General features: G+C 46.7%; 1 protein-coding gene and 1 pseudogene across 1 annotated transcript; both read right to left on the minus strand.

Annotated features, from left to right (window-relative positions):
- Positions 1–16,053: 16,053 nt before the first annotated feature.
- On the minus strand, positions 16,054–35,827 carry LOC144123900 (E3 ubiquitin-protein ligase Siah1-like). The gene is made up of 5 exons (XM_077656614.1): positions 35,726–35,827; positions 32,533–32,620; positions 22,694–22,823; positions 20,239–20,342; positions 16,054–16,520 (listed from the first exon to the last, which is right to left on the minus strand). The coding sequence occupies exons 1-5, from the start codon at positions 35,825–35,827 to the stop codon at positions 16,132–16,134; spliced, it is 813 nt and encodes a 270-aa protein (XP_077512740.1). The 3' UTR covers positions 16,054–16,131.
- A 938-nt stretch (positions 35,828–36,765) lies between these two features.
- LOC144123902 (uncharacterized) lies at positions 36,766–80,722 on the minus strand (annotated as a pseudogene).
- Between the last annotated feature and the right edge of the window lie 63,457 nt (positions 80,723–144,179).

Genomic DNA, 144,179 nt, shown 5'->3' on the forward strand with positions numbered 1-144,179 from the left:
GGCTCAGAAGGCAGCTACCCGCACGTGTTTTGCTTAACCGCAAGTATGGATTGTTGAGATGTGCCTCGCGCAGCTCCCCAAAAGTGTTTGTCATCCGAAGGCCGTGACACCCGCCGTGGTGGCTCAGTGGTTAGTGCGCTCGGCTACTGATCCGGAGTTCCCGAGTTCGAACCCGACCGTGGCGGCGGCGTTTTTATGCAGGAAAAAGGCTAAGGCGCCCGTGTGCTGTGCGATATCAGTGCACGGTAAAGATCCCCAGGTGGTCGAAATTGTTCCACAGCCCTACACTACGGCACCTCTTACTTCCTTACTCAGATTAAAGGATGGCGTCCGTACAGGGTGCGTGTACACCAGCACTTAAGCCCAGCAGACAAAGCCCAGCGGGTCTCATTCTGTCGTTCAGAGCAGCAGAGACTGGCAGCAGATCCTGGACGCCTCGATTTTTTGATGTTCAGCGACGAGGCTGTTTTTCACCTGGACGGTCAAGTAAACCGGCAGTGCACACGTTTCTGGTCGAAAAACAACCCGCATTTCACTCACACCAGGGCCGTGAACTCGCCACGGACTGTTGTCTGTTGCGCAATTTGGCGAGAGGGAGTGGTCGGCCCGTTCTTCTTTGAGGACACTGTGACTGCTGACTCTTATCTGCGCCTGTTGAAGGAACGATTTCTGCCGGAGCTGGTGGAGTACCACATGCAGCAGCAGCTATGCATCTTCCAGCAAGATGGCGCCTCTGCTCACTACGCAAGCAAAGTTAGATAATGGCTCAATGAAGAATTTCCTGGCCGGTGGATGGGGCGTGGGTCGCCCAATATGTCTTGGCCACCGCGATAGCCAGGCTTGACGCCGTGCGATTTTTTCGTGTGGGGATACATAAAATCGCGCGTCTACAGGGCTGGACGCCGTCACAGTGTTGAGCGTCTTCAGGATCATATAAAAAAAGAATTCGACACGATAAGCGACGACATGAGAGCTTCAGTGTTCAGCGAATACGCTCACAGGTTGCTGCGTTGCATAGACGCTGCAGGAGGCCACTTTGAGGATTGATTGCTTTGCAGACTGAACGTCTTTTACTTGCCAGCTTTCCAACCAATGCAGCTGCAAGGGTGAGTCGGTGGCAGATCATTCTTAAAACAGTTCAGAAAGATACGGACACATGGACGGAACGTACACACGAGCGTACGGCGTGTACTGGCAATAAATTAGTATTGTTTCTTTCAACAGCTGACACCATTCCCTTCCGACGACGGAGCGTCCTGCGAGAAAAGAGCCGTTTTAATAGGGCAAATGATGAGATACGCTTGGAATTGGTTTGTTTTTTAGTGCTATAATTAGAAAATACTTCATCATCATCACCATCATCAGCCTTACTACACCCACTGCAGGGCAAAGGGCTCTCCCATGTCTCTCCAATTAACCCTATCATTTGCCAGCTGCATCCACCCTTTGCCTGCAAACTTCTTAATCTCATCCGCCCACCCAACCTTCTGCCGCCCCCTGCTACGCTTACTTTCTCTTGGAATCCACTCCGTTACCCTTAAGGACCAGCGGTTATCTTGCCTTCGCATTACATGCCCTGCCCAAGCCCATTTCTTTCTCTTGATTTCGACTAGGATGTCATTAACCCGTGTTTGTTCCCTCACCCAGTCTGCCCGCTTCCGATCTCTTAACGTTACACCTATCATTTTTATTTCCATGGCTCGCTGCGTTGTCCTTAACTTAAGCTGAACTCTTTTCGTTTGCCTCCACGTTTCTGCCCCGTAGGTGAGTACCGGTAAGATTATGCTGTTGTACACTTTCCTCTTGAGGGAAATTGGTAAACTGCCACTCATGATCTGCGAGAGTTTGCCATATGCGCTCCACCCCATTCTTATCCTTCTAGTTATCTCCCTCTCATGATCCGGATCAGCTGACACTACCTGCCCTAAGTAGACGTATTCCGTCACAGTTTCTAGGCTCTCGCTGCCAATTGTGAACTGTTGTTCTCTTGCTAGGCTGTTGAACGTTACCTTGGTTTTCTGCATGTTAATATTTAGACCCATCGATCTGCTCTGCCTGTCTAACTCATTGATCATGATTTGCAGTTCACCTCCTGAGTGACTCAGCAAGGCAATGTCATCAGCAAATCGCAGATTATTTAGGTATTCTCCATTTATTCTTATTCCCAACTGTTCCCAATTCAGGCCTCGAAATACCTCCTGTAAACATGCAGTGAACAGCATTGGCAAGATTGTGTCTCCTTGCCTGACGCCCTTCCTTATTGGAATTTTATTGCTGACTTTATGGAGGACTATAGTAGCCTATAGTAGCTGTGCAGTTGCTATATATATCTTCCAGTATTTTGACATGAGGCTCTTCTACCCCCTGATTACGCAATGCCTGTATGACTGCTGAGGTTTCAACTGAGTCGAATGCTTTCTCGTAATCAATGAAAGCTATATATAGAGGTTGGTTATATTCGGCGCATTTCTCTATCACCTGATTGATAGTGTGAATATGATCTATTGTGGAGTATCCTTTACGAAAGCCTGCCTGATCATTTGGTTGATTAAAGTCTAACGTTGCCCTGACTCTATTAGCGATTACCTTAGTAAATACTTTGTAGGCAACGGATAGTAAGCTGATCGGCCTGTAATTTTTCAAGTCCTTCGCGTCTCCCTTTTTATGGATTAAGATAATGTTTGCATTCTTCCAAGCTTCTGGTACAGTCGAGGTCATAAGGCATTGCGTATACAGGGAGGCTAGTTTTTCTAGCACGATGTCCCCTCCATCCTTCAACAGATCTGCTGTTACCTGATCCTCCCCAGCTGCTTTTCCCCTTTTCATTGCTTCTAAGGCTTTCGTTACTTCATCTTTCGTTACTGGCGGGATGACGCATTGCTGTGCACTGCTGTCTTTCTCATTAACGCTCTGATTACATTGGCTACTGTACAGGTCTGTGTAGAACTCTTTGGCTACGTTAACTATCTTATTCATATTGCTAATGACATTGCCCTGCTTGTCTCTTAATGCATACATCTGGTTTTTACCTGTGCCTAGTTTCCTCTTCACTGTTTTTAGGCTACCTCCATTCTTTATAGCATGCTCGATTCTCTCCATATTAAACTTCCTTATGTCGGCTACCTTGCGATTATTTATTAACTTTGATAGCTCCGTTAGTTCTATTCTATCGGTAGGGTTAGATGCCCTCATGTTTTGGCGCTTCTTAATCAGATCTTTCGAGAAAGCTTCCCGGTATCCTTTCGAACTGTCCTACCGCCTACTTCTACTGCGCACTCCGTAATTATTGATGTCAGATTATCGTGCATTGAATGAACATCAAGATCATCTTCCTCAGTTAAAGCCGAATATCTGTTTTGCAGCGCTATCCTAAACTCCTGTGCTTTCCCTCCTACGGCTAACTCGTCAATGGTCTTCTTATTCACTAGCTTCTTCCGTTCCCTCTTCAAGTCTAAGCTAATTCTAGACCTTACCATTCTGTGGTCGCTACAACGCACCTTTCCGAGGACGGCCACATCCTGAATGATGCCAGGTTTAGCGCATAGTATGAAGTCGATTTCATTTTTAATCTCACCATTGGGGCTCTTTCAGGTCCACTTCCTGTTTTCTCGTTTGCGGAAGAAGGTATTCATGATCCGTAAATTATTTCTATCCGCGAATTCGACTAATAACTCTCCCCTGCTATTTCTAGAGCCTACCCCATAGTCACCTACCGCGTGGTCGTCAGCCTGCTTCTTGCCCACCTTCGCATTGAAGTCGCCCATCAGTACAGTGTACTGCGATTTTACTTTATTCATTGCCAATTCTACGTCCTCATAGAAACTTTCAACGGGCTGGTCATCATGGCTGGATGTGGATGCGTAGGCCTGCACCACTTTCAGCTTGTACCTCCTATTCAGCCTAATTACTATAGCTGCTACCCTCTCGTTAATACTGTAGAACTCCTCTATGTTGCCAGCTATATCCTTATTAATGAGGAATCCCACACCTAGTTCTCGACTATCCTCTAACCCGCGATAGCACAGTGTGTGTCCGTCCTTTAGTACTGTTTACGCCTCACCTGTCCTCCTAACTTCGCTAAACACTATCACATCCCATTTAATTCCGGCTAGTTCCTCAAACAGCACTGCTAGGCTGTCCTCACTAGCTAAAGTTCTAGCGTTAAACGTTGCCAGGTTCAGATTCCAATGGCGGCCTGTCCTGACGCAGCGATGGCGTAGAGGTAGAACATCCGCCTCGCGTGCAAGAGGACCGGGGTTCAAATCCTGGTGCCGCGCAATTCTCCACCGGGTTAAAAAAAAAAATCCGCATGTCGATGGAATTGCATAACCAGTCCTGGAGTGCGGCCTGATCTCGGTAAGCAGAACCGAACGCACTCTCTCACCAGAGCAGGATTTGGCCACCCTGGTGTAGTACTTGGCCACAACCTTCTATGATTAAACCAATTTGAAAATACTTAAGATGATTGATTGATTGTAAAACATTTTATTCGCCGGGAAGAGCTTGGCAAGAGGTCGCGTTAAGTGGTCGAGAGTACATAGCCCTCGACGACTTTGTCAGCCCACTCCACCGCCAAAACTTGCGTTCTGGGGTCAGAGCTAGCCAGCACGGTCTCCCACCGCTCGAGAGAAGGAGCTGTAACTAGATCACCCGGAGGTGGCTCTATTTTGCAGTCCCACAGGATGTGATCGTAGGTAGCACGTTGGCCACAGTGTTTGCAGTTTGGGTTGTAAAGATCTGGATAAATGTGCGCGAGGAGTGATGGGGTGCGTATCGATCTCGTCTGTAGACGACGCCACGTAACCTCTTTTTCTTTAGTAAGTCTTTTGTCTGGAGGGGAGAAAATTCTCCTCTCTAGTTTAAAATGATTGGTGACATCATGATATGTGATCATTGAGTCCTTCGTGAAATTCAGGGAGCCAGACTCATCCACTGCCCGGTCGACAAAACCTCGGGATTTATTGTGGGCTGCCTCGTTCCCCGGATTCCCCGAATGGGCTGGGACCCATATCAATTCGGAATAATTTGGTGAGAATTTGGTTGCGTTAAGGATTCTAAGGGAGGTGTTTGTAATTCGCCCTTTAGCGAAATTATTGATACCCATTTTGGAATCGCTGAGGATGATGCTCCCTTGGGTATGTGCTAGGGCGAGGGCTATAGCCGCCTATTCTGCCGTTTCAGAGGATTTCGTTTTGATTGTCGCCGAGACGATGTGGTCACCATTCTCGTTCACAACCACAACTGCAAAGGCATTGGTATTTTTGTATTCTGCCGCATCTACATAAAGTGTTGCAGCGCACTGTCTGTATTTCTTATGTAAGGCTTTGGCTCGTGCTTGTCTTCTACCCTCATGGTGTAAGGGGTGCATGTTTTTGGGGAGTGGTTTGATTAGTAGGGCCGTCCTATAGGCGTGGGGTAAGTCTACTTTAGCATCGTTATTCGTAGGTTGAAAGTTAATTCCGAGCCTGGTAAGAATACTCCTGCCAGTTCTGGAATTGGCTAATCGCGCTGTTTGAGCCATTAAATGGGCTTCTTTCAGTTCATTGTAGGTGTTATGTATTCCTAACCTCATAAGCCTTTCGGTTGAGGCATTTAGTAGGAGTCCTAACGCAGCCTTATAGGCCTGCCGTATCATGCTATCCAATTTGTCCTTTTCTGCTTTCGAAAATTTCAGATAAGGGGTGGCATAGAGTATCCTGCTCAGCGCAAAGGCCTGCACTAGGCGGCATAAATCTCTTTCCCTCACCCCTTGTCTGCGGTTAGCTATGCGGCGGAGTAATCCGGCCGTCGCTTCTACCGTGCGTTTTAGCTTAGTGAGTGTGTCAGTATTTTTTCCATTTGTTTGTAAATACAACCCCAGTATTCTCATGGTCTGTACCTCTTTGACAGATCGTCCATTAACATAGACGTTTATTTGCGGGGGGGGGGATGTCGTGGTACGCCTACCTCTTTGTTTACGACGGATCACGAAGAGTTCAGATTTTTGCTCAGAACAAGTGAGGCCGGAATCCCATGCGCATGCCTCGATGATGTCCACTGCTGCTTGGAGTGTGTCTTCTATGTAGCCTTCGCATCCTTTGGTTACCCAAAGTGTGATGTCATCTGCATAGAACGTGTGATGTAGGTCTGGTATTTGTGCCAGTTTGGGGGGAATTTTGATGAGGGAGAGGTTAAAAAGGAAAGGGGACAGGACGGAGCCCTGTGTTGTTCCTTTACTTCCTAGTTTGATTGGGGCGGACTCTGTTGTTCCGACCGTTATCACTGCTGTTCTGTTAGTGAGGAAGGATCGGATGTAGTTGTACGTCCTTTCTCCGGGGTTGATTTCTGACAAGTTTGTCAAGATGGCTTTGTGGGTGACGTTGTCGAAAGCTTTAACAAGGTCTAAACCCAATATTGCTTTCGTTCCTGTTCCCTCGTCAGCTTCAATTATGTCCTTGTTAAGCTGCAAGAGAATGTCCTGGGTAGATAGTTGGGCCCTGAATCCTAACATTGTTTCAGGTAGGAGGTTCATGTCCTCCGCATAGTTCTGGAGCCTATTGAGGATGACATGCTCCATGAGTTTGCCTAGGCATGATGTTAATGAAATTGGGCGTAGATTCTCAGTGCTGAGTTTCTTACCCGCTTTAGGAATAAACGTGATTTTCGCGTGTTTCCACTCTGGTGGTATGTTGCCTACATGCCAGTATTTGTTCATAAGGTCTGTAACCGCCGCGATCGACGTTGCGTCTAAGTTCCTGAGAGTCTTATTTGTTACTTTGTCTGGTCCTGCCGTAGATGTTGTCCGCAGTTTTCCAATTGCGTACCAGACCTCTGCGTCTGTGATGTCTGCGTCTAAATTTGGATTAGGAGTCCCCCGGTAGTCTGGTCGTGTGGTACTATCATCCGTGTTTAGATAACGTTCTGCTAGCTCTTTGATTAGGTCTTCAGTTGTACCCTCATATTTATGTATGAGTCTGTACAGTTGACTTTGTTGCACGGGACGTGTTTGTTCTGGATCGAGCAGGTGTCTTAGAAGATGCCATGTCTTCTTATTTCCGAGCTGTCCATTGACGCTTTCGCATATTTGGTTCCATTGTTGTGTTTGGAGAGTAAGTGTATGTTCCTCGATTCGCCTCTCGATTTCAGCGATCTTTTTGCGTAGTCGCTTGTTGTGTTTTTGCTGCTTCCAGCGTTTTTGGAGGCCTTTTTGTGCCTGCCACAGGTGTAACAGTTTTGAGTCTGCAATCTGCTCCTCCTTCTCAACTGGCACCACAACGCTAGTGGAGCTGACATCCTCATTCAGGGAGATAACGCAGTCGCTAAGGTTAGAGATCTCCTTTGGAGCTGTTTTGTCGCGAAGTTGCCTGAACTTGTCCCAATCCGTGGTTCGTATTTCTTTTGCTTTGTTTTTAAGTTTTGTCGTGGGGAAGGTGATGCTAAGGATGAAGTGATCACTACCAAGGTTTTGCCCGGTGTTGACCCACTTTGCGTCCTTGACGTTTTTAGAGAGGGATAAGTCTGGAGATGTGTCTACACATACACTGTTACCCATGCGTGTGTGGTCGCTCGGGTTGTTTAGCGTCGTGAGCCCTAGTGACTGTATGATTTACCAGAGCAGGTTCCCTTTCGGAGTTGCTTTGGTATATCCCCATGCTGGGTGTTGAGCGTTGAAGTCTCCCACAATTAACAGTTGAGCCCTAGCAGCCAGCTTTACTGTGTTTATCAACAAGTGTGGGAGTCCATTGCCTTTGTTTCTGGGAGGGTTGTATACATTAAGGATGAAGAGATTTTAGCCTCCTTTTTGCCTTGGTACAATTTCAAGTAGGGTGTAATCTTCTTCCGAATCATTTATAAAATGTTGAATTGCGGTGATATTTATATGCACCAGAGTGGCTGTGAAGGAGCCGGCTGCGTTACTAGTATCATAATGAGGTGGCAGATATGCTTTATAGCCTGGCAGTGTAGCCCTGCCGCTAGCTTCTTGCAATGCAATCACGTCTGGGGTTGGAACAGATGAAGCAAATGCCGAACGGCATATTCAAACGGCCCGCGCTCCTTGCAACGCTCGCCACGGCGGCCTTGTCGTGACGCTTTCCGCTGCCGAAAACAGATGGCGCCACTGCCGGTTCTCAGCGAAAAAGCGTCGTCTGCGGGTTCAGGTGTCCAACGATATATGAGACAGATACTGCGCCATTTCCTTCCCCCCCCCCAAAAAAAAACAATCGCCGATCTCTCGTAGACGCTTACGTTTTCGCATCATGTGCACCTGAACTAAGTAAGTACCATTGTCAAACTTGCTACGATACAAAAGTTACCATAATACGCAAGCTCTGTGTGCAGTTTCACCCCAAAAGAGCAAGCGGTTGAGGCGGAAAAATTTTTGAATGTGTCAGCGATAAAAACGCACAGCACTGTATAAGACATACGGCGCCATTTCCTTTCCCCCAAAAACCAATTGTTATTATTATTATTATTATCCCAGGCGGAGGAGACGTTGGTTGGCTGTTGCAATGGGTAGGTCGAGAGCTCTAATAGATTCTGCGGAGAATCACTTCGAGAGCTTTCTCGTAGCATTTGCAGCCGAATACAGGATTCGGCTGGTTACGAATGCATTGGCCAGCCGCCGGGCGTCTTTGCATCGCAGCCCCCCCCCCCCTCGGCGTTTGTTTGATACCCGGCGGACCATTCGGCCCACCTGATCTTCCACCTTGTGGAGATTTTTCAGCGTGGTGTCAATCTTGCGGTTCCTCTATATGTAGTGTCCCAATACTCTGATTTCCTCGTGTTCAAGTATCGGGCCGCTAAGCATGGAGAGGGCATTTTTGGTTGTGCACTTTGGATTGGGGCGTTTGTGCACGAATTCCGATTTTCTCGCGGAGCAATCAAGGCCGCAGCGGCGTGCATAATCGTCCACAATATCCGCCGCTTGCTGCAGGTTGGCCTCGATTTCTCCAACCAATCCGTGCGTTGCCCAGAGGGGGATGTCGTCTGCGTACAGGGCATGCTACACACCAGCGACTTTACCCACCAGGGTAGGGTGCATCATCATGCCCATATTGAGGACAAGAGGCGAGAGGACTGCCACATGTGGAGTCCCTCGCGTATCAAGTTGATGCGAGCCATTTTCAGTCTTGGAGGCGGATATATGAATGCCGATCTGTGAGGAATTGCTTAACGTATTGGAATGTGTTGCACTCACAGTCCACTTGGAACAGGTGGAAGAGGATGATATGCGTCACATTGTCGAAAGCACCCCGCAAGCCCAGTACGAGGACCACCTTGTCGTCGCTAGGGTGCTCGACAGGATCAAGAATCTGTCTATGAAGTTGCAGCAGCTCATCTTGTGCGGACCGGTGCAGGCGGAACCCATACGTGGTGTCTGCAAAGGCGTTGGGCTTTTCTAGGTCGGTGGACAGTCTTTCACGGATCATGGCCTCCACAACTTCCCCACACAAGTGAAAGAGATGAGCCGGAGGTTGTCGGTGTTGAGAGCTTTGCCTAGTTTAGGTATGAATGTGACGAGAGCAGTCTTCCAATCCACCGGGAAGGCGTACCTCTCGTCCAGATGGTAGTGAAATATGCGAGCAGCCGCTCGTAGGCCGGTTCGTGGAGGTTAGCGAGAAGTTTCACCGTCACCTTGTCCCTGCTCGGGGCTGTCCGTCGTTTCATTTTGGCCAGGGCCGCTTTGAGGTCGTGAAACTGGAACGTTTGATCCAGCTCTGCGTTCTCAGAACCTGCATACGAGTACGCCAGACCACGCGAATCCTGATCTGTATACAGATATTTATCTCGAAGCGCGTCAGCCAGTTTGGCTGTGTCTTCGTTGAAGGTGTGAATTGTTCGTTGCAGATGTTTTTGGGTTTCGGTGCGGGTTTGGGTCGGACCAATGCACGTTCTCCGGTTCGACATTTGTCGAGCAGCGGTCTACAAAGTTCGAGTCGGCAGTTGGGCCGCGTATCTGCCGCTTGTTGGGTGAGTCCCGCGAAGCGGATTTTGAGTTGCCGATTATGCTTCGGCCGGCGTCATCACGGACGAGGCTGTAATGGGCCTCTCAGAGGTGAAGAAGGTGGTTCTCTACCGCCTGGTTCTCCTCAGAGAGCTGAACGTGCTGTTCGGTAATCTTTGAGTTGGCAGATGAGGTGTTGTGACCAGGTAGCGTAACGTTGATCCACTATAGGGGTAGGGTAAGTGTAGTTTGATCTGAATTTGGGCCAGTCAGGAAGGGTTGCTTTATTGCGAGGTCCTAGGGGTTTGGTGCGGATTGTGGCCGCAAGAATGCAGTGGTCGCTGCCCAAGGTTTCCTCGCTGTTGTGCCTTCTGCATATCTAATACTTTTGGCAAAGGTGAGATCTCGGCACGTGTCGCGTGCCACGGGGCTCCCAATGCGAGTGCGCTGTGCAGGGCCCATGGGAGAGTAAGGCCCAACGTTGACGCAAGTTCCGACAGTTTGCGTCCTCGTTTTTCTTCACGTATGTACCCCCCTAAGGGGCTGGATCATTAAAGTCCCCAATGATTATGAGCGGGTCCCTGTTCGCCGCCTTTACGCGCGATTGAATAAGTCTACAAGTGTGACGCTTGGAAGTTTGGGAGAGCTGTAAAGGTTGAGTACGTGTGATGGGGGGTCCTGTTTGAATAGCGGAAGGACCGTCACCATCACATACGAGAAAATCGCTTTGTAATCCAGGTCCACGGAGGAGGCCGTATAATTTTATGTACGCAGAGGCAGCTCTGCGCATCCTGCTGATATACTGAGTAATTTTTTAGAGTGGCTGCGTCCCCTGCTCTTGGAAGGCCACGACAGCAGGAAGAGTTAGGAACGTTGCTAGGAAAAGCCGGCCGTCGGCCCGCTTAGTGCGGGCCTTGAAACCTTTGCAGCTCCAATGTAAAGTTTGTACGAGGGCCGAATTGCTGCGTGAGTACCATCGCGGTTCAGGAGTACCCGCCATGATTATAACTAGATTTTATGCTTACTAGGAAGGGGCCTACCTCTGACTCGGGTGCCCCAATGACAGCAGGTTCCGTCACGCTGGGCAGGTTGAGGGCAGGCTCCTGTTCCTTATGTGCGACTTTTGGTCTACCAGCCTTAATATTGTGGCTCCTTATACGATTGAGTGGGCCAGTGCACCTGGTAGTTAGAGTTTGCTTGGTCATGTGTGCGCCTATAAAGGTCAGAATTATGTCTAGAGCCGCCATGATGGTGGCTTTGATTTGATTTGAATTTCTAAGGCGCAGGATGCGGAGTTCATCTGGGGCTCCAGTGCGGGAGCCCTCGCCTCAAGCGCACACTGCACCGTTGCAGTCTGCGCGTTCGCCGGTGTGTCGTTGTGCATTTCCTCCGCTGCGGGGGGAGTGGGCCTCAAGCAGAAAAATTTTTGGCGCGCCTCAGTCAGGGCAAGACGCTTCTGTAGGCTAGTGATTTCGTCTTTGAAGGTGGAACTTTCGGCTTGCTCGGCCGCTTTCATCGACGGTTTGGAACGGGGGGTGGATGAGGAGGATCTGCCCTGCTCTTGCCGCTCACCTGGGATCCATGGATCATGGTTCCGCCCACGTCCGCGAAGACCCTGGTGGGGGAGCACCCGTTCGTTTCTCCACGTCGGCTCGGGGTGGCGGCGGTACTGTCTGAAGCAACTCCGTCTTACCTGTAGATGGACCGCCTGGCTTGTTCGGGGGCTGGACAGCTGGCTCCCTTGTCGTTCGTTTGGCGGGGCCGCTGTTTCCGACATTTACGGTGGCCCTTCATTGGCCTCGGTGCCTGCTCCGGGCGCAGGGGCTGAGGGTTTGGTACTTTGCAACGCACGCGCTGGCCCTCGTAGGATGGGCTCCACCGCACAGAGAGCATTTCGGAACACACTCGTGAGGGACCCGTACCGCCTCAGCGAGCTGGGCTTGCTGGCCGCACACTCCAACTGTGTCCGGTCTTGGGCCGGGGCAGGAGTCCATGCGGTGACCGACAACACCGCAATGACCGCAGGCCGGGATGGTGCGCTGATATTCATGGACATGAACGAGCATCAACTCGTAGTGGACGTAGCGCGGCTTCTGCTTCCCGGAAAAGGTGATTTGCGCTTAATTCAACGTCCCGAACTTATGTACCTCCAGAATTTCGCCATGGCGCCACTAGAGAGTTCAGCGGAGGGATTCCGCTGTGTCTGAGTTGCGTACGGTGATTACGCCGCAGCAGACGTTGCCTCCGCTTGCCCCAGGTGGCCCGTAAGTGGCACTATATTATTCTGTATACTGGTGTCGAAGTTCCCGATAATCTTGTCTGCAATTTCGACTTTTGTGTTTGGATGAGAATCAAGTTCTGCTCCCGTACCGGGAGAACTGTGTTGAATTGCGAGGAGTGCGGTCCGAGGTAGACTATGAACGCCGGCCCATATCCGTTCTCCTGAAATACCTCGTGCAAGGATAGTCGAGTTCTCGGTTTGATGACAACCGCTAAGTCTTCGGGTGCCGGTTTGGGTAATGACCGAGGCATCCGCGTCGTAAGAGGGCGGTCTGTGCGGCCCGCTGTGCGTTGAGAGGACGCCGGCGATTTGGAGGACCGAGCGCCGGCGGCGGGAGCGGCAGGGGAGGCCGCGTCGACGGACGCCGTTGTTAGGGCATAGCCCTGCGCTCGGCGACCTAACGCGGCAGCGAGCGCGGCGCTCTTGAAGCTTACTGCTATCGGCTCCCTCACATTCTGGGGATGAACGGTGCCATCGCCTCCGGGTCATATCCCTGGCGGGCTGCAAGGCCATATCGTCGCAGAGCTGGAGGGGCTCCGCCGCCCAGCGTGGTCGAAACTTCGTAAAAGGGTGATCCCAACTCTTAAAAAGTTATCGCTGATCCCCCGTGACATCCGGCGCACGGTGGTGCCGGTCTTGTTGGCCTGGGGTGGAAAAAATCCGCGGCTCCAGCACACAATCGGCAGAGCCGATGCGCACCTGCTGAACGCTCCCCAGGAACTTTTCCACTCGCGCGCGCTGCAGCAATAGGCCGCAGCGCTCATTGGGTGACCTACCACTCGCGATCAACCATTAACTGCCAGGGAAAACGCGCTGCCTAGCCAGAGTGCGGAATGCACTCAACTTTAGAGACGCCAATTCGCCTCTACATGCCCCATACACCACAGCTATCGCTCTCTATCTACGTTCAGCAGTAAACTCGCAGTGTGTCACCTAATCTGTTTTTTTTTGGTCAATAGCGAAGTGGGTGTCCCGGCTGGCACCCGTTGTGGTGGGTAAGTGGTGAGAGCTCTCGGCTACTGATGCGGAGCTCCCAGTTTTGCCTGCATTTCTGTGGAGGGGAAACGCAAAGGAGCCTGTTTGTTGTGCAGTGTCAGTGCACGTTAAAGACCTTCAGGTGGCCGAAATTTTTCCGGAGCCCTCCACTACGGCACCTCTTTCTTCCTTTATCCCTTCCCTTAGGGCACGGTTCAGATGTCCCTCGAGATGTGATGCGGATACTGCGCTATTTCCTTTCATCAAAAACCAGTTTCCTTATTTTTCTGCCCGGTGAGAACGTGTTGCGCGACCGCAGTAATGACGAACTGCTTGCTGACATATCATCTTTCATTGTTCATAGGCTCGATATGGCTGGTCGTAGAGGTGGTGGGTTTCTCGTGCTTACAAAATCGGGTTCACCTTCCCTCCCTCTTGATATAGGCGATCACCGTGAAATCCTGTGTGTAAATTTTTCGCCTCCCGCAAGCAAAAATATACTGACTGCCCGGTACCGCCCACCGGATTGTGATACCTCTTTTACCCGCGATCTGCACTAGGTCCCTCTTGAATTTAATTTTCGCCTTCCCCCCACCGATTATAAAATTTGTGGCAATTTTAGCTTTCCTGATGTTGATTGGACCAGCTTATCTGCATCCTCCTGCCCCTCCAAAGAATTTATTGACCTGTCTGTGATGCTTAACATGCCAAAACAGTCAGCATGCCAACTCGCAATTATCACAAACTGAATTCATTTTTTTCCACCGATGCATATTTGATACAGTCAGTGCAAATGGTCAGTGGTGTGAGCGATCACAAAATGCTGTTATCCGACTTTTCTTTCCCCACCCCTGTTCGAACACCATCCATCAAATATATACGAGACTGCAAACCGGCAGGCATTTTGGTTTCAACAAACAGAAATATTTTATTCCTTTCGCGAATCTCGCACTTTAAAATCTGTGAACAAAAACTGATTTTATATGCACAAACTTTTATCTCTAATTAAGAAGTAGGTTCCTCTCGTTTCTTTCGTGGCAATACTGGAAAACACTGGTATTCAAACGCTTTGAGAAAGCTATCTCGAAAGAAAAAAATGCCTTTTTCTTGCATCTAGGACATCACATTCTGAACTTAAATGGAAAAAATGCTTTACTTGCCTGAGGCAGTACACAAAACTTTTGAGACGCTCAAAGAAAAAGTTTCATCAGCAGGACCTACTCTGCATCCTCCGTGCCAACCCCCAAAAATTTTAGAATATATTTACTCCTCGCGAAGTAAAATCCACAAAATTTCCTTATTTAATTTGGACAGGTCCCCTGTGCCGACTGATCAGCGTTCCGATGTCATGAATTCATATTTTTATTCTATTTTCACATGTGTACCTGCCTTCAGCACACATACCCTGCCTCCTGTAAACATGTCCAGATGCCCCCCATTCATATCAGTTCTGAAGCAGTCGTAAAACTCATTTAGAACCTTAAACTCTCAAGAAGCCCTGGCCCCGACAATATCCCTGCAAAGGTACTTCAGTCCACTAATATTATTTCCAGCCTTATCTTAAAGATCATATCCACCCTGTCCTTGGCTAGCAGTTCGTTTCCGGATTACTGGAAAATAGGCAGTGTAGGCTCAGTGTTCTAATCTGGACACCGCTCCAATCCATCCAATCATCACTCTGTTTCATTAAATTGTCTGTAATATCTTGGAACACGTCATTTACTCCGAAGTTGCAAGCCACCTTGATAGTTTTTTAACGAGTCAGCATGGTTTCAATCCTGGCCTTTTATGCGAGACCCAACTTATTAAATTCACTTCTGACCTTCGCTTTAACCTTGACTAGTCTTTCCAGCATGGCGTCATTTTTCTCGATTTCTCCAAAGCATTCGATCACGTCCTCCACCAAAGAATAATTTTTAAATTGCCTGTGTATTATTTAAATGTCTGTGTATTGGTCCGCTGATTTTATCCTGAATTAACTGTTTCCTCACAAGCTACTTTCAATACACAGTCATCCAAGGGTATCATTCCGCCACTCACCAAGTAATCTCGGGCCGTGGCTTTTCCTAATCTTCGTAAATGACCCTTCTGGCATAGCATCATCCAGTAGTCTGTTCGCCGAACGCTGCATGCTATAGTGCCGCATTTCTTCTCACGTTCACCAGCTAACCCTTTAGAACGATTTACGCAGAATTGAAAATTGGTGCTCAGATTGGATGATGAAACAGAGCATAACTAAATGCAAATTCATGCACGTCTCACGTAAAGGTTCCAACATTTCCAATGCATATTCCCTCAACTCAACTATCATATCACAACTTGAGTCCAGGCGAAGTGCTGATTAGTTAACTAACATGGCATTAATGTGCATGTTACACGCTAGCTGCTGACACTTCAAGAACGCTGGGCTTCATTAGAAGGTCACTTTCACTATCACCCCATCCATTGGTAAACTTGCGTATGAAACTCTCATTCTCCCGAAGCTCGAATACGCATCGGCAATTTCGTCCCCTCATCAGGCGCACCTAGTTAACGAATTTGAATCCATACAGATACCCGCTGTCTGTTTTATGTTTTCAAATTATGACTTTCGCTACAGCATCAGCAGTATTAAGACATCTCTCGGTATCAGCCCACTAGCCCTTAGATGCATAATTTCCTGCCTTTGTCTGTTCCATAAACATTACCAGACTGCGCAAATCTCCATGATTCTGTACTGTAGTTCCACCAGTTCACACATCATCTTGTCTGTTCAACTTGAACACCATCCGGCGCTTACATGGATCTACTAATGCATTTAACGGATATTTTTAACAGCCGCAATTGGCGAGTGGAAAGAGATTTCTGAAAATGTAATCGAGCATGACCCTGATAGATTTAAACAATGTCTGACATGTCGCCTGACTTCATAGTTTGTTACTTCCTCTTTCTTTTCATCGTGGCGCCTGTATCATTCAGTGTGATTTTGTACAGACAAGAAGATGGTCACTTCGATGACCAGGTTTCCGCTGTAGGCGAAAAGCTGGGCCATGCTGCTGTCAAAGACGAGGCAGTCGCTGTTCACGATGACAGCCTGGACACCCGTTCGGATGATGCGTGGCGGGGCCTCCCAGGTGAGCCGCCGTTTGTGGCCGTTGAGCTCGAGCCGGTAGATGAATTTGTCTGCCTGTGCTTGGGACCCGATGAGCTGGACCATGGCGAAGAACTGCTGGTAGCCGTCGTACTTCTCCTGCTTCTTCAGCACCACCATGAAGTGGTGGCCAAAGCAAGACTGTACCATTACCCAGTTGAGGGCGTCCGGCACATTGATGTCTGTCGCCTGGAGCACAATGTGCTCACCTGGCAGAAAGATGGACAGGAGAACACATTGTGGTGCATCATATTCTCTTAATTTCTGACTTGCTAGCACACGCTTCAGATCTTATGGGTGTTCACAGACTGAAGCCCAACTTCTAGAGCAAGACATTTGTCAATGTCCACATTAGAGCACTGCACGGGCCACATTGCGAGGCCCGAGGTCGCGACTCAAAGCTTGAGCCCTGCCCGAGCCCGTGGCATCAAGCCCGGGCCCAGGACGGGCCCGCTACATTAACACTTTACTGAGCCTAGGCCCGGGTCACCAGGCTCGATGCAAAGCCTGGGCCAGCCCGGGCCCGTTCCCTGAGCAATCGTAAATTGTTCACCCAGTGCGGATAGTAGACAGTGGTAGCGTAGTTAGACAGCCGTCCGGTGAATTCAGCAAAGCGTTGACGTTGCCCAGCCACAATTTGCGTACGGCAGCAGTTGCCGTGTTTACGGTACGGTGGTGTTAAACTTCGCCTATCTCAGGCTTCGCGAGTAAAAAAGCGGCGAGCAAGGGCGCTAAAACCGCTGTGACCCTGAATAATAATGTCTAGGCAAATACAAAAAGAGAACATAAAGGCGGGCTCGCCCGCTTTGTCTTTTGAACAGTAGTTTTTTTTTTTCTGTGGATAGCGCCGAACTTAAGAGAGTCAAATGAAAAAGTTTGCATAAACGCGCAGTTAATTTTGCATTATGTCCAGATTTTTCATCAGTCATTTTTAATTGCCCCGGACGTCTAAATAATAAAACGATCTCAAAGCCGTAGCAATGACATTTCCTTTTTAATGAGCACGATTTCGTGTGCTGAATAAAGACCACGCTGGGCGCTTTTCTATCATGAAGAAAAGTAATAAAATCGCCTCTTTATTGGGTAGTAGGTTTGTATAGCCGATGTTCCCTAAACCAATATACTCTCCTCAATGGCGTTTCTCGTAGGGTAGAGATGTGGTTTTTAGGAAGCGACAATCGAAGATCATCTTGGGACAGCCACCAGTCTACTGTCGAAAGAAAGCCCTTTACAGCGCTTCTTATGAGACTTCAATTGCTCAAACGTGAGCAGTAACACAAAAATGAACCGACGGAGAGCACCTTCTGACAGATCTGACGGCGTCTGCTACTGATAGCTGAAGCAGCCAAGTCAGCGGTATTGTGTACTTCAGTAGGCGAACGCATTCGTGCAATGAGCTGTCAGTCACGTGTTAGAAAGCTTCGACAAGAACGCCACTCAGTGCAGCCCACTGCTGGGTTTTGCAATTTATATTCTTATCTTTTTTATCGTTCAACGTGGCAAGAAATTCGCGTCCGAGTGACGCTGATAAAAGTCTAGAAACAAGCTGAGCTTTCTCTCCTTCCGCGTGGGGAAAAGAAAAAAGGAATAGCAATGAAACAGCACTCAGCAGCTTGATTTTTCCGTTTTACGGAAAACCGCGTATGATATATAAAGAAAGAATTGAATATATTTGTTACATCGAGGTTTGACTATACCCGGCGACAGCTTTTCTTGGCAAAGAAGGAAAGGCTGCAGGGGTGAAGCATCCGAACTGTGCCATTCCATCCAATAGTTCGGCCACAGAAAGGTGCGTGTGGCTGCCTGGCGCGTTGTTCTCTCCTCCACACAACTTTAGCATCCACGATGGGGCAGCTGGCGCCATCAACGGAGGCTTTTTGTAACTATTCTGCCAAGCAAATTTCTTAATATATAAAAAACATATTTCTTCCTTGGCTTTCAGCATTGAAAGCTGGCAGTTGCATAAGAAATATTGTAGAAACGCATGTAAAGGCCGGAACCTGTATTCCCGAAGGAAATATTTAAAAAAAATATCCCTGTAAGCGCCACACCCAAACTTTTCACAACCCACACGGAAATAGCCTTTGAATTGCACAGGCAATGGCTTCCGCGATCAGCTCCGGCTGCGAGGAACGGTCCGCCCGCATTCTGGCCGCGAGCTCCCCCTATCTACAATGGCATTGGTATCACCAGATCAAGCTTTTTGTGGTTGCCAAAGGCACGGGAGTTGTGGTAACATGTTAGTTCAACGTAGCTGTGGCTTTTGCATGCTGCCGCCGAGCGTCACAATTTAACTTAAAAGGCAAGCCCATCAATAGCTACACGGCTGGAAATTTGCTCTCGAAGACGGCAAGCGTGAGGCGGGCAGAAAATTTGACGTGGCCGAGAAGTGCGTCCGACGATGGTGCAATCAAAAGTTTGCATTGAGGAACACAAAATGCTAAGAATGCACGTTCCGAGGCAAGCCGTGCAAGTTTCCCTAAATGGAAGAAACAGCTACGCGTTGACAACAGACATGCTGCGCGACTTCTCGTGGGATGAGCGTACACCAGAGTTCAGCGCCAGCTCAGGGTCTGAAGACTCCGCGAGCGACGACTGAACGTATAATAAATGCCGCTCATTCCCCGAGTGGTGTGTTTTTACTTTAAGAAAAGTTCTGAACATCGCGTGTATGGTTCGCGCCTCGAAATTGGCCCTCGAATCTGGGGAAAAAAAGTGCGGCCCTTACACTCCTTTGTACGGCAAGCCTTAAATAATGAACATTGAAAATACAAAGCAATCCACTTATAACGATACCAGATATAACTATATATCACTTCAAGAGAAAAGTAGCGCTAACACAAGACGATGGACGAAGACAGAACACACTGCACGAGCGCTCGCGGTGTGTGTTCTGTGCTCATCCATCGTCTTGTGCTCGCGCTGTTTTTCTCATGAATCGATACCGCCTCGCCCAACTTTCCGCCCTTTTTCAGATATACCACCTATAGCGATCAAATTCCATAGATTTATCAATTCTCCCATTGCGCTGGTGTAAAAATAAACTTTTATAAAGATACAATTACTGGCGACCTAATGGATACAAAGATAGGATTCTGGCCGCACGGGTAGTGTTTACCGGCAAAATTTGTCTGAATTAATGCTTGATAAAAATCGTCTACAGTGAAGCAAATGAGGTAAAAACTGCCCGTAGGAACCGGCGTGGCGAAATCCGTGAGGGAGGGTTAAAAACAGCCTTGGGTACCAAGCGCTGTCGTAGTCACAATTGCTTTAGGGAGCAGCTTGCTTGGCCACTGCTGAGCAGCCGTCTAACACAAACGTACTAGTTTATGACCGACATGGCTGAGAATTTACTTTCTTTTAAGTGTTCGCTTTTGCGCGTTCCCGCGTTTCGCTCAGTCCGCATCGCAGTCCTTGGCAGCGCGCCGAGATGCTCTAGGCCGATAACATCGCGGCCTATTTATCTGTTGATGGGAGCTTCGGGGGAGGTGGAGGTGGCTCGCTCACCGAACTTGGCAGAGCGCCAAGACGCTGTGCGCCCTTGACAGGAGCACAGGTGGTGGTGGCTACATGCATGGGCCAATGTCTACATGCATGGGCGAATACAAGGGTGTGTTCCTTTTGCTTTTTTTCTGCTGGTCCAGATAAAACGATAATCGGTTACAACGATCGGATTTCCCGGTTTTCTCAATATCGTTACAAGTGTATTGCACTATATACCGTGTTTTAAGAGGAGAGCAATAAGCAAGGATTATATTTCGCTCCGTAGGAAGAGAAAATGAATTTTGTGCTCAGTGGTTCCCACTCCACAACCAGAAAAAGTTGTCGTGGAGCATAGCTGCCGATGATTTCCACTAAAGTGACAAACCTAGTCAACAGTTTCTAGCCATGCAGGCATGATGAATGTAGCTGCTTCTACTCACTCACCTTCACATATCGGGGACTCGTGCCAGTGGACGAGGTGTGACGTCACTTGGTCGAGCGAGCCTTGCCACTTACATGATCCACCGGGGAAGGGGCACACGTACGGCCTGCGTCCGCATAAGGACAGAAACAGTAGAAGAAAGAACATGATCAGTTTAATGTCAAAGATGAGCCTTTGCAAGTTGTGACTGGTTCGTCATGTGCTGCTTCATGGTCATATGCAGCTCAGCCATAGTGATGCAGAGAAAGCAGACTATAAAACGAATTCCGCAGAGAAGGAAACAGAAGTGCCTTGCCTTTAGGCAAATTTTATTTTGTGTGTTCAACAGTGAAATAGTATGAGGCCACTAATGAATTCAAAAAGTCTGACATTTCAAATTACATACCAGTACCTACTTTGCAATAACAAAAAATGAAAAAAACTCAATCCTCAATGTTGACAAAGTAGAAAATGTAAACGTTCTCCTCTGTGAACATATAAAAAAACATATGCAGGTTTACAAACATCAAGCAAATTGCTGGCTTCGTGATGTCAGATTTTACTAGCATGTTAGCATCTGACCAGGCTGAAAAAGAGAAGGATAATCAAAATACATTTGAGTGATGTGATTGGATGAGGTCCCTTTGCAGCAGCTTTTGGAGCAAGCAAAAGTGCCTTTTGGAGCAGAAAATTGAGCATTTGGTGCAGATATATGCAGAATTTTCTGGTGTATAAGTTGCGTTATTTGTTACCTATTGCATCGGTGCGACTCACGTACAGAGAAAAATGACACGCACAGTTTTTCGCCGTTCAGTATCTGTGTTTGAAAAGAAAATCGGTCTGTACAAGAGAAGAAGCTTGTTTAGGTTTAAGGGGGTTTAACGCCCCAAAGCGAATCAGGCTATGAGGGACGCCGTAGTGAAGGGCTCCGGAAATATCGACCGCCTGGGGTTCTTTAACGTGCACTGCCATCGCACGGTACACGGGCCTCTAGAATTTCGCCTCCATCGAAATTCGACCGCCGCGGCCGAGATCGAGCTCGCGTCTTTCAGGTCAGCAGCCGAGCGCCATAACCACTGAGCCACCGCGGCGGCTAAAAAAGAGAAGCATCGAGTTGTTAGTTTTAGCACAGCGTAATCCGTTACCGTGATCCGAATCGACGGTGAGATGAGGACCCAACTACGTTTGTGCAATGGTCGGTGTGTGTTCCTCAGCGCCATCTGCGCATGTGCATATAGCTAACCGTGGATGCTGTTAACAGTAGTGGAACGTATATTGCGCTATGCTAAAAGATTTTTAGGTATTATCCTTCGGCTAGAATCACATAATTTCGCAAACTCCGGACGGAATTTGGCAGCGTAACAAAGTGCAAGGCAGTAATTACTCATGGGTATCTACCGAAGTGCAGCCTTACGGCTACAAAGGAAAGCTAGGCAGCTTTCTCAGGAACTTATAGTTAAAAAAATTTGTCCTGGTCCAGGATTCGAACCTGGGGCCACCATTTCACCGGAGCATTCGCTCTACCAACTGAGCTAACCGGGACAGCAAGCCTATGGTAGGGCGAGAGAGAATTGATCAATAACTCGAATTCGGAACAGAGTTACAAATCTACTCCACCTAGGGGTATTTCCTTAAACAATTGACCAGAACAAAGTGTGTGCTGCTGCTGTATCTAGTCCAGTTAGAGTCTCAAAAGTTTCGAATTCAGCGTCGCATCCGTATGGCTTCGCGCACATTAGGAGTTGTTCTTACTAACACGATGCTGCCTGTGAGGCAAGGAAGCTCCGATGTAAAACTGAAGTTGAGTGCCGTTGATTAAGAGAACAACGCAGCAGGGATACAGTTTGAGGTGAGTGAGAAAAAACTTACCCGGACTATCCACCTCTATTTTATAGAGCAACAAAGCGAACCCCAGAATCGGCGCCCACTGACAACTCCGCGGTAGCGTGCTGTTTCCCCACTTCAGCCAAGCGTGGAAGTCAAGACCGGCGCTGTTTGTACATGTCTCTGGAATGCGCATTTTGAGCACGGCCTCCACAACAGAGGATACCCATACTAAATTCTTGCGAGCAGCAAGCCTATTTCACTTCTCTGTTGGTCTGGCCAGCATGACATGCAGCATGAGTACGTACGTTCACGTAGGGTCACACGTGGCGCCCGATAAGTTTGTTCTTAAGGAAATACAGAACATAGGCAAAGGCTACGCGCAGATTACTCGTAGTTTGTCATAATGTAGCAGCATGTAGCAGGCTTTGTCTTCCAGCACAATGGGCACAGCAATAACGCCACTGAAGGCATGCCTACCAGCTGTTGGCTACCTGAGCTCTTTAACAGATGCCGTGAAGCCTGGCAGCTGTTTCCGCCACTCGAACCCTGACCAGCCACCTGGTTGCACCATGTGTGCACAAGTCAAGGCAAACATCTACTCCTGGAGAACAATGGCGGCCACAAGAACAAAAAGTTGGAGGTGAAACAGACCTGAACTCGCAGGCCTGCTCGTGTTCGGGCTTGTCGATGTATGAGAGCAGGGCAGCGCAGCCCTTCAGGGAGAATTTGCAAGGAAAGACCTCTCTTGCGAATCTGTCCATGGCCAGGTTGGGAATGTTGCCTGCACAGAAAACAGTTATACAGAAAAAGGGGGACAACTTTATTTTAATTATTTATTTTCGGCCCTCGTCACGAGGGTATTACACAGGGGGCGGTAAAACTTCGAACATGAAGATACACGAAGGAACATATAACATGAGGAACAGAACAAGAAAACGAAAAACGCAATAACTGATAGTCAGAAAGTATCAAAATTTGGCAGAACAACAAAACGAAAAATGGCCGACCCCAATGGCCGACAAATGATGCCTAGTGACAAGTCACGGCGAAGCACTTGCTTTTCTCCTGCAATAACAACGGTGCGCACACAGCAAAACATACACCATGTACAGTCTTTGTCAAAAGTAAACGGGCAATGATGTAAAAAAGAAGCAACCGTTTCAGCATGTTACAATGGGTCTCCTACTGCATTTCAGTGGGTCCCCTGTTACAGTGGGTCTCGTACTTCTCCACACACACAAATGGCGGCCACCAAAAGTAGACAGGGCACATGGTATACGAGCAAAATCAATGCTATCACTATGCCTAGCAGTGGGTGTGCGGCTGCGTTTCTGCACTGCACAGACAGCGAACAGTCGTTGTATATAGCGCTGCAGCATGCAAGCAGCAACACTTCCCAGCAGAACAATCCTGCCATGCTTACTAAACATGCATGCTGTTTATGTGGCGGCCAGAGTGGCTGTAGTTCTCGTCGCCATGCTTTCAGCCGAGAAGCAGCAGTAAGACCACACTGGTTTGTAATGCAGAGCATTACCTGACAACTTTCAAAGCACTGCTACAAGACTGAAAAAGGCAGTCAGTGTCTCCTGCACGATTCCGTACTTTAAAAGGCATCAGAAAAGGAGGCCATAATTGCGTATCTACTGCTTATGGTCATTAAACCCATCGTTACTAAGAAAAACTCATTTCCACGCACAGTTTCCAGTTGACATCTATCAATAAATACAATTACTGGCGTTCTCTGTGGCAGGCTAGCGTAGGTAAAAATGCGATTGGATTGGTATATTAGCACCTTCAGTCGAACGGATGTTTAGCCTTTACTAAAGCACTACACATCATCACGTGCAGATGAAACTAGTCAGAAGAAGTAAATGCAGAACTATTTTTGACATACAAGCTCACAAAAAAAAACCAGCTTCGCCAACATTTCAAGACATTAACATAAGTTACAAAGAAAAAGATTACTTGGCACCACGGCCTATATTTTTGAAGTTGTTTCTCAGCTGCTTGTGAGGATTTATACATAAAAAAAGTTAATACGAAACATAATCTAGTCACGTTACAAGAAATATTTTATAGTCGTAGCTGTATTCGGGACTGTCTTTGGGGTTGGAAACGATGTAACGAGTAATAACTGAAAACACAAGGTGCAGCTTTCACCCAGGGGCATTATTGTGCAGGCTAGAGACAGATACAGATTACAAATAGATGTGCCTAGAGATAAATACAAGACTAGAGATAGAAGAAAGATCGACCCGACAGCGGCGGCCACCTGTGCGTCTGGACTTGTAAGAGGGGGAGAGTTGAAATATCTACAACTTCATCATCAACTCCTTCGTGCCTTCATCGGCAATATCACTGTGCCACGTCAGTGGCCGGGTTGTATAAAATCCAGCCCGTAATAAGGCGTTCGTTCTGTAGACAGGCTGATGATAATTTGCTGGTAATCTGCCCAAGCATTTCAATGTATTCGACAAATGCTCCCACTTTCGGGTCAGATGACGTCTTTTTATTGACTTCACGTGCAAGAGCAGCAAGCTCAATGTCAATACCTGCGAACATATTTGAGTCTACTGAATCATGTCAACTTGAATGCTAATAGCGTCTCAGGCCCTTTCGCAAAGGAATGAATCGTCATCTGCATTTGTGTTCACTAATGCGGCTTACCAAAGCTAATGTTCGGTTATGAGGCTTACCAAAGCGAATCTGGCTATGTGAGACGCGTATAGGCCTCTGATAATTACTATCCAAGTGGTTTTTGACGTGCACGCGCATCGCACAGCCCTTAGGCATAACGGCATTGCATCATCCATCGAAATGCAGTATCCTCTCGCCGATCAGCAACCTCAGTTTCGGGGACTGCTGGCTTCGCTCTTTTATATTATCCGGAATCAGAGCGGATCCAGCACCAGAAAAAGCGACCAGCCTGGCAGGCTATTACAACGCTCTATGAATAGGGTCCTGTGAGTGATCGCTTGAGCTTCCAAATGCATCGTCACACAGCCCGCTTAATGCTGGAGTCAATGACATCGATATAAAGCAAAATTTCGTGATGAGTTAAACATATTCTGATTTCTTTCTAACTTATGCCAAGTGTTGATGATGTTTATCAGTTTTTTAATAAAAATGGATGTAGAGTGGCGCAGTCTGCCAACAGTTTCGAGCGAGTCTCATTATGAGAGAACTGTGGCCAAGAAGAATGACATTGATTTTATCGGTCTCCACATTGATTAGCAGCTGCAGCAAAGTATCTCATCCGCCTCACACCGCACGCATATAAAATGAAGTCGTTCTCCGCTATCCACGTCAGTTGCATGGGGTCATTGCACGCCAAACATCCCTGACGTTGCGCTCGACCATCTCCAATTTGTTCTAAAAAATCATGGAAACTTATCCTAATGTGCGTAATGAAACTCTGAAACACTTTTTCCGAAAAAAAAAATTTCTTGAGGTGAGGGCGGTGTGAATATTTAGAAAAGGCGACAAAGCAGGCGCTGCTCAATAATTACTAAAAAATTGAAATTTTTATAAAACACTTAACAATTGTTTTCATTGACATTTGCACAGATCCTGGCTTTCGATATAATTCAAAACATGCAGTTTATACGGTATATTTAAAAATCGAAGTAAGAAAATGCACCATTTTCGTCGTTTTTTGTTATAAATATCAGCTTGCTCTCGAAAATTCAGAAACCGCCGTTTTAATTCTCTAGATGTCTGGTATCTGTAATAAATGTTACAAGGATTAAACTGCGTACATCGAAGTAAAAAAAATAATAAAGTTGCACAAAGTGCGTTTTCAGCCAAACATTCGTTACTTTCACCCTTAGGTGTTGTAAGTAAAAATACAAACGATGACGGTTTACGTAGAACAGTTTATTGCCATTCATTTGTGAAATTTTTATCGAGTTATTTTATTTTAAGGCGAAAATTTTTTTTTGAATTTCAACTTTCTAGCCGTATTTTGCTTCGCCTTTCAACGCCTTTTCATAGCAGAACACGCCACGTGGTATGGCACGACACTTACCGCCAGAGAGCATCTTCAGTTTTCCGTCGTTCGCTGTCGTGCATTTTTAGGTCTGGAGGTAAAGAAGATATCTCGTGACATTCCGCGGATGGTATGCAATAAACGAGATCGTTATTGCTTTCGAAGTTCAAACAGACCTGCTTTTGTACGGGGCTGTCAAGAAAAGAAAAAAATGCTGGTAGTTCAGGTCCGGTTAACCCTGGTCGAAAGCGCAAAGCTGCATCTCCCTGGCTACGTTTGTGGACGAGCGATTGGCGGTTTTTACATTTTTTTATTTGTTAAGCATCTTCTTTTCATCCAAACGACATTGAAGGCGCTCACACAAGACAGCATAAATATTTAATATAGCTTCGGTGATATTTACAACTGTATTAGTGCTCGTTGTATGCGGAGATATGAAACCAAATCCGATTGCAAACGACCCCCAAAGCCTGCCGAAAATTTCAGACAGCCAAATTGAAAAATTCGCTTTTTTTTGGTGGGGGGAGGGGGGTAGATGTGGCGCAATGTGAGGCAGGCGTCATTTTCTTTTCTTAAAACCAACCTTGATTTTACTTCGCTTACGGCGCAGTTCGCGTGCCCACCAGGATACGTGAAACAGGCGTAAATTCCTTGTTTGACCTCTAGCTACAATCAAGGTCATGTTTGCGGCCCCGCTGGAGTCTCAAAAATCGGGCTTAGTAAAGCTTTTCGCTTCAAAACAAGGATATTCCGCGTGCTGTCTCGCATGGAAAACGTGGAGGGATGGCGAGCTGGCATTGCAGCCGTATCACAAGTCCTTTAGTTATACCCGAAAAATATCGCGAAGAGCGCGCTCCTCGGTCGGCACGTGAAGGAGCGAAGTGCAAAGCTGTGGCGAGTAAAGCCCCAACTCGATGGACACATCCTAAGGGTACGGCCTAGCGCACCTCCATGCACCCTCTGCTGGCGCGTTCACCCTCTCGAGCCGACCGAAGGAGTTTCAAGCGTGAAGAAAGGGGATTTGGGGGGCGATGAAAGGACCACTTAAACCGCGAAGTTCCAGGAACCTGAGAGAGCTTCAAGCCATGATGAAAAGAGTCCCCGAGAGCCTCGCTATCCTCCTATTGTTGTAAAAATTGAAAATTGGTTTTTGTGGAATGAAATGGCGCAGTAACTGTCTCTGATAACTCGGTGGACACCGGAACCGCGCCGTAAGAGAAGGGATAAAGGAGGGAGTGAAAGAAGAAAGGAAGAAAGAGGTACCGCAATAGAGGGCTCCTTAATAATTTCAACCTCCTGGGGATCCTCAACATGCACTGACATTGCACAGCACACGCGCTCCTTATCGTTTGGCCTCCATCGAAATGCTGCCGTGTTCCACTACTACCTTTTCGCTTGCTCACCTCATGATCCGGCTCGCTTCTTTGTCTCCCCTTTGTAGACGGAGAGAGCGAATAACTTTTATCGAAGAAAAAAAAATAAAGTGTGGTGGGGGCCTAAGCCCTCAAAGGGAGGGAGACAAAGCTCACTGGTTGAGTGGTAGAAGAAAGAACGCTTATTAGGCGAAGACACCCATATTTTTAGCATTTAGTCTCATGACACCTATATAGGCCAATTACAAAGTGCACACCTAAAAAGGCAAAACAATCCACTCAACTTAATCAAGAATGGAAACGATCTAAACCACACATACTGATTTGGTTGCAGTTGTTCTGTTGCCTTGACTATGTCTGCTGACTTGTCGCCAGACGCACTTCTGATGCGGACGGCGTTGCATATGTCCTCTCAACAAGATTGTACTACTGAGTCAAACACCGGAGCGTCCGCCACTATTTATTATGCGTCGCTATGCGGACACCCGTCTAGAACATCACTGATTATCACCGTACCAATAGTGTTTCACGGACTCTCAAAGACGCCACTCCCATAATGAACTGGTCGCAAGGTCAGACGCGGCATAGTATCACGCGTTCACTAAGTCCCGCAGAGCTGTAACATACTCAGAAATTGCCCCCCCCCCCCCCCCTGGCTCTTGCCATCTGCGTTGAAAACGGTGGCACTCATGATGAAATGTGACGATAGGGAACATATCTGCTTCAGTATGGTGATCGTAGCTCTTCTTCTGTGGCGTCCGGGCTTGTTGCGTTAGTCGTCGTTACAGGTGGCTGAGTAGCTTTTCGTGCATAATAATTGACACCACCCTAATCATCGAGGGGATAAATGAGGAGTGCACCTTAGTGCTCTGCTGGCAGTCGTGAACCTCCTTACAGCGACGTTTGGTACCAACTGATGAGAAGGCCGGCCCCGCTTCAGTATGAACGCAGGTGGCGGCTACTTGTTGAGTTTCGGTTTCACCGCGTGGTGAGACATTTCCAGAAAGCTCTGGAGTATTCCTCGAAGAAAAAAAAATGAAAAGTTACGGTTTTTATGAACGCTGACTTCCCAGTCTACTATGAAGCGTAAAACTCTTTTGGTTCCGTAAGGCCTCGCGTCTGACCGTTGCCGAAATGCGCTCTCTGCCCGTCGGGGAAGTGGACGCCGCTGTCGTGGACTTGCGATTCATGTCACTAAAGATATTTTTTGTTCCCCACAAAACTACTATGTTCTTGGCCCTATCCTTCTACGTGTCCCTCCATTATGCCATGAATTAAGACCGCTTGGCTGTATTTTGTGTCGATGAGAATGGATTGTAGAACTGGGATATCGCAAGCCCGTTCTAAGGAGACACTATATTGTGCGCAGTGAAGAAAACGTGTCCACGGACGACAGCTATTGGAATGAAGCACTCAACATTAATTTCCAGGTTTCCATTCAAAATACTCGTAGCTAGACAGTATAGGCTTTCTATATATTCATTAGATTATTCAATTTATGCTGTAATTCGGATCTACTTCCCGATGTTCATCGATTTCGAAGTGATGCCTTCGCACCGTGGTTACCACCGAGTACGAACTGTGCTCGCCAAGGCAACCATGAAAATTTGAAGAAAAAAAAACTCCATCAAAAGAACAATGCCGATGAGCATGCCACATGAAACGGAACATCGCTGTAATGAATCATTTTGATTCCTGCTGGAGGGCGACGCTCAGTCCAGTCGAACAAAGGAAATAGACGTTAAGGACTCACATTAGCTGGAGTTGTGTCGACGAAGCTTGAAGTGGCACCCCAAGACTACGGACCCAAGGAATACGTTGCCATTATTTTGCAGCGGCTTGTGCAGTACGACCAAATTATATAATTCGGGGCCAACGACGAGATTTTGAACGCAGGCCTTCGTGGTTAACGCGCTTTAGATGTGCGCTGCGTTGTTCGCCACTCACTGCCTGATTACTGCGTGCCCCGCCATCCGCAGACAAAATTTAATTTCAAAATTGGTTTTTGTGGAAAGGAAATGACGCAGTAACTGTCTCTCATAACTCAGTGGACACCGGAACCGCGCCGTAATGGAAGGGATAAAGGAGGGACTAATAAAGGAAGAAAGGTGTCCTGGTGGAGGGCTCCGGGATAATTTCAACCACCTGGGGATCATTAAAGTGCATTGAAATCGCACAGCACGTGGCGCATTTGCGTTTCGCCTATATCGAAATGTGCCCGCCGCGGTCGGGTTTAAACCCGGGTACTCCGGCTCAGTATAGCCGCGCCTTAACCACTGAGCTACCGCGGCGGGTGGCAAAATTTAGAAACTAATAAAAAATAAATGCTAAGCGTTCTACAGCGGTCATCGAATATGATGAGCTGAGCCGCGTCCGCGTGTATTTTTCGAACGGCGCGTTTCTCCAACGGCCGCTTCTCAAGAACACGTTAAGCATTCGCGGAAAGCGTTTGTAACTGAACAAATCTTGAGCTCTTCTGCTATAAACGCCGAACCAGCGCCTCCTTTATCCTTTCAGAGGAGGCGCTGGCCGAGCACGATCAGGTTAACAGACAAGAGAAACGGCGATAAAATCCACAGCACGCGTTGCTTTTGCTCAACACGCTCACCGGAAGCGTTCTCTAGAGCAACAACATCGTTGGAAAAGAAAAACACTGTGAATTCAATCATGGGGTTTTAAGGTTTTAACATCCCCAGCGACACATGGGCTACAAAGGATCCACGTGAAAGGCTCCGGATTAATTTAGACCATGCACCTAGGGTTACGTGCACCGACATACGTGCCTTGCGCGTTTCGGCCACCACGGCACGTAGTGACCCTGTTCCTCCAGCTAAAAAAAATAACAAAGTAAAAAATTCATGTGGATTAGCTCAGCTAATCCAGGATATACGAAGCGAAAGATGTCTGCGTTCACTGTGTTCATTGGCGTTGACAATGTTCTAGACGGCGATGTCTTTGAGGAATGGAAGGGCGCATAACTGGCTCACTGGATATGCGGACTCCTCATTCGTGCTTTGATACAAGGTCGAGCTCACTCACCAGTAGTAGTTGTCTATCAGCGGCAGACTAACATCCCTGCGGGAAGAATATGAACCTAGGAAGGGACGCATTGAAGGACCCGAGCCAATGGCACAATGACGGGACACGCGCGGGCTGCGGCTCCTATTTTTGCGGGAAAAAATTACAAGCCGATAAATAAACCTGGAACTGATTTCGCAGCAATCGCTATAGCGGAAAGTCGATCTGTTAATTTGCGGGTGAAATGTGTAATAGTTATCGAGGCAAACAGGTCAAGCTCACTCACCAGTAGTTGCTGTCTGTCAGCGGGACACCAACATGGCTGCCGGGAGAACCCGAACGTAAGACAGATGGATGCATTCGAAGGACCCGAGACGGCGCGGTTCGGGTGTGCACCGAGGTATGTGAGACAGTTACTGTGCCATTTCCTTTCCTCAAAAACGAAACAAAACATGTGAGCCGACGGCGTTCATTGGCGTTGACAACTATGCAAAGGCCGTTAATTTTCACGAAAGGATAGGCGCACAACCGGCACCGTGAGTACGTGAAAACCTCAATCACGCTTTTATGTACATGGCGTTGGTGTCCACCTGCAACAGCCTGCTTTGATTGCGTTCCGTACACATTGGATAGGCAGCGCGCCCTCCCTGCCACCCTGGGAGTAGGCTTGCAGTTAATGGCTGATCGCGAGAGATTGATCACTAAATGAACGCCGCGGCCTAGCTATTGCTGCAGTGCCGTATGTCAGCCACAACGCAGTCAGTGCTAATGTATTCAGGCCACAGCTCGCTCTCACCACCGCCACATGTTTCAAAGCACGAATGTGGCGTCCGCATATCCAGGGTACAGCTATGTGCCTTTCCTTTCATCAAAGACATCGCGGTCTAGAACATTGTCAACGCCAACGCCAATGAACACAGTGAACGCTGACATCTTTCGCTTTGTATATCCTGGATTGGGTGAGCTAATACACATTATTTTTTTTATTTTTGCCGATGTGACCAGGGACGCAAGCTGCATGGTAGCTCCCGAGCGCAGCCATCGAAGGCAAGCCGCTAGCACTTTGACGTCGTTTTTTTTTGCGAGGAGCAATATTGGCGCTTGGTAATATTGTTTAAAATAAGGTTATACAGCTAGTGGATTTTCGCCTCGCTATCGGTGAAGTACCTATATGTCCATCACCAAAACAGTGCAGGTCTGCTAGTGGTGACGGAGATTGACTTGATGACGCGCACGCTGACAAAGCCATCAGTGTACGTAGCAGCAATTAATTCCTGGAGTTGACAAGCATACAGATGGTTTTGACCATTTTCTGGAAAAAATGGTTGACACCATCTAGAATGCTAGGTGTTGCAGGCTGCCAGGAAACTTGTGAGGAAGTCGCACGCGCTGTATTGCTGTCTGACAAGCGATAGCAATTGCTTTAAAGCTTTCCATACCAGAGTTTAGGGGGTGCAAATTCGCATGCACTCATTTCTTTTACTGTACTACAAGTCGTACTAATAAAAGCCCAGACCACACATATGTGTGGGTTCAGTTTGAACATAACGAAGTAAATATTTTCATTCTTTGATCATGGAGGTTAGTTCCGAGGCCCACACAAAAAAAATACTCCCAGGAAAAAAATGTCATTTCTCCGGCTGTTTTTGCACTAGCAAGAAAGGGTTATAAGTTTCCAGCAACACATATATTTCACCAGCATCGTGGCACTGAGAAAACAGGCCACTGAGTTGCAGGCCGAAGCGAAAACAACGCGCTGCAATGAGATAAGTGCGCTTTCCCTCAACGCCGTGTCGGTGGGCTCGGACGCTGTCTCCACACAGTCTGGTGCGCTTCACTGCAATGCAAGCACAGTGCTCTTCTTCACCGTCGCAGACGACACGAAGCACTCCTCAGGGCCACTGAGCGCCTGCACCGCTTTGTTTAGATGCTCTGACGCTCCGCAGAGCGCGGCCACGCGGGGCCGCATTCACAAATATGTTTGACGACCCTGTGCAACACATGCACACCTTGTGCCGGCTTCTCTACTACCGCACATTATTACAACCTCTTGACACAAAACCCTGAGGGCCTTTTTGCACAAGATGAAAATTACGTTGATTATAGCTTACCTTCTAGAAGGAGGGAACTTGAGCTTGATGATGTGTATCCTCGGCCACGTTGTGACAGCTCGCACACAGATCGAGGGGTCGGACAGTACTAACACCAAACGCTACCTTCACGGCCTTTTTATAAGCACGGGCAAGGGGGGAGAAGGTTGCACCGAACGCCATCAGCAACGCGGTCTGAAACGCGAGCGCTGCAACCGGCGTCGCATAGAACGCTCAGTAGCGTTCCACCGAACGCGTGTAGACCGCAAAGCGCGGATGCAGCATATGTACCTCAGCACAAACTCGTGGAGCAGCTCGTGGTTCTACAATAGGCCACCACGGTGGAGAAGCGGAACATTAGAGCACACGCCATATCCCAGTAAACCTTGAATATTCAGAGGTTATCAACAAATGGTCCTAACGTCCATTGTCCATGTATCGATATCCTCTGCATCTTAAGGCGACTATTGGACTCAAATATCCTCTGCATGCTAAGTGGAGAGGATATTCAAATATGCATGATGTTCTTACAGCCCATTGAAAGATTTGGAAATGTGCTAACAAATTACCAGAAACAGATATGTTTGTTTTTGAGGGTATGAACAAACTGAAATTGTTACCTTTGGATTTTATTTATTCCTGCGTTCGCAGTCCTGCATTTTCAGGAAGGAATTATTTCAAGCAGTCAACTATTACACGCTTTCATCCCATTTTATATGTGTGCGAATGCATGTACGACACGATTATCTGAATAATTTTCTCAATTTAGACCCACAGCCACAAGCGCGGCGATTTCAAAGCCAGAACAATAAAACACTAGAACATCTGCTCCTTCGCTGTCCCGCGTTCGCCGATGCTCGTCGCGATATGCTCGCGGCCTATAGGGCGCAGGGCATACTACCAGACTTCATCAAGACGCTATTGTGGCCGCAGGGCAGTGCGCGCACTCGTGAGCGAACTTTGGTGAGCCTCTGTGCATTCCTCGAACACACGGGCTTGACGTCCCGTCTGTTCTCCGTCAGGTAGTTACACGCAGTGACCGAACGCTCCGCGAGTTCTACCTTGAACGATTAATAACTGGACGCCCCACTCTAGTTGTAACCAACACAGTGCTGTGCGCGTGTGTGATTTAATTCCTCTCAAATGAACTAATCACGCGCACAACCTGGACACATTTCTTATTGTGTAAATAGTTTGTACATATTACTTCTCCCCTTATCCTCTATTCCTGTCCCCTCACCTCTTTCATTTCATTTCTCCATTCAGCCTGCTGTCCTTTATTTCCGCTGCCCCAGCTCAGGTGCTTCAGTATCGATGGCAGATGCACGGGCTAGAAAAATCTTTTCCTTCCTTTTTACTATTATATTTAATAAAACCACTACCACCTCCGCCAGAACAATAATTAGAACTCTCTTGACTCTGGGCAGCCTAACGGCCATTGGCATCGCCATTACCCGCGTCATGAATCGTTAGTCCTACATCCAAATCAATCCAAGCGCCTCTACCAGGGGCCCTATTCTCGATATACGCCGATCCGCCCTGGGCGAGGCGTACCCGTGACGCGTACATCGGGGAGGTGGCAAGGTTCGTAAACGCAGAATCGCATGACGAAAGTGGAAAAGAAAGAAAAAAAATGTGTATTAGCTCAGCTAATCGAGGATATACAAAGCGAAGGATATCGGCGTTCACTGTGTTGTTTGGCGTTGGTGTTGACAATGTTCTAAACGGCGGTGATTTTGAGCAAAGTAAAGGCGCATAACTGGCTCTCTGTATATGCGGACGCCTCATTCTTTGATACATGTGGCGGTGGTGAGAGAGAGAGAGATGTGGCCTGAGTGCATTAGCGCTGACAGCATTCTGGCTGACATGCGGCACTGCAGCAATAGCTAGGCCGGAGCGTTCGTTTGGTGAATCTCTCGCGATCAACCATTAACTGCATGCCCCCTCGCAGGGTGGCAGGGAGGGCGCGCTGCCTATCCATTGTGCGGAACGCAATCAAAGCAGGCTTGTGCAGTTGGGCACCAACGCCACGTACATGAAAGCGAGATTGAGCTCTCCACTGACCCACGGAGCCGGTTGTGCGCTTTTCCTTTCGAGAAAATGAACGGCCCTTGCAAAGTTGTCAACGGCAATGAACTCTATAAACGTCGTCGGCTAACTTGTTTCGTTTGGGTTTTGGGGATATGAAATGGCACAGTAACCGTGGCACATATATCGATGGATACCCGAAACGCGCCGTAAAGGAAGAGATAAAGGAGGGAGGGAAAGAAGAAAGAGAAAGTTGAAAATTGAAAGTTGGATTTTGAGGAAAGTCGCGCAGTGGCGGAACACCTTTGGCTTGGTGCTACTAGTGGCGCCTGCGCAGTAAGGTCTAGGGAGCGAGAGAGAGAAACAGCAGCGAAAGGTCAGGCGACGGAGTCGGCGGGGGTCACCTGCACCGTGCGTAACGTCACTCGTGCTCCGACATACGCCGGCTCGCGCGAAGCGCGGTGTTGACTAGCGTAGTGAAGCTTTTCGCTTCAAAAGTATGACAACAATCGATACTGTCGTCTGCTACTTGGCGCCAAGTTCAAAAAACACCGATGTCTTAAAGCGTTCCTGAAGCCGAGCATCTCCGGCGCGTACGCGTGGTTTACAGCCGATGAACGAAACAGGGAAATGCGTTGCGGCCTCAGCTTATCAGCCCATACGTTTGCGTTAGCGAGCGAAGGAATATATGGATCTGGCGTTGGTTCTTAACGCGACGCAAATAGTCGCAAGAATAGTGAGGATAGTTGAGCGGCAACTGCGTGAAGCGATGTTCTTCGCGACGCTGCCGCTGCTATGCCCGCAGGAAGTGACGAAACTTGGCGGCAGAGCGCGAAAAACGCTATGACTGAGGATTATTTGGCGGTCCCTGACTGTCGCTTCTCCAGCACATGCGGCGACAAGGGGGAGAGTCTTCGTGCGCCCATAAAATGAAGGCAAAACAAGTATATATATTGAAAATTTACCCCTTTATAACTTAACTTCGTCGCATGAAAAAACTGTAATAAAGACAACTTAACTGAAAATTCTGTACCTCTGTCCATTCACAGAAGCACGAAATCGCGCCAGAATGAAAATGGACTCTCCAGACGGAAGCAGTGAAGGCGATAGCGGCACGGCGCTGCGGCGCTATTCAACTGGAAGCTCTGTTCAACTTTATGCTGAATCACCGAGCGTTGGCCCTCACGCCCGATGATAGTATATCGGCCGAGAAAAAGCGGGCGCTGTGGGTGCAGCTGGCAAAGGAGAAGTTTAATGGATACACATGGTAGAGGCCCTTGCCCTGCATTGGGCGTATTCAGGCTGATGATGATGATGACTGGTCGTTTGATGGAAGTTAACACCACAATGCAGAATGAGAAACAAAACTTCTCACGCAGAGCCCAGTGATTCATTTATTATAAGGCTACCGTTATGCACCTGCTGCAGCAACAGCAAGCTCCTTTTAATGCAGCAACATTCCTAGTAAGAGAGAAAAGTTTAATGTCTGGAAAGGTGAAGAGGTCACATGGAAAAAACGTATTCACATATGCTACTCAACCGTAGAAAACGGGACGAATACAGAGGTGGAGAGTGAAGGTGGAGGGTTGTGCCATATTACAAACAGCTTCATGTGCAAGACATTTGCTTTATTCGCTTCATACTAGTTGATATCTTAATGTGCACATACAGACGCATTATCTAGTGCACGTGGCACATTAAGCATGAAAATGTGTCAGGGTGAGGCGAAGGAATCAAAGCAGAATAAAAAGAACTGTGAAGTTGCAAGCACCACAATTAAGAAGGAAGAAGAGAAACACGACAATAAAAAAGCACAAGCATGACAGCCGCAATATAACACACAAAGAATGCAAGAAATGCAAGGCTAACGTGGCCTTTAGCACAATATTTCAGAGAGGCATCATCACACACAAGCAGTGATATTCTGGCAAAAGGTTCATAAATGCTGCATGATAACACTGGATGTGTATTGGTTTTGGCAAGCCCTGTGCACTCCACTGTGAACAGGGCGGCAGTCAGTGAAGAACAGCGTTTTCTGCCGATAGAAAACCGGTTTGTGAAGAGACTGGAGGGTGACGTAATAGGTGACAATGCTAGGTCGCTGTCAGCGTGACGTCAGAGTCACTCAGCTCTGCTACATCTTTGTTTTCCTAAACAAATAGTTTAACGTCTCTCCGGCAGTGGGTAACGGCATGGCTGTAGACGTTGTCGTGTACTTCGCCGTAGCTATGAGGGGTCGAGTGCGACGTCTGGGTCGCCAGACGCTGGAGGATCGTCTGGCCGAGGGGTTACGTCGCGTATGTGCTTCCGGGTCCTCCTGATCTCCCGGCCGTCTTCCGTTTTCAGGATTGCGGAACGCGGTGTCTCCGCTGGCCTCAGGAAGATAACAGGTGCCCAGGTCCGATGAAGCGTGTCGTACGCAGTTACCTGCTGTCCCTGCGATAGGGGAGGCAAGTGTCTGGAGCCACGGTTGCAGTAGCTTCTCTGGCATTGGCGAGTTTCCTGGAGTCTGCTGTGCACGGTTCTGCTGGGCACCATCTCTGGAACCATGTGTTGTGCCGGTACCGGGAGCAGAGTTATCGTCTGCCTTCCCATAAGCCTCTGCACAGGAGACTTCACCACAGTATCCCTGGCGGCTTGCGCCACTCGAATAAAGGCATTTGGAAGTCTGGCATCCCACACGAGCACTTATTCAGCACCATCTTAGCCTCTTGGACTGCCCTCTCAGCCATTCCGTTAGAGCGCGGATGATAAGAGCTCGAGGTGACGTGTGCAACACCTAGCGTGGCTAGAAATGCTTGGAATTCTGCGCTGTTGAACGGTGGGTCGTTATCACTGCAAAGCTTTAAGGGCAGTCCATGAACAGCGAAAATTTCCGCACACCATGATTTGAGCAGTTTCGCCGTCACATGTTGGAATTCGCGTATTTCAAAGAAGAATGCATAGAAGTCAACGACTATGGCATACTGCCTGCCACCGTAAAAGAACAAGTCCATTCCCACGGCTTCCCACGGCAAGATAAGTACTTCGTGGCTCAAAAGTGGCATCTGCGCAATGCGTGGTTGATGCGTTTGGCAGATTTTGGAAGCTTTGGAGTACTGGTCGATATCTGCATAGATGCTTGACCAAAACATGACACTTCTCGCCCGCTCTTTCATTTTATCCGCTCCCGAATGTGCGGCGTGAAGAGGACACAAAATTTCTGCTCTCTTCAAATGTGGTATGATTACCTTGTTACTGCGAAATAAGAGGCCGTCCTGGGTGTGTATCTCCTCCCGGTATGACCAGTATGGGCGGACGGCTTCGGGGACATCACGCTTGTCGTCCAGCCAGCTTGTTTCCGCATATACACGTAGCTGGAGCAGAGAAGGATCGCCATCGGTTGCAGTAAGGAGGTCTCCGAGACGTTCATTTGAAGCAGAAACGAAATCTAGCACATTCACTTGAATTTGCTCTTTCTCTTCCGCCATGCACTCTTTGCTGGGAAACTGCGACAAACCTTCTGCGAGAAATAGTTATTTGCCCGGTTTGTAGATAACATTGATAGGATAGCGCTGCAGGGTTACTCTCGTGCGTTGCAATCGAAGAGGACACTGACGCCACTGCTTCTTGAATATCGGCATCAAATGGCGGTGATTGGTCTCAACGGTTACTCCTGGCTGGCCGTTAATATAATCGTGGAATTTCGTGCAACCGTGCACAATATCAAGCGTCTCTTTTTCAATTTGCGCACAGCACTGTTGTGCGCCTGTGAGCGACCGAGGCGAAAAAGCGACAGGGCGGCCTTCTTGAATAAGAAGCGCGTCAACTCGCAGTTCGCTGGCATCGACTGAGAGGATGGTAGATTTACTCCGGTTGAAGTACGATAGCACAGGTGCTTCTACCAAAGACTGCCGCTACCTCTTAAAACTTCTTTCCTCCTCTTCGGACCACGCAGTGTTTTGCGGAATGTTCGGAACGGGGCAGTCACATCAGACATGCTAGGAATGAACCGCTGCACAAAAATAATCAAGGCAAGAAATACTTGTAGCTCCTTACTGTTCTTGGGCGCTGGCATTAGTAGTACATCTTGAACTCGTTGTGGGTCTACTCGCAGGCCTTCTGCAGTGAAGATGTAGCCCAGGTAACGCACTTGGGGCTGCGAAAACGCGCATTTCTTCAGGCTCAGCCTAAGATTGTTCTCTTGACAGCGAGTCAACAGGACTGTTAAGTGGTAGTTGTTTTCCTCTTTAGTTCTTTCCCAGAGCAATATTACCACCACGCAAGGTAATCCTTCTAACAAGCGGTTTATTGCTGCTTTATTGAGGCGATTCCGAACGGCATGCGAAGAAACCGGTGGAAGCCGTACGGCATGCCCATCGTGCAGAGTTTTGAACTTGCCTCGCCCAATTTAATCTGTCGAAATCCTGATTCGGCATCTAAAGTAGAGAAAAACACAACCCCGGAAAGTCGCAGAAATACGTCCTCCATTGTCGGCATAGGGTATTTTTCTTGCAAAAGCGATTTGTTTAGCTCTCTTGGATCGAGGCAAATGCATACTTTGACCTTTTTTCACTACTGTGATCATGGAACTAGAGCAGTCAGTAGGCTCGTTTACTTTTGTTAAGACGCGCTGCTCTTCCATGCGCTGTAGTTCTGCTTTCACCTTGTCTTAACAGGCCACCAGAACTCTTGTAGCTGGCACGATGACACCCCGGCACCAGGCTTCAGCTTCATGTTGTACTCGAAGTCATTTAGCTGCAGAACCAGAAGCCTTTGAAGACTTCTGCAAATGGCTCTGCTGGTGGGTAGAGTTGGTCGTGCTGAATGCTCTGCAAGCGTCTGGTAAACCTGAAACGTTGGGCTGCTGTACCACTCAGTGTTACCGGAACGTCTTGCTCCACAATGAAAAATGTTTCGTCGTGAGCTTTGTCGTTCGCAGAAAGCAACAACCGTACTTTCCCGCGGGAAGTGGTTTTGTGTCCAAGAAATGCCGTAAGCGTGACCAGGCAGGTCTGTTCTGTCTTATCTGCCAGTTCTTTAATGTCCTTTCTTGAAATAACGCAGCAGTTTGCTCCCGTGTATTATTTGCACTTGATTGGTGTCCCTTCAATGTCCGCAATCGCACTCCAGTTGTCTGCCGTCAGTGTGTGCACTGTCAAAGCTTCTAAGAAGTAACCCCGTCTTCTACATGCAGCTCCTGCAATTATGTTCTTCTCTGAATTGCACCTCGTGAATGCGGCTACGACTTGCATACTTCTGCGAAGTGGTTCCGCCTGCCGCATTTCTTGCAAGATTTACCGTTCGCGAGGCATATTCCGCTACAGTGCGTCTGATAACCGCATCTATTGCAGTCGTCATTTTTAGCACCTACGACATGAACTCTCATTTCATGGGTGGTTCCTGCCGCTTCGCTTATCTCGCGGAACTATTCTTTCCCTTGTTCTAGGGTGCGGCAGATTTCGACAGTCTTCTGATAGGACGGGTTCCCAAAGACCAACTTTTGCTGCAATTTTTTGTCTCGAATGCCCAAAATAATGCGGCTGCACAACATACGGTCTTCTAGCTCACCAAATTTGCAGTTCTTTGCTAGTATTCGTAGCTCTGTCAGCCATTCAATGAATCTTTCGCCTTCCTTTTGGTTTCTCGAGCCATAGCGGAATTTGTGAAATGTTTGGTTGGTTTTGGGCTTACAGAAATCCTCAAACTGTTTTAGCAGGACCGCGACGTCCTTTTTGTCTTCTCCTGCTTCAAACTTGAACGTGCTGTACGATTTTCTAGCTTCTTCACAACCCGTCACTAGCAGTGTGGCTGCCTGCACCTCTTTGCTCTGCTTGTTCAGCTGGGTAGCAGTAGAAAACAACGTGAGCTCACTCTTCCACGCTTGCCATCCTAGCCAAGCGTTGCCTGATGTGTTCAAGGGCTTCGGTGGCGGATGAAGAGACGCTGGAAGGGACGCTGGCGTAGACATGCCGACTATGGACCGCTGCCATCATGTGAGCAGGGCGCCAGTCAGTGAAGAACAGCATTTATTGCCGATATGAAACGGGTTAATTGAGAGACAGGAGGGTGAAGTAATAGGGGATGATGCTAGGTCGCTGTCAGCGTGACGTCAGAGTGAACCAGCACTGCTACAATAAGGAACCTACAACAGGCTTCAGCAATGTTTGTTGCCTGGTGTGCAAGTGTATAACCTTCACTGTGTACACTCCTTATCACACACATATTAGGGCTGTTTTTTTTTTCAAGTGGTATATCACAATGTGGTTAGGCAACTTTTACATAATACACTGATGCAATGAAGACCATCTGATGGCACTAATGTGCACTGCAGGAGAGTAATGCTTCATGAATTGCGTTCACTTTCGAAGTAGTTTACTTTACTGTGCATTAAAATAAACAACCTAAACTCTCTATGCACGCTAAAAACACGATGTCCACAGTTCAATGAAGGCCACCGTGCCATGTGTAGGCGTTGCAATGTCGGCAAAAGTCTGAAAGAATGCTGAGGACAAATCTAAGTTGTTCTGTAACAATACATTACCACATTACAATAAGAAAGCCCCTGCCTGTAATGAAAACCAAGCTCCTGTGCAGCTCATATATTATTTGATCAAAGAAGCACTTGAAGTGCAAAAGATTATCGTCGTGAACTGCATTGGCAAGAATGCTAGTACAGTCCTTGACTACGTGAAAAAAAAATGGAACACTTAAGATGCACAGCGCGGTGTGTACATGGAGGGTAAACATCGGCAGCGGCGGTGACATGGAGCGGATGTGCTAAAGACTGTTCTGTCATCTCTTGCAGTTCCCATCGCTTCACCTTTGCCAAAAGCCGGAAAGGATCTTCGGCAGCTCTGTTTCTAACGGGACACCGAGCGCTGCAGCCTATCTTCGAGGTGCACGGGACGAGTAGCGATACAAGCAGGCCACGACCACTGGCGCCACTACGCTGCTGTTTTCTTCAACTTATCGCGCTTTGGCCGCCACGCCCACTTTACTCACATCGGCAGCGGCGGTGACATGGAGCGGATGTGCTAAAGACTGTTCTGTCGTCTATTGCAGGTTAGTCTTTTCTTTTACTTCACCTGTTGATTTTTATTCTGCTCCCGCCGCTGCCGAGCGTGCAACACTCAGCGTTCTTTGTGGTTATATGTTGTTTTTGAACTCCTCTTGTATTTCACCATGTCTGGCTCTGACAACGACTCTGCAGAATGCTCAAAAGTGCTCTCAGCTCAAGGTCGTTTTATGCAGTGCTCGGTATGTGCTGGTTCGTATCATCTAGGCAAGTGTTCTGGGGTGACAGATGCGGCGGCTAAAAACAAAGCGGAAACATTCTTTCAGACATGGTCGTGCACTAACTGCTATTCATCTCGACTTAGGGGAGCGGGTAGCGGGAAAGATAAGCAACCTATGGACACTCGCCAGATTTTGACGGCAATCCATGCTAAACTAGAAAAACTAGAAAATCTCCCTGAAAAGGTTGTTGGCATCGAGAGAGCTGTCACACTAATGTCAGACAAATACGATGAAGTACTGCAGGCAGTAGCTCGGCATGATGCAGAGCTGAAGGAACTCCGGAAGCGAGTTGAAGCTGTGGAGGCCCGTGATTATAATGTCGAGGTTCAGCAGCTCAAATTGGAAGTAAATGATTTAGAATGGCGTAGCAGACGCCACAACTTGGTTGTTCATGGCGTACCGTTCTCTGATAATGAAGACTTGCTCTCGAAAATCAATGAAGTTGGTAGCACAGTAGACCTTCCAAATCTGAATCTGCATGAAGTTGAGGCCTTGCACAGACTGCCATCGAGGCCAGATGAGGTTCCTGGGATAATCATTCGTTTTTCTCAGCTACAACAGAAAGACAACTGGATTCAGAAATGCAAGAAACTGAGAGACTTGCAATCCAAGGTATCTGTCACTGAGAACCTTACTCAGCGAAATAGGTCGCTTCTCCTTGTTGCCAGGAAATGGGCTAACGAGAATGGCTTTGAATACGATTGGCACACCAACGGTAAAGTTCTAGTCCGAAGAACTAATGGAGAATCCGCACATATTGTTCGTGTGGAGGATGACCTGGCAAAGCTCGTCTCGTGAGAGCACTTGCTTGTAGTGTGTTTCTTTTAAATACAAAAACTGCTAACCATCATGAACAGCTACTTCAAACCAAGTAACCTGAATGCGACTGTTGGAAAAGAATCAGCATTGTCACTTTTGCATATTAATTTGCAATCGGCAAGAGGTAAAGAAAAAATTTTACATGAGTTTCTAAACGAATTTCAATTCAATTACACTGCAGTTATGATCACAGAGACGTGGCTTAACGATCATGGAGGTTTTTCTTTTAGCGGTTATCATACCTTTCACCTGAATCGAGTTGGTAGACGGGGCGGGGGCGTTTTCTTGCTAGTGTTAGATAGCATGCATTGTGAGAAGGAAGATGAAATAACTGCGTCAACAGCTCATTACGAAATCCTTTCTGTGCGCACTGGCAGAATTCTATTTGTTGTTGTTTATCGTCCTCCAGACGGCAATATCGATGACTTTTTTGAATATATGAAGAATGTCCTTGAATTTGCACATGCTTGTGGTTACACTATTTTTTTAGGCGCGGATTTCAACATTAATATAGACGAAAATTCTCCCCCGACGAACTCGTATGCTGCTTCTTCTGGAATCTTATTTCCTTCAAAATGTCATTAAACTGCCCACACGCGTAACTCCCTCGTCAGCACCAATGCTCTACCTGTTAATTGTCAGCAAGTCGACTGCACTTATATCGGCAGGAGTCATTTACAGTTCCCTCAGTGACCATCTTCCAGTTTACGCAATTTGAACTTATGATGTCACACATACTAACCCTAGCATGAAAATACAAAAGAAAATGCAGCATATTAATTGTGACACGTTAGATACTTTCAGAAGTGCTGTTATCAAGTTTGACTGGGGGTCTGTACTGAAATATAAAAATGCTGATGAAGCATTCCATTTTTTCTTAGAACAGTTCATTTTAATTTATAGAGAATGTTTTCCATACAAGACGGTTAAAGCAGCTAAAAAGGCTCGCAAGCCCTTGGTCACGGCCCATATTCTTAAAATGATTTCAAAGAAAAACAAACTGTATCAGAAATTCCTTAAAAGTCGCGACTCAGAAGACTTCTTAGTCTTCAAACGACATCGGAATAAACTAAATGCTGTCCCAAAAAAAAGCGAAAAATGACTATCGCATCAACCTATTTTATGGCATCAAAGATCAAAAGATCGTTTGGAAAAGACTAAACACACTGTTGTGTAAGGAGCAATCTAATGTGCCTAGCAGTTTAATTATTGATAACGAAACATTTACCGGTAAAGACCTAGCTGACAAATTCAATGACTACTTCGTTTCTCTTGTAGATTCTGGACATGATCCTAGTGCTATTGATTACATAGACAATTATAAGTCCAATACTCTCTTCCTTACTTCGTGTGACGACACGGAGGTACTGTCAGCCTTCAGGCGTATGAAGGTTAGTAAATGTGAAGACCCATTTGAAATTAAAATGCAACCAGTTATGCATGTTATAGATGTTATTTGTCCAATTCTAGCTCACATTTATAACTTAGCTCTAGATACAGGCGTATTCCCTTTTGAAATGAAAAAGGCAAAAGTGATTGCCTTACACAAAGGCGGTTCTAAAGGTGCTCTCAATAATTACAGGCCTATATCTATTTTGTCAATATTTTCCAAGGACTTAGAGCGAATAATTTTTGTACGCCTGTCTGATTTCCTTCAAAAATATGTCATTACAATGAAACAGTTCGGATTTAAGCAGCACTCACCTACAGTACTGGCACTGCTCCGACAAAAAGAATTCATTCTCACGAACATCGAGAACAAAATGATCACTTTAGGAATATTTGTAGACTTCTCAAAATCCTTTGACAGAATAAATCATACTACCCTTCTCTTAAAACTTTCTGCATACGGTATTAGGGATAAGATGCTTAATTTAATTTCCAATTACCTCAGTAATCGCGAACAGTTTGTCACTGTCGATAATTTTTACTCTGCTTACAGGCCTCTTAAGCATGGAGTTCCCCAGGGAAGCTTACTGGGTCCGCTGCTATTCAATATATATATTAACGATCTAATAAATATAGAGAATGAAGCTGAATATGTATTGTATGCAGATGACACCACTTTCTTTTTAACTGGCTCAGACGTAAATGGCTTAGTGGCAAAAGGAAATGAAGTCTTGGATAAACTGCATCTGTCGTCTATCAAAAATTCTATCTCAGTTAACTCAAGTAAAACAAAAGCTGTAATTTTCAGAGCCAAAAACACGAATTATAACATAGAAAATCCTCTGAGATTGGGGGTGATTGACATAGAAATAGCTAAGGTAGGCAAATCCCTGGGTGTTTACTTTAATGAATACATGCTGTGGGATGCTCATATTGAGCATCTACAGACCAAGTTGTCTCGTACAGTTGGAATTCTTAGAAAAATGCAATATATGCTACCTGTTAGAACCAAGCTTCTTCTGTATATAGCACTGTTCGAATCCAATATAAGATATTGTAACTTAATCTGGGACAGCACTACTGCCACCAATAAAAACAAGCTGTTAACGGTACAAAAAACCGCGCTGAAAGCAATAGCAAATGTGCCTTCTTATTCGTCTTCTGGGCCTTTATACTCAAAATATATTATAATTAAAGTTTCCTCGTTTTATGATTTTCGCCTCCTCCAACTGTACTCCTTGTCCGAACGTCGAATGCCGTTCTTAGAAGAAACTATCAATTTACGCGAAAATACGCACTCCCATCTAACTCGCCATCATGAAGATTGGTATGTTCCACGTCCTCGCACTAATTACGGATTTCAGACACTAAACTACGCCTTACCTACTTTGCTTAATCAATTTCGCCTACCCAGCTCTTCCGTTAGTTTACCTTCGAGCCAACAGATGAAAACTTTATTTTTATAATTTTTGCTAGCCTCGCCTTTGCGATGCCTTGATTGCTCTTTGTGTTGGAATGTGTTTCCTTTGAAATGCCTTTTCTTTTTGTATATGATGTAAGATATATTATGTTGATTGCTTTTCCGGTTGTGGATAAACAGTACGTTCTTATTTTTTCGATTTCTTTTTTGTTATGTTCAAATTGTGAACTAAGTGCTTTGTATGTTTGTATGTATGCTTTATATGCTTTCATTATCCCTGCCGCCGATGTAGTTTAGGGGAAGGGAACGTTGTCAAGCCGCAATATTGCGGCTTTTTTTTCCCTACTCATCAGCCGTGTGATTTTCTTTACATGTCTGGAATAAAGTTGACTTGACTTGTTTTGGAGCATTATTAAGGCAGTTTGAAACATGGTAAGCAAGTTTGACTCTTAGTTTCCAAGAGGCAAGAACAGAAAGTATTCATCTACGAATATAATGGTAGAACAGGCTGCAAAATGACGATATTAGAGTCATTTAAATTGCTTGTGCATTAAATTTATGCTTCCTGAAAAATTACCTTGTTGTACAGCTTTTCTGGCTTTTCCCTTCAAGTTCAAGCAGAAGTATGAAACCAAACCAAGTAAGGTGGAAATAGGCTGCTATTTTTGTTTTGGACTGCCACAAAAAAAAATTATTTTCTTAGCGATTAGTACCAGGCAATACATTTACTGGTGTTTGGCATGTGATGGCACCGCAATTAGTGTTAACATTTTATTGGGCGATATGTGCAACCAGAAAAGAAAGGTATCGAAAGCTTGCACATACCACTGTCAAGGAGAGCTTTATAACACGGCATCGTTAAGGCTGCCATTCAGCAAAATCCCAGCTTTAGCCAGCCGGCATTGTGTCAAAAAACCGCGCCACGGGGGTATATCTGCAATAAAAGTCACTGAAAACAGGATTTGTACTTTAAATCAAATGTCTGCATATGTCTCAAACTACTTCACCTCATAAAGCAATAGATTTCAGCTACAAGATTTATGATTAAATTTTAGTCTGGCTACAAAGACCCTTGGGTCACCAGCCAGGCACACACTACCAACCACACCGTGCTGGCACATTGACTGTACTGAGGTGCAAAAGAGGGGGGGGGGGGGTGAAGCGTGTGTGCTGTTGGCTTCATTTGAAGCTTAATAATGTAATTGCGGCAGTGAACTAGATAAGTGCTAATCAGTGAGAAACCAGTTACAATAATATTATGTAGGTGAAGTGCAGTGTGCAAGAGTTCAAGGACAAGAGTGTGAAACCTGTGTTGAGATAATACTGATATATGTGCGAACATGAATGAACAACAGTGAGTGTGTGTTGAAGAGAAACCACTGCAGGGAGCCATTAACAAAGTCATTAAATGCCCTTAAATTCTGAGCTTACGTGTCCTCCTACTACATCGGGAAGCGAGACAAGTTCCTATGCCTTTTAGGTGTAGCAACTTGTCTAAGCAAGGTGTGTTTTATAAGTACAGCGAAAAGTTACTGGAAGCCTGTATTGCAAAAATAATTCATTTTCATCACGGTCCTTCATAAATCCTAGAATTCATTATGCAACCATACTGCGAATTATTACCTAGTGCAACATTACATATTGAACAATATGCCTCGTGTACAAAGATATTTTCTGACAGAACCTCCTTTCCAAAACGTTCAACAGTGGTATATCCGCACATTATTGTTGCCTGACATGCAAAGAGGAGTACCCAGTAGTCACCTTTGCCAAAAAGAAGGTGGAAGCACGTAAACTGACGGTCCAGTCACACTGACGGTGTAGAGGGTAAACAGGTTGTCGGGGATTTTTCTTAAGGCCGCCGAAAAATATCCCCAATATAAATGAAGTAAAATGCAAATGGCTGAGTCAGTGAAAATGAGATTTTACACAGTTTCACTGGTAGTTTGATAGCCCAGCACATAAATTTTTCCTGGACCCCACATCACGGAAAGAGAAAAAATCCCGGACCTGGCAACACCACAAGAGTAACCCAGAAAAATCAATAACAAAGTTCAGTACTATTAGTATTACAGTCAATTTCCAGCTGGATTACTAAACTTGATCATACCCTTCCATCTGCAAAATGCCATTTGGGGCATTATTATTGAAATTACGTCCACCTGTATAATTTATACTTCCAGTTACATTCAACTGAATTAATGTAGAATTTGTAGGTTTTCGTCACGGGTACAAATTTCAGTTCGAAGATGGGAATGGGCAGCCTGACAAAACTCTGCCCAAGCCTTGCATTGTCACCTCGAAGATAATGAGCATGAATCAATCGCCTCACTTTTCCGTCAAGAAAAACAACATTTCTGTATAACCACATGAAGCATTTGAAAGAGACAGTCGAAAGCAAGCACACAGAGGCAACTAAATGCCATGAAGTAAAGCACGTTGCAATCTTACCACACAAACAGTGCCACGCAGGGTGTGTTGCACCCTGAAGAGATGCTGTAAATGACTGCAGACGCAGGGACCGTGCTGTAGGTTGAGCATGTTATGGACTGCTAGCTCTCCAAAAACACCAAAGCAAACAGAAAAGCACTGGTGAAAGCATGTCCAGTCAACACTGTGATACTAGAAGGAAAACATTTTGGTGTCTTCCTGTCTCTAACTGAAGCACCAAATAAAATGTGTGTTGTTCACAAACAGAGCATGTACGGAGGCACTACAAGGAACGGCATTTCTTCAAAATCACCAAAGCCTCTGTTGAATTGCACACTCAGGAAGTTAGCGGACGGTAGGCAGAAAGTACTTGGGACACTTCTTGACTCACGAAAAAACTGCAGCACCTAAGAAAAATTCAGGAGGTCACTTTGTCGACCTAAAGTGGGGTGAAGCGAAAGCCTTTAGCGTAGTGCCGCGGCTTGTGTCGCTGATGTGTGGCGAAGGAATTGATTAACGACTACACAACTGTTCGCTTCACAACACTTTCGCATTAGCACGCGCACGCTTGATTTCTGGAGACACATGAGAGCGCTTAGGCTGCATCCTTCGAGATCAGCATTCAGGAAGCATCTGGAAAGATTGCCTGGGAAGCGCTCCTTTCGAACGATCGTGTCGCCACTCAGTGACGTCACACGCATGCGGCAGGCTTAAGCGCAGGTATTAAGAACTAGTATTGCTAATTAACTAATTAATATTTAACAGTGAGGACACTTTCCTGGTTACGTGGAGGAATGTGACAGCATGTGTTTTGAGGAATAATAATAATAATAATTGGTTTTTGGGGAAAGGAAATGGCGCAGTATCTGTCTCATATATCGTAGGACACCTGAACCGCGCCGTAAGGGAAAGGATAAGGAAGGGAGTGAAAGAAGAAAGGAAGAATGAGGTGCCGTAGTAGAGGGCTCCGGAATAATTTCGACCACCTGGGGATCTTTAACGTGCACTGACATCGCACAGCACACGGGCGCCTTAGCGTTTTTCCTCCATAAAAACGCAGCCGCCGCGATCGGGTTCGAACCCGGGAACTCCGGATCAGTAGTCGAGCGCCCTAACCACTGAGCCACCGCGGCGGGATGTGTTTTGAGGAAAGAAAAGGTTTTTGAGGGAAGGACCCAGAGATCATATCTCGAAATCTTGGTGGACACCTCAAATACGTTGGATCGATAGCTATACTGTGACAGTTTTCTGAGAATATCCCTGCTTGCAGGTCATGGGCCTAAATAGGCTTTCGCCTTGAAAGTAATCTCTGTTGTCATGCATACCACTAATGAATTGAAAGCCAAAAATATGGTCGTGTTTATAGAAGAGAACCAAAATGAAGAAGGGTTGACGAGCTTCTTAGCAGTATGTTGTTAAACTTGAAAAAAAGAAAAGGTGCACTGACTGCCTGTGACAAAGCTAGATGTGAAAACCATTGCAGTGAGTGCGATTCCCGCACGCAGCTGATCGTACACTTCCTGTCTGTCAGGCAGAACCTGAATGGTCTGTTTCCTCCTCCTTGTTGTAGATGTTGATGCTCCTGCTATTATCACCACTCGCCGGTGGTTTCACGATCCTGCAGCTGAGTGTACATGAATGCGTTCGGTTGCACAATGCAAGCTGTGTTGATCTTCGAATAGAACTCTTGACCATGCCGTGCAGCCCTTGACATCTTTGCAAAAAGCTCATGTAATCATTCAGGAGCCTGGCATGGCCACCGAGCTAGGTAACCAGTCCAGCTTAGACGTGAGCGAAGGTGGATTTGGCATCAGGGCTTTTGAGCACGAGATCTCATGGTGAGAGTGCTCCATCACATCTGCATTTGACGCACATCATCACCAGCAAGTTATGTTGTACACTGAAATCTTCGAACAAGCTAGACATTGCGTTCCCAAATATGTGAAACTGTTGAAGCTGCAAGTCCAACTGCAGTCTAGTTTCACGTATGACTAAAATATGCTCTGTGCAAAACCAATTATTAGTACCAAAATAACTGTTTCCATAATAGCTGCATGAACTTGACTGCAGATTTTCCAAACTGATGGCCACAAACGATTTCATATTAGAGTCTATTTATATTCAGTAAAAGAAATCACTACAAAATATGTTGCAAGGAAGGGTACAAGTTCAATTTTTTATGACTGCCTTCAGTTTTAGTATATGCATGATTTTGCATTTTGCACCTATCAAAATGAGGCTACATTGTGGTCAGTAAGAGAAATCCAAAATTACTAAGCAGCACTGCGTGTAACCCACACCTATTTATGCTGTCATATGAAAACTGTAAGTCATGATTTATTTGCATTATTTTGATAAGCAGTTCTATTTACACTGTCCTTCCTTGCTCAATAAACTATGTATAAATGCAATCAGACATCACTAGCTGTATGCAATCTTACTCCTTGTAAACACGTTAAACCTTCACGCCTGCCACAATACACTAAGCACGTGCTCACCAGTTTGACGATTTCCATGCGAGCAGTAAAGCATAATGTAAATATTCGACACAAATGGATCAAGGATGGATCCCACGCAGACTTCCTGTGTGCTGGTGCCTTCAGCGGCAGGAGGAGCACACCTGTATAGAAAATGTAAAACACTCATATATTTTTGTTTTCCGCGTGGCTTTACAGAAATAATTACATTAAAGAAATTTCGCCCTCATGCGGTCATTTACACGTGACTGCTATATATCTGGTGCTGTAACACTGCTATGAAAATTTCAGCTTGAGTAGCGAAATCACCTTTATCTACATCATTACTAATGCTTTGGCCGGGTTACAGTATTCTTTTAAGCTTTCACGCATTTTTTTCACGCTTAAGAAAACGAGTGTGTGCTGCACATACTCATTTGCCTGCTTTGGAATCATTTTCAGCCGGCATGCAAAAGGAATGAGAATGATGCTGCACAAGCTTTCACCGTTATAGTTTTCGTTTAAATTACCTCAATCATGCTGGAGGCGTCTCGTTGTACCTTTCCCACAGACGCTTACGTTGTCTTGCTGTCTTGCTGACGCCGCCGTGATCATATTGTCACGTAGTAGTGACGGCAGTAGAAGCAGCGATGAAGACGGACAGAAGGGGTCTTCTAAAAGAAAACTGTTTATTGGGCTTACTTGCGCCCAAAATGGACTGAATAACTCGGTGGCGGCGAAGCGAAAAGTGTGCATGGCGGTCGTCGAACAGAATGCCCGCCGCTGTCGGTCGTGCTCAATTTAAAGATGATAGCGAACTTTCGAGATAAAGCGTGCAAAGTTACTAGAACATTCCGGAACAACGTGGAATCAACTCTGCCTGGCTGTGATCAGCCGAGATAATTCTAGTCGCGTCTTGCGTCGCAAACAAAGCGAAAAGTTGTGTGGCAGCAGATTTGAAGAATGAACAAACACTGCAAATTTTCGTGGCATTATTCCCCTCTCAAGAAAGCATCGACCCGGTGAATTAGACCAAATAATGCGGCATTCTCGCTCTGGTGAAAACAAGCCTTTCTTCTACCCCAGTTGATATCAATTGCCATAGCGAAATACTCTGCATCAAATTTAATTTTCTCTCTTGCACCAACATTCTAATTGCATGCTATCGAGCCCCCGACACGGATCCTTCCTTCATAAGCGACCTTCACTCTGTTCTTGAAGATTTGATGTCTAGATTCTCTCATGCCAACTTCATACTCTGTGGCGACTTCAATTTTCCAGACATCGATTGGGATAACTTGACTGCGTCATCTCGTCCATCAAAATATTTCTTGGATCTGGTCCTTACGTTTAACCTTACCCAAACAGTGTGTGCACCAATTCGAGGCTCAAACATACTAGACCTCGTCCTTGTATCCAATCCAGAATTAGTTCAATCGCTTTCGTGTACTAGTGGTCTAAGTGATCACTGTATCATAACTTTCAACCTGTCCATTGAAATTCCTATACGCCAACCGTCTGTTAAATACATCCGTGATTATTCTAAGGCTGATTTCCCAAGCATTAACTCCCACCTTGAAGAATTTCTTCAGACTTTTCAAATTTTCATACATAGCAGATCCGTGAATAACAACTGGTGTCTATTTAAAGAGAAAATGTTATCGCTTATAGAAGATTACGTCCCGCTCATCTGCATTCGTGGGGATGCCAATAAACCATGGTACTCAAATGCGCTGAGGAAGTTGTCGCGAAAGAAAAAACGCCGATTCCGTAACGCAAAGAAATCAGGATGCGCTAGGAAGTGGGACAAATACCTTGCAAGTCTGCACGAATACACGCAGTTATTACGATCTTCAAAACGAAAATTCTACTGTCACGATCTCATTGAGATAATGCGGGTAAACCCCAATAAGTTTTGGAACTTGCTCACGCCCAATAAAAACAGTTCGCACAATATTTCCCTGAAGGCACGAGACGTCTCCGATGTCCCAATTTCCGAGCGCTCCGACGTCATGAATTCCTATTTCACGTCCGTATTCACCCAGGAGCCAACAGCAAGCATTGTTTCCGTGCCAAGTCTAAACTATGCACCTATGCCACCTGTTACCATCACAGCAGAGGGAATTTTAAAACTCATAGATAATCTAAAGATATCCACTTCCCCTGGACCAGACAACCTCCCTGCTAAGATTTTTAAAGCAACTAAATATTTCACGAGCCAAATCTTACAACTCATTTTTGCCCAGTCTCTTAACACTAGTCAGATTCCAGACGACTGGAAATTAAGCAAAGTTGTCCCAGTTTTCAAAGCTGCAGATCGCTCCGACCCCTCAAATTATCGACCAATTTCCCTGACATGTATCTCTTGTAAACTTTTCGAACATATAATATACTCGCACATCGCATCTCACCCTGACCACAACCGTTTCTTCTTTCCCAATCAGCATGGTTTCAGGGCAGGTTTTTCGTGCGAAACTCAGCTGTTCGAACTTACAACTGATCTTCACCTAAATCTAGACTCCACCTTCCAAACCGATATAATTTATTTAGATTTCGCCAAGGCATTCGATCGCGTCCCTCACCAGCGTCTCTTTTCCAAACTCACAGCTTTGTCACTTGACCCGCTTGTCTTATCCTGGATCCACTGTTTCTTAACCAACCGCTTGCAATTCACCGTCATCGCCAGTCATGCATCTCAAACTACTAGAGTAATCTCCGGGGTTCCCCAAGGATCGGTTCTTGCTCCATTACTCTTTTTAATCTTCATCAACGATTTGCCATCTGGTATTTTATCATCTGTCCGTCTCTTTGTGGATGACTGCGTCATTTATCGCCGCATCAACACTAGCAGTGATCAGGAATTATTACAGGATGACCTAAGCCGAATTCAGAAGTGGTGTTCCGACTGGCTAATGCAGCTCAACGTTTCTAAATGTAAGTTCATGCACATCTCACGTACACGTTCGATTCTTCATTTTTCGTACTCCCTGAACTCCATAGCGCCGTCTCAAACTAATTCTTACCGGTACCTCGGCATCGAGATAACAACCAACCTAACCTGGGCTACTCACATCACGAAACTATGTGCTAGTGCCTCCAGATCACTCGGATTCATCAGGCGATCACTTTCCATGTCCACAGCAGCCACCAGACAACTAGCATATGAAACGTACATTCGAACTAAACAAGAATACGCCTCAACAATATGGAATCCCCACCAAGCCTACTTGATAGATTCACTCGAGGCCATCCAGAATCGGGCAGCACGCTTCATCACCTCACAGTATAAATCTCAGCTCAGCATCACAGCGTTGAAATCATCCCTCGGCATCAAGTCATTAGCCTTTCGCAGGAAAACTTCAATTCTTTGTTTTTTTCACAAACTTTACTTTAGCTTTCCAGCACTTCGAGAAAACCTTCTACGAGCTCCGGTACGATCATCTCGTCGTTTATTTAACTCCTTAAGCATACAGCGTTTGCACGGCTCCACCAATTATTTCAATAAATCTTTCCTTCCCAGTGCTATAGAAAGCTGGAATAACCTCCCCGAACACATTATCATTGAGACTAATCCTTCCAGATTCAGACAGCTCCTAATCGACCATCTCAACGACAAATAATTTTTTCCTGCACCCTATGCCAGCTTCCAAGCCCTGCTAACTGACCATCCTGTGCTACTTCCAAAGTTGCAATTTGTTTTTGTTTATATTTCTGCTACACTCTGTCATGACGTGAATATTTGAATTTGTTACTTCTGTCTTTTTTCGTCTTGTTCTACTTTTTTTCTATTCTATATTTTCTATATTTTTCTGTATTGTTATATTCCTTGTATATTTATATTCATTCTATTTATATTCATGTATGACGGCTGAACACCCCTGTACCACCCCCCCCCCCTTATGTAATGTCCCTGACGGGACCCTTAAGGGTTAATAAATGGTGATGACTAGTAAGGAAAAAAACGGATCTTGCGAAAATAGAGTATGGAAATGCAGCGTCGTTTAGCGCGCATAATGCGGTTTCAGGCGGACTACATGGACAACTTCTGGTCGTACGCGGCGTCGCTGGGATGCAGTCATTGCGTCAGAGAGGACTTCATAATCCAGCTCACCTAGCCGACGAAGAATATTGTACGGGCCGAAATTGCGGCGCAAAAGCCTTTCACTCAATCAACGGCGGCGAATGGGCGTCCAAACCCAGACTTGGTCTCCTGGCTTGTATTCGGCGTTGCGTCATCGTAGGTTGTAGCGTCTGGCATCGGACCGCTGCTGATCTTTGATCCGTAATCGGTCAAGCCTTCGAGCTTCTTTTGCGCGTTAAAGGTAGGTGGCAACGTCGACGTTCTCTTCTGTAACGTTGGGCAGCATGGCGTCTAGCGTGGTCGTGGCATCCCTGCCATGGACGAGCCTAAAAAGCGTCATCTGAGTGGTCTCCTGCACTGCGGTGTTGTAGGCGAAGACGACGTAAGGCAGGATGACATCCCAGGTTTTGTGTTAGGCATCGACATACATGGCGAGGATATCGGCGATGGTTTTGTTCAGGCGCTCGGTCAGTCCGTTGGTCTGCGGATGGTATGCAGTTGTCCTTCGGTGTCTGGTTTGGGTGTAACGCAGGATGGCTTGCATTAGTTCCGCCGTGAATGCTGTTCCTCTGTCCGTGATGAGCACATCGGGGGCGCCGTGTCGAAGAAGAATGCACTCCACGCACAATTTGCGACTTCTGCTCTGTTCCGTTCGGTAGGGCTTTAGCCTTGGCGTAGCATGTCACGTAGTCGGTCGCTATGATGATCCACTTATTTCCAGACGTTGACGTCGGAAAAAGGCCAAGCAAGTCCATGCCGATCTGCTTGCTGAAAGGGTCTTGAGGGAGGTTCAATGGGGTTCACAGAACCTTCTCGCCGTGTGGCAGGGGTCTTTCGTCGCTGACAATCTCGGCAGGTTTTCACATAATGTGAGACATCGGCATACAGTTGGGGCCAGTAATACTTGTCTTGAATGCGTCGGAGGGTGCGAGTAAACCCGAGATATCCAGCTGTCGGCTCGTCGTGTGAAGTGTGTAGAAATTCTTCGGGGAGACAAGCAGGTACAACAAGGAGATAGGCTGTTTTGTTCGCTGCAAAGTTCTTCCCAAGGACGTAATTCTGCACAAAGAAGGAAGACAGTTCTCGCTTGAATGAAGCGGGGGGTGAAAAAACCTTGCCTTCCAGGTACTCGATGAGGCGTTCCAGGTCGGGGTCCGAGCGTTGCTGCTGTGCAAAAGAGCTGGGGCTGATGGGTTCCAGGAAGGCGTCCTCATCGTCGTCCGGCGGCGGTGTATCTACTGGGGCTCGTGAGAGGCAATCGGCGTCAGAGTGCTTGCGTCCGGGCTTGTAAACGACGGTGACGTCAAACTCCTAGAGAGGCAGACTCCATCGAGCGAGTCGGCCAGAGGGGTCCTTCAAATTGGCGAGCCTGCACAGCGCGTGGTGATCGCTGACCACCTTGAACGGTCGTCCGTACAGGTAGGGGCGGAATTTTGACGTAGCCCAGATGATGACAAGGCACTCCTTCTCAGTTGTCAAATAGATAGCCACGGCCTTGAAAAGGGAACGGCTACAGTATGCGATGACCTTCTCCAGCCCGTCGCTTTTTTGAACGAGAACGGCACCTAGGCCCACGCTACTTGCGTCGGTATTAACTTCGGTATCAGCGTTCTCATCGAAATGCGCGAGGATCGGTTGGGACTGTAAACGGCGCTGAAGTTCCCTGAAGGCTTCTGCTTGCGGCGCTTTCCATTTAAACGGCACGTCCGCTTTCGTCAGTTGGGTCAAGAGCCCGGCTATGCGTGCAAAGTTTTTCACAAATCGTCGGTAATATGCGCATAGTCCGAGAAATCTGCTCACTGCTTTCTTATCAGCCGGCGGTGGAAACTGTTCAATAGCAGCTCTTTTCTTCGGGTCCGGGCGTACTACCTCCTTGCTAACGATGTGGCCTAGGAACAGAAGCTCTTCGTAGGCAAAGTGGCACTTCTCTGCTTTCAAGGTTAGGCCAGACGACTTGATGGTGTCTAGTACTGTTCGAAGACTTTGAGGCGCTCTTCAATGTTCGAGGCGAAGACAACGACGTGATCTAATTATACCAGAAAAATTTGCCACTTCAGGCCTGCCAGCACTGTATCCATTACTCGCTGAAACGTCGCTGGTGCGGAACAGAGACCAAATGGCATCAATTTGAACTCAAGCAGCCAATCCGGAGTGATGAATGCTGTCTTCTCGCGATCTTTTTTGTCGACCTCAATTTGCCAGTAACCGCTCTTGAGGTCAATAGACGAGAAATATTTGGCGTGGCAGAGGCGGTCCAGTGTGTCGTCGATGCGGGGAGGGGGTAGACGTCCTTCTTTATTATGTTGTTCAAGCGGCGGTATCAAAGGAGATTCGAAGTGCGTCCTCTTTCTTTCTCACTAGAAGAACCGGTGCCGCCCATGGGCTGTTTGAAGGCTGGATGACGTCGTCGCAAAGAATTTTTTCGACTTGGTCCGGGATGGCTTGCCGTTCTCGCGGTAACACACGGTAGGGGCTTTGACGGAGAGGTCGGACGTTTTGGTCCGCTATAATGCGATGCTAGGCAATTGCCCTTTGTCGGAGCTTCAGCGATGTCGAAAAACACTCACTGTAGCTTCGAAGCAAATTGCGGATCTAGCCTTGTCTGTTCCGGGGCCGGGCTGGGCTAATGCCGAATGTGGGCGAGTTCTCTTGGTCAAGCGCATCTTCTGCGGAGGGGTCGGAGAGGGCAAAGGAGTCTCGTACGTCAGATATTTCGTCGAAGAAAGCAATCGTCGTTCCTCGGTTAATGTGCCGGTATTCTTCGCTGCAGTTAGTCAGCAGTACTTCGGCCTGGCCATTGCGGAATTGTGCGATGCCTCTTGCGATGCTGATTCCTCGGTCTAGAAGCAACTGCATGTTCCTCTCGATGATGGCTTCAGCGTTAATGGCTTTCCTGGCGCCTACGGTCGCGATAAAGCTTTATCGGGGTGGGATGCTCACTTCTTCCTCTAGGATACTCAGGGCAAAGTGATTTTCCCGAGGTTTCATCGAAGCGATGGATTCGTCCGTCGAAAGCGTGATCAGCTTGGATTGCAGGTTGATGATCGCCTGACGGTCATTAAGGAAATCCATACCCAAGATCACTTCGCGGGCGCATTGCGGTAGATCAACAAAGGTCGCAGGATAGGTATGTCCTTTGACAGACACTTGCGCTGTGCATCGCCCTGATGGCGTAATGAGATGGCCCCTCGCGGTGCGAATTTGTGGGCCGTCCCAAGCCGTTGTGACTTTTCTCAAATGCGCAGCGAATGTTCCATTCATCACCGAGTAATCGGCTCCTGAGTCGAGTAGAGCGGGAACTTTCCGGCCGGCGATAGTCACGTCTAAGTCGGGGGTCCTGGCTCATGCATTGCAAGTCGCTCTTGGCGCCGGGTGATGGCTTCATCGCGTCTGCGAGCCGCAGGTGGGCGTCTGGTCGAAGATTTTCTGGGTGGCGGCGTCGCTTTGAAGGCAGCTTGCATCGTGGTCGCGGTTGTCATTTTGTGCGGCGTCGGTGCAGAGAGTGTAGGTTCTTCATGCAGCGTCGTGGGTGCAGCGTCTTCATGGGGCGTGGTCGGTGGAGGATGTTCGGCATTTCGCTCGTGAGCAACCTCACCTCCAGAGGTTGCTGCTTTTAGTTTCCCCTGCGGGGGCTGGGAGACCTTCCTCGCACCGCGGCAGCGTAGCTGCGGCGTCGCGACACAAAGCGCGAGGTTGACGGCTATGGTGAGCGCGAAAAGCGGTTCGGCGTGTACTCTTCTCGACGCTGGTACTCGTCGATTTCCTGCGGTCGTTGGCCGAAGCTTGGTCGTGGGGCGTTAACAGCATATCCTCGAAGACCGATACGTCGGTACGGGCAGTGACGAAGAAAATGGCTGGCCTCCCCGCAATGGAAGCACAACGGCCGGTTGTGGGAAGTCCTCCAGGCGTCGCATTTCCTGGGGCTTGAGCATCGAACGTAGGCTGGGTGGGTGGGGGCAGGAAGGTGGCGTTCGGGAACAAGTTGTTCATGTCGGACAGGATGCAGGGGTTATCGTTGGGCTGAGGAGTCATTACCGCAGCGGCGTAGGTCATGGCCTGGGGTTCTGTGGCCGTCGGGGCGCCAAGTGCCTGTTGCACTTCTTCCCTTGCCACATCCATCAGAGTCGCTGCTTTTGGCTGTGGGGAGGATGGCAGTAATCGGCGTAGCTCCTATCGGACGATTTCGCGGATAACTTCCGGCAAGCTGTCGCTGGTAGTGGCCATCGTGTCCGAACGAATTGCACAATCAGAGGAAGGGCGATTTCACTTCCGAGCTCGGACGTCGAGGCTCTTTTCAATCGTGAAGGCTTCTTGTATAAATTCCTCGACTGTTTTTGGCGGCTGGCGGACGAGGCTACCAAAGAGTTGTTCTTTTTGCGCCGCGCAATAAAAACTGAACTTTCTCTTCCTGGGTTATCTCGGGGTCGGCGCGGCGAAATAAGCGCTTCATCTCCTCGACGTAACCGTGGACGGGCTCATTCGGAAGCTGGATCCTAGACTCGAGGAGTCGTTCGACTCTTTCTTTCCTCACGACACTGGTGAACATTTTCAATAGTTCTCTCTTAAATAGCTTCCATATCGTAAGAGACGACTCGTAGTTTTTGTACCGCGTGCGTGCGGAGCCATCCAATGACAAAAATACGCGTCCTGTTTTTTCCGCATCATCCCACTTGTTGAATGACGCCATGCGCTCAAACTGGTCCAACCATTTTTCAGGGTCTTGCCTAGTGATCCATTGAAAGTTGACGGCACCCGCAGCTGCTGCAGTATGATTGGTGTCGACATCTTCGGCGAGGTTGCTCTGCTCGTAGCAGCGTCTTTTCGCTGTCTGGTGCGGTCCGGCAGGGTCCCGAACTCAGGCTCCTCTCCCTGGAGACGTCGGCTGGATCGCTGAGCTGCTGGCTCGTCCTCGGTTGCGAAGCGCTGAGGGCTGGCTTCACGACTTGAACGGTGGCGTCCGGAACATGGAAGGCTACCGAGCACCTCCCCCAGATGACACGTAGTGGTGACGGCAGTCGAAGCAGCGACGAAGACGGACAAAAGGTCTTCTAAAGAACTGTTTATTGGCTTGACTTGCACCCAAAATGGACTGAATCAATCGGCGCCGGCGAAGCGACAAACGTGCTCGGCGGTCGTTGAACAGAATGCCCGCCGCTGTCGGCCGTGCTGAATTTAAAGCTGATAGCAAACTTTCGAGATAAAGCGTACAAAGTTACTAGAACATTGCGGAACGACGTAGAATTAGCTCTTCCTGGCTGCGATCAATTGAGATAAATCTAGTCGCGTCTTGTGTCACAAACAAAGCGATAAAGTTGTGTGGCACCAGATTTGAAGAATGAAGAAGCACTGCAAATGTTAGCTGGAATGTGTTGTTGTGGTAGTCGTGTCATTCAGGGAAGCGCTAGTGTTTGAGAAACAAGACAGTGCTTGTATATTGTTCTTATTGACATGGAGAAAAAGTGATGTTGCGGTCTGATTGTGGCGCAGGCTTCTACATTTGGGCACCTCCGTGGCTCACAAAACTGCACAACTAAAATCTCTCTTCCTCTTGAGAGGGGTGCCATACGGGAAACTGATGAGATACGTGTTCACGGAGTTTACATCCACGAACACAGACGGCCAGACTCTAATTGGCCAAACTTCGTAAGGTGGGAGACAGGGTGGGCTGCATGATCCGCCGGACTTCCACTAAACGCCAGGGGAGGGGGTTACGAAGTAAGGATTACTTGTGGCTGGCAAATGCCTTCGTAACCAGTCGAATATTCTCTTCGACTACTTATCTCTACCTATGGAAGCAAGAGGAGGATGCCTTTGAGGTCATCATTCGCAGAATTACTAAACCTGCCCTGGATCTCTCCATCACTACTTCAAACAGCTGGTTTATGGCATTTGGGGTGCTGAATACTTTCCGGGAGCTCCTGAAGGCGCACCTTAGAAATCAATACACGCGCCTGTCGCAAACGGAGTCAGGTTGCCGCCTTCTTGCTCAACTCTACCCATAGAACACTGAAATATACTGAGGACATTCTTTATCCTCAGGACGTCCTCAAATGGTCCTCAAAATGTACTAAAAAGGTCCTATATCCGGCCTTAGGACATCCTAATAATAGCCTCAAAATGACAATTTTTGATGTTTTGAGTACATTCTGAGGAGGTTATAACTAGTCAAACTGCATAAAAGAACGCGGAAAATTTGTGCAAATAATTTATTCGTTAAATTCCTCAGCTGCTTGCTGCAATTTGTTGTAATCCCGGTACGCTGCCCAGACTTCTTTAGTGCTCTCCTGAGCAGCAGCTGTCTTCGGTGGTGCCTAAAGAAATAAAAATGGAAAATCAGCAGTTGAACACATGCAATTCAGTTCAAGCACACAGTTTTTTATAATCCTAGTGCCAATTCGAGATGCAAATATGACATTCAGTATCTGAACTTACAACTTGCAGTGCAACACAGTGTTCTGCATAAGCAACTGCCATAAAAGTTAATCACTGCAACAGGTATTCATGGGCTCATATGAGAATAAACTGACCTCATGCACTGAAGCAAAGTTCATCCATAGCAAAATAGTTCTGCTGTATGACCCTACGACGCAAGAACGAGTTTTTTATTGGGGTTTAGCATCCCAAAGCGAATGAAGCTATGAGAGATGCCGTAATGAAGGGCTTCAGAAATTTTGAACACCTGTATTAGAAAGTAAAAAACAAATAACAACATTCCCCTATGCACTTTGGTTTCGGTGACTGTTGGCTTCCTTGATATGTTTGTCAAACGAGCCTTTTATTTCGTTTGCCTTGTCTGCTAATAGCATAACGGGGGTCTCGGTTCTGGCAGTTTTGATGCCATAGGTAGCATAAGAGGGCTCTCACAGTTTCCGCCCTCGCCGTTAGATGACGTTCTACGTCACACTTGCGGTATTACAGGACGTGCTACGTCTACCGCAATGGACGAGGGTGGCGCTGGTGAACACTCTCAAGCTTCGCTTACACGCAAAACATAAATACCCACGAAAGCAGCAGATTAGACAGCCGTCGCCGTAGCTAATTTGGTAAGAGCACCGGACGCGATATTCGGAGGTCGTGGGTTCGGATCCAACCGGCGGCATGGTTGTTTTTTCTGCTGCTTTATAAGTAATTTTCTTTAAACCAATTGATTGGCACTAGAAATTAAAAAAATAGAAACATTTTTCTATGCACCTTGGTTTCGGTGACTGTTGGGTGTGTATATATATATATATATATATATATATATATATATATATATATATATATATATATATATATATATATATATATATATATATATATATTGTTCCGTGACGGTCAGCAGAAGTACGAGATGAGATGATGGATGGCAATGAGATGTTTTTAATGGCCACTGGTCTAGCGAGACCGCTCCGTCTCTGGCCACCGCACCGCCAACGCCGTCTTCTTCGTCACAATATATATATATATATATATATATATATATATATATATATATATATATATATATATATATAAGCATTATTTTTCTGATAATTTTCGTGCATGCATGTTCACAAACATATGTACCCAAACGACATTTTGAGGACCACGAAGCCGTTGGTATGACTTGAGAACATCATTCTGAGAATGTTTTGAGGGCAATCCAACCTGGGACATTATGAGGACATATTGAGGATGTTTTAGAGAACCTGAGGACGTTTGGATTATTTGAGGACGTCCTCAGGATGTCTGGTGTTGTGTGGGTATATTCAACACACCACTCCCATGAAAGACAGGTTTCACATCCTAGAACTGTGGAGACGCGCCCTCTAAGTGCGATCTCTTCCAGCCAACATGTAACACGGAGACCATAATGGTCGGCGCTTGGCACGAGCGGAAGCCCTAGCCCGACATTATGGCAACAAAACAGGTGTATACTACGTAGACGCCTCCGGCCCTCGATCACCACGGGAGATGGTGGTAGCTGTAGTTCACAGCAGCAACACAGTTAATGGCCTTACCTTCAGAGCCCGCAGTGCAACACAAGCAGAAGAGGTAGCGATTGCTCTCGTGCCCTCTCATTCCGATTCAAAATATATAATCACCGACTCGCGCGGGGCCTGTCGGAACGTCGAACAAGGCTGCACTCCCTTCATAGCCTATTGAATCTACGAAAATTGCACACGGGATGCTGACCCCGCACACCGTTACCTTATATGGGCCCCTACTCTTTGAGGGGTTGGCAGGAAACGAGGCAACACACGCAGCCGCCCGCGCGCCCTCTTGCCGGGCTGTTTTCTCCTCCCCCACCAGATCAGGAACCAAATTTAAACCCGGTCTATATCGTCAATGATGTTGCAACTTGCAATCAGATTAGTCATCGCCTTTGGCTTCGCCCATGTAAAGGCCTCAAGAAGGCGGATGAGCGGCGCCTGCTGCGCCTTCTCACCAATACATCCCCAACCTAGCCCGGGAGGACTGGGAGGTTACCCTGCTCGGCTGCCACGACTTACAGGCTCAACAAGCCTTATTCAGGCACGCCCGGGCAGCGGCCACCGCCACTGGGGTCCCAAACTCGGGACCTCCACCTAGTGCTCGTAAGGATCCGCCTCTTACGGGAAGATCCAAACATACCTCCTGTGCCTTCCTAATAAATGTTTTCACCACCACCACTACCCCCTTTTAACAAAATGGAAGAAAAACACTGAAACTGGTGACAACGCGCAACAAAACACAGCTACAGCATACGCAATTCAAAATACAAATAACAGAAAGGAGGATATAGCAATGCTAAGATAAAATGTAAAAATATACTGTAACTAATGATATTACCCAATCACATAAATTGGGGATATACTATAAGCAGTGATATGTCCTGATCAAATAAAACGCTATAAAAACCACAAATAAAAAAAATGACAGAGAAACAACGAGCAGCAACAATAGCGATATCAGATACCCAAGACAGCGTGATAGCAACACAAAAAATATTTCTAGGACAGTGGAAAGCACGAGCAGAGCCGAGGTGAACAAGAACAGAATTTAGTCAAGCAATAACTAATACCTCCCGAGAGTACCACTGTTCTAGAGTAAAGATTTTAACATTATGAACAGGAGTTTCTGTAGCCCATGCGTTTTCCATGGTCCTATACCTTTGGAGACTGAAAGACCTTTAATAAAGGGTGGTGAAGTTCCCTTTAAGTTGTGAGCTAAAATTCTCGTGCTCTAGGCAGTCCAGTAGGAGATGACATATATCCTCATCATCGTGACCACGTGCACATCCTGGATCGTTTGCACGCCCAATTTTATATAGAAAAAGACACGTGTTGGCTGTTCCCGTTCGTAACGGTAAATGAGAGTTTCTAGACTTCTGTTCAGTGGTAGTGGGATTGAAAACCATGAGAGGGAGTCAATCTGATAGAGGTTGGAAGTTCTATAATTTGGCTGGGACCATATTTTTCCCTCATAAACATTATCATTTATCTTAAGACGGCGGAATTCACAACCTGACAATGGTAGGCTCGACGTTCTAGATTAGCATTAACATTAGCAGTAGCGATAGGGCTTGCAGTATCGATGCAGAGTACGCAATTTGTTTATATACGAGAGCATTGTGCACGTCGAGCTGAGCTAATGTCGAACTGCCCTAAGACGAAACAGCAAATCTGCGAAGCACATTTACCACTGAGCTCACCTGCTCTTCTCAAGCTTTGGTTTTCTATTGTTCACCTTTGACCGTGGGTATGCAGACAAAGTCGTCGTGAACGGCTTCCACCGATACTCCTAATAGCCGACTAGTCACGATATTATGACTTGCAATGTTGCGTTGGTAACACTAAGTGAAGCTGGCGCTTTGAATTTCCCAGTCTTATTTGTTTGAAAGTTGAACGCGGCTCGCCTAGGATGCCAGCAGCGTCCAGGAGCCGCGTCCATTCGAAAACACATACCTGCTTTCAAGTCGACATTTTATTGTGTGCTGTTTTCGCACGTTCCGCTCTACCTTCATTCACTGACAGCCGTCGCGCAAACCTGGGGTAAACTCGGGCAGGCACAGAACTCGGCGCATCGCGCATAGCCGCCTTGATGACATAGACAGTTAATGTAATAGGACCGCTAATGTGGTCCATTGAAGGGACATGTTGTAACTGGCATTGCGGGGTGAACAGAAAATGAAGGTCGCATAGATAATCTCATGGAGATAGTGTTCTGCACCTTCTGTCGTTGCATTATGGATTTTTTGGATCACAGTCGTTTCTCTACACCTGAGTTCCTGCCAGCTGCAAGCATGCTCTTGGGAATGCTCAGGGAGTGCCCTTTAGTACCACAGAGGCTCCAAAAATTACTGCCACAGTTTTCGCTCGCTCACTCACTCACACATTCACTCACTCACTCAACTACTATGCCAATTTGTGCAGATGCGGCTAGAAAAGGAGCATATTTCGTCCCTTCGTCCCGCTTCATTCCTTGAAAATGAATAAATGAAATCGCCTATCCGAAGCAATGTGGAGTCTAAGGCATGTGTCGGGGTTCATAGCTCTCCAACTTCTAATTTTTTAACAGCTTGTGTAGTGTGAATGCAGTACTATCGTGGGATTATAAGTTATGAATTTGAAGTTTAAAATCACGCTATCAGGCCAATAGATGTATTTAGAATGGAAGCCAGACTCTTTTCTTTTGACTACAGGGAATCTCCACCTAAAAAAAACACCTTTCAATTCACATTAGCGCGTTTAAGTAGTGCTCCCTCGAATAAAGATTACGGAAACAATATATCTGGCTTCGTCTAGAATGGCGCCTCTTGTTCGGATTGAATGCTTTCCTTTTTTATGTGAACAGAAACGCGACGTCTTAGGGAAGATTTATCTCATTTAAGAAATCACTCACTGCCATTTTGTATTACAGAAATTAGAGGCAGCGAATTCCTCATGTGTGCAGCAATAATGCGTCTGGCTCTAGATCAAGAATAAAGAATATTTGTGTGTTGTGAAAAAGCGTGTTCGGATCTTTGCCATGGCAAGCATTTCAATAGTACAGCGTTGAATCTTGCCACAAAACTAATTTTTTCTTTCATATAAGTTTAAATTCTAAATGGGAGAGCCACGTTTGCATTTCCAACTTTATACCAGGCTGGTGTGTCATAACCGTACCATGTAACCATCCGGCCTAAACATATTCTTATAGGAACAGCGTTGAGGTTTTTACCTTAATCTATTCTACTAATCGGATGTCTGAAAAGTGCAATTTACATTAGCATAGTCGTTTTCAAAATGGAAGAATACGGTCAGGATTAGCTGCCGGTTCAATTCTTCAGTTCTCTAAAGCCGAAAGCCGTAGTCCAGAACTTTTCATTTCTTCTGCCATGCCTCTACAGGAATGCTACTCCGAGCTGCTGGCGGAGGACGAGCAATGCTTGCAAGTGAGTTATACATGCTCTCATTTTGAGCAGGACAAGCTTAGTTGAATAATTCTAGGTATTCTCCGTGCGAATATGTTTCGTGTTATGTTCATTGGGCTATCTTCAAAACCTCTTGCTGCAGTGTAATCATGCCATAAAGAATGTTATGAAAGCAGAAATTAGTCGGCCACCAGTTCCTATTGGTCCATCATAAGAGGGATATCGCATTCAACGCTGTGTTATGTATAAATTCATGTAGCACCGAACTATACAATAAAGCTATAAGAAGTTTTGTAAGTTGCCGTAAAGTTACGTTCTACATTAGGATTTTGCATGAAGATTAGAAATGAACATATAACGGCGTATTTTACATCGAAACCTCTAACATTTAAAGTGATGGTTACTCTAATGGTGTGTTTGAAAATATTATTATAAAGTTAAAAATTGACAACTAATAATGTATTTTGTATAATTAACCTAATTACTTTCTAATTATACAGTTCTGTAAAATATCTTTCTGAATAAAATTGTAATGTTCGAAGCAAAATTTTAAAACATTATTGCAAATATACTGAGCGCACTGGGTCCCAAACTATTCCCAGTACTCTTACCATAAAAATTACAACTAGCAGTACTTTTCAACTGCATCTCAGACTGTGCCTGCCATACATTGAATATACTGACGAATTATTTTGCTACGAAGCTTGCTTATTACCCATCTGCCACTAAAAATTGTGAGGCACCACTTAGCAATGAATGCATAAGCTTGACATGTCACACAACTAGTATATAATTTTTCAGTCTTAAAAACCCGTTTTCTTAAAATTTAACAAAGCGTCGGTATTAGTCTAAGCTGCCTGCACCATCGAGAGCATGCGGCTTTCATTAAACTGTGTAAATGTTTTTGGCGGATTATTTTATTATTTGACCTTAAACAGATTCTCATAGTTTGATCCTTACTAACCTCTTTTATCACTGTCATTGCTTGTGAAGCTTTTCTAGCAGCCTCCTTCTTTACTCCTGGAAATCTAACTTCTCCGACACAGCTGACTCTCCAAATAGCGTTATGAGTGATTAACTCTTTGTAGAAATCATCCGCCTCTTCTCTTTTAAGCTAATTACCAACATTGCTTATGAAATTGCGGTCGCAGTCTCATCTGCGAGTGGGAGCTTTCCACCATTCCTTCTTCAGTCTAATTGTGAACTTGAATGTGTAGTTCTGTGTCCCCTAGCAAGAAATACACACACAAAAGAGCTACAGTGGTCAACAAGATCAGTTGTCTGCCTTAAGGATTGTTATGAGTTCGCGCAGGAATGTTACTTGCGCATCGTACCACCGGTCCCATGAAGGAGACACCAAATCTCTATCGGATGAGATATGCAAAGGTGCTTACGCACGCATCATTTTTTAACGCTGAAGAAATAGTTCAGGCTTCCGCTCCTGAGCGTCCTCCAAATCGCGTTTTCTTTCAAGTACTTGACAAACGATGTCAATCTTCGTGGAGGAGGAATGATGCTCATCTACTGCATGCCCATCTACTGCGTAGCTCATTGCTGAATCTTGTACCGTGCGCGAAATGCAGTGCACTGAGCTGATGACTGCGAACATGTCTGTTACTGTGGTTTGTAGTTTTCTGCATTAAGGTGGGTTATATTTAGCTAATTTCAATAGCTTACATCGTAACGTACATATTTGATGTTCTTGGCGGTGCGCAGCTGCAAGCTTCAGCGCCTTTGCTCCAAATATGTGATTTATCAAGTGGTGAGAAAGTATTTCTGAAATTTTCTTGAGACAGGAGAGGAAAAAATACTTTGAGCCCCACGCCTAGGCGAGCTCAGCCAAATGGCGCCCGGGAAACGCGGCGAAACTAAGGTAATGTATGAAGCCGAACGCACAGCCCAACATCTTAAAACACTCCAAAGATTTTCGTCGGATTGAAGTACTGTAAAAAAAAAGATTATCCAAAGTTCATACGGGATTAAAGCCCAACGCCTTGTTCCTATATGTATCATCTCCAGCTTCGGATTCGAAATAATATTTTTCACCTTTCATTCCCCCGTTCTGCGCTTTCAAATGCCCTGGAGCGGCGTTAATCCTGCTGACGTGGGAGCGCATAGTAGCTGAAGCAGTCAAGAAATATAAATATTTGACATTCCTGAACATGAGCTTTATGTTCCCGCAAAAGAAGGACAAATTGTGGATTAACCCATCGGCAAGGCAAGTTAGCAGCGGCAGAGCACTATGGCGCCTCACGCATTGAATACAGCGAGTGACGCTGAGCGGGCTAGCTAACGCGAGAAAAGCGGCTGAGCACGACAGGACATTAAGCGCAAACAGCGCCGAGATGGCTGTCGACCTGGTAGAATAACAGGTGATTGAGGCCACTCTTCTGAACTCAATGTATAAGCACCATTCGCGCATAAAGTTTATCTATTCTGACTCATCCTGCCATCAACTAGACGTCCCTTTTTTCAACTGCTAATTCCCTATGTAAACTGTCCATCTTTCCTTTGTAGCTGTGTGGTTGCGTCTGGGTGGATGGTTATGAGTAATTACAAACTTTAAATGAATAATTACCGTGCAACTGTAGCCGATTGCATGACCATCAGCACGCGCGGACAACACGACCACTGTGGATATCTCAGCCTAAATGCTGCCGGTAAAAATACCAGAGCACTTAGCAATAATTGTTCATTCCTCGTTTCCACATGCTTGCGTATTACAGTAACAATGTTGAAAATTTAGAGCACTCCATTCATTTTCCTTTGCAGCACAAATGGGTGTGTAGCTTTGGCGAAGGAACCGAGGCACTTTACTCATCATGATCAGAGGGCACTGGGAGCGAAGAAGCTTACTGGGGGTCGAGAATTATATATCAGCACTTTAGTCAGGGTTATTTGGTGAAGAGTATGATGTGCTTCTTACATTTTTATATCGGATATACATTCCACCTTTTTTGTGACCAGTGATTTATCTCGGAATGGAGACCTGAACTATCTTGCCTTTAAAATCATAGTCCTCTCATTTCAGCTGCTTTGCGCCATGTTAGAAAATCAACACACGCTACCTAGTTTCGGCAAGGCGGAAATTTGGTAAGTGTTCATTTTCGCTCTCAGCGCAACACGAACGGCACACAAGACGAAGGACTAGCACAAACAGGCGCTGACTATCAGCTGGTTTTTTATTGAAGAACGAAAAGCGTATAAATACAAACACTGAACTATTTATCAATCAACAAAAGTTATCTGGAAGGCACGTGGGAGGTTAGATAGCTCAATTCCCTCTCGGATAACGTTATGGAAGGGCTGTTGATACATTTTGCGCCGTTGTAGTAAATATAAAAAGCTTCCGTACCTTCGCGTGTTAACTTATTGTTATGTCGGAACAGGATGCGCCTGTTCTTGTAATCGGGAACACATTGGCATTTTGTGCACTGGAAAGACGCCTGGGCAAGGGGGTCCCCTTTAGCTCTCTTTTCTGCATGATCTTTTTCATGCCTGCATTGGCATTGCCTGCTGTGGGAGCCTGTGTGAGACAGGGGGTCATTTTTTCTGGTGTTTTCATGCTCCATCAAGCGTTTGTTAACGCATCTGCCAGTCTGGCCAATGTACATGGCACCGCAAGAGAAGAGGACCTGGTATACCACCCCTACCTCGCAAGGTATTCATGACGACACATCACGCACTTGACAAGCATCCCTCTTGCTCTTGCCGTAGTGCCTCTGATTCACCTGTTTGCACATTGCGCTAAGTTTTCTAGGTGCAGAAAAGACGACATCAACGTCGTATCTGCCCGTAACTTTTTTCAGCCCATGTGACAAGCAGTGTGCATACGGGACCACAGCCGGCTTTTTCTTTTTGGCTTCTTTCGGCTGAGCCCCAATCTTGAGCTGCCTAAGAAGTTTCTCCGCTGCCCTGGAAATGAGCTGATCTGGGTACCCGTTCACACGTAACCTGACTGTTTGCGCCAAAATGCTCTCTCGCGTCCTTTCATGGCAAGATTTCCTGAGAGCTGATTGCAGGCAAGATGCGGCAATGCCCTCCTTTATGAGCTTAGAATGGCCAGACCGGAAGTTTAGCAATGGTTTGGCAGTCCTCGGGCGATACCACCAACACAAGTGTTCCCCCCCCCCCCCCACACACACACAGTGCCAAATCCAAAAACTGCAGTTCTTTGTTGCTGGGAACCTCAGTTGTGAACTCCAGCCCACGTCCGCATTCCTAAATATCTTCAGAACGTCGACTAGACTTCTAGGCAAACTGCCTGTTCGGGTGAGCACCAAGAAATCGGCGACATACCGAAAAATTCTGACAACTACCCCATCCAATGCCTTTTCAATTTCCCTATCAACCCTGCTTAAAAAGATGTCGGCTAACACAGGTGCCACCCTGGAGCCTATGCAAACCCGTACAGTGATCCAGAAATGGTTGGGCAAACTACGTGAGACACAGTCCCATGCGGTGAACCCGTCTGTGAGGCCAGTCAAGCCGCGCAGTACACGGAGTAGTCTGACCAGGCACTGAGGCTACACAAGTCACGTGAAAAATTTTCCTTCCGGGGCTGTCATTTCACAGAGCGGCAAGAGTTGCTTCGATTTCTCAATGGGACCGCTTTAAGCAAAGTGATGAATGAAAAAGATTAAGCGCAAATGTGCAATCACCAGAACGGCGCATTGCCAACGTGGGGTGCTGCTGTTCACGATTGACGAGATGACTGGAAGTGTAGGCTGTTTCTATTTTCGCTTTAGGTGAAGATGCAGGGCATCAACTTTGAATATTTATTTCTCATAAAAAGAAACTTGTTCATGGTATTTGGTTACATACGGTTCATAAACGGAGAAGGAACGTTTCATAATTTGGTCAGGATCAGTGCAGTTGGAATGTTGAATAAAAAGTTTTTTCAACTACAGGTAGAACAGGAGGTGTCGCAGGCCCCGCAACGAAAGAGGTTTGAAACGCACACCGCCAAACAAAACAGGCATGCCGGAATTTGTGTCGCCGTTTCCAGGGAATTTGGTCAAGAATGGAGACAGACACAATTAAAAACACAAGGAAAAATACAATCCTTGCCTTGCGAGTCGTAATCGCTAGGAAGAAAAAAAAGTCACTAATTAGCTCATATGCGTCAGGTCACCTCAGAAAACGAATTTATTGACCTTGTCCTTCTTAAGGTCAGTGCCTCTTATGCTTAGTGTGGAGCAAACAAAGTCGATGCACAGTTCAAAACTACAACAATGAGTGAAAAAACCTTGAGGCGATTCCCATTGAACCTAATCGCTTCGAATAACGAGGCCCAACGTATGTAACAAAAGCTTTTATTTGAAAAAAGAACTTTCAAACAACAGTATGCGTACTAGACTCATTGACTTCATTTCCTCGGCGGCCGCCGCGGTGGCTCAGTGGTTTTGGCGCTCGGCAGCAGACCCCAAAGACGCGGGATCGATACCGGCCGCGGCGGTTGAATTTCGATGGAGGCGAAATTCTAGAGGCCCGTGTAATGTGTGATGTAAATGCCCGTCAAAGAAACCCAGGTGGTCGAAATTTCCGGAGCCCTTCACTACGGCGTGCCTCATAGCCTGAGTAGCTTTTCGACGGTAAACCCCATAAAGCAAAGCATGATTTTATTTATTTTAAAGCTGCTTTCTGGACTACCACCACACGGGTAATTGTTTAAGCTAGTTACCATGGTCAGTTCTCAGGTGTTTGTGGCAAATAACTTCGCCATGTCACTGGCGGAAAACAATCAGAAGTTTCTTTTGTTTGGTCCAATTTTATTGTTTGGTTCTGCTTATCGTGTATGAGACACTCTCTGTGCTACTTTATGACCAAAAAGTCAACAAATTACAAGTATTCTGAATATATCTTTTCCTAAAATGTCTCTCCAGGTAGCTTATTTTTATGGCAACTACAATTTTGTCAAAGAGCAGTATAAATATTTTGGCCAGATTTTAGCGACACAAGTGTGTACCATCCGGCAGATTTTCATAGAAATCAGTCAATGTTTAAAAGTGAACTCTTTGTGGCGGACCTCCTCTAAACGGAATTCTGAAGAAAGTCAACGCCCTAAAACAATTTCTTACCGCTTTTTTTATTAAAGGCTTACTTTCTAGGGTGGTCGGTCAAGATTGGAATTAACTTCCGTTTTAGACTGATGCATATTTCCGTAAAAAGGTCGGCTTCAGTTTCCCAACCGCATGACGTTTGACTAGGAGTAAAGAATACTGGCATTGAGCAGAGTTTTTTTATGCAGCCGAAGGTAATAGAGCTAGTGAACATAAGCAGCAATTTGAGTCGCCGAGTCTGTGTTCGGCGATGACGTTTTGTAAATATGTTCCAATTATTATGACTGAAAATGTCGCTGGCTTTGACGACCAAGCTGGAAAGAAAATGTGGCACGCACGGCCGCTCAAAACCAGAGCTCCGACGTTTTCGAAGCTGAGCGCTTAATAAAGCATACATCCTGCCTGCCTCCACCACGCAGAAAATGCGGGAACAGCTCGACACTGGTGCTATCAGCGTTTGCACAAAGCGCAGCGCCACACGGTGCAAATATGCCGCTCCGTTCCTGGGTTACATGTGCTAATGTTTTTACTTGCCACAGTAAACTCGAAAAAAGCCCTATACGTAGAGAAAAGCGAAGTGAGGTTTCATGCAGTATATTCCGGCGTCGATCACGGCAGATGTTAAATGCCAGATTTAACCACCAGATAGCTCGACAATAACGGAACATGCTAGGGATAATCCTATTCCTGAAGTAAAGACCTTAAAGAAGGATCTGCGCATAAAATAAACGGAGCTGACGCTCGCATAATTTTTGCGTAAAGTGGACATGCAACTGTTTTCTAAAAGCCTCAGTTGGCTCAAGTTTCCAAGCAGTGGTTCTTTGTAGGCACAGCATGTAAAGGATAGAAAGAGTGATCAGGTTTGAGATAGGGTTTTAAAAGTGATAACAGTTTTTTGGACTCCATTTCAGGTGTTCACATAAATTTCACGGCCTAAAAAATGCTTCCTTACTTACTCATCTATTGGAGCCAGCAACTCAGAACATAGAAGAATCTCTTGTTTGGAGCCTAAGTCGTTCCGACATAATAAATGCATCACCGTCAGCCTCACTACGCTCACTGCAGACAAATGCCTGTCACATCTTTCATTACTTGGGTAGATACACTGTGGCCGGGAAGGATTTCACGAGATTTTTTTTCTACCGATACCGACATTACGGATGCTTTTCGAGCCTTCAGCGTGGCAGCGCTATACTCTGTGGCTACGCTGCCCCGCTGTCACGTGTTTGGTCGCGTGGTGCAGAGCAGCTGCAGGCGGCGCGGCGCCACGGCTGATCACGTGGTTCGTCACGTGGATGGTCACGTGACCAAGTTCCACTCGGCCAGCTGTAGCTATCGCGTCACTCCATGTTTAACCAGAGCTAAACCACCGCATATTTTTTTTTCATTTTAAGCAAGTACAGAGGTTTTCTCTCGCTCTTTGTGAATCATGAAATCAATGCAACACAAAGCCACGAATGTATATTGCAACAAGATTGTCAAATAAACTTCTCATTTGCCCCGGCAGACATTCAACACTTACCTAGCTATGAAGAGATGAGCGAAGAGCCTATGGCCGACGACAGCCTGCCCTATGGATCCCTCGAGGCACCCATTGGATGGCGAACCATACAGGGCGAGTGGTTCCAGGAGGTCAGACGGCGAAGTTCCAGCTATGTGATATTTAGTAGCTCTCAGACCTTGCACACAGGTTCACTGTTTTCAAGGCCTAATAGTCCTCCCGGGGAAATCTGGGTCCTAATAAATATTTGCTACAAGATTTTTTGCTTCTTGTGAGGAATTATTCGGGGCGCTATTCGGATGTTTGGTAGAATAAGGCACTGACGAGACTGGCCACCGATTTTGAAATTCGTTTTTTGATGCGCGAACATGAATTTAGGCATTCTTTGCAATCCACCCAGAAACATCTAGAAACATACGTGAGGATGAATGGGTGCCTTTCAGTTTATCGTTCTTTTTTTCTTCCATCTGTACCAACCTTACATTGCGGAGACCCCATGCTAGTGTAGTCCTAAAAAGATCTCATGGGAGAAAAACTTCTAGAACAAATTCAAAGCACGTTCTGTCTACCCGTGTTTCACTAGTGTCGTCGTCAGTTCGCCCACAATCTTCCTTTTAATGCTATTTCGCCGTTTCCAGGCGTCGTGCGGATTCTGTACGCAGCTCAAGAAGAAAACACGAAGAAGCAGAAACCTCTCTAAAAAATGGTGGAGCGTATCTGAAAAATACTTCAGCAATACTTGTTTTTAGGCTGCTTGGTTAGGATCCATGCTAGCAGCGCACTAAGGACAAGTTATAACAAGAAGTACGACGGGACAAGGCACTGAACTATGAACTTTTATTTTTAAAGGCGAGGCGGACCGGAATTTAAGAATTTCCCCATCAGGCCACATGACCACGAAAAAACAAAACAAAACCAAACGAAACATGGTACAAAAAGTTCACGTATGAAGATGCGAGGACAAGACCTCACGTGATTAAGAAAGAAAATACTAAATCAGAACAATGCAAAATATAAGATATCTTCCTACAAGTGCTTGGTTGGCTTTGTATAAGTTTGAGCTCCGCAAATTTTTTACCTGAGTTTGTGTTCTTTGTAGGAAGATATCTTATATTTTGCCTTGTTCTTATTCTGTATTTTCCTTCTTAGTTACGTGAGGTCTTGCCCTCGCTTCTCGTATCTGAAGTTTTTGTGCCATGTTTCGTTTGGTTTTTTATTTGTTTTCTCGTGGTCATGTGGCCTGATAGGGCACTTCTTAAGTACTGGTCCGCCTCCCCTTTCAAAATAAATTTTGACAGTTCAGCGCCTCGTCCCGTCGTACATATTGTTCTTGTGCCTTTTCCTTAATGTGCTGCTGGCATGGTATCTGAAAAGCGGCAATTTTCGATCCACACAATTAGACCTGCGCGTTACGACGTAGCGTGTCAGATAACTACCTCAGAGCGTAACAATGTCTGAGGAACACGTGTAAAATAATTGAGTGACACATGTCGCACGCATTGCTTCTGGGAAGCACAGTATTTATGCGTGCGTGCGTGCGTGCGTGTGTGTGTGTGCGCGCGCGCGTGTGTGTGTTTGTGTGGGTACGTGCACGTGCGAGCGTGCGTGCGTGCGCGTGAGTGCGTGCGTTCGTTTCGAACATGCATTCTTTTTTGGCACTTAAGCCCTGAAATGCCAGGAGACGCCGCCGTCATTCTGCCCGCACGCATCTGCGTCCGCGACCGCTCCGGCACCCGAGGCTATGTGCTGCTCGTTTTTTGTAGCTACATTACGGCAGCATTTCGAGCCTTCAGCCTGACTGCGCCACCACGCTGTCACGTGATTGGTCACGGGGTGCGGAGAAGCTGCCGGCGGCGCGGCGCCGTGGCTGATCACGTGGTTCGTCACCGGCTTGGCCACGTGACCAGCCACGTGGTGCGGAGCAGCTGCTGCTGCCGGCGGCTGCCACGTTTGTGCGCATGCGCCGTATCAAGTGGGACGAAGATGAGGAAGGAACGCCCAGCGAAACGGGGCGGCGAAAGACTGACTTGGCAATTCAAGTGAGCAAGTTCAGCTTCACTCGGCCAGCTGTAGCAATCGCATCACTCCAGGTTTAGCAAGAACTAAACCACCGCCAATTTTTTTTCTTGTTAAGCAAATAGCTTGTGTATTAGCTAAACGAGCACATTGAGATAATAGTACACCATTTAGCATGCACAGTGCCAGCGTGGAATTCTCCCAGAGATAGGTTTGTATATAACTAGCTATATATTGCTCGTCTGCATATCAAAACGCAAGCTGAGCTCTCATTATCTGAAGAAATGCTTTCTTGCGCACATTTTTTAAACGTTACTTGCGTAAACACAGTAATAACGCTGCAAGAATCGCCCATGATGCGAACGCTTGCTTGGTAGTGCTCCACGTGGCATCAACACTTCGCGCTAATTGTATCTACATTCTCTGATATAAACAATATTACATTTTAATTGCTTTAGTCAGAATCGGGTTTGGCAAGCCTAAAGTACAAAGCTAAAGTACAAACGTGCTCAAGTAGAAACTGAAGTACAAAATTGCGTGATGAGCACACCCTAACTATGACTGTACATGCATCGCCTGCCCAGACAAAATTGCGCGGCGTGAAGTGTATTGAGCAATTTTGAAAGAAAAAATAGCGCACTATCGAAAGCCACCTGTGGATTCTTCGCTAAGTGGAAATTTTTACCTTCAAGCGCGTATTTTCCCCATAGTGCATCCTTGAAAATGCTCTTGAAAATGCTCTTCAAACTAGAACACAGTGTGTATCGGTGAAGCATCCCGCAGAACTAAATACCCTAAAATGCCTTTGGGGACCTGCCAGGATAACTATTGATAAACACTTAAATATATTCCATCGGTTCTTTAATGCAACCCCTGCTGAGGTATGAAGATCATCCAGGAACAGAAATGCAAAACCTTACGAAGCCTAATCTATCTCGTTTTGCACAAACCTTCTTGCCGTCTTTCTTGTGTTCATGTCAAGCGCATAATGCGTGGAGATCGTAAACGCAGAAGTGAAATGCCTAAATTATTGGTGCAATCAGATTTGTTGCATGTGTGTAACTTATTTATAAGAATATCGTATTTCAAGTGATACTAAAAATACTGTAATATATGCCATAAAGAACATGCGTTAATCGCGGATTGTACCTGCGTAAGGCAACTAATGTAGATTTGCAACTTAACAAGAAACCTTCAGTCGTCAACTAAATTGTAGCTTTCCTTATCTATATTGCAAACGGACATCCGAAATCTACCTCCACACAAGATAAGCGCTAGATGACAACCACAATGCTAAGTAATTGTATTGAGCCACCGCAGAAATAAATTTAACGTACTAATAATGACAAATAAAAACGTAACGTTTTTATGCATCAGACCAATTTCCGATAGAGCAAACACGCTAAGCAGCGGCAATACTACTTGTTACTGTGTCCCGCAATATAATATTTTTGCAAATTCAGTGATCCTATTCAAAGGTTCAAAAACTGACTTGTGGTATGAACGAGAGCAGCAAACAGCTTGCGTGCAGTTCTTTCCTTATAGACCTTCCAAATTCGCCCAAATGCAAGCGCGCTAACCGATGCAAGCCGATGCGTATGGTCGGTGAGGGTGCTTGGCCTTCAAAGCAAGCCTTGCACGGCACTTACACCACACTGTTTCGACGTTTCTGTTTCAACGCTATCTCTTTATTTTTTTGCTTTGTTATTAAAAAATGAAATCCCGCGTTTGCCATTCTACATTCATTTATCCCGACACACTTGACGAATTAATCTAGATGTTAGCCTCTTTAGAGCTTATTTTTTGTTAGGAACGAGACAATTCCGCAAAGCTCCGCCTGCTCGAACTGTGGCAATGTGGCGTTGATAAAAACGTGTGCGTCGGTGTGTTTTATAAAGGCTTGTGTGCTTAACCTATGGCTTCAGAGTTACCACAGGCAATAACGTGTCAAAATTTTTTAGAAGCATTAGAAATATCTTCCAAGAGAGCTTTACAAATCGGGAAAACACCATGCATTAATGGAAGAAATATAGCTTCCGTATTGTGATTTCGTGCTCCATTGGGCAGTAATGCGATGGCACTGAAACTATTTTTTTACGCTGCCCGGGGTTCCCCGTATGCGCCATTTTGTTGGCTTCAGCGAATTAAAATAAAAGCGACCAGAATGGTATAATGTAAAGTTTTTTGTTAATTGCTCCTTAGCATTATCTAGAATTCTCTTTAAAAAAACGTTTCCTTGCCGTTTTTTTGCCTGCAGAAGCTTAAAACCTGCGGGTCAGAAAATTCCCCGTCTCAAAACAATCTGAAACTCCGTACAGTTTCCTTTCTCCAACTCTGAGTCATAAAATTCTTCAAAAAGGGAGAAAATTCCACAATTGGATCGTCGCTGCGGAACAGCTCATGATTCCCTAGTTTCAGTGCAGCGGTGGTAATCCGTCGCGCCTTCAGCAGCGAGAAGTATAACGCATTTTCGAGCACTTGCGATATGCTAACAATCTTCATAAGTGAGCCACAGTTAACTGACACCAGATGCACCTTCTTGAACATAGCCAGAGCTAAGCCAGTTCCTCTGCACATGGGAAATGTTTGCGCAGATACTTAAGAGTTACGTGCGCAAAGCAGGTGTACAGCTTGTTTTCGGTGCCCACTACTATTTGATGATATATGCTGCAATACTAACGCCATCCTTGAGGTAAGATATACGCCTGGCCTTACGTAGCATTGCGGGGGCCCTGCGTTTGGATCCCACCGGCGGCTCAACGTTATTTTTCTTCAAATTTGTAATCAAGCGACTTTCAGCAATGATCCAATTACAGGATTAATTTCACATTGATCAGCATCAAAAACAAAAAATTAAATAACCTGTGCTTTCTTTTCTTTGGATAACCTGAGCGCCGCGGTAGCTCAGTGGTTATGGCGCTCGACTGCTGACCTGACAGACGTGGGTTTGATCCCGGCCTCGGCGGTCGAATTTCGATAGAGGCGAAATTCTAGAGTCCCGTGAACTGTGCGATGTCAGCGCAAGAACTCCAGATGGTCGAAATTTCCAGATCCTTTTACTACGGTGTCTCTCATGCCTGAGTCGCTTTGGGAAGTAAAACACCCATAAACCATAAACCATCTTTCGCAATCTAACAACTGGCACCCTCTTTAGAGGATGCCAGCCAGTGTACTCTCTAGGAGCTTCTACTCCTCCAAATTGCCTAAGGAGTGAAACGCCTCCTTCGGCAAAGAGTACAATGTAATGCAGCGGAGCTATATAGTCACCTACGACCCGTACCTCATGAAAACTAGGTCCGCCCTTGATCCCGCTTAACGAAAATAAATAGCTCTCCACTTGAGCTGCAGAAAAGAAGCGATATGCCTGAGCAGAGGTTCTGGATTAGTTCCATTCAGCGAAAGCATGCTTTTACGTACATGAATATGAGAAGTGAACGTCTTGTAACTTTCGCAATTTATCCGCAACATAGCGCAATCGCTAAGTATTTTACGCGCTCCGGAGCTGCCATTCTTATTTTGGTACATCTGATTCAGAACGGTGACCTTCCGAGAAAAAGCGCTTCGCTGAAAAGAGCGATGCTAGGGTTCAAGGAAAACAGTTCTGTCAGATACCGTAAACGTTCTCGATTCGCCGCGAAACATCACTCTAAATACTTGCTATTGCAGTGCTGGTACGGTGCGAATGTTCGACCAGCGCTTAAGTCAAGATTGACTTCGTTTTTAATAGAAAGAAATATGCAACAGCACAGCAGTTATCTTCTTCACGAACGGTGAGGCTTAAACATACCGTGCACCATGAAATTGCTTCCGAGAAAATATTATCGGTGGCGCGCAGCTGCTGTCGGGACTGTTTCATCACTTACTTAGCTGTGACAATTAACGCAGCAGCTGCCTGTGAAGTTAAACGACAGAAGTTCACGAAACATACGCAGGAAGCGCCACGGATTTAATAATGAAAACATTTATATGTGTTCAAAACCTGAAACTCTCGTTTCAGTGATAGTGAAGAGGTAGCGCACCCGCCTCACAACCCCCAAAGTTCCTCGGTTCGTTTCCTAGCTTCACACAGTTTTTTTCCCCGGCAGCATCTTAATAAAGGAGTATATCTACTCCTGCAGAGGGCATACTCTTGGAAGGAGTGCGGCAACTCTGGAAAAAGGAGTGGAATATGGGACAAGCGGATACTCCATCGAAAGGAGTTCCCAGTACTCCTTATGTTCTTAGAGTGCGGAATCTGTTTGCTTCCTTCGTTTGTATGTAATAACGAGCCCCTCATTTTCCTGCACTTGCCCACTCAATAGATTAACGAGGTCCTTGGCTGTGGCACTCTTAATGCGATAGATATCTTAAGAGTGTTCTCGTACGTCTTTCTTTGTTGGTGTACGATCACCTTCGTGGCAATACTATGCCCGCACTTATACAGGAGGGTGGCGCTGGTGCACATTTTCAAGGAGAGGTTACACGCAACATACATACAATCGAAAGTAGAAGATAGGACATCCAGCGCCGTAGCCCAGTTGGTAGAGCACCGAACACGAAATGCGGAAGTCATGGGTTCGGATCCCACCGCCGGATCACACACGAGAAATAAATACACCAGGTGAGCGAGATTAAGTTTTATTTGCAGGATAGCTTAAATCCGCACTAAGACGAGAGAGAGCACGACAGGCGTAGTCCACCGCGCTTTGCACCTGCCGACAGAATGAACGTTTCTTCTATACCGTGATTTAATAAAGAATTTCAAACACTTATCTACGCTGCTTTTACTTTTCCTGCTGATGGTACTAATCAGCATCATTGAATGCGCCTCCTGATTTTTTCCCGCTTTTGCGGGCCGGGCTCAGCACATTCTTAATACTCGCAGTTCGACCTGAAAAATGTAGCACAACTACGTCAGCTGTGGCCGTTGCTTGGCCACGCTCATCAGAATCGTCCACAAACGACGTTTCATAGACGTCTTCTTTAGAGTATGTTCCCTCGGCCTCCATGAAACTTAATCCCGCAGTGGTGTCAGCAGTTAAACCAGCTTTTCTCCTTAAGCCGGGGTTTTTCTTCTCGAAAGGGGCACTTGTAGTCGTAAAAGCAGGCTTCTGCGCTGTAGGCTCCGGAGATGACGTCAAGCTCAGCGTTGCAGGGCTTTGGATGTTGCTCAGCAGAGAGCGGCTCATGTGCGCAGCCATCGCAGCGCTGATCACGATGATGCCTATGCAGGCACACACGCCGCAGATGACTCGCAGCTGAGGACACTGGTCCATGCCTGAGGTCGTGCTGCTCTGTTCCTTGCTGGCTGGCGCGTGCTCCAGGTAGACGATACTGCCAGCCTCAGACATCAGCGGTGCGGGAGGATGTTTGAAGCGCACTCGCGGGTTCTGCATGAGAGGGGTGTTGGAAACGACATAAATAATACATCCCTGTCTTAATATTAAAGTCACATGGTTTTGAGCTTTCCAACTGATGCAGGTACTGGTCCTCTGCATCATTCCCTGCAACGTATGGCTGACGTGTGCTTGCTCTGTGCGCAATACGGCAGCCTGCTTTGGGAAGTGTTGAATTCTGTTTACTTCTCACCAGAAAAAATGGTTTGTGAGTTGGTTAAGCCCCTTACCTTGATTGCATGCTACTGTCGTGTAACTCACTGAAAGCTGCGATGAAAGACAACCTGTACTCAAATGTCAGAAGCGATCAGGGCTCGACCGTGAACTGAGTACATTTATTCAGGGTTCCAACCCAATATCAGTTGTTCGGTCACATAGAGAATGTCGGTCTGCCCAGCCTAATGTAGCCATGGATTCACAAATATGCTTCAACGCATGTGCGTGTGAGGGCTTCACGTTATTAGACGGCACCTGAGAGATCGGATGGATAGGTTTTACGTTTACAAAACGCACTGGTTACTTACTGCAACAGCATTAGCTACTGTGTCAGCGTCTTTAGTGATCGATAAGCACGGTGTCGGCCACTCCCAGGGTAACTTCACTTATACTGCAGATGTAAATGCTTTTATCAGTAAGGCCTTGGATTAGCGGCTCCAGCGTAAATGCTTAAGCATTTGTGCGCAAGGAAACGTGTTCTAACAAGCAGGGGCAGGATTTCAACAAGGCATTGAAGAAATTAAGGCTTTGAAGAAACAAACGTGTTCTAAACAGACGAAGACAGAATGCTAGACTACTGTGTTGGTCTGTTAAGTGCACCGTTGTTTATTAAAGATCATGAACAAACTAGCTCATCAAAAGGTGTAGCTAGAAATTAGGACATACACTTAGTTCTGGTCAGATACATTAAACCTACTCTAATATGACCATTCTTTTCTTTTTTGAGAAAACTGACAGCTTAGAGTGACGAATAAAACACACTCTAAGGGCAACAATGGGGCCACTTGTAAATCTGGTTAAAAAATTTTCGACTTGAAACGAAAAGATGTAGGACACACAAAAAAAAATAATCTAAAATTGAGGGCCCAATCAAACCTGTCTTTGATGCATTGATGCGGGCCGGTTTGAAGAAGACAGTTTTTTTAACTCATCATCATCTCTAATGGTTAAATTTACAACGAGACGCAAGTAAAGAGGAGACATTATCCCCTTTTAGGAAGTCGGCGCGCGCCATCTCGCGTTACAATGCTATCGTCACATTATGCGAAAGCTGTATTTTTTAATCAGCTTGTGAGACCGTTGCGTTGATCGGCGTTAAGTTGGACATCAAATGCACAAATGTAAAAAAAAAGATTGCAGATTCACTAAGGGTTTCGTTGTTGTCAGAATATCCAGTAAAAAATCACATTAATACCTTTCGTCAGCACAGCAGTTTCATATCAATGGTAATTCTGTCTTTATTGCACCCATGAGCCTCTCTCCACCTATTCTGAGCTCTTCTATTGTCAGCAGTGTAGCCATTTCGGGTGCACGACCGTCAGCCAATCCGATGCTTCAAGTAAATACGTGATCTAATAGCCGAAAGTGCGCTGAGGAGCGCCCCGCCCACCTTTTTTCCCCTCTTCTGCCCTCCTTCTCGTTTTTAACCGGAGCGCTTTCATTCCCTCCGCGCTGCCCACCTCCGAGCTTTCCTCCTCATTTTCTCATGGGAGACGCAAAGCGTTCTTCCTTTGACCTGTCTTTCTCATGCTCTGAAAAGCCGCACGCCATCATCTGCAGCATCAGCCTAGCTACGACCCCTACTGGTTGAAGGCGTTGCCCAAATTTCTTTAATCAACCCTGCCCGGTGCCTGCGGCGGCCACCTTAATCCCGCAAAATTTCTAATCCCATCTGCCCACCTGACCACTCGATCACCCTCTGTCACTATTACTTCCTCGCTTACTCCAAACCCTTACCACAATGTTAGCTTGCCCTCGCATTACATGCACTGGTAATGCTCATTTGTCCTTCGTCATTTTAACTGCGATATGAATAACTTGAATTTATTTAATGACTGATTCTGCTCTCTTCCTATCTCAACATTACAAACACCATTTTCTTTTCTTCAGGTCATACCGCTATCAGAAACTCAATTTCAAGCTTTTGATTAGCCTTCAAAGTTCTGCCACCTACGTTAACTGGTACTGGCAAGCTACCATGGTCATAAGCTTGCTACTTCAGCATTAATGGTAACGTTTGATCCACGAACTGAGAAGGCCAACAAAATGAACTCCTCCTTTCTTCTCGCTTAGTTATGCGACTCCCATTGTCCGGGTCTCCGGATTCTACGTGCCCTAAGTTGGTGTATTTCCTGAAAGCTTCTGATGCATCGCTGGTTGTCGTTAACTGTTCAGTGACACCCAGACTACTGAACACTAGTTTACATTTGTTCATATTATTTTCAGGTTCGCCGTTGAGCTTTACCATAGAAAGTCCTCGATCATGCATGATCAATGTTTCTTCACCTGAGTTTTTAGTAAACCACTGTCATAAGTTAACGGAAGGTTACGTAGGAATTCCGCATTAACATCTATTGCGAACTGCTCGCAATCCATGTTTTTCAATAACTGCTGTAAACACGCCGTTAACGGTGCTGCTAAAATCATGTCTCCTTGCCTGACACCTTCGTTTTATCACTATCCCTACTTACGACTCTGGCGGCTGTTCAGCATCTACATGTATTTTCAACAACCTTCCACATACCTCTTCTACACGCAGGTACCGCCACGCTTACGAGTGCTGTGTTTTTCACGGAGTAAAATCTTTCTAATAATCTATGAAATCTTTATACAGGATGATCAAAGTTAAGTCATAGAGATTTCTTCAGATCAGGCACTGAGATGTACGTGAAATCCACTTGTGCACATAAGTTATGCGGCCAGGGAGACAAAAGGTGAGATAATATTCGTCTCTGTCAGGCACCTAATTACCTAAAACTATTTATTGAACTTTTTTTAGGGAATGCAGTGAGCCGGGCATGTTAATATCGGAAGTTTATAGACAAACATATTTTCAATGCAATTCTGTTTTGTACAAGTTGTCTAAATGCCCGTGTTCCGAAATGTCCGACTGCAAGTCTTCATATGTTTGTATAATTACACATGCAAGACTGATGACCAGCTCCTAGCTCCTCCCCCGGGTGAGGCGTATGTTGCTTGCGGCGTTCAGTCTGGAAACGGGGTTAAAGCATAGATAAAGGTGATAAATACTCTCCTCCCTTTCGCTCTCGGTTGGGGAAATAAAAAAATTAAGATCCCAAAACCGCTGCCGAAACACGCAACCACGCAGTCTGCAACGACAGCGACGGTGCCTTGCCGAGGCATGGGAGGCAGCGGAAAACCCGGAGGAGAAAATGCGTGCGTAATGGGTGCCCAGATGGACGGGCGATGTCTTTGCCTATGTTATGCAAATAAAGTAACTGCTGATTCTAATTCGTATAATTTGTTTTCATTGAAATCAACAAAAAACGTGACTTGGCAGTGCGGAATACTCCATTTTGCTTTTTAATGTCCAATGAGCTCATGCACAAACCTGACTTTGTATGTAAACATGACACCTGTAAAGATATTATAGCTTCTAGAAAACTCCAAAATATTTCCTACCGCACCAGCGACACACACAAACCACTTTCGCGTTGCTCCATTAAATCAGTGCAGTGCTTCTGGGAGGATGGAGCGGAAAACTCCGAGGAGAAAATGCGCGAGTAATGGGTGCCCAGATGGACGGGCGATGTCTTTGCCTATGTTATGCAAATAAAGTAACTGCCGATTCTAATTCGTATAATTTGTTTTCATTGAAATCAACAAAAAACGTGACTTGGCAGTGCGGAATACTCCATTTTGTTTTTTAATGTCCAATGAGCTCATGCACAAACCTGACTTTGTATGTAAACATGACACCCGTAAAGATATTTTAGCTTCTAGAAAAGTCCAAAATATTTCCTATCGCAGCAGCGACACACATAAACCACTATCGCGTTGCTCCATTAAATCAGTACAGTGCTTCTGGGTTGATGGTCGCACAGGCCGCTTTAAACCCGTTCTTTATGGCATTAAAATCAATTCTCTCTCAATTGCACAGATATGACCTTTAATGCAGCTCCCCCAAAGCAGGCAAGCGTAGAAAAATCAAGGAATCTGGGTCGCAAACACACATCTGCATTGGATCTGATCCACAGTCGTTGAAATTGTTTGTTCAACAAGCTCTTTAATTGTAGAAGAGGAACGTGGTGGTACTCTATCATGCTGGACCAGAATTCGCGCGCCTAATTACGGAGCAGATCAGCGAAGTAGTCGACAGCACCAGCAAGTATTTGTTGCGCACACCTCATTCTGTCGAGATTGTCCTGAAAAATTTTAGGACCAATAATACTATCATCTTGTATTTCACAATATACATTCACAAGAGTAGATATTCACACTCAACCATACTGGGTGCTTGTTTTTGCCGCAGTCAATAGTAATTCTCTTGAAAGCAGTCGCAGAAGTTGTAAACATTCACAGTGACATGTCGACAAAACCGAGGTTCATCAGTCCAAACTAATTTTTTGTAGGAATTGCTTACCGTCATCAATTTTGATCAGGCCCAAATATATAAAGTGAAGCCGCTTTTAAAAATCTGCTTTATTAAACTCCTGGCGAAGGCAAACGTGGTACGGATGGAAGTTACAGTTCCTTAACAAATTGACGGCTGTTACGAAGGTGCGTCGTACTCTTAGTTATCTGTTGCAGGCTGACTAATGGCATGCAGTTAACGTACACTAAATACTCAATTTACAAGCCTTCATCGACAATCACTTTTGTGGCCTGTCCCTGATGTTGGTTTTAGGCGTTTATGCGGAGGCGTTGAAAAACGTTTATGAAATTTTACTTAATCGGACGCTGAAGCTTTGGCTGGCGAGCCGCTTAGGGACGCATCGCTCATGGGGCGTTGTCGTTTATCTGCGCCAACGAAAGTACACGTCTATTTTAAACGCGACAATGTTAAGGAGCTCGTGTCGCAGAAAAGCCGGTGTCGTCGGCGTCTTTGGCCGTGAGCGAAAAATGGCGCATCTCGGTGGACACCTGAACCGCGCCGTAAGAGAAAGGATTTTCCTTCCCTTATGGGAGAGCCAACGAATGAACGCCGTGAGCGGACGCACTTCACCTCGGCTCCGTGGATTCTATTGTAGTTCTAAAAGGCTTTCGGGAGTAATTAGGCAAGCAACTATAAATAAATAAGCAAACAAATGCTTTACCTCGCGGGACTCGCGTAAGCGTGCCGGTGATCTGATTTAGATCATGTTTACAGGAGTTACAAGAAGTTGGTCAAGAGAAATAAACCAGCGAAAAAAAGACGCAGGACCAGGAGAAGACACACACAGACTGCAGCCGGGAAAAAGTTGGTGGCCAGGCTTTCATGCAGCAGTGGTACACAACTACGTTTCGGCGCAATTTCCTTTTTTTATTGCGACTTACACATGCACCTACAAAAAAGATATGTACGCGCAGTCACATACGCAAAACATATGCATCAGTCGAGTTTGGTTTTCGTGTTACCCTGGTAGGACGTGAAAGCCCCCTACCGGGTTAACGAAATCTCCGGCTTGCAGGCGCCGCCATGCTTTCGCTTCTCTATTACTTAGCATCTTATCCGGCGGTGCCAGCAGTTTTCTGCTTAGTCTATAGTTCTCAACGATTTCAGAATAGGTTTGCGCGTGTTCGTCCAGGTTCCGACAGTCCGGCGGTTCCATGGCTACCCGGAAGCAAAGAATATGGGAATGCGCTGACTACGCCGGAGTCTACGAAGATATTGATAGCAGAGAAAGCTGGGAAGCTATGTTGCGCAGCGAAGAAACCGCTCGGCAGAAACCAGCCAATCCGCCTGGCGGCTGATGCCGTGAACAGAAAAAACCTCTTTGTTAGCCTTTAGTCACGGAGGCTCCGACCCCCACCCACCAGGCCTGCGTGCCGGCGGCGGTAAGGGGTCTCCATTTCCGGTGGAAATAAAAGCTGTCATCCATCCATCCATCTGTCCAGTCGAGATTTCCGCACGTGAAATTGTCGCGACTTGACTTCCGCTGCTGGCGCAGTCCGCGGCGTCATTGGTTCCGCCGTTTTCTGAAGCTGCTTATAGCTCGAACGTGCATGGTGAAAGCCCATACTGTTCAACACTGCTTAAATTATCCAAAATTTTTAAAACGTAGCCCTTGAAAGCCAGCTGAAGCAAAGCGCTACGCAGCAAGGCCGTCAGTTCCGTACTGAGATCCCCGTGGATGACGTCACGACAGTCCCGGCCAATCGCGGGCAAGAGCAGCGTTTGCTCGGCGCCCTTAGGTCTAGAGCCCGTTTTCTTCTAAAAAACAACTTTTTGCGTTTATTTCCGCTCTTTTTAAATGAGATATTCTTTTTCAGCGGAACAAAAGCTATAAAATGATGAGAACTTAATTTTTTCCGAAAAGTGCTTCAGCTGCCTTTTAAGCGTCGTCCAAATTTTTTTCTTGGGTGGAGTACCTCGTCCCGGAGGAAGCAGCTATGTAAGTGACGTGGGTTTCAACGTTATTCTTCGTGGCGGTTTTTTACAGGCGGCGCTAAAGCGGAGGCAATCTTGTAGCTCGCAACGAATCCAACCCGTTGACGAGATGATATCGCAATGCGATTGCAAGCAGTGCAAAAACGTGCCGAAAAATTGTTTGCCATGATGGACCTTAAAACTGTAACGCCTAATGCTTACCCCACACCGCGCAGTCACTACTGTATTTCCGCAAGCGAGATTGAAAGAGGAACTTACATCAGCCGTACATATGCCATGACCCCGCCGACAAACAAAACGCAGCACGCAACATCCGCGTTACAGAGGGTAGAAGCGTTGCACAGATCCGCGCAGTCTTGCATGCGTAATTATAAGAAGACATGTGAAAACTAGTTGGTTATATGACCTTATGTATTTATTTATTTTTTATTCATTTTTTATTTATTATAACTTGACATGCCCCAATACAGGAGTATAAGATGACGGAGTGGAGTTCAGGGCAAACGGTTGTTTCTATGGATGGTCTGAATGATGATGGGTCGGAATAAAGTACGACGCCGTTGGGCAAGTGATTCGAGTCCTTTGCAGTGCGTACAAAAAATGATGTCAGAGAAGCACTTGTCCGGACAGGGAGAGGGCAAACAGCCCTCTGGTGGTTTGTGCGGCTGGACATGGGGTGGGCAGGGCTGATATGAGCATTTATCATAGTATAATAGCAAAACTCATGAAAAGGCAGTCTTGCAACAGTACGGCGGTCTGCCAAGTTTGTAAGATGAACATTACGTTTTAGTTTAGTTACATTTACGTGATAGGAAAAGGCCAAGCGAATGAATCTTGCTGCGCGGTTTTGTGTTGCTTGTAGTATGTTAGATAGGTTACTGTGATAGGGGTCCCAAACAGCGCATGCGTATCTAAATTGCGAGGACTGAATGTTAAATAAGCTAATAATTTTACTGATAGGAGGCCTAGGTGAAGAGTTCGCCGAAAATAACCGAAACGCGATTAGCATTTACTCAAACGTTCATCAAGAGAGTTTACTTAATTACGTGACTTATGGTGGCAGTTATCTCATTTTGTGTCCCCGTGCCTGCGTCACTTATGTGCTGAGGTGGATTTCACGTGCCTCTCAGCGCCTAACTTTAAAGCGTAGCTTTGGTTACCCTGTATAAGGGTTCGTTATATTCCTCGCACTGCTTGATTACTGTAATGATTGTACGCATATCCCCGATTGTCGAGTTGCCTATGACCCATATCCTGGAATATGGCAGATGTGGTATCTGAAATTTATTACTTGCTTTATAATCATCACAATGTTTTCGAGGTGTTTGGAGGGTCACTCTGGCTTGCTTAAATAAGTGTCCGTTAACCCTGCCCCTTGTTACGCTAGTACATGTATTAAAGTGTTGGCACTCTTCCGCTCTCTTACAAAGGCTTTGACCTTCACCAGAAGACAACAGCTCCATAACTGAGCTGATGTCCTACTTGACTGTCATACCTGCCCTAAAACTTGCACCCTCATATTTGGACTAATACACGCATGGCGAAAAATTGGAGTACAGTGATTATCATTCCATCGAGCTTAAAAATGCAGAGAAGATTACGCCTAGACGGGAGTTTCGACACACGAAAGTTTCTTCTTCATTGTCTTGTTGTTCCTCTGTGAAAGCGTCTGTTTTAGACGCAGACAGCAGTACTTCAGTTAACTTCTGGTCCTATATCTATGCTTATTTGGATTTCATCGCACTTTGCATTCATTCATATAGTACTCGTAAGCTTAAGAAATAGAAAATATTGTTGGTTCGAGGCTGTCAGGCCGGTTTCCTGAGAGAAGTGGAATAATGAAATAATGCGTTAGTAAACAAAAGAACTAAAACTTAAAGGGACCTAAACTGAATCGATCCACTGAAGAAATTACCTTTGCCTGCAGCAGTGGTGGTAAAAGTGGCGACAGTCCAAATGTGGGCTGTGGCCTTCTCCACGCAGCAATCCTCGGAGAGAGCAGTCCACTCAGATCGCTCAGTTCTTGCGCCGGCGCCTGTTCCGCAGACAGTCGAATCCGGTGACTGGTGAAGTGCAGTCTGCAGTTAAAATTATGCACTATATGCAATAGTTTGGCTCAGTATATGACAGCAGTCAGCTTTACACACCAGAATACCACTTCATAAGTTTCAACCATGCAATGTTGTGGCCCAAAGTATTGCGCCTTTCAGTTACTGTGATGGCCGCCTTTTTGCCGCCCCTCTCCTTACCCATTTTACAAAAGCCAGAACGGCAGAATACCCGGAATTGCGGACGGCAGATTGTGGAGCATGCGAAAAGCGCCAAAGTTACTTTTGCATGCTGTGGATGACAGTCACTCTCCCAAAACTCGCAGTCATGGTGAATCCACTGTTAGGAAAATAACACCTCTGATTATTTCAGTTTAGTGGCGGGCACTACCACGTTCTTAAAAACAAATATCCGAATATCCGAATGTCCTTTCTAGATATGATTCTTGAGCTTCGCTGCTCTTCCTATCTGCTGTGGCACTCAGCTTTTAAATTTTGCCTAATAATCGGGCGTTACGCGTCGCGCTGATTTTCGTCGGTGTTAGATTCTGATAAAAAATCCAGATATCACTTTCCCTGCTTCTCCTATGCTGCTTTGCTCGTGCTTATCAATGATGTACCGATGAAATTTTTTTCCATTCCTCGATCTGCTTTGATTATCCAGATTTCTTACTAGGCATTACACTTTGGATAAAAGCCGAAAAATAAACTGATCAAGGTGAGTCGAAATCAGTTTCCAAATTCCTTTTATTTCAATATTGCTAACAATTAAAATTGCTCTCCTAACATTAGGAGTCACACGCAGCGAGGTGTAATCAATGATGTGATAAAGCGCTGAATGTACTCAATCCTGTATCGCACAAGGATGAGGACTACCATTGATCTATGAACATAAAGTTCATAGTGATCAATTTAGCATATATGGGCATTAATCCATTAAACCTATGGCGTCATGCTCTTAAGGCGAAGTTTAGGTGCTTATGCGTGGTGTTTAGCAAGTGCTTATGCGAGGGAAATGCGACTATACAGAAAATGGCACCCCATGCCGCCCGCCCCGCTTATCTCCCACACACTTGGCACTGTGTGGTGCGGGCAAGCTTTAAGGCAGCCGCGATTTTAATAGGCCTTCACGTCATAATTCTAAATGCTAGCACAGAAGGGCTTCACATGGTTTACCTGCAACTTTGACACATTCGACGCTTTGAAGGCAGTCAAATTCTCGATCTGAGTTGCCCTTCAAAACTAACTCTTTAAGAAATACAGTTCTTTGCATATAAATGATATTTACTGCAAGATCAAAACTTGTACTTGTAGTTTTACCGTCTCACTCTAATCAAGAAAACATCTCTATGTCTTTGATCGTTTTCAAAGCAGCTTAACGCTCCTACATGTAAGCCAATTAGAGTAGAGTTTCTTGACATTCTTCTAGAGATATGCCCTGCGCCTAAATTATACTTAAAAGTGCCATACTAAGAATACTAACTACAAGAAGTATGTCAGTGTCCATATAATGAGATGCTTTCTCCGCAATCCCGCATTCGTTGTGCAAAAAGTAACGCCAACTCTATGTGTGCTAAGTTAATTTAAATGAAAACTTTTTAATCGCTCCGACTGATTTCATTCGCTTTATGTGTGAAATCCATTCCCTCCATACACAACTAACCTTCATCTTTCTTGGACCCTCCGATACACGCCCACGTTACTACGCTATGGTGGCCGTCAAAAGCATTCTGCAATTAAAATGTTTAACCTTTCGCACCCCGCTAGCGTTCCAGCCATGAAATTGACTTTCAATTGAAGGAGCATGAAGCCTCGCTGCTGTTCATTTTTCGCAATGTATAACACTATTAGTAGTCTCTTCCTGCACGATGTTTTCAGCTACCCAAGAATATGTGGTTTTTAAACCGTCGTAATTTGAATGTTTGCATACGCGTTATCCCCAGCAGTTTCCACTCCGAATCCGCCTCACACACACACAAAAAAAAACTACAGGAGATTGGAACAGCCGACGGTCCAAATCACAACGCGCATTATCAGCACTCACCCAGGTGGTGTAAGCGCTGCGTAGCCCCTGTCTGCAGGAGCTGGTGGCGGCCCTGTTGGCGGACTGTCAAGAGGGCACATCGAAAAGTGGAGCTTCTGTTCGTCCTCACGCACTGCCTCCCCAGGACTGGCGGGGCTTGGGGTTGGATTCGGTTGCGCTGGCGGGAGAATTTCCGAAATCTTGCGCCGGAGAGCCACGCCTTCTGCCGCCGCTCTTCCATGATTCGGTGCCTTGCGCTGAGGCGACGCGGGAACTCTGCGTTTCGGACGCCTTCTTGAGTGCCTCATTCTGGTGACAGTCAGGTTCAGTTCTCCTGCTTCTTCTTCACCTCCTCGCGACAAGGCAGCCTGCTTTAATGTCATCATTGTCCTCGGTGTCCATGCTCTACTGCAAACACTTTGAAAAACCCTAATTCCGTTCTGTCAAGGGCCTCCACACAAGAAATTTGGGTTGCGCCTGAAGGCTTATTTGAAAGCTGTGTCAGCAACGATGAACAATGATGTATAACCGAATCAATGGGTTCTGAATACGGTACGTAGCAAGTAAACGCACCTAGGGTAGAGGGCGAACTGCATCTATACTAACCAGTTTGATCAAACAAAAAAACAAACCAAACGAACAATGTAATTTCATGACCGCAATTGATGCATCTATTTGGCGTGTCCACAACACAAAACCTTCGATTTTCCTCCTCAGTGCCGATTTAGAGCAACGCTTCTAATCTTGTAGGTTATTGTTATGAAATTCCTCTTTTTCTTTATACTGTACTGATTTACTGGAATGTGTTCACTTACTTTCCTGGGGCTATTATTAAAGTCCTTTTTTAGTGTTTTCGCATTACTTTATTTTCAAACACCACAGCAAGGGTGCAAAGGTTGGGGCTTTCTGCTCATCCTTGAGCCACACCACCATCATCATCAAAATTAGTGAGGCAGGGGATGAGAGGCAACGGAATTGCACCTCGGAGTTCCCCACGAATAGCGCAAACAAGTTTCAGGAGCTGAGGAAAACAAAATCTAGTTCTTGCTTAGCGTCAATGTGGAGAGTGACTGCCCAGCCTTTCAGAGCTGCTGGACAGTCATAACTCGTCTCTACTCTGCTTCTTAAAGGTAAATTTTCTGGTGGATACAAATACGTGCAGTGTTTCTCAGCATGCTGACCTCTTCCGAGACCTTAGGCTGGCTTCTTCACAGGAATGAACAGAACCAATGTGGCACAGGTTACTGATTGAACCGCATTTCATTTTTTGAATTAGCACAGAAATGTGCAGAATGGTCGCTGGCATGTCAGTAGAGGCTCAAGAAAGCGGACAGAAAGTTTATTTGAATTTAAATAGGCTTCCGTCGGGTGACGACATGTGACTACACCGCTCGTCGGCATCTCGCAACAGCGCTTACCATGCGAGCAATCCTTTGGCGGCTGAAACTGCATCTGGGTGTGGCTTTCTTTGAAGCAGCTCATCGCCGCTTCAGGTTCTCGTGATAATGAATTCCCCCTCGTCTGTAACCAGGCAGGATATAATGCGCCGCTGCATAAAGGTGGCTTGTATGGCTGTTTTGACTTGTCAACTAACTAATTCTCTAGCGTCCTAGTGACGGGACGACTTCAGCTTCCGTACCATTTGTAGTACTCAAGCTTACAAGAGGTCTGATTAAAATGGAAGGTCACTGAACGTAACCGAACTAGAAATGAAGGGCGAGGAAGTCCGGAGAAAGGAAGGCTGCACAGGAGCATCCACGGTGATAATAAACCCAAGCTTCACTGAGGTTCAGGCTAAGATGAAAAGGTGCAGTTTCAGAGCAATGAAAAGAAAATGAAGTTAAGTTGGCGGCTGTGGAGAATTCATTTGGATATTGATCTCCACGACAGCAGCTACTGCAGCTTCAAAGGTTCGCCAAAAACGTCTAATGATGAATATTTCCAGCAGGACCATATGCAAGGACTTACAGAGAGCAAACTTAGAGTAAATTGACTTTGAGGAATTACGCGGATGGATCGCAAAGGTCAGGGACACCATCAACGAAGATTGGCCTCCAGGCTTGGCCGTTGAGCTGGCGCTGAAAGGGCTGCTCTGTGCGAGCCAGCTTTGCCTTCCACTGCTAATAGCTGAGTTCCTAAGAATTACTTGTGTACGCTCCAAGTTGCTCGAGAGAATTCAAAACCATGTAGAGGTTGCTGGAAACGTCTCTGCAGACCATCCATATAAGGAAAGATCTATTTTCACGACTCCAGTGTAGCCTTTTGGTGCGTCTTGGCTTCGCGTCTTCTGAGATAGAGCTGTTCAAAGTGGGTATCGGGGTCGCTTCTCGATACAACCTTGGTCAAGATGACGCCCGCTCCGTCCCGGACAGGAGTGCCGCTGAGTGAAGGGTTCGTTAGTGGAGAAAGAAGACGGTTTATTTTACATATTTACAAGCTTTCAAGTTCAGAAGGGAGCTCCTCCAACTGCATCCGCAGTCCAGATTTACACACTGCGTCTTCCCTAGATTCCTCAGGTAGGGGACGCCCTCGCCGTGGTACCAGGGTGTGGACAAACTGACTATCACACACAAACAGACACCTCCGCACAATGGACACGCCTCTGGCATACGTTGAGCCCGAGGGAGAGGGGTATGCGGCCAGGACCCCGCCGGGCTGGCAGGAGACGTTGGTGTTCGGCCCGCTCTCCGCCGGTCGGTGAACTTCGAAGAAGCCGAGGCGCAAAGCCGGAGCGTCCCGTCGGGAGAAATTCCCTAGTGGTTCTGCCATTAGCGATGGCCGGCGAAGCCCGCAGACGAGCCACTGTGGAGATCCGTTCCCACGCTGGTGCTGTACTCGTGAAGCCAGGAGTAGTCGGGTCGGTGGAGACGTCGGGGAAAATCGGAAGACATCCGGAACCACTTCGCGGCCGGCGACAGCGACTCCTTAAAGGGATTTTCGCAGAACCCTGATCCCCGCTTGTCTCACGCAGCAACGACCGGGCGAGCGCGGTAAATGCACCCCGCTGACACCTTGCGAGAGATTCTGTCTTGGTGGCACTCCTAGAGACATGCTGGCGCCAATCCTAATAGAGCATTATCTATGACATTCGGGATTACTCTGTTCCCCTCTTCAGGTGCTTACAAGATTTCATCTAAGCTACGGCGCCCAGGAGGCGCCTAAATCTGAGACGACTGCTTCATGATTTCTAATTTTTGTTCTTTTACTTATACTTAGAGCAAACGTTTTCGAGATGACATTATTAAAATGTTACACTTAAAATATGTAGAGATGACAGAACGCTACTTTCAACACATTTTCGATCGTGTTACATATCTACCTGACAGCAGACCGAACAGGCGGAGTGCATATGATCGCGTTATTTCTTGACGAAGACAAAAAAGTTGAAAAGAATGTGAGAAGAAGAAGTGACTGCCACCGCCTAACCTCTCGCATCGTGGCCTCTCTGCACTGCCAAGGACTTCTGCTACAGGGCCTAGACGCCTGCAGTCAAGGAGAGGGTAAGAGATTAAACTTGTCATCAGATAGCCCAGATGAGTACGCGCTTTCCTGATTACTACGCGAGTATTAATTTCTCACTCCTGATGAGTCTCACTATTATATGCTGCCCATTCTTGGACCAATACGTGATTCAGGGTCTATAATAGGTACATAGAGCAGTTTCCAGAATTCTCGCTGTCGCCCCGAGGAGCATGTGAAGAAACATAACAAGCAGCTAAAATGCACACAAGGGAACACTGTTTTTTTTTTTTTTTGCAGAGCCTGCAGTACAGTTTGCTCATAAAACGGCTGCCTGAACTACGTTCGAATATGCTGGAAAATGTTTTAGAGCTATGCCTTAAGGAACGTGGCGAATATCAATCCCGCCACGGCGACTAATTGGCTGTTTTGTTGTGCAGCCGAGCGCTAGCTGCGAATTTGGGTTCTCTATCCGGTAGTTACTTTTGGTGTATCGGAAGAAAATAACGTGCCTTTCAGTGAAGAACAGGTAGCAGAAATGCATGAGCGTAAGACCAGTTAACCATCCAGAGCCCAAAATAATCAAATGAATAAAATTCCGCACATAACATCACCCGGGTACATCTGCTAGCTGTAAGTTGACTTTTTCACGCGCTTGCTGTAGGATAATTAATAACTTCAATGCTATTTCATTATTCTGTATAACTTCCACAAACCCAATCTGTAAAGCGCAAATTCTGAAGTAATTACATAGGCTGTGTTAAGGCCACACCCATTAAGCGCAAGCGCCAATAACCAACACCTCTGAGGAATGTCGACTTGTACAGCTGCTGTAAACAGCCCTCTAATTATATTCTGGTGCTGTGAACTCGTCACATAGGCCAGCCTTTTCCTCTTCCTTGTCGATGGAGACAAAATGCACGAAATATAATCGGCGTTGTAACTGCAGAATATGCATCACCAAGCTCGACTGTCTGTAGACCACAAAAAAAGACGACACACGCTTCGTTTGGTGCAAGCCTAAAAAAAATTGAACGAAAATATCTTACGGCCCCGTTAGAAATCTAAACACTAATTCGCAGGCTCAGACGAATGGCGCGACAGACGCCGCTCCAGTCGGCCCACGAGCGGGCATCTAGACATAGCCCCGTGCTCACGCCATCGAGTCCTACGAGCCCACGGGTGAGTACGGAGCTAGCTGTTTTGCAAACATTAATCCCACATGCCTATCAGTTCCTTAGGCTGTTCACGGTTTTCTTTCTGGGAGAAGTGTATGACGATCATCGAGCACGCTTGCTGTGACGCCGCCAAGTAATTCAGTTTTTTGTGGGCACAGGTCTGCCCTATAAACAGTTTCTTTAAGAATCCCTTTACGCTGTATTTCTTACTGCCGTCACTATTACGTGGCGATAATTATATTCTCATAGAAAACTATTAAAACATTTTGAGCGAAACAAGCTACGCGAAACCAGAGGCGCTTTCGGCGATTGGCGTGACCGTCAGTTGGCGCTCAAAGCAATATCGCCAAACTATCCGCTGGCTTTTTCATGGCTAAAGCACACTAAGCGATAACCTCGTTCATGATGCTTCTTGAATGAGCGAGCGTAAGCTGGAGATTTTCTTTGGCAATCATGAAGCGAATATCAACTGATGGGTAATTTACTGTGTCGAAGACGCAAGGTCTGCCTTAGTAAATTACCCAAACAAAGGCTACGAAATACAAGCCTTAAAATGCGATCACTTTCGGAGAGAACACTCACGGCTGTTTCTGTTTTGACGCAAGAGATCCTAACTTGAGATGAGAGTATACAGTAAAATTGTCACTAAAATTCCTGAACCTTAGAGCGCTCGCCCATGCATTCAAAAAGCCCTTGAAATGACTACAATTTTCTGCGAACAAAATTCCAGAACTCCTCCAGGGTGGTTGAGGCTGATGCGCGGGCGCCAACAAAATCTGCTGGCGTCTCCAGCAGATTACGCAAATGGCTGCAAACTCCCAGCCAGATTTAGTATTTGCGAACTGCGTAAGGTCTCAGAAAATGCGTTCAATATATGTTTTGCGCTTCATTTGGACCTGTATGCGGTGAGGTACTTTAATACTCAAGCAATCTTTTTCAGGACTTCGAAGAGCCCATCAGATGTGCTTCAGGCTTGAAGTCCTGCCTACTGGTTTGTGCACTTCGTCTTTTACGCGCTCTATTTTGTGATTCAAATAGCTAGGCACCTCTTTTGCTCAAAGCAGAGCGCACTCACATTCAGCAGTACCCATGTCTCAATATATTTTTTTAAACGGGTTGCCCTGCATGTTTGTCGAAAAATGGTTTAGCCAAAGCACCGCTTTTTTCACCATGGCACAGGTGATCGCAGAAATATCTCATTGCAACACTGTTTGTCGCAAATACTATTTTGTAATTTATTAAATGCTGCCGTGGTTTTTAACCAAAAATATTACCTGACCACGTTGCAGAGTTCCAAAAACTCCACGTTACACTAACCTGGCAAGTCCTTCGATAGTAGTACGCTCGCTGGCGGCTATTCCTACCAATGAAGAGAAGCCCATATGGGAGGACCGTTTGTAACTTTGTCACTCCACAAAATGAAGCCGCAGAATAGTGCCGCAGGACAACTAGTGCGATGCTGGCTCCGCCGGTGATGCGCGCTTCGCCGCTCTTGTAGATCGCGCCATCTTCCTAGGCTACTTTAAACGGGTTATGCCTACAATATTTGTTGTAATCATGGAAACTTTTCTTGCCACGAATCAAAAGCATTAATAGATTTCAGTTACGTAATAAGTGCGCCGTTTCAAAACGTTATTACGAATAAGTGGTCTTTTAAAACACACTATAAATGAATGCGGGCATGATATATCTCTGCGTTGGAAGACTGGGCATGTTCAGGCTATAGCTTTCGCTTTTTTGTCAAGCTCAGTTGTCGCGGAGTAAAAGACTGAAAATAATACCTTGCCTGAGTGCTGGCAGCCTATGAATGTGTGAATGTTAAGTAGAAAATGAACGATTTTGCATATATGGGCATCAATCAACCAAAGATATCACGTCATACCCTTCAGACGGAGTTAAGTGCCCCCTCGAATTGAATAATTAACGCCTGCTTTCGCATGCCTACTCTGTTTAGCGATGTTAAGTCCTTGCCAATTTTTCCCAAGGAACGTAGAAATTTTCGAGCTGGTGACGCTAGAGCGAGTCTGATTGCTCAATTTTTTCATGCCGCTTGTCCAACGGCTCCCCTGTGCAGCTGCGACTGCTGCTAGGTAACAGTAGCAGCACATGAGGAATTCACAGCTGGCAACGGCCCTGTATTTACCAGGAAGGCTTTTAACGTGAAGCTCAGAAGAGCTATCTGCACTAATAGTAGGTGCTTGGTTGTTAATATTTCGATTAAAAAAAAATGTGGCTCCAATCCATGCTGTGAATGTGGTTGGACAGCGAAGCATAAAATGACGCCCAATTACCTATTGTGACGTGAAACCAGAGACAAGTGAAATATACTTATTTTACCCTTTATTACTTCACAACGACATTCACTACTGCTTGATGATCACTATGATATACACTGAAATTTTCAGCTCTAAATGTAGATAGTCTTTGGTAGGGTTAGATCAATGCATGAACAATGAATGGTTGTCAGTTGAGCTGCATTGGTGAAATGGTGTTCTTATTGTTCACACGCGCCTTGTCATCCATAATGTGGTTTTGATGCTTGTTTTGTTTTTCTAATGAAAACGAGTACTGAGCTGTATGCGGTATGCCCGCTTATCATTTACCATTCATACATTTTTATTTTTCGTTCTTTTAATTTTGAATTCTAACGTGTTTGCTTATTTTTAAACTATAATGATTTGTTTGTTTTTTATTTGTGTGTTTTTTTTAATTCTTCTCACATTACGACTCTTCTATGATCAGTATGACACACCAGCTATATGCTGTTGGGTACATTTCCACTTGGAATAGCACTGAATTTTTAGCCTGGCGTTTTTTGCTGACGACTTCGATGACACGGAAATTTAGTTGGACGGTAGAGGTAATATATGGTTCACAATAACTGGACCATTTTCACGGGCCGCAATCTTCATGTAGAAGCGTATCATGCTGCAATCGCTCGCTTTGCTTTTGTTTGAAACGAGATAAGGAAAATTAAGCATTATTACGCAAGCGGGCTTTCACACATATCTCAACCTAAAGAAAAATTTGATGTCTCTCTCGCTAGAAGTGTTGTATGAGAATAAAAAGACGCCCCTTTGGCGAATACGTCATGAGTGACAGGTGTATTGAAAAGATAAAGCCAATATTTTATGCTATGAAAGCGCATGAGAACGTTGGAATCGTCTGAGACAGGTAGGTGGCCATCACGTTTGGGCAAACAGAGACTAGTTGAAATGCCTGCTTCAAAACCACAATGCGCTGTGAAAACAATATGTGTAAGACATGCAGTTTTTTCTAGCGCATGATCTTTCTTGGTTTTATTCGGCTAAAGTCGGGCCACAAAATTCTTTTTTCGGCAGACAGGTGGTGAAGCTTACCCGTGTTTCGCCATAATAATTATTCTGTGGAAGAGTTAAAAGTTGAAAAGCGTGTGCATAGTTGCCATCCGTTGAGGGGCACTTCCGTTTTTTTTTTAAATTTCAGGCATTGCTTTTGAAGATGACGCTATGAAAAATTGTTGTGACGGTAATTAACATTGGTGGCAAAAAGAGCTTGTCACATAAATTACAACATATTGTTACGTTGATGTTACGGCGGTAAGTCTATATGGCGGCTGCTCTGAGAAGGCCAGCACTCAGCTCAGAACCGAGCGCCCAGCTACCAACTGTCAACGTCGTCGTCGTTCCGCGCACCGCCACTTCTTCGTTCATGATTCGTCCACTTGTAACACTATCCCCCTCGGCTGAAGGCAACGTCCCGGCGCATGTTAGGCGTGCGATGTCGATGGTGGGTGATAGGGCTTGAGGCGAGCTACATGAACGACTTCGGACTTCAGTGGAGCGGACGTCGACTTTGGGTGCAGCGGCGTGATTTCATACGTTACGTCGGTCACTGCCCGTAATACACGATAAGGACCTGTGTAGCGCGGCAGAAGTTTTTCACATAACCCCACACGACGGGATGGGAGCCACAGCAGGACGAGATATCCGGCAGGGTATCGCACATCACGGTGCAGGCCATCGTAGCGGTGTTTTTGAGCCTCTTGGGAGGCGGAGAGCTTGTGTCGAGCAACCTGGCGGGCGGCGTCTGCTCTTGCGATAGCGTCACGCGCATATGTAGTGACAGGGCCAGCTGTGGGCAGCAGAGTGTCGAAGGGCAGTAAGGGGTCTCGTCCAAAGAGAAGATAGAAGGGCGAGTAACCAGCGGTATCATGGCGCGAAGAGTTGTAGGCGAAGGTGACAAAAGGCAAGCTTATGTCCCAGTCCCGGTGGTCGTCGGATACGTACATGGCGAGCATGTCTGTCAGCGTGCGGTTGAGACGCTCCGTAAGGCCGTTCGTCTGAGGATGATAAGCAGTGGTGAACTTGTGACGAACGGAGCACGAACGAAGGATTTCGTCAACAACTCGGGAAAAGAAGCAGCGGCCACGGTCGGTAAGGAGTTGACGGGGAGCGCCATGGTGTAATATGACGTTGTGCAGAAGGAAGTCAGCGACGTCAGTGGCGCAGCTGGTTGGAATGGCACGAGTGATCACGCACCGCGTGGCATAATCGGTGGCGACGGCAATCCACTTGTTCCCCGTGGAGGACTCCGGGAAGGGCCCAAGTAAATCTAGCCCAACACGAGAAAACGGGTCGGTCGGGATGGGGATCGGCTGCAGGTGTCCAGACGGCAGGACAGCGGGCTTCTTTCGGCGCTGACAGACGTCGCAAGCGGCGACGTAGCGTTGGACGGAGCGGTACAGACCAGGCCAGAAGAAACGCCGGCGCACGCGGTCGTACGTACGGGAGACACCAAGATGACCAGCCGTAGGTGCGTCATGCAGTTGTTCGAGGATAGTGGACCGTAGGTGGCGGGGAACAACGAGCAAGTGCTCAGCGCCATTAGGTCGCATGTTGCGGCGGTACAGCATGTTCCCGTCCAGCAAAAACCGGGCCAGAGAAGTGTCGCGGCGGTCGGTGCTGAGGCGGTCGATGAGAGAGGTGAGGGTAGGGTCCAAGCGCTGTTCGTCGGCAATGTGGGAGAGGTCGGAGATGGAGAGGACACAGGCATCCGACTCACAGTCTGTAGAAGGAGGATCGACGGGATAGCGGCACAGGCAGTCTGCATCTTGATGGAGGCGACCGGACTTGTGAACCACAGAAAAGGTGTATTCTTGCAATCGCAATGCCCACCGGCCAAGACGGCCAGTAGGGTCCTTGAGAGATGAGAGCCAACACAGGGCGTGGTGGTCGGTTATAACAGTGAATGGGCGGCCGAACAAGTATGTGCGGAATTTTCCAATGGCCCAAACAAGAGCCAGGCACTCGCGTTCTGTGATGGAGTAATTCTTCTCGGCGGAAGAAACAAGACGGCTGGCGTACGCAATCACGCAGTGCTGGCCGCGTTGTCGCTGAGCAAGGATGGCGCCAATTCCGTGACCACTGGCATCGGTGCGAAGTTCAGTCGGGGCAGACGGGTTGAAATGGGCCAATACAGGAGGGTTGGTGAGGAAGGCGATAAGGCTGGATAATGCAGTGGCCTGCTCTGGGCCCCAGGAAAAAGGAACGCCTTTCTGCAACAGATTGGTGAGAGGGCGAGCGACGGCTGCGAAGTTCGGGACGAACCGGCGAAAGTAGGAACAGAGACCGATGAAGCTGCGGACATCACTGGGCGAGGGGGGACAGGGAAAAGCACTGACGGCACGAACTTTATCAGGGTCAGGTTGTATGCCACTCGCATTCACCAAATGGCGGAGGACTTTGAGTTCGCGGCGGCCGAAAGTACATTTTTTTGAGTTGAGTTGAAGACCTACGCGGCGGAAAAGTGGCAAGATAGACGAAAGGCGAAGCAGGTGGGTTTCAAAAGAGGGCGAGAAAACAATTACATCATCTAAGTAAGAAAGGCAGGTCGTCCACTTGAAGCCCCGGAGTAACGAGTCCATCATCCCTTCAAATGTGGCAGGGGCGTTACAAAGGCCGAAGGGCATGACCTTAAAATGGTAAAGGCCATCAGGGGTGACGAAAGCTGTTTTCTCGCGGTCTCTTGCGTCAACAGAGATTTGCCAATACCCGCTACGAAGGTCGATGGAAGAAAAGTAGCGGGCGCCATGTAAACAGTCCAGGGCATCATCTATGCGCGGAAGGGGATAGACGTCTTTCTTCGTGACCTTGTTGAGATGACGATAGTCGACGCAAAACCGCCAAGTTTGGTCTTTCTTTTTCACGAGCACGACAGGAGATGCCCAAGGGCTGTTTGAAGGCTCGATGATATCGTTGGCCAACATCTTTTCCACCTCCCGCTGGATGATCTGGCGCTCTGGTAGCGACACACGATAAGGCCTCCGGTGTATAGGTCTGGCATCGCCGGTGTCAATGCGGTGAGTCACTACCGACGTTTGACCCAGAGGAGCAGAAGCGAAGTCAAAAATGTCGGAGTAGGACACCAAAAGGTTGTGAAGATCCTGTGCATGCTCGGGGCTCAGGTCAGAAGCAATCATCGCAGAAATGGATTGCGGAACGTTGGCCGGGATGTCGGCCGCTTGAGAGACAGTAGAAGGCGGTCCAGGTGAGAGAGCAGTGACGGTACAGTCGGTGAGAGAAGACAAAGTAGCAAGTGATATGCCTGCAGGAAGAACTTGTGGTGACAAGCCGAAGTTGAGGACAGGAAGGGAGGTGCTATTCTTGGTGACGGTCACGATGAGGTGCGGAAGAACAACATTGCGGGAGAGAACGACATCGGCGAGTGGACAGGCAAGATAATCCCCATCAGGAACCGCAGGAAATGGGGACATAGGCAGATAAACGGCAGAGTCGGGGGGCAGGCGAGCGTACTCGGTGGAGCGAAGGCGGGGCGGGGAGCTTGAGGGTGTGTCGGCTGAGCTGAGAGGCAGGTCCAATCGTAGAAGGCCGCTGGAGCAGTCGATAAGGGCAGAGTGAGCGGTTAGAAAGTCTAGACCAAGGATCACATTGTGAGGGCAGTGTTCGAGGACGGTGAACAAAACTGGGATGTGACGATCGGCAAGAGTGACGCGGGCAGTGCACAGGCCAGTGACGGCAGCAGGGCTGCCATCGGCAACGCGAACGGTGGGCGAAGCGGCAGGGGTCTGAACTTTTTTGAGGCGACGGCAAAAGGATGAGCTAAGAACCGAGACTTGGGCACCAGTGTCAATGAGGGCAGAAACAGGAACACCGTCCACAAAAACGTCGAGCAGATTACAGGGCGAAGGCTGGGTCAGTAGAGGATTTTCAGGTCGGGGCACCAATGCAGCATCACCTCCGGGAGCTGCACTGGCTAGTTTCCCGCGAAGCGGCCTGCAGAGGACGGTGAGTAACTGCGGTGCGGAAGAGGTGAGCGGGAACGGTGGGCTGTCGGGGAGGGAGAGCGGCTGGTTCTACGAGGAGGCGGTGTGGGCTCGGCGCTGGGTGGGTCATTCCGAGGCGTGAAGCGGCGGGGTCCATAGTCATAACGGCGGTCGACGTAGGGCAAAGGTCGGGGAGGTGCGGACCAACGGCTGCGGCAGTGGCGGGAGATGTGGCCTACGCGGGAGCACGTAAAGCAGATCGGCCGGTCGTCAGGGGTACGCCACTCATCCGGATTGCGATACCTTGTGTAACGTGGGACGAAGGTGTTGCGGGCCGTAGCAGTAGCGACCACGGGAGAGATGGGGCTCGCACTCCGAGGTTCGACGGGACGATGGCTGGAGGGCATGCCCAAGTTGGCGACCTCCTGGCGGACGACAGCTTGAATAAGGGATATTGTGGCCAGGGTGTTGTCCGACAAGGGCGCGTTGGGCGTAACAGAAGCCAGCGCCTCCAGTTCACGGCGCACGATGCGAGTCACGTTGTCGGGGTTGGAAGGCTGCCTTAGTGTCGGCAGATCCTCGCACGTGGAACTGGCAGCTGTGTTAGGCAGGCGGTCGAAGCGGTGTGCATGGCTGAATGATTCCTGGCCCGCGAAGCTTCCTGGCCGTAGGTCACCAGGAGCCGACGGCCGGGGCCCCAGGACGCGCCGAATGGCATGGGTAGGGGAACGGTGTCGACACGTGTGGGCAGCGTCTCGGGTCGCGGTGGGGTCGGGTCATGGAATCAGGTTCAGTTCATCGTGTTGAGTGGTCTAGGTGGTGGGCGGGGCGGGGGAAGATCGGCGAGGTCGATTCGGGTCTGAAAGGCTGGGGCACGTCCGGGTGACGCAGGCCAAGAATTCACGGCCGACGACCACGGCTCCCGCATGCGCCGAAGCTCCCGGACCAGGATGGGGATGAACTCTGCATCTGCACCAAATGTTACGTAACGGCCAGCCGAAGAATGAGACGAAATGACTGATGGCAATGAGATGGCTTTAATGGCCGCTGGCCTAGCCCGAGCGCTCCGTCTCGGGCCACTGCCAACTTCGTCTTCTTCGTCACAATATGCACGAAACGCATATAGCAAATTCTGGGTGGTGACACGACTACGAGGTGGTAGCAGGAGCTACCTTCAGGTCTAGTTAACACATTTATAAAGTTGTAATATTAACTAGACTCTTTTGCAACATTTACTACCTTTAGAAGGACTTGACAGGATATACCGCTAGTAACGTTTAATACACTATCTAATATTATAGATATTTAGGACGATCGTCTTTTGCCACAACCGCGCGCCATATTGCGGGACTTAATTCTGACAGCTTTAACTATTCTTACCGCAGCCAATAGAAACACCACAGCGTCTACAATCCCAGTCTGAGTGGTTAAGAAAAAACTTCCTTCAGCCTGATTTCAAGGCTAATTTCAAGCGGTATAGCTTTTGATACCACTCATTGCTAATAATTACAAGAAAAGTATGCGGAATGTTCTATACTGAAAGTACCAGTCTTCCAACTCCTGAAATTCGAACCCGGGATCCGGAGTTCCCGGGTTCGAACCCGACCGCGGCGGCTGCGTTTTTATGGAGGAAAAACGCTAAGGCGCCCGTGTGCTGTGCGATGTCAGTGCACGTTAAAGATCCCCAGGTGGTCGAAATTATTCCGGAGCCCTCCACTACGGCACCTCTTCTTCCTTTCTTCTTTCACTCCCTCCTTTATCCCTTCCCTTACGGTGCTGTTCAGGTGTCCAACGATATATGAGACAGATACTGCGCCATTTCCTTTCCCCCAGAACCAATTATTATTATTATTAACCGAACTCAAGTCTCACCATGCTACCGAAGCAATTCGCCCAGTCTTTTTGAAAAGAATGGCCTTATATATATTGAACACAGATTGTCCTAGGATATACCGGTCGCCATTTTGTTACAAGTAATGATTTTAGACCTATAAATGCCATTTACCTGCCCTGTCCTTTTGCAATAAGCTGTGGTAAGCCTTAATGCACATGCATGACAGTTCAAAATCCAATATTTAGTCACATGAAGACTGACGGAAGGTATAGTTTACGCGCAGCACTTCTCAAGTACAAATAATTTAAAATGATCTTGCGCAATGCTCTGATACAGGAAGACACGAACTCAGCATGCTCCTGCAAACCGCCGACTAACTGTTCTCCTATTTCACGTTCTCGCATTCACTCGCTGGCGCCGCGTTTCGTTCTCGTGCCTTTTCTGCGGCGCGGCCTCTTCGTCCTTTTGTGCCCTTACTGCCGCTTCGAAGGAGGCTTAAGAAGCCACCATTGCCTTAGCAATCACGCGCATGGAGGCAAGTTATATACTTTCAGACTCTCAAGCTGCCATATTAAGTTCTGCTCGCAGGAGAGTTCACGTCCCTGCATACTGAACTCCGTCGCCGCATACCCGCCCCGCCACATGATCATATGGGTGCCTGCTCAGTCCGGGAATCCCAGAAAAGAGGCTGCCAGCGCTTTAGCCCGAGGTTCTCTCAACCAGCACCCGCGGCCTCCAATCTAGGGTTCTCACGAGAGCTCATGCATTCGTTCAGTGAACTGGCGCAAACCTGCAAAGCCGAACGTCGGCTCAACCCCCCCGCCCCATCGCTCCCTCGACAATTATTACCAGATACTTTGGAGGTGGCTCCAAACACGGACCTTACACCCCACTTGTATACGTTAGCGCAATCACGAAGTCCGCACAAACCCCTCCTGTACCCTCTGCCACCACCCCAAAGCCTCTCTCGATCATATCCTTTTCCTCTGCACGGCTGATTGTCCCCCCGCGGGGCCTGGAGCACCTTACCATTTGGGACGCTTGGGAGACCCTACTGCGCTCCGAGGACCCGACCAAGCAAGCCAGCGCCTTAGGCCGGTCTGCCAGCGTCATGAGCCTCCGGGACATGAACATTTGATTTCAGTGGGTCCGTGCGGGGGCCCAAGGACCTGCGCGTGCTAAACTTCCCTGTTTCAAATAGTTTTCATCACCACCTTTCCACCGGAAGAGGGTGGGGGGGGGGGGGCGAAGAGGGTAGAATCAGAGGGACAGGGAACGCACCAAATGTTTTCAAACACACACATACCCGACAACAGAGTCAAATCCCAGTCTAAGTTCAAATACGGGAAGGCCGTCCGATGTCCATGAGGTCCTCAAGTAATACCGTGCTACAGGAGGGTGACCTCAGTCCGTTGGGACCGGGGGACTTGCTACTGTGGGCGCTCTTCAAATCATTGGCCAAGACCGACGAGAAGTGGTGGCTGTGTATATTTCTTTGCAGTCGCAAGTGCTCCAAGCACCCGATGTCGCCGCATGTGATGGGTTTGCCCCAAAATCAGCTAGGTTGTGTCTTTCCGATAAACACACTCATATTTATGGGATGGTTTTAAATAAGAACGAAAATGTTTTTCTCTTTTTACCCCTTGGATAAAGCTCATTCACAGTGGTTCAGATATGCGGCGAGTGAAAGGGATTTCTCTGTTTATGGCGCCGATCTGGGTGAAAAGCAGCGCGGCTCGGCGAGGACGGTTGGTCCGTGACCTACTTGTTCCACCTTCAACGAGATAGGACGTTGGCATTTTAGACGAGACGTCCCGTTTAAAGAAAACATGGCAGCGAACAAATCGATGCAACGTCGTAGCCTCTCCTTCGTGGAGATGCGATAAAAGAATGCATGTTTTTATAGGACAAAGATGCGCCTAAGGTTAACGATATTGTGTGCAAAGACGAGTTTTACAAGAAGATTGGAAAATAAATAACACTCAGGGGGCGCGTAAAGCTGCTTTTCGTCAATTATTGAATTAGGTTGTTTCAGTATTGCGTACGCAAAAACTGTCGCTCTTCGAAGAGTACATTCACAAACGCTATCTCTGGTTGAACTTTATTATGCGGTTTTTATAGGTGTTTAAATCGCGTAACTCCAGCGAAGGATAGGAGGTAGTGTTTCCAACATAATGGCACGCTCTAAAGCGCGAAGCTTTGCATCGTAGTGAGATTATGGTTGTTACCGTGTTTTTCAATACCTGTGCTGGGCATAAATGGTGCACGAGGATTTCGCTTCTTGTCATCAAGACAACAAAAAATATGAGCAATAAATATGTTGTTTTTATGTCGCTAGACGATTATACCGATCATACAGCTAATTCGAAGCATTAGTTTATGAACAAACATGGTTGCCGTTGAAGGAAATGCAAGCCGCCGCTATTGATCATGTTAACCGTCATCGCAAAGTATAGATATCCATGTATTCTCAGAAAAGCGAGAATTAGCTGTAGTTTCTCTTTTGCCAGTGTTAGCCGACGAGAAGACGTTTTTTTTTTTTTTTTGCGAGAGAGTCCACTTCGCTCGCATCAGCGTTATAGGAATATTAAGGGGCCTCTAACCCGATTTGCTTGAAGCAAGTGCCGTTCATTACGGTCTCGGCAAAACCACACAGGGCATTAGGCAGCAATGTGTTGCAGTTCTCATAATCTAATATTCCGGTCAGATATGCTATAGCATATTTTCTGGTTCATTATGGTAAAGGCAGTAACGAGTTCTACCCTAAAGGGTGTTGCCTATATCATGTACTGCGTCCACTGCCTTTGATTCCTCTGAAGTAACAGTCATGTGTGGGTGGTAACAGCTGCAGTTCTCTCTCTTTTATTGCATACGCTGGCTTTCAGGTTGAAAATAGAGAGAAAGAAGGCAGTAACGGTGAAGAAAATGGATCAACAGCAGCAGTTTCTTCCCTTATATGAGACAGCAAGCTTCACAAACATAAATAAATGACATGCAAAAGAGGCACAGAATTTTGTTTTATCTTACATAGAGCGCAAAGACATACTCATACGTCATCGCTTACTATCATGTATTTTATTTTAGGGTGAAAGCACTAATCCGGTTTTTGTGAGCCATGAAAAATCGCCTATATACGATGTATGTCCGCATCACCTCAATATCACCTCAATATCCATGACTAGTATTCATACCTGCGGCAGCGTGAACAGATATGCTTCAAAGACCTCTGCGCGAGACCACTAGCGCATCGCCACTTCTTTTTCCCCTTTATTGACCACTAGGCTATCGCCACAGCCGATCACGCTTTGTGTTTAACACCACCACACACTAGCGCAGTGCATTGCAGAGCTTCTTCTTCACAGAATTCCATCTGGTCCGTCCGGGGGCACTGTCCGCTTATCGTCGTCTTCTACGCAGCACAAAATCGTGTTTTCGCAATGATTCGAATGTAGTAAGCATGCTCTAGAGTTTTTACTGGTACTGTTTTAAAAGGCCTTTACAACGCACCGATACTTACAGAGGACTGGGCGTGAAACTGATCTGAAATTTTTTCGAACTCAACAGTCAGCGCCCTTTTTTTCTTAGAATAATTGTCATCAGCCTGATAATATCCACTTGGCTGACAGCACGAATGCCGCAACTTTAGTATGGTAGCCCGGGAACTCCTAAATTTGCGGGTGGCATTCTATCTGAATCTAAAATATCTGCCAGCCAGCAGTGGCATGTGCCATCAGAGAGAGCACCGCCAGTTGACATTTTTAAAGCGTTAGCACTTATAGCGAGCATAAGTGGGCAATTGCCGCATTTAGCCTCATGGCAGCATCAGACATGGCAGGACAGTGGCACTTTGTTTTTGAATGGTACGACTGAACAGCACTGACGAATGGAACGGAGGAAAAGACAGGCAGAGAGCGCATGTGTCTGTCTCTTTTTACGTCCCGTCCGTCAGCGCTGTTTCGTCGTACCATACAACATGAACAAATCAGCCCGACTCAGCCCTCTCCTTAACTTCCGTGAACACTGGTTCAGAACAGCAGAAAAAGTTCTAACGCGCCTAATTTTTCGTTTGGTCTAAGTACGCAAAATCTTCCATCAAATTTTTTTTCTGACACGTAGGTTCTAATGCTCTCGCATTATTAGAATATTCCACAGCAATGCTATGACGAAAGCAACAGTGAAGAAACGTCAAAAATAATGCGCTTGCGAGTTAGACACATAACTTTTTAAGGTCAGTGCAAAAAATCTGGCTTCGTTTTTAATTCCCATTAATCTATTTTTTTAATATTGCATCTTTTTTCTCAGAATGGCTAAAAAAAGGTTCAAATATGCCGTCAAGAATGGAACAATTAGGTAACACTCATTGATCTAAAATTATATATTTCCAGCAAAACTTGAATGTCTGAATTTTTTTCATAGCTCGCATTGAGTTATTTGCCCCATTGAAAAATAATAGCCCATTCCAGGGAACGTAAGATTTGCAGTTTGTTCATACTTCGAGTTCCACTTCTTTCACCCAAGTTTGCCTCTCTTCAGGACTAACTTCACAGCTCTAATGCAAGCTACACGGGACAAAAAAGCACAAAGTACAAAGGAAACAAATTTATTCCTGAAAAGTTTTGAACTCATTTTTTTGTAGCCATGCTTGCGTCCATTATATATACGAAGTTTAATTAGCGTTCCTTTTATTGGTGATTGCTAGAGAATATTTTATTATTACTCCTTCTGTAGTCTCGCTACAACTTAGGCACCAGTATATTGTGGCACACGAGTTAGGACATAGTACTGCATAGACCAGCATAAAGCACACATAACAATAAAGTAGAGCCGCCGTGGCGGATCATTGATTACAATGGTCGGTTGCTGGCCAGCATGAAGCGGGTTCGACCCCGACTGCGGCGGTCCCGTGTCTATAGAGGCGAAATTCTAGAGGCGCGTTTACTGTGCGACGTGAATGCACGTTAAGGAACCTCACGGGCCCAAATTATCCGGAGCCAAACACTACGGCGTCCATATCAGCCTTAGTCACTTTGGGACGGTAAAGCCGTATAAACCTAAATATAAACATGTATAAATACGTATTCTCATCTAATCATACATCAAAAAGTTCTTGTTGTTTCAGGCACACTCATACGTCGATGCCACGCAGTTAATCTTTTTTCGGCTAAAAAGATCTTCAAGGAGGTGACGTGACGCAGATCCATACATGGCGTCTGCATAATGTTTTCATACGTGTCAGCGTTCGCTCGCTTTTTTATGTTTTGCTGTGCTTCGGCAGAAGTAAGTTACCACCAGTTTACACTGGCAGCTTATGTCCATGCGCTTCTTGCATACATACACCAGTTTGTCCAATTTATGCCTTTCGACACAAAAGGGATAATTTGTACACCACGCCGCTTGTGCAATTTCCAATCTGCCAGGAATATCGCTTCCCACATAAAAATTTCTTCTTTTTGCATGCATAATGCGGGAGCACAGCTGAGCAAATTGCAAGAGGCCTGAGAAAACAACGCGCGTATTCTGCTTATTCGCATTTTTTTTTCTTATTGTGCGCAAATCTATATATACAAAACTCACTGCTATCGGTTTCCCGTCATTTTCCTTCCTAATTCTATTTTCAACCCCCCCCCCCCTTACTTTATGCATCAATGTCTCGGGGATTAATACAACTTGCTGCAGATAAAGATGTTTGCTTTTGATTCCTTTGCAGTTTTTGAATGAGCTGAATCCTAATGCGTAATTCTTTATTTGACCGTGTATTGTACATCCAGCAGGCATGTTTCTTTTCAAAGGACAGTTTAACATCTAAATCTTAAGGATGTATTCAGTAGGAAGCTAATCGGTACAAGTCAACTTTTGGCTATGTGGCCTAAGGGTATTTAAAAATTATTGCTACTATGCGTAGATGGCAGTCCAGTAATCAGAATCACGGAGAAAAGGGTTAAAAAATTAATTTATGTGCTTACTTCTGCCCAGCAATAATTGAATAACTCGGCGGCGATAGCCACAAGCGTGCACGGCGGTCCTCGAACAGAAAGCCTGTATATCCTGTCAGCGCTCAGTTTAAAGGCGGGCGTAATTCATCCTTGTTTACGATAGTTACCAGAAACAAAAGCTCCTAATAGGCGAAAGGGCCCTGCTGTGCTTTCACACAGTCCGCGGGCGATTTGATTGCTTCCAGCTATGTTCAGAAACTTTTTAGGTGGTCATCAAAGTTTGAGTCGAAGACAACGACGTCATCTAAATATACAAGGCACACTCTCCCACTTCAGAGCTGCCAGTACTGTTTCCATTACCAGTCGGAACGTTGCTGGTACAGAACAGAGTCCAAATGGAATCGCCGTGAAATCGAAAAACCCACCTGGTGCGATGAATGTGGTTTTCTCTTGGACTCTTTCATTGACTTTAGTTTTCCAGTTCCCGCTCTTGAAGTCCCCCGAAGAGAAGTACTTCCTGTTGCACAGCCGCTCCAGTGTGTCGTCGATGTGGGGGATTGGTTAGACATCCTTCTTAGTAATGGTGTTGAAGGGGCAGTTATCGACGTAGAACCACAGTGTGCCGTCCCTGTTTCTCTCCTAAACAACAAGTTCCGCCCAGCGACTCTTCGACTGCTGGATGACGACGTACCAACTTATTTTTTCCACTTGGTCCGGGCCCGAATGGCTTAGCGCTGTCGCAGCGACACACGGCAGAGGCTTTGGCGGAATGGTCAGGTGTGCTCGTCCGTTACAATGCGATGTTTGGCAATCGGTGTTTGTCTGACCTTTAGAAGGCGACCAGAAGCTCTAACTTTGAAGAATGTTGCGTATTTCATCTTTGATCTTCTGTCTTCCGTGGCAGCAACGGGTTGATGTCGAATGCGGGCAAGTTGTCTTGATTACGCGAAATCCTTTGCTGATCGGACGGAGAGGGCGAAGGCCCCTTGTACGCCGGATAGTTCATCTAAAAAAAGCAATCGTAGTGCATTTGTTGGGGTGTCGGTATTCTTCACTAAAGTTTGCCCCCAGTGCCTCAGCGACTCCATTTCGGAAGCCGGTGGTGCTTCTATAGCCATCCCCAGTCCTTGGTCTAAGGGAAGCTGTGTGTTTCCCTCGATGATACCCTTGATGTTCTTGATAATTCTGGCACCCATCGAGACGATCACGCTTGATCGAGGCAGAACACGCACTGCTGCTTCAAACACACTCAAGGTGACGGGATGCTCCGACTTAGTCTTGCTAGGCATACGGCTTCCCACTGAAAACGTGATGGCCTGTAGTTCTGTCCGCATCTTCTGGCCGCGCTCAATTTTTTGTCGTCAATGAACGTTCGAGATAAGGGACCAGAGCAGCTACAACAATCCGGAAACTTGCGGAAGTATTGCACTTAGCCATGATCACTCGAGTTAGGTCTGGCTGCCTTCTCGCTTCACAAAAAAAAAAAGACAAAATCGCGTGCCGCATCTTCCAGTGTCAACGAAGAAACAGTACCAATTTTCGCGACAGCACGTCCCATCATTCTCACATAGGCCAAGACAGGTTACTTGAGGCGCACTAGACTGCCTTGAGCGTACTTAATAGCACTTTTATCGTACCGGACGTTAATAATATCATGAACTATGAGGCAAGAAAGATGTTTGACAGATCAAGTGCCACAGATGACCCTACGTAAATGCTTTACAGCTCCAATATGCTAGTGGGTTTGAGAGCGACACAAGCGTGGCACTGCGATAAAATTACAGCAGCGGCGAAAACATTTCCACAGAAATTTCAGAATTGTTTCGAAAGGCATTAGCATCATTAGATTCTATGCTGGGCTTGACATTTATTGTCTCTATAAGGCAGCGAAGAGAGCAATAGCAAACATTGCCCTTCTGTCGGCGCTACAAATTTATAGACACAATTATGCGCCGCCTTACGGGTGTAAAGCGAAAGCGTTAATGCTAATTTGCTAGATTCTTGCTTAATTAGCACCTCTTTTATTTCATGTTCATCATCACTAGCCAGAGTACACCCTCTGCACGGCAAAGATCTCTCCCAAGTCTCTCCAATTAACCCTGTGCTTTGCCAGCAGGCATAAGGGGCCACGAAATACACCACAGTACAAAATTCTCTATTTAACCAAGTCGAACGAACGTCAATAGCCTAGCGCAAACGTGTGGGACTGTAGTCGCATTCAGCTCACGAACGAAGCGGCTTTTCCCCTTCAAAGGATCTTTTTCCAGACGGTAGCGTCGGTCACATCTCATGAGCCAGCTAGCGTCAGAATGCAGGAAGTGGCATGATAATGCAGGTAGGGGACTATCCCCGGCCATGCAGGGAGGGGACTGTCGCCTATCATCTTCCACTTCCTCCATTACCTCGTTAGCAGGGTCATGAGAATCGGCCGATGCCATTGGCTGGACGGAGGTCCTTTGACGTGAAAAATGCGCTTTGTTCTTGAGTTGTATCCGGCTACAGCAACCCAATGGCAATGGTTTCAATTTCCAAGTAAATACCGCAGTTATCTGTTCAGCGAAATTGATTTACTTAATTTAATTATGGGTCGTAATGATATTAAGTGAAACTACAACTCATAGTCCCAACTTTATTCGAGTTCTGGCTATTCTCATTCCACCGGTGAAAATTTGCGTTTGAGCCCTCTGGGCTAATCCTATATTAGTGTGAGAAGATGTGCGGCTTTTCCAGTGAAAGTCCGCTTTAACGCTGCCAGGTTTGAAGTCCTGCATTCATAAGGCTGAATGTTGTTCTCTACCGAGATAAGAAGATTAGAAAAAGCAGGACATCTGCATTTTATTTTTGTATCAATCGCCGGTTGCCTGCTGGAGGAAGCGAAAGGACAGAAAAGCATACCAAGAGAAAAAAATGAAGTGAGGCAGAGAGCTCCGCATTTCTACATCAAATGTCTCAGTCTGAAAAAGTGGCGAAGAAGTGCAATGCTCCCGTTTTGTCAGATTTCCGAAAACATGATCGATGGATCCCCACCTTATGGATGCAAAAAGAGAAAGCTGGATGCGGGACCAATCATACCAGGCCCAAGTGCGCAAGTGGTTTTGTATGAATTACCCCTTCTGCGTGGAAAGATATGCATTTAACAAGCTGTAAGGGAGCGCGAACTTGAATTGTCACTCCAAAACTCTGCAAATTTACACCTGGGGTAGACTGTAAGTACAGTAAAAATATAAATCAAAGCTTAAGATTATAATGTAAAGATTTTAAGCCGAAGCCACGAGACTGGGGCACGTGAAGTCTTTGATGCCGCTTTTATCCGAAAAACGTATCAACAATGCATCGGCGACGTCAGTGTACAGATAAGAAAAAGACGTTTTCTCCTAACAAAAAGTTCTTACGGCTTGAGCCGTCTTCCTTTATGTGGTGCGCCCTTTCCGTTGCCCTAGCCGTTGTCCGTCCTAAATCCTGAGCCAGCTAGCCCCATACAAAACGCTACTAAAATAGTAGCACACATTTCGGAATTCTAAAAGAGTTGTTTATGAACTGCATTGGCCTACCTGGCCAGCAGTGCGCTGGAAATAAAAACAATCAAGCGCGTGTAGTGTTTCATCATAAAAGGAGAATTTGGGACTGACGATTACATAGTGTAAAGCTAATCTTATCAGCGACTTTTTTGTGCCCTCTGCTGTGACTCTTTTCAGAGAGCCCCACCTCACGGAAGTTGTTCTCTGCTTTCCTTTCTTCGCAGTCACCTAGGCAGCTGTACAAGCGCCTCGTCAGTCCGCGTGTGCAGCATAAACCCTCGCCGTACCGCATCGCCATAGCCGCAGCCGTCGGCGCTGCACTCTTAACCGGCGCCTGCTTCCTGCTTCTGCTCGGTATTTTCCATGGATCGCTCCGTAACGAAACCACGCTCTGCACCAGTCCCGCCTGCGAGCAGTTCGCCAAGCTCATAGCGGAGTCCGTCAACGGCTCCTTAAATCCGTGCGCCAACTTCGATGCGTACGTCTGCGCTGGGTGGCACACCAAGCGCAAGTTCTCGGTGCACGTGGAGCTTGTCGCCAATGCAGTCGACAAAATGACCGAAGTCGTCAGCAGAGACACGAGCCCTCCGACCACCGGCCAGAACATTGTGCAGAAAGCCGGCCTCTTCTACCGCTCCTGTGATATGGTCTGGCGTGGGGAGCGCGATGAGCTCCCTGTGATCCGCGAGTGCTTCCGGCGAGCTGGCATCGTGTGGCCGCGCCTGTCCACGACACCCGATGTTCTGCGGACGCTGCTGAGCCTTAACATCGAGTTCGACTGGGCCGTCGTGATTAAAGTTGTCCCACGCCGACACAACATATGGGTCTTTGCCCCCTATCTTTTGATCTCGCGGTGGAAGAGCAAGAAAGACTTCGCCGACTGGACAGCAGGCGTACCAGCTTCGAGTTCATAAGGAAAACGTTCTCCGGAGGCGATACAGATAGGGCTGTTACGTTCGAAGAAGTCAGCGAGCTGGAAGAGACGTTTCTCCCTCGGCTTCATGCCGCTCGAAAGCGCTTAACAATGCAGGCATTCCCAGACCATAGCCTACAGGAAGAGAAATGGATGGAGTTACTCGCAGAATTCAACGTGACTACCGTGCCAAATTTTCGGACATTTAGATTATATTACGTGATGACATTTATCGAACTTTGGAAGAAATTAGGCGAGAGTAAAACTCACCTTTTCGTGTCTGGGATGGCAGCAAGGTACGCCAGTGTGTTTGCAAACTACCAGCTCATCTCGAACTACTATGGTACAAGCAATCATGAACTTATTCGATACCATCATGGACGCTTGTGCTACAGACTCGTCTACCAATTCGTCGGAGACTACCTCTTCGTTCCGTACAATGCGCTGATATTTTACCCTCAAATACGCGAAGATGTGGAACGTGTCGTCCTGTCCATCAGAAAAGAATTCGCTTCTCGGCTGTCTTCGCAGCCACATTACTCTGACGACACTTCCATGAGTGTCCGGTGGAGCTCACTCGACGTTGTGATGGGTGCATTGAACCGATCGATGTCTAGGGACGCGACCTTCAACGCTGCAACTAACTCCCTCCCCGACATGACTCTCTCGCTTACTAAGAACTGGGAGAAGGCTTGGGGAATGTTTCGGCTCCTGGAGAACGACACCATACCGCGGACGCTGGGTTGGCAAACCCTCAACCAGTTCTCGCCGTATTCTAACTGGCTCCACGACTATGTCCTTGCTCCATACGTAATTTCATTTCCGCTGTACGACTTTAGCATTGTTGACGCTGTAAAGTACGGCGCACTTGGAGCTCACGTAGCGAAAGCGTCCGCTGAAATATCTCTCATCCACTACTTCAACATTAACGCGACGACGAACTTGATACAATCTGCTCGCAATTGTGTCACGCCCCCGGAGGGGAGATCATGGCTAGCCAGTCTGTCAGATTTCGCGTCCTTGGACATGTTGGTGGACGCATTCAAGAGCCGCGGCTTTCAGAACAGATTGGCTGACTTCAGCAGCATGACAGAGCTGCAGCTTTTCTTCGTTTCCTGGAGCTACATCAAGTGTCGCGGATTCTCGGAGGTTCTGGGGGACGACTGCAACACTGCTGTGCGGCACGTGGCAGCCTTCAGCTCGGCTTTCTCGTGCACTGTGGGCGAACCGCTCAACCCACGAAATAAGTGCACCATATTTTAGTGCGAATGTTTGCGCTTGTTTATGAAATGGCAAAATGATCTGCCGCTAAGACTCAAAAGCACCGCCATTTTTCTTTTCAATGCACTTACCTTGAACACATTAAAATAGTTCAAAGCAGCGGTCTCATCTAGGGATACACCAAAGGTCGTTAGAATGCCATTCGTCGAGACTTATTCCATGACCTCAGAAAATAAAATCTTTACACAACCCCACTCGTACTGGTGAATAAGCGTGTTCTTGAAATTACGGGGGTTTTATAAAATTTCACCGTATTTGTGATTTTAAATCTGAATTCAGCGCCGCACTGTTAATTTTTTATTTACATTCCCGCGCAAATCGAACCGCCGCAAAGGCGCGGACGTGAAAAGGATGTTCATCATGTCTGTGCCTTTGCGCCGTTTCGATAATGCTACACCAACTTGTCCAAGCCCCATTTTGTACACTAGGGGGAATATAAAGTCGATCGGCACCGCCTTGAGTGTACAATTACACGGAAAATGTGAGCCCAGTTTGAAGCAGTAAAGTATTCCAGTTCACCTGGTTTCCCGTTTTGTAACGCATTGTTGGTCGTCTTGGACTCCACAGATGTGTCGGCCTACTTCACTTGGTTGTTGCCGATGCCGTTGTAGTTTGGCACAGCTCATTGTCGGTGGTCCTGCGTAATGCAATGAACGCCATCACAAACAGGAGGCAACTCCAGCCCATCCATCACGTAAAAGCGTCATGCTTAGCCTCTAAGAAATCTGCTATATTCATTTAGATTCTATTTTCTGAATAAGACGAGCATGTGCACTACTGGAACGCTCGATGGTAGGCAGAAACGAGATTCTATTATATAGAGCATACACAGTAAAGTCCGAGTCACATTGTTCCCTCTAAAAGAGGAATTCTCTATGTTTCGGGGAGACAATGAATATCAGTTATGTCGAGCTGTTTGACCGGAGGAATTAGCTGTTGGCAACATAAGAGGAATCAGAAGAGCTAATTTTGAGCTACCTTTCCTGCTGTGTTTACCTGTCACGTTTGACTTCTCCTGAGAAATGCAGCGTTTTAAAGAAAGACTTGCTTTGCCTCGTTGCGTAATGATATCTCCAGTTTCTTAAACTTTAAGTAACGCTCTCACTATTTACCTAGCCGTGCCTACCACTCCGGGTAGTTTTCGTACCTTCACTGAGGCGTGTGGCGAGTGAGAACTGGCACAAGAATCTATGCACTGCACCATTTTTCTTTGTAGTGTTTGTATCACGATAAGCAAACGGCGAGAACGACGCAAGGAAGGCAGAACCGGAGCCACCGTCTGCCGACCACGGTTGCGGCGCCCATGGTGAGGACTCCTGGCAGCCGTGGCAACCATCTGGGTCACCAACCGGTACTGACGACAAGAGTGCCGTGCAACCGCAGAAACAAGCAGCGAGCACCACTGAGGAAGATCCAGGGGCGGTCACCACAGGAGGCGGAGTATCGACGGCAGCCCTCGATTCCGAAGACACTGATCACGACTCGGGGTTTTCTCCTGGCGCCAGGGGCTACGGAGCCTCAACACGGCATCGGTACCCGACCAGGGAAAGACGTCCCCGGATCGGTACAAACCGGGGCCGTGATTTTGCCAACCAACATTTGGAGCTACAGTTTAAACAGTTAACTTGTTTCTGCTATGTCTGTATAAAATCTAACCTTTCGTTATAAATGACAACCATTTGTGATGAGAGCATGCAAAGTTTAGGGACGAGGGAATGTAGTGTTTGTATCAAGATAAGCAAGCGGCAAACTCATGGCCACGTGCCGGTGTTTGGGCAACGTCAACTTGCCTGTCTGTATCTCGTGAATGGCGTGCTGGTTTGCATGGGCAGTCGTAGACCAGCGGGACGCGCGGTCTGACGGCCTGCTGACATTAAACCAGAGTTATTTTTACACCTCGGCTACAATGCCGTTTCCCTCCCAAGACACAACACCCCTCACATCTAGATTTCAGATCTACGCTCCTTGAACAACAATCGCTACTGTTCACTTATGGCTGTATCTGCTAACCCCATTTCTCCGGTAACCCCAGCCCACCGCACACACGCTTCTCGTCAATGTCGGATACGTGATGTCCAAATGTGTTGATAGCACCACCTTATTTTGAGGTCTATAATAAAAGGTTGGTGAGAACTGCTGATGACCATGCGCGGTCTCTGCTGTTGCTCATGGCGCTATAATATTGCTGACTGAAATGGACTGGTTACTTGAACTGCAAAATCTCTCATTCCTCCCGGTGCTGGCTACTGCTGCTGTTTTGCCAATAAAGCCAGTGTTTCCGATGGTGGCTGATGTGCTTGTGCATTCTTTTTGAAACCTTGCTCATGTAGCTAACCTGTGCTGTCTTTTTCTCTCAAGCGGATACCGCTTAATATTTACTTATGCCACCAAGTCTTCCGCTCTCTAAAACTGCGGCATATATTAAGCAGTATTTAAGAGTAGAAAGTAGGAATATGATTCATCCTTTAGCATTTGCGGGTTAAAGGCCAAGCACAATTCAGTTATGCATTGCTTCGAAACCTTTTAGTGCCTTTATCTAAAGACGAAGGACAAAAAGAAGAACTGAACCGACGGGAGAGCACTTGTCCTGTCTGCTACTTCCTTCGCAATGGAAAAAATGTTATTTTCAGCCAGAAAGCGTATCAGTAAATTAGCTGTCTTCCTTCACTGAAAATCGGTCCACGTCAGACACGTCCACACGTAGACTACCAAATGGACAGAAGGTGGCTTTGATCATGTCTAACTGCACACATAGATATTAAATAATGAAAACTCAAACAAGCGTGATGGCAGTCAGTTTCTCAAATTTTCTTGGTCCTTCCACTGACAGCAGACGATAAGGACTTCAATGCAGCCTCTTTTTGCATGTAGCGTGAAATTTTCTTTGTGTGCGCAAGTGCCGGTGGCAGAAAGAATTCGTCCGAAGCGCTCTGTAGTAGCTAGCGTTTAATCATTTACGTTTACACTTAAAACGTTTACGTTTACGTCTACACGCTAGCTACGTTTGCGTTTACACGTTTGCGTTTATACGTTTAAAAAGAAAATTCAGTAAGGAATGTGGTTAGGTTTTACGTATAGAAGAAAAGCTGAGGAGCCCTCTACGAACGCGAAGCAGAACGATTTTAAAATATGAGTGGAACTTTTTATTGATCATAAGTTAGAAAAAAGCTTCCAAGAAGAACAATCCGAGAAAAAATTATATGAAGTAGGTAATAGGCTCAAGATGCTCCCTGATGCCGATTTAAAGGAGCACATGAAAACATTAAGAACCCAGTAAGAACATGAGATTATTTTTCTCTTGGAGTGCGAATAGTTTCAGCGGTTCTTGATTTAGGTTAGTTGTATTCCTGTACCCGTAATACAGTGCCTACTTTTTTAAGGCTCTAATATAGGCAAGGAAAAAAATCTTGGGGATCCCAATGTTTCTACTTGAATCTTTTCTGGAGAGTGCATCGCCTGGTTATCCCAAGTTCCCATGCACCGGCAGTACATCAACAAGGCTGTTTCATGGGGCCCAGCGGCATTGGCAAGTGAGTGAAGGAGAGGAGAGGAGCATGAACACAAAATAAAGCTGGCTGCACAAGCTTCTTCTTTTTTGATGTCTCATTGCGACAGGTGTAGCTTGGCCGAATTCCTAGCATGGACCCTGGCTCCACAGTTTCAACATTGCCCAACAGTCCCACCATTCTTACATTCGCAGCGCAAAGACAAACACGGACACGAGGGGAGACACCACGGCGGCGCTTTGTGGCCCAACAGTACCACCATTGCCCAAATGTCCCAACATTGCCCAACAGTTCCAACATTGCCCAACAATCCCAACATTGCCCTACTATCACAACATTGCGAAACAGTACCACTATCGCCCAACCGTCGCAACATTGCCCAACAGTACCACCATCGCCCAACAGTCGCAACATCGCCCAGCATCGCCAGCAGTCCACTGCGTTTTCCATTTACGTATTCCACCAAGGTGTTTGATGTTGGTTTCCAATTTACCCATCGTTGCCTTTTTTCCAATAGGGGGAGACTCCTACCTTGTCGCCTATGACGCCTTCTGGAACTTTCCAGAGGTCCAACAACTCCAGGACACTACCTCAAGGACCACGATAACTGCACTCAGCGCTATCTTCGTAACATATGGCGTCCCGGTAGAAGTTTGCACGGACAATGGAACTTAGTTTTCGAGTTACGACTTCGCCATATGTTTGCACGAAACTGATTTTTCAGTTGCAACCTGTAGTCCTCATTTCCCGCCGTCAAATGGGATGGCGGAAAAAGGTGTACAGATCGTCAAACGCATCTTCAAAAAAAACCCCAGGAGTCCGGGGACGACTTCTGGCAAGGGCTACTGGCTTATCGCTCAGCTCAGAGGTTGGGCGATCCCCTGGTGAACTGTTGCAAGGGAAGCGCCTGGGAGCCAATCATCCCGACTTCCATGTAGTACACTGCACCGAGGTGAAGAAGCACTGCCAGCACGCACAAGGCAACCCTTTGCCGAGGCTTTCTCGAGGGGACGTAGTACGGCTGCGAGGAACGAGAACGTGGTCGCGGAAAGCGAGGGTAAGAGGCACGCAAGCTCCAAAGCTGTACCAGCTGGTAACTGAAGATGGGAAAGTGCTGCGGCGCAACCGCAAACACCTCATACAAACGGATGAGCCGTATTCTGAGACGAGCAGCGAAGACGGGGACGACACAACCGGAGCGAACACGCCTGTCGACAACCCTCAGGTACCTGCAATGCGTTCTTGGGCTGGGTCAACATCGCAGGCCTCGGAATCGTCACGAATGATTGATGGGGCACAACAGTGGACAGCCAACGCTGAAGGAAGGTCAATACCTGATTCTGTGTAGACCCCAGCTCCTAGAAGATCGTCCAGGAACACTAGGCCCCCGCAACGCCTTCACTATGACGAGGCATTTAATCAAGTTGCTTAACTAATCTGTCGAGCGTCTGTTTTGTTTCTTGAAACGAAAGAATGGATCAGACGCGTGCATGACCGTGCGCCTGTTCCGAACATGCGCGCTGCGGTCGGCCCGTTTTCACTTGGTCGGCTATAAAAGCAACACTTCTCAATAAACCCGCGTTTTTCTTGTTCTGGCCATCTGGCTTTTGTCACGTCCTGTGCGGCACGGATACAAGCAGGAGCCGTCACTAACCGAGCAAAAGCAGGCGGAGGCTAGACGTGGGATTGCAGTTCCCCAAAGGTCAGCTTATGCTGATATTGCTGAGCGCCAGCAAGGCGTCTTGGCAAACCACTCAACGACGCCTTTAATAGATGTTATGCTAGGCTGCCGATTTGCTTACGACTGTGAGCTCCTCGCGAAATAAATGTTTTCTACAAGCTCCTTCTTCTAGTAGCCGTCGTGTTGGTTTCCCTACGCTGTCCTAAAGCATGCGGTGGGTTTGACGCGTATTTGTTCTTTCCATCGTCATTTTTCTTGATTCTGCTATCTCTCTCTCTCTTTTCCGCACGCTTCACTGTTAGTGGCCCAGTTGGTGCCGGTTGACAGGCTCATGCCCATTCTTCTTCATAAACCCACTTACTAGTACCACTAGTCTATTTGCGGTAACCCGTCTTGCCTTCCCCGATACAGCTGCCCGCTGTTCACACTACGACTACAAATGAAGAAAAACAACTAATTAAGAATCAGCGCCCTCGTTTGGCGTGTCTTGTAGCCCTCAATGTCGCTATGGCACGTACAGAAATTCATCAGTAAATCAGCAGCGTACGTAGACGGATATTTTAGTAAAGCATTGTGCGAAATTGTGTCATAAGCACCGTTCTTAAATTCCGCTTGTATTAATGATATTTTATAATTATAATTCATAATAATTAGTAATAAAGGTATTCTTGAGTACTACAAGCTGCGTGCGATATAAAGTACTTTATGAATTGCAGAAAATCGTGATGCATCCTTCGATTCCTGCGAAAAAGATCATGGCTTCTATGACAACCATTATTCCAGCTTATTTTTTGCGATCCGTGCGTAAAAGGTGCACAACAATGGGATTTTGAAATATTTTGAAAAATTTATCGTGTCACAGTAGTCGAAGTATTTTCTCAGGTTGTCCAAAAGGCAAAGAAGCCGACAAAATTGCTTCAAACATGAGGAAAGGTAAGCCGTGTCAGATAAGAAATTCGAAATGTGAGAAAATTTGCTTATTGCGGTATATTCGGCCCTAATTTTTGCAGTGAGCTGCTCGTCAAAATATGAAATTTAGTGCGTAGAACAGCACCATTCAATGCATTTATTTCAGGAACATTTTTTTAATGGAGGAAATAATGTTTAATGCTGCGTGCCCGCGTCCGATTCCGGCGTTGCCCTGTTCCTACTCTTCATTTCAGTAAGCTTCGCCGCCGGCTGCAAACATACACAGAACCCGCTGCTCGCATGCGATGGTGCTCTAGGTTTCGACGATGCCAGCTTGAGCAATAGAGAAATCTTCTCAAGGGCACAATTACAGAAAAAGGAAAATGAAGCGGCCACGTAGCAGGAGCATCAGGATAAACCGCGTAGTAACTGGAGATGCGGACAAAAGAGCGCTGCAGCCACGCTCCCCACCCCGCAGCTGCGAGAAGCGCTGTAAAATGCAGGAGCCGCTTTAGGTCCGAACACAAGCAGACTGGCTAGTGTTCTACCAGGCTAGCAGTACCGCTCTGCCCTCCTACCAGGAAGCACACTTTGCGTTTTGATAACAAGGAGAGTGAAGGCGGCTCCAAGAGATCGTGCCGCTTTCTTTGAGCTAATCGGAGTTGTTTTTCGTGAGTTTGGCCACGGGAGATCAAGCGCTGTGGTTTGGTTGTGCCCATGGGCGGAAAGAAAGTAAGACCGAACGGGATGGCATTTTATATCTCCTTTTGCAGCAGACGAAGGTGCTGCGCAGCAAGAGCCAGTCTTCAGAGGTTATATAAAGGACAGATACTGATCCCTTATGAGCTATTTACAGGACGGAGAAAACTACCAAACGTGCCGTAGCCCTCTCCATGCCAGAGGAGTTTATTCAAGAACAAAGTTGAACTGACTCGACGGTTTTAAAGCGCGCGGCCTTTGAACGGAACACGGGCATTTCATCACATAACAAGCCTTCACCTGTCTTAAAGGGACGATAACACTGTTTTTTGTCTCAAGCTATTTATAACATATTCGCTAAGCATTTCGGAACAACAAGGCAAAATATGAGCTTATTTGGTGGCTGCTTAAATACGGCCGTCGCTGGCAGGGTGAGGAGATTAGAGCCGATATCGTCTAATTGCTATTTACAGCTCAAATTCGCGCGTAAAACCTTTGTTCTCTCTTAAGCACGCGCGATAACGTCGTGGCTATAGTGGGATACAACTCAAGAACGAAGCGGCAGATGCCCCTCATAGGAGGCCCACAACTTGAAGAATAACTATTTTTTCATTTAAAACAAAAATTTGCATGGGTAGCCTTAAAGAAACTCCCGCATGGCACATGATATATGCTCACATTTGACATTCCGAACTTTTGCGTTAGAGCAGTATGAAGTACAAAAAAATTCTGAAATCGAAACAGAGACGCGCAAAACGGCTTCGCTTCCCGCTGCCTTGGAGCACTCGACCACTGCAGCAGCCTCTGCAGCGCTGCCCCGTACTGCAGTGCGCTGTTTTGTCGTCGTGCTATCTTTCCCCTGTGCTTTTCAGTCACCGTGCTGTTTTTTCGCTGCGCTGTTTTGTCGCTGTGATATTTTGTCCGGCGTGCTGTTTAGACGCTGGCTGATTTTTCTTTGTGCTATTTTGTCGCCATGCTGCTTTTTCCCTGTGCTGTTTTGTCGCTGTACCATTATTTCGTTGTGCTGTTTTGTAACCGTCCTGTTTTTTGTGCGCTGTTTTTGCGCATGCTTTTTTGTCGTGTGCTGTTCTTTCGTGTCCTTCCCTAAGGCGTAGGTGCGCGCCCTCTACAATATTCGAAGAGAAATGCTTCAGTACGCTAGGTAAAGCTGTCGTCACGTAGGCCGCAGAATGACTTTGAACGGCCTTCAGCCTCACCACGTTAGCCGAGTATGACCATAAGTGTTACAGTTATGGTATCGAACCCTTCACCAATGACCTTTAGTTGACCTTTTAACATTGGGTGACCTTTGGGTTGTCCTTTGACTTTGAGAACATCCGATGAGGTGACGTGAAGCCACGTAACATCCGATGGGGGTGTCGTAAGACCATGTGATACCCCGTCACAGCCCCGTGGTTGTGTGGGGATATATCTAGAACGGCTGTCGCGAGCATGTAGCAGAGAACCCATAGACGAGCCTGAGATGCCTAGCAAGCCTCCTTGCTTTTCGCTGAATTCTAGGTTTAGCCAAATTAAGCTACTCCCAACTTTTTTCATTTCATTTTAAGAGCGTCAGCTCTTACTCATCACGTTTCGAGATTTCTTGTGGTCTGCTACCACACTGAGATCACAGCGCCATCTGTGGCAGCAAAAACTTATCACGTTTGAAGATTTCGAGGAGTGAGCTGCCACCCTGAGGACATAGCGCCATCCACAATAGCATTGTAAAACCAACCACCTGCCGCGCGCCAGTGATGACGTCCCTTTCCCCTGGCCCCGCTGGATGCTGAAAGACTCGTGTTACGCACGGCCAATTAAATTAACGATCGTTACTTCAACATCTTGCAGACTGTGGCGGCCTTTTTCTAACACGACGTGGTTGAGGTGTCGACAGAGAAGCGTGATAGTTATTGTGCCTTTCCGTCACGCAAAAAATTGCTGGTGGTTTTTGCTCTGGTTAACCCTGGTCGAAGGCGAAAAGCCTCATATCCCTGGCAACGTTTGTGGTCGAGCGACTGGCGGTCTCCACGGCAGGCGTCTTATCGAACACACCTAGCTTTATGCTGAACGCATGAAAGTGCACCGGCGTTTTATGCAGAACCCACTTCTTTTGCAGCTCCTGCTCTATTTAAAAAGCGTGAGCTCTTACTCACCACGTTTCGGGATTCCGTGGGCCTGCTACTACTCTGAGATCACAGCGCCATCTGTAGCCGCAACTAGAAAACAACACATCTCGCATTGAGACTTATAGCGCCATATACAATGTATACATTCGTTCCGTTATATATGCTCCGGCAACTAGGGGCATCCATCCGGGTACAGTTCTGTACTGAATTTGGTATTCAAATAAAAACCCTCTGGGTTGTGGTATAAAAATAAACGCGCAAAAGAATAATAGGCAAACATTGTATACATGCAATTACTAATTGAATCGTTATCATATCGCACCGCAAGCCGAATTCTAGGCCCATTTTGATCCCCCAAACGAAGCAAATTCCGTTTATGACCAATCTTGAAGGGGTGTAACTCGACAGTTGGTAGACGTGCATCGTAATTTCTCTTATAGATGGCGCTAGGCGTCGATCCATCCTATAGGTGGAAAAGTGATGTTAACTTTCCGAACCGCTTAGGTTTTCTTCACTTGCCCCGCTGGATGCGGAAAAACTTCCGTTTTATGCATGGCCAATAAAGCTAACACTCGTTACTTCAAAGTTTTCCAGGCAGTGGCGGCCTTCTTTTTTTTATCATGCCTGCCAAGTACGGTCGATCCGACCGTCCAAGACCTTCTCCTATCCTTGTTTCCTACTCTCCCCCGTCGGCTAGCCTTCGCGCCTGCTCTACGCCTTTGGGGGAGAGAGTCGTCTGAGAGGCGCCAGACGACAGAAAGTGGACGAAGATTATTTTTGAAACGTTCCCTCTTTCTTAATTATAGGGACATTACGAACCATTACAAGAGGGAGAGGCGACATTGCCACAATCCTCACAAATCGCATAGCGGAGAACAGCAAGCGATCTACCGGCAGATACAGGCGGGATCCTTCCCGCACCCTTACCTGCAAAACAAGATGTACCCTGAAAGATACGAGAAGGAATGTAATTTTTGCAAGACTCAGATAGGCGTGCTCAAGCACGTCATTGGAGTATGCAATTTCGTCAAAGCAATCCCCAACCTCTTAACTGCCCCACTTCCCCACCCCATCCCTCATCCTCGCTTACCGAGCGATGGGAGACCTTCCTAACCAGCCCCACCCAGGAAGTCCAGCTCGTCCTGATCTGCAGGGGCCAGGCGGCTGGGGAATCATATGGGTCCCGTGAAGAGAGAACCACTTCCATCGATGGCGTCGTAATTAGCTCGGCTCAATAAAGTTGTTTCTCTCTCTCTTCGTGACGCGATGCTCCGCATCTTTCATGATCGTCAGGCTGCCTGTCAGGTATGGACGCGTCATAGAGCGCGCCGTTCGTGGCGCTGCTCACCGTGGAGCTGCTCATCGTGGAGCCCCTGCAGGCGCTGGTTTTAAAAGGAGCCACAGAGAGTGCGGTGCTGCGGCGTTGGCACTGCAACAAAAGGCTGTGGCGGTTTGTTCGAATCAAGATTGTGGTTTAGATGGAACACGGAAACATCCCGGGAGAGGCACTACAACTCCTTGGCAGAAATATGATATCAGAGGATAAAGACAGTAATAAGCTTCGCTATATTGATTTGCGATTCAATGAAGTTCAGTAAGAAAAATGGTGCAATGAAATAAAGGACTGGTAAATATTCCCGAGAAGGCATTCTTCGAAACTACCAAGTAGCAGTAACTTTCAAGTCGCAGCTCTACCGTTTGCAGGATAAGCTGTCATCGTTACGACAACTAGATAAAGATTTTCCCTGTCCGTAGCAGACTGCAGCTAAGAATGTTTTAAGAAGCGAGAAGTAAACTCTATTCGCTAATGTACGGCACAGCAGCTGATGCCAAAGCATTTCGGAATTTCTGCCTGGATGTGACTACAACCAGGCGCTAATACTACTATTCAAAGCTAAAAAAGCAATTGAAAGAAAAGGGGCAGAAAAAAAAATGAATACAAGTTCGCTTCAGCACGTGCTCAGGCGCAGTCACCGTAAAGGCCAAACCACAAGCCAACATTTCTTCGGCGCCGCGTCAGCGTCTCTTCTACGGGCGTTGTCGTTCGGCGCCGCAGGAGGGGCGATCAAACACTTGAGGGCGTATGAAGTGGCGTCTCCAGACGGTCGTTAGATGTGTTTTGTTTCGTTCAGTGTTGTTGCGTTCCGTTCGCGCAAGAGACGCTTTTTCGTCCTCGCGAGTACAAAGATGGTTGCGCTTCAATGCATATTTCTTATCACTGTAAATAGACATAAATTCTATAAATTAAAATGACTACACATACAAAGAGTTGTAACGTATATAGCAGCAGATACGTGCAAAGTTCAGTGTATGGTATTGCTGTAAATAGTTGTAAATATATGTAAATAAATGCACGCAAACGTCCCCTTCTTTTCTATAGCCTGTGCAGCGAAGTTCCTCTGGTCCACATAAGCCAGCTTAAAAATGCCCACATCCCACAAAAAACTGTCAGCAGCAGCCGTACAGGATATATATAATTAATAGGCGCCATTGTAGTGCTCCTGCGGGGACACGTGTAAAGCGTCACAGACCCAGCGCTGGATTAATGGGGGGGGGGGGGGAGGCTAAGGGGGCTGCAGCCCAGGGCCTCACCGCAGACAGTAGGAGAAGGGGGCCCATTTATTCTAACCTGCTTAGTATATGGTACCATGGGCAACCGAACTTCGAGCGACATGTATGAAGCGAGAAAACCAGAACGATTAGACGGGGTCCCCGACTAATGTAACAGCATGCGTTTAGCCTGATCATTTGGGGAGAGGTTGTAGAGCTGCAAAAACAGCAATCCCCCGCCACCCCGGCGGGGTCCTGTTTCTTACGAAGCGAGGTGCGTTTGCTTAGAAGAGTTTTCGTGGTTTCTTGTCAGTCCGTTTCTCCAGTGCTGTCTGGAGAGGAGGGGCAAGGCGGAAACACATAAAACATGTAATGTGGGATGAGGACCTAAATCTCCCTTGCCTCTTGTCACCACCACGCCACCCACACACTCGGAAAGAGCTCCGCCGCTGTCCTTCTCATAGAAAGGATGCGCTGCAGTACAAAACAGTGCTTCCCATTCGACATTTCTTCATCGTGATGGTAATTTGGGGGGTAGGGGGGGGTAGGATGAGTCTGATAGCAGATGATGATGAGTCTGATGGCAGAGCCTAGGCAGGAAAGGAAAGAAGACATCACACGTGCTTTTGTCCGCGTGCCATGGTGCATGGAACATTCACTGTTCTGGCTAGGATGGTGGAAGAGTGAAGGGGGAAGTTGGAGAGGTGGACGCAAAGACCTGCCTCCAGGGCCCATTCCTGCAAAGTGGCTGCGCACCCTCGCCCGCGCTCGATGGAAAAAGTAGGTCAAACTGGCCTCCGAGCTTTCCAGAAAGAAGTTGAAAAAGATGGCTCAGAGGCGACAGAGGGCGAGTAACTTCGCCCGCGCTAGGAGTCGCCTTCTCCCCTTCGTTCTCGCGCTCGGCGTCGACGGGCGGAAGAAAAATCGAGAACCTCCCAGAAAAGACGATTGCTCCTAGCCTATAGCAAGACGAGACCGAAACGGGAGAAGGAGTGAGTTTTTACGGAGAAGGAGGGAATTTGTACAAGGAACTCTATGCGTATGTGAACGCCTGCTTTGGCGCTAGTAACAAACAGACGCTGCGCGCGTCCGTGAAAGGAAGTTGATCGCGGGCTGCGACTCAGCCCCGAGCCGCCAGTTAAGCTTGCATAAGGCCGCTCGCTGAGGAGCTCCCGGGGGACGCACCACTCTCGGCCAGCCACGGACCATCCAGGCAGCGTGCGCCAGTCATCGGGACGGCTACCGTTAAACACCTGCGGTCGCATTTGACTGACGAAGTGCCTGGTGCGGTTCACAATTGGCATCCATTCATGGGAAAATGCTCGATCGGAAAGTGGTGCGTCTAAACGAAAGGCGAAGTTAGAGACAGAAGGGCGTGAAAATAAGCTACCAAAGATGACAAAGTGCCTACTGAAAGCGCCTTTCGCGGAGCAGCAGTGTGATCGCTCTACCCAGAGTCCGTTTCAAACTCCCAATAGTACCGACTGTGCTTCTGCAGAGGACCTGCCAACTCCATCACCACGGTTTCCTGGCAAGAAGCAAGGTTTGACTCATCTTGGTTGTCTGGATCCTGTAAAAACGGTGCCAACTTCGGTCGTCCCTATTTCTGAGCAACCGATGCTGACCGAGCGCTGTCCTGTTCCTGAGTCAGCAACGTCTATGCTACTCGGCCGGGCCCCTGCCACAGAGCTCCAGGTGTCCGGTCCGCTGCGCCCGATTTCTACTACTGCTGATCAACACGTGCCAAACCTCCCCGATGAGCCTCCTTCTACTGACGAGCGCCAGGAAACAACACTTCAAGAACCGACTCACTTTTTTTACTTTTAGTTTGGCTTCAAATAATCATGTTGCCACCCACAAAGTGTGCCTCGAGGGGACGAATAAGACGGCTTCTCGTTGCAGCAAAAGAGAATTACAGACACCCCCGCAGCAAGAGGTACGTTGCGAGATTCGCTGAAGTTACCCTGCTAAATGGCCGGGCGGTATTACTGGCACCTTTCGGAGTGTATGCCTTGAGAAAGGGCCATTGTATTTTCAATATCGGGCAGAAAATTTTCGGTCTTCCGAAAGGCAATACAAAACTTAGAAACACTATATGCCACCTCAACTTTTCGTGCGAAAGGCTGTAAATGGAGATGCGTACGAGCGTACACTGGTTAATGTACTCGGAGTCCAAAGGTTCCGCTTACTCTTTCATGTGAAAACTATTTTCGATTTCAAGCAACCCCAGTGCTCTCACCACGCACGGCTTTTCTTATTGAAAAAGAGCAGAAAGAAAGGTTTGCGCGCATCAGCGCCGAGCACCGGAACTACGTGGCAGCTTGGCTCGACCGCTCTAACTCGAGCAGCACAATTGCCAAGGAACTGGTTAAGCATCTTGTCACAGAGACCGCTTACTGGACAGAGGCGTTGAAGCGCGTAGTCGTTGTAGTTAAGCTTCTAGCTGAGCGTAACCTAGCGTTTAGGGGCCATGAGGGGATTTTTGGTTCACCCAGAAATAGCAATTATATGGGAGTGTTTGAGGCCGTTGCCAAGTTTGATCCCTTTCTAGAAGAGCACCTCAAATGCTAGGGGAACAAACGAAAAGTTCACCCATGGTATCTGTCAAAAACCATTTGTGATGAATTTATAGAGCATATGGCAAAGGCTCTCAAGGAACGTCTCGTTGAAGCAGTGAAACGCACAAAATACTTCTCTTTAATTGTTGATTGGACTCCAGACCATACTCACGTTAATCAGCTGTCAGTTGTTCTACGATACTGTATAAATGAGAATGTGTACGAACGCTTCATTGGATTTGTTTCAATCGAACCGCATGCCGGCTTGTATCTTTTCGATACCGTGTTGTTCCTCTTGACGACCAATGGCATCTCAATTGATGATTGTTGGGGCCAAGCTTATGAAAATGCGAGTAACATCTCAGGAAAATACAAAGCACTGCAAGCTCGAATCAAACACCTGAACGAATTATCAGTCTACGTCTCGTGTGCTGGTCGTTCACTGAACTTGGCGCGTGTAGCGTTGAGAGTTTCCTTGAGGCAGTCAAATTTTTCACTGTAATTCAGAGACTGTATCTGTTCTTTTCTGCCTCACCTAAGCGATGGAGGTATCTTTTGGACAGCATGTGAGTAACTGGCCAGCACCTTGTTTTTAAAAGTCTCTCTGAGACCAGGTGGTCAATACATGCTGAATCATGTAGGGCCATTCTGAAAAATTTCAATGATGTCTTGTGTTGCTTCGAAGCTATATTAAAGAACGAGGAATAAAACGGTGACACTAGAAACGAAGCGCACTCTCTCTTCAAGAAAATGACAAAACTAGAGACTGCATTCATGGCAATTTTCTGGAGTGAAACCTTGGAGCGCTTTGACGAAACGAGCATAGCAATAAAAAAACCAGGCCTAGACATTCCAACTGCTGTAGACATGCTGAGCTCTCTAGAAGGCTTTGTTAATACTTTGCTACCTGTATATGATACCTTCGGAGAGAGAGCACGCACACTAAGTACCAATCAATGTTATCAAGATGAGCGCAAACGCATCGTTTTGAGTAAGCACCAGGACGTAAAAAGCGATAGTGCACTACAAGGTAGAAAAAAGTTTATTGTAGAGACCTACAATGTTGTACTTGACAGTCTAGGCTCTGTTTTGCGAGTGCGAAAGGCTGCCTACACTGAAAGGTTCGGATTCTTCAAATTGCCGACAGAAGTTGGGAGCGAGGCCTCTGTGGCACAGCAGGCTGAGAATTTGGTGAAAACCTGCAAAAATGATTTGGAGCCAGCATTTTCCGCTGCAATTGTTCAGTTTGCGAACTTTGTGTACAACTCTGTGTGCCAGCTAGGACACGAGTCCACTGGAAATAATGAAGTTGCTGCACGAAAGAAAGATTATTGATGTGTTTCCGAACCTTTCTATTGCTTTGCGAATGTACTTAAGCATACAGTTCGGTAAATATCGACGATAAAATTTCGGACCTTAAAATGATAATGCTCTCATGTCCATTCCATATTTCACACAGCCCTGTAAAACCATCCGTTACGTTTGTCAAAGATTACAAGCGGGCTGATGATATTTCTGTTCTAGCTCACCTGGAAGCTTGTTGCCCAGAATATGAAACTTTAAGTTACGTTTGCGCTTCATGGTCCTATTTCAAAGAAGTTGTTCACTTCTGAGAGTAGCATTATATTTCTTTGCGAAAAAAACGCGTCAACCGAGAATATCCGTGGATAACGCGAGAAATTATTCGCCTGAAAAGAAAGAATAAGCGGCGGCGCAAGCATCGCTCGTCAGCCGACCGTGTACACCTTATCAGTACGCTGCACGATATAATTCGAAATGCTAAAACACGGTTCTTCTCGGAGACGCTGAAGTCCTTTATGAAGCATGACCCACACAAGTTTTGGCGCTATCTTGCAAGCGAGCAATCCACAGCTTCCGAAATAAAAACTCCACGCGGTATCATTAGTGACCCTGACACCATTGCTACGAATTTCAACTCCTTCTATCAGTCTGTCTTCTCACGTAAGGCTTCGGAAACTTGCCTACAAGAATACTCCATCTCTCATCCTATGCCTGGAATAAGCATAAGCGAGGATGGCATTCTCTGCTCACTGCGAAAACTAGACACAAAGAAATCTACGGGGCTGGATGATATCTGAAATAGTTTTTCAAGTAGGTACACATCATGGGTTTCAATATATTTATTTAGAATATTCACTCTGTCAATGCAAATCATAACAATTCCGGATTACTGGCGCTGTGCTGAAATAGTTAAGTCATAAGCGTGGTCCCAACAACGAAATAAATAACTACAGGCCGGTCTCGATAACAAGCTCTAGTTGTAAACTGCTAGAACATATTATTTACAAAGCACTCATTAATCACCTAGATATTAATCATCTACTCTACAGTCGGCAACATGGCTTTCTATCCCGATTATCAACAACCACACAGTTGGCAGAGATAACTTACGGTATCGCAAATGCTCTCAATGTAAGGAGTCAGTTAGATGCCATCTTCTTGGACTTTTCTAAGGCATTTGACTTATTTCCTCATCAAGACTTGCTTACAAAACTCCAGGCTCTAGGCATCGAAAATGACGTAATTTCATGGATTGACTGCTTTCTGAAAAACCATAAGCAGTGTGTCAAACTGAAAAATTCCGTATCTGGCAACTTGGATGCTTATTCAGGAGTAACTAAGGGTTCAGTGCTTGCACCCTTGTTATTCTTAAATATATATATCAATGATATCCATTCATGCGTTGAGCCGGGAGTAAAAACCCGACTCTTCGCGGATGACTGCGTAGTGTATAAGGTAATAGATTCTGTAGAAGATCACATTAAACTAAACGATTCTTTATCATCCATTCAGACTTGGTGCATTAATTGGGAAATGAAACTTTATGCCGTCAAAACAAATAGCATAGTTTTTACCGACAAAAAAACGGCTCTAGATTTTTCATACACTTTAAATAATGTCCCAGTCGTAAAAAACAATTCTGTAAAATACCTAGAAGTGACGCTATCAAGAAATCTGAGCTGGTAACAACATGTAAGTAGCATATGCAAGAAGGCCAGGGAAATATGTATTTCCTCAGAAGAACATTACGCAAGGCTCCTCCAGCTGTAAAACGTAATGCATACAAAACCCTCGTGAGACTATGCTTAGAGTACGCTGATATTATTTGGAGTCCCCATTAGAAATATTTATTGGGTAGATTAGAACGAATTCAGAACCTTGCAGTACCCTTTGTATACTCGAACTATTCCAGGCACTCCAGCATCTCTAACCTACTAAAGAATGCAGATCTACACAGCCTAGCTCAGCGTAGAGTAGTATCAAGACTGAAGTTCTTGTGCCTACTTTATCACAGACACTTCAACATAAAAAAGAAACATACCTTCAGGAACCATTCTACCACTCCTCACGGACTAACAATACGAAAGCACTTCGTCAACCCATAAGCCACAATAATGTTCACAAAAATTCCTTGTTCCCTTCAGCTATCCATTACAAGAATAAACAACCATCCATTGTTGTGAAATGAAGTACAGTGGAATCTTTCCTACAGCATGTTTATCACCTTGATCCAACATTCTCACCGTGATGCTTCTGTAATGATGAAATTGTATTGTGTATTTAATTGTGCATATACCTGTCTCCCTTGTTCGATCCGTCATTGTAATTTTTTTGTGCCTTGTATCCACTCCTGCATGGGCCCGAGAAGGGCCTGCAGTATTCGCAAATAAATAAATAAAATAAAATACCCGTGGTAAACTGTGAGACCGAACGATCGTTTTCAAAGTTGTCGCTGATAAAAAATCGCCTTTGTTCGAGCATCCTTGACGACAAGGTGAAAACTAGCTTTCTATCATGTCCATTTAAAATGACCTCCTCCGCGATCTATCCTTCGAACAGACTATATCCGATTTCGCCAACGCGAAGGCGCGAAAGCCATTTTATAAGAGGACTGTTTGCGCTATACATGAATAGTTTCATTAAGTTCGTTGCCTCGCCTCCCAGCCTCCACGTTGCCAATTAAACGATCAGCAGTGTAATTAAAGATATGCAAATCTTCGTTTTTCGTCGCTTGTTTGTTCTTCTTGTGATATTTAACATGGAAGAACTGTTTTTTTATTGTTTTTGATAGTGTCACGTTTATTTAGTGTCGTCCTTGCTTGTCTTACCTTTAACGAAAACATTTCCAAATAATGTTTTGTAATTACAATTGGTAATTTTCATCTATATTCTAGAGCATTTGTATGGTGTTTGTATTGCCTAAAGTATTCTATATATCTATTGCATATTTATAGAGTAGCGTGTATAACGACTACTGAAGTCTGATGCTTGAATTTTAATAAAGAAAGTTTTGGATACTACTATGCGTCTCCTCACGGGATTAAACTTAGTGATGCAAACAAAGCCTAGCTTCAGAAGGATCGACATTTGAGCTGCGTTGTCTTTTCTGCGTTATTCTTCGTCTTGAATGCACTAAACTTTTCCTTAAATCCTAGCTTTTGCTGAAAACAGAATGCATGTTAATCACGACGTGAACATATGTGTTGGTGTTTACAACAACACGCGTTTCAAGCAAGTTTTGTTGTTTTCCTTATAATAATGACTATAACAATAATCCCGTTTATCGCGCTTCGTTCTTTTTAATGTGGTGGAATTAAAATGAAACACGGCATATTTCCATTAGCTTAGCAGGCGACAGGGGGGGGGGGGGGGAGGGGTTGTCAGTATACGGAAAAGGGGCCTGCATGCGCATTAGACCAGAGCCCCCATTTTTCTTAATCCGGCCCTGCACGAGAAACATCATTTACCCGCGCAAAGCCATTTTCGCTAACTTTGGTGGCACGAAACGAACGAATGTAACAACTTACAACACTCTATTTGCCTGGCAAGGAACAGCATTAAGCGGCGGAAAAATCTGAAGCAGCACCTCAATTATGCCAGCCGCCACCAAGTGATAGGCGGAGCGAACGCCTCTGCCCACCTCTGCAAACGGCTAGCAAAGCTGCTGCTCCACACGATTGTCGCAGGGAAAAGCCTCGCGCCAGGGATGAAGCGAGAGTTCAAGAAGGGGTAGGAAGCAAAAGTCTGACAGACGCGTGGTGAAGGAGTAGGAGAGAGCTATCATCATAACGCAAGCACCGCGCGATTATGCGCAATACTGAGGCAAACTGTCGTACCATCTGGGTAGCGCCGCAGCGCGGCAACTAACTGAAATGAGGTGTACCTGCGGTTGCTAGTGTGAAGCAGGCGATGCGGCTGGCATTGTACCCTGCGCATGCGATACCAGCAGACGCTTTCCCGCTACGCTCGGTCGAGGTGTGTGACGTCACGGAGGGCGTAGGCAGCCCACCTGGGATGCCTTCTTTCCTCCTCTTCGCAACGCGGTGACGGAGCGCACATCAGCCGCTCTCCATGGCAGGCGTGGCATCGATCACACCTAGAGTTCCGCTGAACGCATCAGAGTGCAGCGGCGTTTTACGCAGAACCCACTTACATGAGCTGCGCATGCGACGACGGCAGACGCTTTCCCTCTCTACCGAAGGTCAAGGTCAATGTCAAGAAAGTTGCTGTAACAGCCGCTGGTGTCCCTGCCGTCATGTGTCGAACCTTACTACCACCAGTTATGCTCATGCTTCGACCTTTAGCTACATTCAACGTCAAACTTGCGGCCCCACTGACGGCTCGAAAAGCTGGCGTAGTGAAGCTATATAGGACAAGTTGTCGGGCTAGTTGGTGGTGATCCGTTCTTTTGTTGACAGCGCTTAAAAGACACGGACAGAAAACATGGAAGACGACGTCACAGGCGCTGACACGTGAAACATCTGGCACGTGAAATAGTGAAAGCCACCGAGATTTTGAGGCACGAGGGTGTATGTGTAAGCGCACCCTCGGTTTCACTGTCGGAAAAAGAGTTAGCCTTTCTTTCTGGATCTGTTTAACTTAATCTTGGTTTTACAAAGGAGTTACATTCTCTGCTTTCTTCGTCGATCACCCTTTTATCGATTTTATTACTATCTTTTTCTTGCTTCTAGACTTACTTGTTGATGAATTTCATTTCTTGGTATTTTTTCTTTAGCTCTCGGTTTTACTGCATCTCATGTAATAATACCTTTAGCCGTGTTTTTTGTTGGCTTCACCTTTTCTGCTCATCTCTATTGTCTTTTTATCCTTTTAGCTATCTAGCGCACTTCATCTTCTGTGTTTAGATGCGTTAATTGTTGGCTTCATCTTTGTTGTTAAATTTTCGTTTGCGTACCCGATCACTGTTGTGTTTTCATTGCGTGGTTTTTTTTTTCTTGCCACTACCCCTTTCTCATTTTTCACCACGTTTGATCTTTGTTGGTGTGTACCTTTTGGTTGAATGTTATCGGACCACTTCTTGAAAATTCCTTTAGCCCCAACCGCACCATTTTTTCACGTGTCGGAGGATATTCTTTTTTAAATGACTTGGTAAAAGATATTTTTTTGTCTCACTTGTTCAGGTTTTATCCTGCCCTGTTCAATTCTTTCCGTTTTTAGCCCTTGTCATTTCACCATTACATGTCATACCATTTCTGTTGCCACGAGTGCACAAGATTTTCGCCGCTTGTCGGCGCCTGTGTTTTGGGTATATATGCCGTGTTTCGGTGTTCTTGAATAAAGTTGAAGTTAAGCTCCTGTGACGTCGTATTCTATGTCTTCTGTCGGTGTTTTTATGAGCTGTCAACAAAATAAAAAAAGCAAGAGTAGTGAAGCTTTTCGCTTGAAATATATTTTAAAGTGAAAGCTTCCCTAATGCATGCTCCGCGAGTTTCGCCGACCGCGTAGCGTGTGAAGCTGCGCCAAAACTGCTGAAGAGCAGGAGCTTCGAAAGCAGACGAAAGGTGCCTAACTCGCCCCCTAGGAAAGTGGAAACGTCTGTCGCGTTTTAAGATACGTGGCTGGGCGGTGGTGACAGATGGGCTCTGCATGCGTTGGCATTGACAATGTTGTGGCAGAAAAGCGGCACTGAAGCTACAGGCCGTCGGTGTTCATTGGCGTTGACAACGTTCTATAATGATTTTGATGAAAGAGCGCATAACTAGCTCCCTGGGTCAGTGGACGCCTCTATCGTGCTTTGCAGCCGTTATTCGCCGCAGTCGATGCCTATAACAGGACAGTACGTGGCCGAGGTGAAAGGAAGAGATGTGGGCTGCATGCTTTAGCGCTGTGGACGTTGTGGCAGACGCGTGGTGGTGGTGGTGTAAAACATTTATACTATTTACTAAAGAGGCATTGCTTGGACCGGGCCTGGAGGCCCGGTCCTCACTATCACTAGAAGGGATCCCTAGTCCGGGACCCCTGTGGCCTCAGCAACGGCCCAGTGCTTTTTTTTTTGGGGGGGGGGGGGAGTAGGATTTGCAGGGCGTGCCCGCACCATGTGATACGCGTCCGCAAGCACTTCCCCAGAGTGTGGACACTCGTCCGAAAGGCCGAATTGTAATGTTTAAGCAGTGCCGGGCACAGTACCGTGTTGGTGTAGATGCGAAGAAGCCAACGCTCCTCCGCCTTCTTGAGGCCTTTACAGGGCGGGGGGGGGGGGGGGGGGGGGAGGGGGGGTATCGGCCGTGAGCGGTTTGATACAGGAGAGAGATCTCCCGAAAAGTAATAGCCGAATTGATATCAGGAGGCAGATCAGGCAGCTAGAGAGGTGATGCCCGGTGGTTAAGCGCGCGGGCGGTAGCGTCTGCTACCATATTTACCTCTATCCCCGCATGTGCTGGGGACAGATGATGGTGCGCCGGATTGGGAAACCCCGGTGCTCACATCTATGTAAAATGTGGAAGGCACAATCTGTAATTTGTCCCTGTTCGAAATTGAGGCCAGCTCCCCTTGATTCGGTGTAATTACTCGGGACGCCGGATTCGCGGCTCTAAGCGCGGAAGCAACTTCCTCCGCAAATGTAATGTTGGGGACACGGAAGCTGAGGCCCTGAACAGGGGTGTTTTGGTGAACAACGGCCGTCGGTTACCAACCGCTACAGTGTGGACCGGCCGCGTCTGTGTACTCGGTTGCCACCGTGCTGCTCGGAAATGGCCTCCGCTCGCGCGAGGTGGCGGCCATCATGGGCATCATTTGTCATGTTATTGCGGAGGGGGCGAAACTGCAGGGCGAAGGGCAAGGCCTCGGGCCGGGATATCCGCTTCTCCTGTTGGGTTGTGTAACTGATGTGGAGGCGGCTCAGAAGGCGGCTACCCGCACGTGTATTGCTTAAGCGCAAGTATTGATTGTTGAGATGTGCCTCGCGCAGCTCCCCAAAAGTGTTCGTCATCCCAAGGCCAAGAGACCCGCCGCGGTGGCTCAGTGGTTAGTGCGCTCGGCTACTGATCTGGAGTTCCCGAGCTCTAACCCGACCGTGGCGGCTGCGTTTTTATGGAGGAAAAACGCTAAGGCGCCCGTGTGCTGTGCGATATCAGGGCACGTTAAAGGTCCCCAGGTGGTCGAAATTGTGCCGGAGACCACCACTACGGCACCTGTTTCTTCCTTCACTCCCTCCTTTATCCCTTCCCTTATGGCGCTGTTCAGGTGACCGCCTGTATATGAGACAGATACTGCGCCATTTCCTTTCACCAAAAACCAATTATTATTCAATGCACGTTTAAAATCCGCAGATGGACGAAATTATTTCGGAGCCCTCCACTACGGCAGCTCTTTCTTCCTTTCTTCTTTCTCTCCCCAATTTATCCTTTCCCTTACGGCGCTGTTCAGGTTCCGAAAATATATGAGACGGCGCCATTTCCTTTCCCCAAAAAAACCAATTATTATTATTATCTCCAGGCCGAGGAGACGTTGGTTGGATGTTGCAATGGGGAGGTCAAGAACTCTCTTATAGATTCTGCGAAGAATCACTTCGAGAGCGTTCTCATCGCATTTGCAGCCCAACACATTATTCGGCTGGTTACGAATGCATTGGCCAGCCGCCGGGCGTCTTTGCATCGCAACCTCCCCCCGTTCCCCGTTTGTTTGATATCCGGCGGACCATACGGCCCACCTGATCCTCCACCTTCCGGAGATTTTTCAGCGTGGTGTCAATCTTGCGGTTCCTGTGTATGTAGAGTCCCAATACTCTGATTTCCTCGTGTTTAAGTATCGGGCCGCTAAGCAGAGAGAGGGCAATTTTGGTTATGCACTGTGGATTGGGGCGTATGTGCACGAATTCCGATTTTCTCGCGGAGCAATCAAGGCCGCACCGGCGTGCATAATCGTCCGCAATATCCCCCGCTTGCTGCAGGTTGGCCTCGATTTCTCCAACCGATCCGTGTGTTGTCCGGAGGGGGGGGGGGGGGGATGTCGTCCGCGTACAGGGCATGCTGCACACCAGGGACCTTACCCACCAGGGTAGGGTGCATCATCATGGCCAGATTTAAGACAAGAGCGAGAGGATTGCCATCTGTGGAGCCCCTCGCGTACCAAGTTGTTGCGAGCCATTTTCACTGTCTTGGAGGCGGATATATTAATGCCGATCTGTGAGGAATTGCCTAATGTATTGGAATGTGTTGCACACACAGTCCACGTGGAACAGGTAGAAGAGGATGATATCATGCGTCACATTGTCGAAAGCACCCCGCAAGCCCAGTACGAGGACCACCTTGTCGTCGCTAGGGTGCTCGACATGATCAGGAATCTGTCTATGAAGTTGCAGCAGCTCATCTTGTGCGGACCGGTCCAGGCGGTACCCATACGTGGTGTCTGCAAAGGCGTTGGGCTTTTCTAGGTAGGTGGACAGTCTTTCGCGGATCATGGTCTCCACAACTTCCCCACACAAGTGAGAGAGATTAGCCGGAGGTTGTCGGTGTTGAGAGCTTTGCCTAGTTTAGGTATGAATGTGACGAGAGCAGTCTTCCAATCCACCGGGAAGGCGTACCTCCCGTCCAGATGGTAGTGAAACATACGAGCAGCCGCTCGTAGGCCGTTTCGTGGAGGTTAGCAAGAAGTTTCACCGTCACCTTGTCTCGGAGCTGTCCCTCGTTTCATTTTGGCCAGGGCTGCTTTGAGGTCGTGAAACTTGAACGTTTGATCAAGCTCTGCGTTCTAAGCACCTGCATACGAGTACGCCGGACCACGCGAGTCCTGGTCTGTGTACAGATATTTATCTCGGAGCGCGTCAGCCAGTTTGGCTGTGTCTTCGTTGACGGTGTGAATTGTTCGTTGCAGATGTTTTTGGGTTTCGGTGCGGGTTTGGCTCGGACCAATGCACGTTCTCCGGTTCGACATTTGACGAGCAGCGGCCTACAGATTTCGAGTCGGCAGTTGGGCCGCGTATCTGCTGCTTGTTGGGTGAGTCCCGCGAAGCGGATTTTGAGTTGCCGATTATGCTTCGGCCGGCCTCATCAGCAGATGAGGCTGTACTGGGCCTCTCGGAGGTGAAGGAGGTGGTTCTCTACCGCCTGGTTCTCCTCAGAGAGCTGAACGTGCTGTTCGGCAATCTTTGAGTTGGCAGATGAGGTGTTGTGACCAGGTAGCGGAACTTTGATCCACTATAGGGGTAGGGTAAGTGTTATTTGATCTGAATTTGGTCCATTCAGGAAAGGTTGCTTTATTGCGAGGTCTTGTAAGGGGTTTGGTGCGGATTGTGGCCGCAAGAATGCAGTGGTCGCTGCGCAACGTTTCCTCGCTGTTGTGCCATTCAGCATATCTAATACTTTTGGCAAAGGTGAGATCTCGGCATGTGTCGCGTGCCACGGGGCTCCCAATGCGAGTGCGTTGTGCAGCGTCCATGTGAAGAGTAAGGCCCAACGTTGACGCAAGTTCCGACAGCTTCGTTTTCGTTTTTCTTTACGTATGTACCCCCCTAAGGGGCTGGATCATTAAAGTCCCCATTGATTATGAGCGGGTCCCTGTTCGCCACCTTTTACGCGTGACTGAATAAGTCTGCAAATGTGACGTTTGGAAGTTTGGGAGAGCTGTAAACGTTGAGTACGCGTGATGGGGGTCCTGTTTGGATAGCGGAAGGACCATCACCATCACAAACGAGAAAATCGCTTTGTAATCCAGGTCCACCGGGGAGGCCGTATAATTTTTATGTACGCAGAGGCAGCACTGCGCATCCTGCTGATATACTGAGTAATTTTTGAGAGTGGCTGCGTCCCCTGCTCTTGGAAGGCCACTACAGCAGGAAGAGTTAGGAACGTTGTTAGGAAAAGCCGGAGGTCAGACCGCTTAGTGCGGGCCTTGAAACCTTTGCAGCTCCAATGTAAAGTTTGTACGAGGGCCGAATTGCTGCGTGAGTACCATCGCGGTTTAGGAGTAGTCGCCATGGTTATAACCAGATTTTATGCTTACTAGGAAGGGGCCCACCTCTGACTCGGGTGCCCCAATGACAGCAGGTTCCGTCACGCTGGGCAGGCTGAGGGCAGGCTCCTGTTTCTTATGTGCGACTTTTGGTCTACCAGCCTTAATATTGTGGCTCCTTATACGATTGAGAGGGCCGGAGCACCTGGTAGTTAGAGTTTGCTTGGTCATGTGTGCGACTTTAAAGGTCGGAATTTTGTCTAGAGCCGCCATGATGGTGGCTGCTTTTTGCATTTCTAAGGCGGAGAATACGGAGTTAATCTGGGGCTCCAATGCCGAGCCCTTGCCTCAAGCGCACACTGCACCATTGCAGCCTGCGCGTTCGCCGGTCCCTTTTGAATTTAATTTTCGCCTTACCCACACCAATTATATAATTTGTGGCGATTTTAGCTTTCCTGATGTTGATTGGACCAGCTTATCTGCATCCTCCTGCCCCTCCAAAGAATTTATTGACCTGCCTCTGATGTTTAACATGCCAAAACAGTCAGCATGCCAACTCGCAATAATCACAAACTGAATTCATTTTTTCCACCGATAGATATTTGATACAGTCAGTGCAAATGGTCAGTGGTGTGAGCGATCACAAAATGCTGTTATCCGACTTTTCCTTCCCCACCCCTGTCCGAACGCCATCCATCAAATATATACGAGACTGCAAACCGGCAGGCATTTTGGTATCGACAAACAGAAATATTTTATTATTCCTTTCGCGAATCTCGCACTTTAAAATCTGTGAACAAAAACTGGTTTTATATGCACAAACTTTTATCTCTGATTAAGAAGTAGGTTCCTCTCGTTTCTTCCGTGGCAATGCAGGAAAACACTGGTATTCAAACGCTTTGAGAAAGCTATCCCGAAATAAAAAAATGCCTTTTTCTTGCATCTAGGACATCACATTCTGAACTTAAATGGAAAAAATACTTTACTTGCCTGAGGCAGTACACAAAACTTTTGAGACGCTCAAAGAAAAAGTTTCCTCAGCAGGACCTACTCTGCATCCTCCGCACCAACCCCAAAAAATTTTAGAATATATTTACTCCTCGCGAAGTAAAAGCCACAACATTTACTTATTTAATTTGGACAGGTCCCCTGTGCCGAATGATCAGCGTTCTGATGTCATGAATTCATATTTTTATTCTATTTTCACATGTGTACCAGCCTTGAGCAAACATACCCTACCTCCTGTAAACATGTCCAGATGCCCCCCCATTCACATCAGTTCTGAAGCAGTCGTAAAACGCATTTAGAACCTTAAACTCTCAAGGAGCCCTGGCCCCGACAATATCCCTGCAAAGGTACTTCAGTCCACTAATATTATTTCAAGCCTTATCTTAAAGATCATATCCACCCTGTCCTTGGCTAGCAGTTCGTTTCCGGATTACTGGAAAATAGGCAGTGTAGGCTCAGTGTTCTAATCAGGAAACCGCTCCAATCCATCCAATCATCACTCTGATTCATTAACTTGTCTGTAAGATCATGGAACACGTCATTTACTCCGAAGTTGCAAGCCACCTTGATAGTTTTTTAACGAGTCAGCATGGTTTCAATCCTGGCCTTTTATGCGAGACCCAACTTATTAAATTCACTTCTGACCTTCGCTTTAACCTTGACTCGTCTTTCCAGCATGGCGACATTTTTTTCGATTTCTCCAAAGCATTCGATCACGTCCTCAACCAAAGAATAATATTTAAATTGCCTGTGTATTATTTAAATGTCTGTGTATTGGTCCGCTGATTTTATCCTGGATTAACTGTTTCCTCACAAGCTACTTTCAATACACAGTCATCCAAGGGTATCATTCCGCCACTCACCAAGTAATCTCGGGCCGTTGCTTTTCCTAATCTTAGTAAATGACCTCCCTTCTGGCATAGCATCATCCAGTCGTCTGTTCGCCGAAAGCTGCATGCTATAGTGCCGCATTTCTTCTCACGTTCACCAGCTAACCCTTTAAAACGATTTACGCAGAATTGAAAATTGGTGCTCAGATTGGATGATGAAACAGAGCATAACTAAATGCAAATTCACGCACGTCTCACGTAAAGGTTCCAACATTTCCAATGCATATTCCCTCAACTCAACTATCATATCACAACTTGAGTCCAGGCGACGTGCTGATTATTTAACTAACATGGAATGTGCATGTTACACTCTAGCTGCTG

The sequence above is a fragment of the Amblyomma americanum genome, chromosome 3 (genome assembly GCF_052857255.1).
Source record: "Amblyomma americanum isolate KBUSLIRL-KWMA chromosome 3, ASM5285725v1, whole genome shotgun sequence".
Taxonomy (NCBI): Eukaryota; Metazoa; Arthropoda; class Arachnida; order Ixodida; family Ixodidae; genus Amblyomma; species Amblyomma americanum.

Bases quoted from the DNA above. Each gene is read 5' to 3' on its own strand.
- LOC144123900 (XM_077656614.1), bottom strand. From the start codon at position 35,827: ATGCAGGGCAAGGGCCTCTACCATGTGTATCCATTAAACTTCTCCTTT. The intron at 32,621-35,725 runs GTGAGGGCCAAC...GTTTGGTGTTAG, and splicing joins CCGATATACTATCATCGGGC to TACTGTCCGACCCCTCGATC. The intron at 20,343-22,693 runs GTCTGTTTCACC...ATGCGGACGCAG, and splicing joins GAGCAGGCCTGCGAGTTCAG to GCCGTACGTGTGCCCCTTCC.